Consider the following 119,984-nt stretch of genomic DNA (forward strand, 5'->3'; position numbering starts at 1 on the left):
CGTCTGTATTGTTTTGTTGACATCTCCTTGATAGTCAGAGGTGGCAAGATACAAAGTCTTGTAACTTAGCTAACTAACTAACTGCCTGGGTCTCAAGCACACCGAAGAAAAGCAGGAAGCTCCGCTGCATCTGTCCCTCATCTTCAGTGCAGCTCAGCTTCAGGTTATATTTTGAACAGACACATTTTCTGGTGCCCCTACACCTCCGTGGCCTCTTCTGCCTCATGGCTCTCTTTCTACCTCTCTCTGTCTTCCTCACACTGGCCTAGTGCCTCTCTGATTTTGTGCTTGAGTCTCCTGTGCCCTGTTCTGTCTTTTGTGCATTCTGACCTGATCCTCTTCTTCCTAATTTCGGGGATCCCAAACTTGGGCTGTTTAGTTTAACTCAGCCCCTCCTTGCCACAGTCCCTATCAACCAGTGTGGTTTTCTTTGATTTCGTTTACCACTGTCTAAAATTGTCTTACTCCTTTAATGACTCTAAGAGTTAGTTCCAAATCGTAAAACTGTTCATATTATATATTGTGAACTTCCCAGAAGCGATGGAAAGGTGGATGGATGAAAGATTGAAAGAATGAGCAAGTGGGAGAAGGGAAAGAAAGGGCAGTGACCGCTCAGGACCCCTAGAGGGCTCGGCCCCACCCGGTCGGCACACACACACACACACACACACACACACACACACACACACACACACACACACACACACACACACACACACACACACCCGGGTCGGAACCCGAGGGCAGCGGTCGCGGTTTCTCGCTGGACGGAGGAAGAGTTTCGCGAGAGCACACAGGAAAGGCCGGGCGCCAAGGGACAGGCAGCGGTGAGTTCGGGGAGCGCATGCGGACCGCTGGGTGTGTGTGACCCGGGTGTGGGGTGCATTCGCGGGTGGCTGAGTTGAGTGGGATATCCCGGGAACCCGCCTGGCGCCCGGGGATCGGCCGAGCAGTTGCTGGCTGCGGCGCGGCGGGAGAAGGGTGCTGGGCCGGGCCGGCGTGGCGCACACTCCTGTAGTCCCTGCGAGTCAGGTGTGCTGGTTCGAGTCCCAGAGCTGTCCCTAATCTGTGGCCCCCTCAGTCACCACTCCCATGGGCAGTGGGGTCCCCCTGAAAAAAAAAATCAGTAGTATTTGATGGGCGGGTCGGTTCATTCATTCCATTTTCTAGGTTCTGCTGATGGAGATGGCTAGAACCCCTCAAAGTAGCGCTGCTTTAGTGAGAAAATCTTCACCTTCCTGGTCAGGAGAGGGGCTGCAGTTAGAATTTGGGAGCTTATGCGGTTGGGGACAACTTGCTTTAAAGGGAAATATATGCTAATTTAAACATGAAATTGAGATTTTTTTTTTTTAACTGACGCTAATGAGAATGAAAATTCTGGCTACTGAGAAAGTAATATACACTGTTAATGTCGTACATATTTGTGAAAACAACTTAGATACGGAAACAGATTTTGTCACAACCCCATCACAGCTGATCTTCACAGCGAAATTAAGTAATCAGGGTAGATGGTGTTTCTTCGTTTTACTAGTGAAGAAGTTAATTGACTTACCCAAGGTCCAACTACCTGTGACAAAGCTGGGATTTAGTTCAGGCAGCGGGACCAGTCCTCTTTGCACACTAGGCTGCCTGCGTATTCCCAGTCCTTCAGTGATAGATGAATCATTTATGACAAAAAAGGGAGTTGCTGGGGAAGGGGTGACTTTTAAAGACCGTCCTCTCACAGTGCCCTCTACTGACACCTTCTTCCCATGCTACCCTCTCTTGTGCCCAGATTATGACCCCCAGAGAGAACACCAGAAACCAGAGAAGCCCAGACTGTAGTAAGCAAGGTTTTATTGTTAGTGTAATACAAACTAGTTTGGAACCAGTCTCCCACACTCCATCTCAGGGAGGTAGAGAGGAGTTAAAAGTTACTTTATAGGGTTAGTTTTTAAAGGCAAAAGAAACACAAGCAGCCCTTCAGGGTGATTAGGAAGGTTTAGCACAGTGTAACTTTTTGAAGGTCTTTGCTCCCTCTCCCATCCTGCTTTGTCAGCTTTTCTTTGTTTTTCAGAACAAGGCCCTACCCTGAATCAGGCCATCTTTATCAGTCTCTACCAGCCAGGTGGCCGGGTTTACTTGTGCTTTGGAATTTCCCAAATGGGAGGGAAAAGGCCACTATCTTTCTGGGAACATGAAGCTAGTTTAGGAAATTCCTTCTCGTCCCTTTGGAAATAAGGAGTGAGGGTCTCACACCCTCCACTTGGATGGTCTTGGCAACCCTCATACTTTGCTTTCACAGACGTGAGTTCCAGTTCTGTAGCTTGTGTCCAGTCTCTCCTGTTTCCAAACAGCCGAGTCCAGACATCTGTGTGGTTCCCTTGAGAGTGCCCGGCAGGTGTAACAGGCTGGAGTCTCCTTAGCTGCACTGTTTTTCCACAAACCTGCAATATCAGTCAAAGGCTTGAAATCTCATTCCTGTCCATTGCCTAAGCACAAACCTTGGCTTGTTTCCTCATCTCTCACCTCCTCCAATCGGTTGGTCACCAAGCACTGCCAGACAATGATCTCCCTTGAGACAAGAGGACTCTTGTTCCTCCCTTTAGCTGACCAGACATTATGGAAGCCTCTCCCTCTCCGCCCTGCCCACCCCCTTAAGCTTTACTTTTCAGGTTCTCACAGTCTGTTTTATATTCTGCAGCTCAAATATGATTATGTCCTTTATCTGCTAAAAATCTCAAGTTTTTCCCCCATTGTCTTCAGCATAATGTCCAAAGCCCGTAGTGTGGACTCAGTCTTTTCATATCTTCCCTCCACTCCCATCTTTTATCTTTAAACTACTGTTTTTCAAAGTCTGGTGTGTTTATCACCTACATTAAATTATGGTAGTAACTACTAACTAATTAAATATGAGATGATACTCAGTTCTGGAACAAAAGGGCTTTGGGGGAAGGGAGATATTAACTAAGAATACACATTTCCAGCATATTTTGTGCTTTCTAATAAGGTTTAATAAAGACCCTAAAGACTGAGAACCAGTGTTCTAGAAGCTATCCTGTACTTACACTCTATAGATGGTTTTTAGGCATGTTAATCTCCAACTTAGTACATTGGCAGTTGAAGAAGCAGCAGAAGCAGGAAGTTGTTGCTGTTCTAACCTGAAACGGACTTCCTGTATAAGGCCCTCATCTTATGCCTGCAGGAAATGATCACCTTTATTTCTTAAGATGAAGGGCCACAGGAGGACCTGAACAAACAGACCTGCTGTCATGGCACCTTGTTCTGTCATGTTTCTGTACAACTTGCTACTCTTTATCAAATTTAAACTACACAGGGTTTTATTTCTGAAGGTTCGTTGTCAGGTAAAACTCACATCACATAAACTTATATCCTTTTTGTTTGTTAATATGTTTTGTTACAGAAGTCTTAGTCATGGGTGAGAAGAGAAACTACTTCCTCAGTCTCTACCTTCCTGTTTTTAACACAAATATATTTATGGCCTTTGTATACCTTGCTCAGGTAGCTATAACTGAGGTGGCTTAAATAACAAAAGTTTATTTCTCACAATGTACAAAGTAGAAGTATGAATCCAAGATGGTTGCACTGGGTGTGGTACACTCTTCTTAGTTTGCATGTAGCTGTCTTGTGGCTGTGTCTTCAGAGGGTGGGTTGTGGGTGAATGGGATGTAACATCTGGCTGGTGTCTCTTCTTAGAGAGGTGCTAATCCTATTATGAAGGCAACACCCTTGTTGCCCCGTCATCTCTACATCCTAATGCCATTTCACTTGGAATTGGGAGATTCACTTAGAAGTTCGGAAACACAGATGCTCAGGCCGTAGCGTATTCCTAACTCCTTCCCTCTGACTCCTGATCGTAGGGTCTGTCTGGCCCTGCAGGTCCATCCCAGTTAGGCCCCTGTTTGTGGACTCCTGATCCGTAGGTCTCTGTCTGGCCCTGCAGGTCCATCCCAGTTAGGCCCCTGTTTGTGGACTCCTGATCCGTAGGTCTCTGTCTGGCCCTGCAGGTCCATCCCAGTTAGGCCAAAGTTTGCGGACTTCTGTCCTCATCTCCCAATCTTTATCTTACTGTGTTGCAACTTAGCTCATGTGGTTGTTCTGCACTTAGGAATTTAACAATTGTGAGCATTTGAGAGTGGGACTTAACCCTTCCATGTCCTTGCACTTAACACAGAGCAGGTGTTGTCTCTTAAAGACCTCGTGAATATATAAGTGTTTAGAGCCAGATGGGGAGAGGTCAATGATTACATGGGACTTGGGGACTTTGTGTGCACTAGCCTGGATCGCTTGGTTGATGTCTGCAGTGTGGATGTTTCTTCCTAGGGTAGAAATTTTAACCAAGGGAGAAAATATTTAAATATAAAAATATTTAAATATTCCATCCTTTTAGATAATAATTTATTTTAGAAAACTTAGCATTGCATGTATGTTGCAATTTTAAGATGTCATTTACCATCCTACATGAGGTCTGATAATTTGCACTGGTTCTTTCCTTGCACGTACTCTCAGAGCTAAGCACCAAGCTTTGTTAGCTAGTATCCGCACAGCTTAGCATTTGTAAAGTAAGGGAAGAGTTAGCAGGCCTTTCATCCATTTTCTAACCTGGGCCTCGGGGGAGCCTGTACAGCTCTGCAGGGCCTCTGAGCACACTGATGCCTGCTCACTGGGGGTGCCCCGGCCCCACCAGGTGAAGATCTGAAGAGCTCACTGTGCTTTCAGATTTCCTCTGATACTCCATGAAGTCTTCAGACTTTTTAAAAGACCCTTTGGTTCTCCAGCATGAGGAGGCCTCACTCTGAATGAGGTTTGAAACAGCTTGACTGAAGGCCTCACGTGCTCCTTCTCCACCCTTGAAATCCAAGGTTACAGGGGCAGATGCAGCTCTCAGGTCTCCCCCTTCTCTTTCTCACGCTTCTTATGCATACATTGATCTTTCATGAGCGAATGCACAGGTCAGTGTTGTTGAGTATACTCATGCTGTTGTGCAAAGATTTCTTGGACTCCTTTGTTTATGCAAAACCGAAACTGTACCCGTTGAGCAATCCCTGTTCTCTTTCCTTCATTCCCCGCAGCCACCAGCTCTTCCATTTGTTTTCTCATCAGTCTGATAGAGACATGCAGTGTAGGCAGGATCATACAGTGTTTGCCCTTTTGTGACTGGCTTATTGCACGTGCACACTGTACTTCATATTCGTCCACATCGTAGGATGTCAGGGCTTTTTTTAAAGGTTGAGTAATTACTGTTGCTCTGCACGTGTACGCTATACCTTACTCATTTCTCAGTGGAGATTGGGTTACTTCTGTCTGCGGCCATTGTGAATGACGTTGCAGTGAACTTGAGAGAGCAAATACCACTTAGATTCTTTTCCAGTTCCTTTAGAGACATAACTAGAAGAATGGCTGCTGGATCATACAGTAAGAAGTGCTATTGTTAGGTTTTTAAGGAGCCTTCAAATTGTTTTTGGTAACAGCTTTTATAGTACTACCATAGTGCAAAATAGTTGCAGTTTCTCTACATCTGCATTAACTTATATTTTGTTGTGATGGGTTTGTGGTGTTTGATTTTCATTTTTCTAAAAATATAGAGAATTTTTTCACATACCTTTTGGCCCCTTGTATTTCTTCTTTGGAGAAAAGTTTGTTGAAGCTCTTTGCCCAGTTCTTAATTGGGCTTTGTTTTTGAGTTGTATAAATTTTTTTATATATTCTAGATATTAACCCCTCGTGAAATACATAATTTGCAGTTTTTTTCTCATCCCAGAAGCTTTTAAAGTCGATGTCCCATTGTCTATCTTTGCTCTTGTTGCCTGTACTTTGGGTAGATTTGTGTATGGTGACTGCCTTTGCATATATATGATGGTCAGAAATCAATGTTGGGTGTTTTCCTTAATTGCCCTCCACACTATTCTTGGGGACCGTTACTCATCAGCCCCAGAGCTCATGGACTGGGCCACACTGTCTGGCCAGCAGGTTCTGGTTTGCCCTGTATCTGCTTGTCAGTGCTAGGATTGCAGATGTCACACTGGTGTTTCATGTGACTACACGGGTTCCATGTTTAGGTCCTCATGTGTTCAGGGCATGCACACTACCACCCTAGCCATCTCCTCAGCCCTTGCCTGAGCTTCTACTCTCACATCCAAGGAATTGCTGCCGAATCCAATGACATTACGCTTTCCCCCATGTTTGCTTCTAGGAGCTGCATAGTTTTAGGTCACGTTTAGGCTGTTATGCTTAATTGTGTATATGGTATAATACTAAGGTACAGCCTCACTGTTTGCATGTAGGTATCAGGCTGTCACTGTTTATGGAAAGGTATTCTTTCTCTGTCCTGTGGTCTTGGGACTTTTGTTAAAGATATTTTGACCATATACAATGGAGCTTTACCTCTAGGTTTTCTGTTCCATGTACATGAAGCTGTATATATAAGTCTGTATGCCCGAATTATAATTTTATTATAGCCTTGCAAGAAGTTGTGAAATTACTAAGTGAGAGTCTTCCAACTTTGTTCTCTTTCTAGATTATTTTGACCATTCAGGCTCTTTGAGATTTCATATCAGTTCTGAGGTGGCATTCTCCTTTTTCTGCAAAACATGCCATTGGGATTTGACAGGCATTGCATGAACTTGGTAGACTGCTGTGCACTGTGGCCATTTTAACAGCGTTGTCTTCCAATCCTTGAGCACATGGCGTCTTCCTGTCTGTTTTGTGGTTTTTATGGATTGCATCTCTCTCATTTGCCTAAATTTATTTATAAATATTTATTTTTTCTGGTTGTCTTACGTGATTGATTTCTTAGTTTCCTTTACGCATTGTTCATTCTGTTTATGGAAGTGCAGCTTGCTTTGTTAATTCTTTTTCTGTCTGACAGCTTTGCTGAAGTTGTTTTATGGTTCTAGCAATTCTGTGTTTAGGTGTAACCATTCTAGTGTTCTATATAAAAGATTATGTCATCTGTAAAAAGATAATTTTCTTTTTTCTTTCTTGTTTAGATGCTTTTTATTTCTCTTCCTTTTTTTCCCCTTCTTTTCTTTCTCCCCCAACCCTCAGTTCCATGGATTCTTTCTATGTAGCCTAGGCTGGCTATGGCCTTAGTCCTTCCTGCCTCAAGTGCTGGGATTGTAGGTATGTGCCACCCCCTAGCACTTGTAATGTATTCTTCTTCCATACTTGCTCTGGCTCATTCCTTTTACCTGTACTTCCTGGCCTTGCAGTCTCCCATGACCTTTCTTACCACAGCAAGACACATTTCCCCATTGTCTGTGCCTTCCCAACTCCTGCTTCTACTTCCTCTCTCTTTCTCTCCTTGTCACTCCCCTTCTTATTCTCTGAGACCTTTTCCTTAAGGAGGGGAGTTCTCTGCCCTAGGCTCTCTTCTCATGTCATGCCCTCTTCTGAATGATCTCACCTGCCCATACTGTCTTCTGTTCCATCTCTAGATGTCACGTTCCAGCTTTTTGTTTGTCTCTATAAAGACATCTTCTGAGTTTCACACCTAAATGTGTATTCAAGTGCTGTGTTGACTTGAATGAGAGTCCCCGTTATTTGTGGCATTTGAACACTCAATCCCCCGTTGGTGGTGCTGTTTGGGAGGTGGGCCCTGCTAGAGGAACTGTTTCAATAGGGGTGGCTTTCGAGGTCCCACTCTTCTAGTTTGCTCTCTGTGCTTCCTGTTCATGGGTCAGGAAGTCCTCAGTGTCCTCCTCCTGTCACCACATATTTGCTCTGCTGTCATGGGCTCTCATTCTCTGGAACCATAGCTCAAATGAACTCGTCTTCTCTAAATCGCATTGGCCTGGTGTTTTACCACAGCCGCAGAAAAGGAACCAATACAAGTGCTTATATTTGCCTGCTTTTTTTGAAGGGAGCGGGGCCCCTTGTTCTGTCCCAGCTGCCCCGCTAGCTTAGACCGAAATAACCACACAGAAACTGTATTCATTTAAACACTGCCTGGCCCATTATATCTAACCTTCTTGGCCAACTCTCACATCCTGATCTTCTGTAGTAGGGAGCTGCGGCCGCTTCCCGCTGCCCGGCTCTCGGCCACCTGGCTCGCTTATGCCCCAAAATAACAACACACAAACTGTATTCATTTAAACTCTGCCTGGCCCATTAGTTTCAGCCTCTTGCTGGCTAACTCTCTCTTGCTTTAACCCATATTGAATTATCTGTGTAGCACCACGAGGTGGTATCTTACCAGGAAGATTCTCGCGTACGTCCATCTTGGGCCGGAGCTTCATTGCATCTGACCCAGAGAGTAGAGGCATGGCAATTGTCTGAGCCATCTGCCTCACTTCCTTCTTCCTGTTCTGTCTACTCCACCCACCTAAATCCTGCCCTATCAAAAAGCCAAGGTTTCTTTATTAACTAATGAGAGTCCTTCATCACTGATCCAACCCATTTCCACCAATCTGTGTATCACCACAAGGTCGTGGTTTTCTGGGAAAGATTCTAACCAGAATCAGTCTCAGGCAGGAGCTTCATTGCATCTGCCACACTGCCCTTTTGTCCAGCATTCAGATCTGTCTACTCCACCCACATAAGTTCCACCCTATCAAAAGGCCAAGGCAGTTTCTTTATTCAACCAATAAAAGTAACTCACAAACAGAAGGACCTCCTATACCATATTCCCTTTCTGTTTAAATAAAGAAAGGCTTTCACTTTAACATAGTAAAATTACATATAACAGATATCAAGCAAGAATTACAGCTACAATATTTATGTCCATTTTATCTTTTACCATAACAAAGGAAAACTATAACTATCTATTCTTCAACTCCACCAAAGACTACAGAAGGATATAATATTACCTAAGTAAACAAGAAGTAATCAACTTCCAAAACTCTAGAAATGACAGAGACATCTCACTGTCTGTACAGTCACCCAAAGTTCTTCTGTACCATTGGAGCATCCATCTTCAGCCTACAGGCCCATAGTATCCAGCAGACATTTCCATGAAGCAGGAAATTTTAAAGACAGTTCAGTCACTTTCTTCTGTGCCCTGCAGAATGTCTCCCAGACTCTTTTATGAATCAGGAACCCAGAAGGATCATCTCACCTTTAGTCAAGTTCAGCAGTCCTCTCTCTGCAGGTCCTTTATGTCCAGTTTATGCAACAGTCCAGGCAAGAGCAGTTTCTTACCCAAATGCCTAATCAACTTCATAAGTAGCCTCTTCAATGCCCATCTTCCTCTTGAAGTAGATTGGTGCTGCCAGGAGCATACGTGTCTCATTGTCATGAAAAGTCCTAAGTTATTAAAACATTAAATGCCATATTCTGTAGTCTTTGAAAGATATGAAGAATGCCTATCTAACTGAAATATATTTCTCTATATATCTAGAAAATCTAACTAACATGACTACAAGCTTGACTATTATCGATGATTATCATTAACAGCCTATATTTCCTAATTATACATTACATTTTTAAATGAACTACACAATCACAATGCTTAATCAAGATTAGAAATATGCATATAACAAAATTGCACTTAAACATATATTAATAAATCAAGATTTATACCAATGCAAATTATTCATATCTATATTATATCCCCCTTTAAATATAAACAATATCTGGAAATATGGCGCAGTTATTTATCTCCAAACTGCTTTATGCTGTATGGGGGCACTGTTAATCAGGTCTTTCATGGTATATCCTGTGTGCTAGGTTTATCTCAGTCAGCAGTTGGGCGAAGAAATTTTTGAGGGTGTTTACAGCAGCCTTTCAGGAGGGCATGGTCTATCATATCATTTTGGTCTAGAAGCAATCCACAGGGTCTCATCCTCTGTGAAAACAAAAGAAGAACCTCTGTTCCAAAGCATCATATCCTTAGACCGAAATTCTGATGTCATAATACCTTTTTAACGTACATGCTGGTTTAGCTTAGCGCATACAATGAAATGTCTCCTTGTACTTAGCTCCTTTACAGTCAAAAAATTCAAAGAAAACACAATGAAATACATAATCTAGACTATCTGTGAATTTTCCATTTTTATGTGACTTATTTTTCTTTTTTAATCTATGACTATCTGTACTTTGTCGGTTTAAAGCCTTTACCCCCCCCCCTTTTTAAAGCATTAACTTTATTTTATGACTTTGTATATTATTTTCTCTCTCTCCCAAGCCTAGGTACTTTATCTAACACTATGACCCATTTAGAGGTCTTTTATGTCTGAATCTGTTCTATAGCATTATCTTTAATTTTCTCCTGTCTTGAAGAGCTTTTAAAATGCTAAGCTCTTAAGAATCTAAGCTGCGACGATCCCAGGTCAAATACAGGTACTGCCTGCTTGCCCTGCCCAGTCCAACATGGCGGAGCTGCTTGTGCCTCTGAGTCACTTGTGTTTCTGAGCCTCGGCATGCAATATCCCCCTTTTAGGCACACCGTAGCAATTTATTCACAAACCCCATCTAAATGCTCTGTCTCCTGCAAGAAACAGAGGTTGTGCTAGGAGCATAGCCCAGAAAAGCTGGTGTTTTAAAACTATGCGGCTTTTTTTCTACTACAGCTGAATCAGGAAAATCTCTCTTAAAGCAGCTGCGGCAAGCCGCCAGTGAACAGCAAGAAGCTGTGTTAAACTCTGTATTCTTTTTGAAGATTTTATGTGGAGTCAATTTATTACATTGGAGCGCCAAGCTGTTGAAGGGAGCGGGGGCCCCTTGTTCTGTCCCAGCTGGCTCGCTAGCTTACACCTGAAATAACCACACAGAAACTGTATTCATTTAAACACTGCCTGGCCCATTATATCTAACGTCTTCTTGGCCAACTCTCGCATCCTGATCTAACCCTTTTTCACCAATACGTGTATCACCACAAGGTCATGGTTTACCAGGAAAGATTCTAACCAGTATCAGTCTCAGGCAGGACCTTCATGGTGTGTGCCACACTGCCCTTCTTCCCAGCATTCAGTCCTGTCTGCTCGGCCCACATAAGTTCTGCCCTATCAAAAGGCCAAGGCAGTCTCTTTATTCAACCAATAAAAGCAACTCACAAACATAAGGACCTCCTACACTACCACTTCACAGGTATTTCTGGCCCAGCATCCTAAACACAAAAGCCTCTTGCCCAACCTGCTCCTCAGTTATTGGTATTACTCACTGTCATTTTATTTCCCTAGATATTGGAACATCCTCTGTCCCTCCTTATCCTTGTTTCTCATATCCTGTGCATAGATTCTAAATGATTATACAGTTTCCTAACGTGTTCTGTTTCTTTTGGCTGTCCTCGCTGTCTTCATCTTCATCTACACTGCCCTCCTTTATTGAGTAGATTCTAATTAACTTCCCAGCTTTCTGGCTGTTTCTGTTTTGCCAATGAAGACTGCTATTGTGTTTAGACTCAAATCCCAGATTCTTTCCAGCTGTGCAGAAACTTGACCTCACCTAAATACATCCGTGACTTTGTTGTGCTCTACATTTTAGCATTTGGCTTCTGATCTTTTCGAGTGATGTGATTATTATCTTTCAGAGATCCTAGAAGGCATTTTGCATATGTCATTCTTTTCTGGGCAACTGAAGTTTCTCCAAGTCTCAAGTACTAACTTCTCAAAGAGCTCTCCCAATCTAATCTTAGGTAGTCCTCCTGCATTTTCTTCATAATGCTATGAGCTCTTCCTGTATAAAACACTCATTGCTGTTGTGGGGCCAAGGGATGGCTCAGTGGCTGCACAAACTTGAGGATCTGATTTGGGATCCCCAGCACCCACATAAAAATTAGATATGGCAATGTGCATCTATAACCCCATCTTTGGAGTTGTGTAGACAGGACAGTCCCTTGGGCTTACTGGTTAGCTACTCTAGTCAAAACTGAGTTCCAGGTTCCCTAAGATACCCTGTCTCCAAACAGAAGGTGTAGAGGGAGACACTCAACATCAACCTCTGCACTCTACAGATATAGGTATAAAGTGAGCATGCCTATACACAGTGCACCACACACACACAAACAAATAAGTGAAACTACTCATCGCCATTGTGTTGATTTTCTTCTGCTTCTGTCTTCTCTTATCATAATACTGTATCGACTTTGTCTTGCATGGTATTATATTGAAGCCCCTGCGCATAGAAGGGACTCAGTGCACATTTTGTTTATTGGAGAGGATGAAAGGATGGGATTCAGAGTAAAGTTATCAGTTACATTCATCCCTTCTGAACCCACACACCCAGGCTGTTGAATTCCCCGAAAACAAGTAATGCTCCATCTGTAGTCAGGCTCCTCTTCCATTTTTCACAAATGCGTCTTGAAATATTCATGAATTTCTCTGTTTCATCTGCTGCCTTCTCTATACTCAGGCAACCTTAACTCCCATTTTAAAGAGGAAATTCCAGAGCACAGGCCAGTCTCCACATGCACACTTGTGCTCTCTCCTTCACTGGGCAGGCAGCCATCCTACTGCCCAGTGCCAGTCACTCAGCCTCTCCTTTGTACCTGCCCCTCATCATCTGCTCCTTCATTTGTATCCCTAATCTCAGATTTCTTCCTTGCTGATCAAAATCATTCCAAACTTAAACTTATCTCCATTTAAGTGACAATTCTGTTTGTTTACTGTCCTACCTATCTTTCCATTTATACCATTTTTTTCATGTTTATCTCTTTCCCTTTTCGGCCACTTTAAACCAGTTTAGTAAAATTTGATTTATATTCCATCGTTTGATTGAGCATGCTCTTGAAAAAGTCATGGACCCCCAACCACATGGCTGTTCTCAGGTAAGAGACATGGATTCTGAGGTCATTGTGTTTCTTTAGACATCCATCTTCTCCTGGGTTCCAGATAAATAGAAGGGGTGAGGAGGATTCACAGCAGGTGTGGGGAAAAGAAAGATTTTAATTTATTTTATCTGCCTATAAAATAAATTCGTTTTTATTACCTCCTCTTATTAATCTTTTGATATCACATATTTATTTTCAGGATTTATTCCATTGTTTATAGTATTTATAAATTTCTTCTCTTTTGAGAATTCCTTATATTTTCTCTCTTCTCCCAAGTTTCAAAGAAGAAAGTATTTTTTTTTCAAGATTTCTCCTGTATAATTTTCCTGCTGCAGGCTGCTATAGTAGGCAGCAGCAGCATGGATGAGTCTCTCAGCACAGCTCTGTGAGAGCAATTGAAGGGCAGGCAATGACCCCGTGTGCTGAGAGTAAAGGGAGTTTAAGTATTGCTCATTCCTCTCCAACTGCCCTTGCTGAGCCTTCTGGGATCCCTGGGGAAGATTGTGTTCCAGGCTGCTAGTTCATCATGTCAGCCATTTACCTGCAAACGTCTTCCATCCTTTCTAGCCCTCTTAGTGGCAAAGAGCCTGCTGATTAACAAGGAGCGGGAGAAAGGGAGCAGTGTAGTGTGGAGGTTGTCACTAGAGTCAGACAGCCCTGACATGTCCTAGCGGAGTGACGTTGGGCTCTTGAAGCTGGACATTCTTCAACTGTGGAATGGGCATAGTAGCGTCTTGTGAGTCACTGAAGGATGGAATGAGGTGACTGCAGAACTCTAGCTTAGGGATTGTAGACATGAGGTCAAGTAAATGCTCCGAGTAATTCGAGGTAATAAGTACTCAGGACTGGGAGAGTTGAAACAAAGTGTTGATGGTATCTGGACAGTGAACGTCGTGAGAGCTATCCAGTGGGGCAGGAAGACAAGGACCTGCCAGGTGATGGAACAAGACCTGAGCCTTTTCCATTTCTCCTTCCGCGTGTGATGAGACAGTCTGAAAAAGACTAGTTTGAAGTCTCATGTCGGGGCTGAAGAGATGGCTCTTGTAGTGGACCTGCGTGTGTTTGCCAGAACTGACATAGTGTCTCACAATCCCTTGTAACTCCATCTTCAGGAAGAAGAGGAACGTGAGTGAAGTTGCATGTTTTCATCAGACTGTGGAAAAGCCAGGTTGTGGGAGGCTTTGTGTATAGGACACCTGTGTTTGAGCAGCAAGTAAAGATGGTAAGGGGAGAAGAATGTTATGAGCAAGGTAACATTCTAGAAGTTTAACTCACTCTCCTGTGCAGGGCACATTTCAGAAGTTGACCTCAAAGCTACTGATGGCTGAAGCAGGGTTGTGAGGAGAGGAGAAGGCAGGAAGTGGGAGCTGTGGCTGTGGCCAGCACAGCTTTGACGGCGCAGGCATCTCCGGTTCAGATCTGCTACCTGTCAGCTGCATGGCCTTGTCAAGTACTTAAACCACTTACCTCTGAGCCTCAGCTCCTTGTCCCCACAGGAGGCATAATTCTATGTGTTTGCAGCTGAGTTTCAGGGACAGTGAGGGGGTGTGGGGCAGATGCCTTCCACTGTGCTTCGGTTTAGCTCCTGCCATGCTAGCTGTGTTTATTGCCTGGAGATTGACTGGGTGTTTGGCTGGCGGAGGAACATGGAGAAATCATCTTAGGCCTTCAAGACTGGTATAATTGGTGATGCAGAGAGAAGGAAGTCACCAGGAAGAATGGTCTGAGGAAGAGATTCTATATCCTATTTTAGGCACACTGAGTTTGAGACCCTGACAGGAGAGGCAAGGGGAATGTGTTAGTTCCCAGGGGTAAATTATGCATGCGCCACACTTGACTAGACTGGTAGTTTTCTTTTGGTGGATAGTATGGTTTCAGGAACGTCTTGTGCTTTGTTTCCCAGTATCTCTGGATGTCTGGATGCAGATGCTTCATCCTGATATCCTTCAGAGCAGCCTCTGACTCTGAGACAGGTGTCAGGGATCTGGCCGCCTCCCCTGCCGCAGCTGCCTTACCGATGGCTGATGGCAGGAGGTTCATTCCCCTTCCTAGCTTCTCTTTGTTTCACATTTGTTGATATTTTGATAAAGCAGTTTGCTTTGTCATTTCGAAGTTCATTCTGAATCAAGCTCCCCACCCCTGTGCACAGGCTGATGCTGAAAGTGGGGTTTTAATCAGTGCTATTTAAAGAAGCTCGTTTTTAGGTAATTAAATAGCATGTTTGTTATTCTATATTTGATAAGGAATAAGAAAACTTCTTTAAAAAACTTTTTAAATGCAATGAAGATTAATTAGATGCTCTTTCTTTCCAAGTTCTTTTGTTAGATTATGTGGAAAACAGATTTCTTCCTTTAAAAAAATCAATATTTCTATCTTCTTGTATCTGAGATACAAGACAGGAGGTATATTTAAGTTATATCTTGTGTTTTTGGCTTCACATAATTAGGGAGATTTTCATGTTGGTGGTTTTGCTTGTTCCAAGGCCTGTACAGAAAGTAATCTTAGCTGTGCTGAAAGCAGCTCTTCTCTAGGTAGTAACCACCATTTCAAATGGAGCATGTTTCAGAACAGCAGAGCCCTGATATTAGTAGCTACTAACTTAAGTGTTTTCAGGTCAGAAGTTGTCCAGATATGTTGTGGAACTGTGAGCCCACAGTGATTCCCGTCTCATGGGGACGTTTATAGAGGAACTGTTAGGTTTTGCTCTTGGTCTATACGTTCTTGAATACCTTCATAATCTCTATGTAATATTTTGTCTTCTCATTTTCTCTGGACCTGTGTACCTTGCACATAATGAGACTCAGCGTGTATTTACTTTCAGTGACACTTGTCAGTGTATAATGATGGTCATTGGATATATGTCATCACCAAGATGAGAATCACTGCTGTAGGACTCTGTTACTGGTGGAGTGGTGTCACACCATTTGATTGATGGGGGCTGGGCTCTGGAGGGAGATTGTAGTGCCATGGGCTGGATCTTTTCTAAGAACTCTTTCAGTCTTAAAGTTGCAGAATTCTAGGAAATGGGCTTGGGCGTGGACACCTTTTGACAAAAGCATTGATTTGTTGTGGTTGCAAATATTTGTTGTTTGCCTTTCTGTGCTTTGTCAGAGAAGCAAAGATGATGAAGCAGGGATTGCAGACCTAAGTAAACATTGCTGCCGGTATTCGGGATTGCAGACCTAAGTAAACATTGCTGCCGGTATTCGGGAACCCTTGCTTTGACAGTGAGCAAATTCAAAACTGTGAGCTGAATCACAGATCTCATTCAGTAAGTGGGTTCACACATTTGGCAAAGACTTGTTGGCAGTGTTTAGTTCATTGTTGAATATCCTGTTGGCTTCTTCCTCTTTCCTCTGTGTGTAGCTGTTGTGTTGAATTCATTGTGTTCTATGAACTTTTTTCCAAATCTCTTCTCTCTCTTCTGTTTTAACAAATAATTGTTTGCTTTTTGTTCTTGTTTTGTTTTGTTTTTCCAAGACAGGGTTTCTTTTCTGTGTAGCCCTAGGTGTCCTGCAACTTGCTGTGTAGACCATGTTGCCCCTGAACTCATAGATTCACCTGCCTCTGCCTCCCGAGTGCTGGAATTAAAGGCCTGTGTTACCACTGCCCAGCTGCAAATGATAATTCTTGGAAAACTGGTTTTGACTGTCTTTATATTATTTAAAAATGTCTCTTCCTTTATTGAATTAAGACACCAACTAAAAAGCTTACTCAGTTTTCACTAGTCTAGTAGGCTGTCGTACACACATTTTCTGAGTTTGTTAACTTTTTCTTTACCCATTTTTACTCAGGAATATGACTGTGATGGATTTGATGCCAACCATTGTCTGTGTAGCTCCTTGTTTTTTCATATACTTATATATATATACTTTTTAGTTTACTCATATGCATATATGTATAAGTAGTTTATATACTTTCATGGCATCGAAATGCAGACAGTTGACACTTAGTATTATTATCCATAGAATATTTTCCTCCTTTATGTTTTCAGGACTTTCGGGAATTTCTTTCTCATTTTGTACTTGAGAGATTTGAGACGATATAAATTTTCTTGGTGTCCGTCATAGAGAGGCCAGGGAACAAGAAAAGCTGATGTCCATGAAAACAGAAATACTAGAGTTGAAGGATCTTGTATCCTTTCAAGAATCTTTAACATTTGCCTTGTCACCTTGGTGTTCTAACCTGTCACATTGACCATTTTTTCTGATCCCTAAAGAATTGAACATACTTTAGGAAGGAAAGATTGGACATTCTTCCCAGCAGGCTGCACTTCCCTCTGCTGGGTCAAGGTCTGTCTCTTAGGCAGAACTGCTGTGGCCACTGTTTTCGCCCATGCAGCTGAGGCCCCTGCACAGTCTTTACCTGTCTGGAAGGGATCTGGGCATGCAGAAGGGGCTGAAATGTGTAGTTGGAAATGGCTTCCCCTCCGTAAGAGTCACTTGTAGCTTTGCTGCCATTTTCCCCCCATCTCTCCTTCTCCATTGACAACCAGTGAGCAGAGCCCCTGGCAATGTGATGACTAATTATTTTAGGAAGCCTGAGTAAGGCGCCATGGTCGCTGTAAACATCTAAACTTGAAATCTGTTTTGTGCAAAGCAAAGGCAGTGTTTGCATGCACCAAGGGAAAACTGGTGATAGAAATTGCTGAACAATTTGCCTCTAACTGTAGTGGGAAATACTCTTTTCGGAAAATAAGATGGATCAATGTAATTCTTCTCTCCATGTAAAGTTGTTATTGAAGTAACAACTTATCTTATTTTGCAGTCCTAAAGTAATAAATAAAGCATTTATGGCTTAGAATAAATTGAGAGCATCCTATTACCTGTAGTATCAGGCAAGTTCATATTTTTTAAAGCCTCAGGCAGTAACATCAACAGACTCTTTTTCTTCCTTATTTTCTAACCCAGAAGCATCTAATTTCTTTCTGTCAAAGAGCCTCCATTTTGCTTCTGAGTATGTCTTTAGGGACCCTTCCTGATATGACTACATTTTGGAGGACCTCTTGTAAATTGTATTTACTATTAGTCCCTAGGAGGCACCTTGCTGTATAGACAGAGCATGGGCTGCCAGTTGATGTACAGTCAGTTTTCTATAGGTCTCTGGCTCACATTTAGACTCTAGATTCATTAGGTATCTGGTATTCTCTGACACTAGAACAGTTCCTGGGCTCCATGGTATCAGAAGGTTGGAACTCCCTGCTTTGGTTTTGAAGAGTCCTGGGTGCATATGGTGCTGCATGTGCATGTGCACACAGTCTGAGGTCCTTCTGACCTGACAGCATAACCCTGAGTGTGGGTTTTCATCCTTGCCCTTGGCTACACTGCAGAGCTGTCTCGGTTAATCTGCTGGTTCAGGATTGCCAGGTACTCATACAAGAATAACCTTCAGTTTCCCTTGAAGCATAAAGTGTGCCTTTCGAGCCCAGTGAGCCAATTTTCCTGTCCAAACATTTGCCACTTATTTATTAACAAGTATTCATTGAGTTCCCACTGTCTACAAGAGTCTGTGCTGTGGGTTTAGCAGGAGTAAATACTAGCAAATTATCCATTATTTAAAGAAGTTTATAATCCAGGAAGGAAGACAATATGGAAAGTTTCATGTGTGGTAGGTGAAGGCAGGGCTGGTTTTATATTTGGTCTTTTGTTTTTCTCCATATTGTGTTAGTTGTTCTTCATCACTATGACCCAAATAATGAACAGAAACAACTTGTAACAATAGACAGAAATTTTATTTTGAATTGCTGTTTCATGTGGATTATAGTTCATTATGATGGGAAAGGCATGGCAGTGGGAATATATGGTAATGAATCAGAAGGCAAGAGGGCAGCTGGACCAAGGACAGGATCACTCTCAAAGCCTGACCCCATAGTGAACCCTCAGTCAGGTAGGCACCACCTCCTAAGGCATCATAGCTTTGAAAGCAGCACCCCATGCTGGGAACTGTGTGTCTGAAACATGGACCTCTTAGAGATATTTCATATTTAAATCATAACATCTGGGAGAGAGAAAATGACCAAATTCTTAGAGGTCTGAACATATGTACCTTTTAGGAGAAGCAAAACAAGAAACACAAAGCAATATCAAAGGGATCATGAGAAATAAGGAAAACTTAACCCTTTTCCTCAATTCAATCTTTCTTTCTCTCTTTCTTTCTTTCTTTCTTTCTTCCTCTTTCTTTCTTTCCTTTTTTATATATCTTTCTTTTATTGAAAATAGATTCTTTTCTCATACAATGCATCCCGATTGCAGTTTCTCCTCCTTCTATCCTCCCAGTTCTCCCTACTTCCCCTCTCTTTCCATTACTCCATTTCTGTCTCATTAGAAAAGAACAGACCTATAACAGATAACAACAAACATAACAAAATAAAATGTAATAAAACAAAGCAAAAGCCATCGTATCAAAATTGAACATGGCAACCTAACAGGAGGAAAAGAGTCCAAGAGTAGGCAAAATAGTCAGAAACCCACTTGTTCTCACGTTCAGGAGTTCCATAAAAATAGTAAGCTAATAGCTGTAGTATATACACAGAGGACCTGGTGCAAAGCCTGTTGTTGTTGCTTCAGTCTGTGAGTTCACGTGTGCTTGCTCAGTTGATTCAGACGGCCTTGTTCTCCTGGTGTCCTCGCTGACCTCCGTCTACTCTTCTGGCCTCCTCTTCTCCAGGATTCCCTGAGCACTGGGGGGAAGTGGTTGATGGAGACCTCCAGTTTAGACTCTCTTTCCACATAATTTCTGGCTGTGGGGTCCCTGCATCTGTTCCCATCTGCTGTAGGAGGTAAACCTCTCTGATGACTAGATAAGACACCAAGTGATCTAAGTATAGCAGAATATTATTAAGAATCGTTTTATTGATTTTCTTTTGTAGAACAGTCATATTTGATTTTACCCGTGTGTAAGTGCAGGTATTGAAGACTGGCCTTGGCAGCAATCAGAGCCATGTAATGTGCTCTCCCCACATATCGTGGAGAACTTTCTGTAATTAAGCACATGATTACATTCTGATAGAATATTTTCATTTTTGGAAGCCAAACTGTTGCCTCTTATTTCCATTCGTGATATAATAGAGTATCTGATAGAGATATAAAAAATGGGGGACTTGGGTAAAATAGTCGTAGAAGCAGCGAAACATCAAATTTAGCTTTGGCAAATGACCATTCCTTTTGATAAGAAAATACAAGACACGTCTATTAGTTTCCTATTGTTACCTAATAACTTACAGTTTAACAAACCATCGATGTTTATCTTACTATTTTATGGGCTAAAGTCCAAGGGTTGATAGGCCTGCCATTCCTCCTGAGGCTCTCAGGGGGAGAAGCTGCTTCCTAACTTTTCCAGCTTTACAACATTCCAGGGCTCTTTAAATCTTCCATCTTTAAAGCAGCAAGTGACCACCCTCCCAGAGTCATGTGTGTTCTGACCACGGTCAGAAAGGCTGCTGTGCCTAACAGACCCTAGGGATAAGCAAGATGTCCTCCCTGTCCTGAAGCCCTCAGTTTCCCTGCACTTTCCTGTTGCTATGCAGGGTCACAGATCTTCAGGTTCTGGAGATTGGGCTGTAGGTGTCTCAGGGGTCTAGGCCGTTGTTCTGTCCACCAGAATGTGGAAATAGCTAGCACAAGCTTTCCTCAGAATGTATTTCCCTAATGTGCTTCTGATTTGCATCAGGTCTTTTAAGAAATCTTCACTAAAGTTACCTTCCCCCGCCTAAGAACCTACCAATTCAGTTTGGGTCTCAATCTCTAGCAGTGCTAATGCTGGGTCTCTTTTGTTTGCTTTGATAGTGATAACCTGCTAAGAAGAGCAGCCTGTCAAGAAGCTCAGGTAATGCCATTTCCTGTGATATAATTAAGTCGCCCCTTATCTCTGTGGTGCAGGAGAGACAGCTCCTCCAAGGGACTCACACGGAGTCTCACATGAGTGCAGTTTGACTCTCCCTCCACCTCCAGACGGGTCAGGCTGTCAGCCAGTTCTGAGTAGGATGGGGAGTCAGCATCTGGAGAAGAGCGGTTCTGACTCCCACCCTTTTAGACTTGTTTACTTCGGGATCACCCCCAAGAACACATAACTGGACTGGCTGAAGAGCTGGGAATTGGTGTCTTTTGCAGTTACTCTTGAAGATGTGGCTAAAGCCTGAATCATTCCTGATTGAATCGCCCCCAGGGATAACGGTTCAGAGCAGATGTTACCTCTGAGAGCCAAGTCTTGTTAAAATTGTTTATCCTCCTTTTAAAGCCCGTCTCCCTAACATGACTGATCCATGGCGTCACATTGCTGTCCAGTTCCCTGGGATTCTGCTTTAGCATCCGTTTCTCTGACTGTGGTGATGATAGCTGAACTGCAAACCTTTCAGATTTAAGACCCTGGTTTGCTTTCTTCCCAATGTGTAGTTTATACCCTGCAGATGGAGTTCTGTGACTCAGTGCCTTTTTGTTCTATGCCATTTAAGCTTATGACGTCAGAAATGTCTAAAGAGATGTGTGAAAGTTAAAATGACAAAGAGAACACATTTAGTAGAAGTGGGTGTCAGACCTCATGTTTGTTTCTGAAGTGTTTTCATTTCGATAGATACTATTAATAAATCCTTCTTTGGTTCTCAATATGCTCTAAGAATTTGATTTTATACAGATAGACTATCTAGTATAGCTTAGAGTTGTTTAAAAATTAATTTAAATAAACTTTAAATTTTCTTTTAAAGATCAGCATGGTAGTTTAAACCTATAATTCTAAGATTCTGGGAAGCTGAGGCAGGAGGATTATCATGAGCTTACCTCCTGGGTTACATAATGAGTTTCAGGCCAGTCTGAACTTTACTATGAGACCGTCTCCCAAAAAATAAGCTTTTGGGTTATTTTTTAATTGACATAATATTTTTATAGCTGTTTGATCTCAGTATTATACTCCAATACATGTATGCAGTACTTAATAACCAAATCAAGTAACTGTTGAATATAACTTAATATTGAGTTCCAGGTAGTTTTGCTGATACATCCTCCTCTTACTAAGGTGCATCCTCTCCCTCTTCTGAATCCCATCCCTCTTACTTTCCTAGGAATAAGGTCTTGTTGGGTACTTTTCCCCACATACTGACCTCCTTACTATTCTAATCCTCCACTCCCTGGCACCTGTTTACCTCCTTCCCTGTGACTAATGGTGGGTTGATCCTCACAGCTTTTTTGACTTTTCCTGTGTTCTTTTATAGTCTAAATTACTGAATGGCTAAAATAAAAGTCATGTAATTCAACTCTAGTCTCACACTTAATCCATTATGGAACCTAGACTTGAGTTATAAGTATGGTTAGCAACTCTAGGGACTGAGAAATGAGGACAAAGAGAGGTAATTTAGTGCTGTGGATCTGGAATCTGGTTGGCCAGAGAGCTGGTGTCTTAGGATTTCTGTTGCTGTGCAGAGACTCCTTGACCACAGCAACTCTTATAAAGGAGAACATTTAACTGGGGCTGGCTTACAGTTCAAAGGTTTAGTTCATTGTCATCATGGCAGGAAGCAGGGCAGCACTCAGACAGACATGATGCTGGAGAGGTAGCTGAGTTTTACATCTGGGTGGACAGACAGTAGGAAGAGAGGATCAGACAATAGAAAGAGGTCACCATGCTGGGCCTGGATTGAGCATCTAAAACCTCAAAGTCCACTCCCCCAACAAGGTCACATCATCAATAATGCCATATCCTGTCAGTCTGTGGGGGCCATTTTTATTCAGACCACTGCATTCCATGCCCTAGCCCCCATAGGCTTGTAGCTGCATCATAATGCAAAATGCATTTAGTCCAACTTCAAAAGTCCTGTAGTCTACACACAAGTCTCAACCATGTCTGAAAGTCCACAGTCCAAAGTCTCTAATACTCATGGCAATCTCTTAACTATAAGCTCATGTAAAATCAAATTTTCTTAAAAAAATGTAGATTACATAGTTGTAACATACGATGGCGCAGGATATACATTACCATTCCAAAATGGAGGAAAGGGAGTATAGTGAGGAAATATGGGACTAAAGCAAGACTGAAAACCAGCTGGTAAACTCCAAACTTCATTTCCATGTTTGATGCCAAATGCTCTTCAGATCTTCAGCTCTCGATTGCTTTGTTGACTGAAACACTATTTTCTCTTGGGCTGGTTCAACTCCATGTTAGCAGCTTTCTTTGGCAGGTTTCCCATGACTCTGGCATCTCCAACATCTTGGGGTTTCCAAGGCAATCCAGGCTTCACCTTTACAGCTTCATACAATGACGTCTAGGCCTCCATGCAGGGATACCTTGGCATCCTGGCATCACCAGCTTTCCTTAGTTGAGTAGGGAGATCCATAACTCATTTCTTCTCTGTTTATCTTTAAAGCCAGAACTATGTGACCAAAGCTGCCAAGTTCTGCTGCTTGCTGGGGCTGTAAAATGGCCCCTTGTTCAAATACATTTTCACCAGCTTTCTGTTTTCAGTTGTTTACTTCACTGCCTAAGCTTGACTGTTCTGGAATTTCCTCTGTATGCCAGGCTGGCCTTGAACTCTGAAACCTACCAGCCTTTACTTCCCCAAGACCAAGGCAGCTCTTATAAAGGAAGCCATTTAATTTGGGCTGGCTTACATTTCAGAGATTTAGTCCACTGTCATGGTGGGAACTGTAGCAGCTCTCAGGGAGACGTGGTGCTGAGAGTTGTGCATCTGCATTGGCAGACTGCAGAAAGAGACTGCCGCATGGGGGCCTGGCTTGAGACCTGAAACCACAAAGCCCACCCCTAGTGACACACTTCCTCCAGCAAGCCACCCTCCAATAATGCCACTCTCTATCAGTCTAAAGGGACAATTTTCATTCAGACCACCACAGATAGTGAAATTCTAAAATGGAGTAGAACCAAACAAATTATGATATTTGGAGATTTTGCAGCAAAATGTCAAGATCTGAGTAAGCATAAAAAGAAAACAGAACTGATGACAGGCCAGGTAGCTGTTTTTATAAAGAAAATATCTTTTTGAAGCATTTGGAAAGTGTGTGTGTGTGTGTGTGTGTGTGTGTCTGTGTGTGTGTCTGTGTGTGTGTGTCTGTGTGTGTGTGTCTGTGTGTCTGTGTGTATGTATGGGCATGTGCGTGTCTGTGCACTTATGTCTCTGTGAGCCAGAGGTTATCATTTATATGTCATCCTCAATAGATTTCCCACCTATTTTTTGATTCAATGTTTCTTACTGAACTTGGAGCTTGCTGTTTCAGCCAGACCTGCTGTCCCTAGGATCTGTTTCACCTCCCAGCACCGGGACTGTAGACTACATTGACACTGTCCACTTTCTAGGATGCTGGGGATTGAGTTCAGTTCCTTAGGCTTGCACAAGCGCTTTATTCTCCCTTTACCCACTGAGCCCTCTCCTCAGCTCAGAAGGTAGATGCAAGATGTAGACAGATCTTCTGATGGACAACCAGGAAGGTGGTAGATTTAGAATGAGTTATTTAATACAGTATCTTTGTATAACTTTTTCCTCTAATCTTTACTTTTTAATTCTCTTCTAGAATTCTGCTGCCATAGCCCAGCTTTGTTTCTTTTTACCCTCCTGAGACAGGGTTTCTTTGTGTAACAGCCTGGCTGTCCTGGAACTCAGTTTCTAAACTATGCTGGTCTTGAACTCGCAGATATCCACCTGCCTCTGCCTCCCAAGTGCTGGGATTCAAGGCATGCGCCACCACCACCCAGCTCAAGTTTTTGCTCTTGCTATCGTTCTTCTCCCCAGCTCTCCGCTCCAGACAGCACAGTCGGAGCTCCAGTCCTGTTGCCAGTTTGAATGCTCACATTTACTTCTCTGCTTCTTGATTCCACTCAGCCTTAGAGCCAGTAGAGTAGAAAAGGCTTGAGTAATGGGTTTCTTTTGTGTATGCAGATGTGACAATTCACTGGTAACATAGATTTTGACAGGGGTGGGGGAGGATAAGTTTCAGTAATGAACTGGAAGAGAAAGGATTGTCCACTGAAAACTGAAGCCAAACGGGTTAAACTTCTCTTCTCACAGCCTCTGGCCTTGCACGTTGTATGCTTGTAATAAAGTCAGCAATATTTTCTAGAAGATACTGCCTCTAGTAAGTGAAGCAAGGTTTTATCCTAATGTAAAATGGCTTACTGTCACTGAATAGCAGTGTCCCTGTATTACGTTGCTTGCGGTGCTTCTGTTATGGAGATCATGAATAAACTTTTGTTCTTTGACCGGAAGTAAATTCTTTAGAGGATGAAAAATGTATTTGATGATCATATAATTAATATGTGATAATTATTCAGATAGTCACTTGAGTAAAGTGTGTTGTAATGAGGAGTGGCCTGCGTCCGGCTGCCCGGCTAGCTTACACTGAAATAATTATACAGAAATTGTATTCATTTAAACACTGCCTGGCCTATTAGTTCTAACCTCTTATTGGCTAACTATCACATCTTGATTAACCCATTTCTATTAATCTGTGTTCACCATGAGGTCGTGGTTTACCGGGAAAGATTCTAACCAGCGTCAGTCCCAGGCAGGAGCTTCATGGCATCTGCCACACTTCCCTTCTTTCCAGCATTCTGTTCTGTCTACTCCACCCACCTAAGGGCTGTCCTATAAAAAGGCCAAGGCAGCTTCTTTATTCAACCAGTGAAATCAACACAAATACAGAAGGACCTCCTACACTATTTCCCCTTTTCTCTAAACAAAAAAGAAAGGCTTTCATTTTAACATAGTAAAATTACATATAACAAAACAGCTATCAAGCAAGAATTACAGTTACATTATTTAGATATATTTTATCTTTTATCATAACAAAGAAAAACTATAACTATAACTAACCATTCTTTAACTCTATAAAAGACTCCAGAAGGAGATGTCCCCAGCTTGTTCCTTGAGCAGCTGAGGAGAAGGCGCCTGAACTGGCCCTATACTGTAGCCACTCTGATGATTATCTTGCATATCACCATAGAACCTTCATCTGGCCATGGATGGAGATAGAGACCCACATTGGAGCACTGGACTGAGCTTCCAAGGTCCAAATGAGGAGCAGAAGGAGAGAGAACATGAGCAAGGAAGTCAGGGCCACGAGGGGTGCACCCACCCACTGTGACGGTGGGGCCCATCTAATGGGAACTCACCAAGGCCAGTTGGACTGGGTCTGATGGAGCATGTGATCAAACCGGACCCTCTGAACGTGGCTTACATGGGCAGTTTCTTGCCCAGATAGCTCACCAACTCCATAAGGAGCTTCGATGCCCATCTTCCTCTTGAAGTAAATTAGGGCTGCCAGGATCTGATGTGCCTCATTGTCATGAAAAGTCCTAATTTATTAAAACATTTTAAAAGACCTATTCTGTAGTCTTTGAAAGATATGAAGAATGCCTATCTAACTGAAGTATATCTCTATATATCTAGAAAATCTAACTAACATGACTACAAGCTTGACTATTGATGATTACCCATTAACAACCTATATTTCCTAATTATACATTACATTTTTAAATGAACTACACAATCACAATACCTTAATCAAGATCAGAAATACATACACATATAACAAAATTAATCTCAAATTTATATCACTAAAGCAAAATCCATATCAATGTAAATTATTCATATCTATTTCAAAAGGGCATTTAATTGAAAACTCCTCTTTTTCTTTTCAGGTGTTTGGCACCCAGCTCATTCCTCCCAATGCACAAGTGAAGAAAGCCTCAGTCTTTCTCAATCCTGCGGCCTGCAAAGGGTATTTCAGCTTCTGAGTTATTCTCAAAGTGGAAGTAACAGGTTTCTGTGAAGTAACCATAGGTGAACTCATCTTCAGCAAACACCAAGGCTTTGTGTCAGCTTGGGAGTGCTCCTCTTGGGAGTGATTGTCGCTCTGCTTTACTAATTGTGTCAAACTGTCAACATAGACAAAGATGTACAGAGATGACCAAGAGCACTGTGGGCTCAAGAGGGCAGTGTGCTCTTTCCAGAGAAGGGAATCCTCAGCTGGTCCTGGAGGAGCATGTTCATTATAGGATGTGGCCTATAGGGCAGTGACCTAGGGAGAAGAATGGCCGTGTTTCTCAGTAACTGATGCACAAAGGGATGGTGGGGAGGGAATTAAGTGTGAGGAACAGCTGGGCTTTTGTTTCCAATGCTGTCTTTCTTGGTCAGTTGATTGTATGTACTCGTTGAAATGGAGGGGTACTTTGAAGACAAGGAGAGGGTGTAGAGGAATCAAAGTGATTATAAGTGAGGGAAAATCCAAAACAGAAAAAAGAAAGTGTACAGTGTTAGTTAAGCGGTTGGAAATATCAATACAAAGACACTGAGCATTTTGAAAAAAAAAGCAACTTAAAATTTACGTTTTAAAAAATAGAATGAAAGAATTGAAGAGGAAAAAAATGATGCCTATTACTTTTCCAGTGTCTAGATCAGCTATGCTTTCTGAGTCTTGAGTAATTTGTGAATATTTATTAGGTTGGGTGCTATAAAATTGAAGTCACATGACAATGATAATGAGTAGTTGGGGTCGGGTTTTAAATGTCCAGGCAAATGTCTTGTCTGGAGCAAAAAGAAGCAGGGGCCCCAAAGTCAGTTTGGGGGATATGTATGATGTTTTGGGGAAGCTTGAGCTTGACTCCACACTAAGTGGTGTGTTCACCCATTCTGTAAATTGTGCCTGATTAAGCAGATTTACCTTACTGCTAGGCTTGGTTCAGGCCTCTCCCTTTCTCTATAAACACCAGGTTTCACATTAGTAATAAATCATATTACTATGTCTTTAAACAGCACAGCGAAAATACCCATCAGTCACTGTGACCTGGTGAAAGCAGCAGAGAGCTCAGTGTGTGTGTGTGTGTGTGTATATTGTTCTGCTTCTAGAATATTCTGAGTGACTCAGCCTCCTAAATCCTCAGTTTACTCAGCTATAAAACTAAACAACAGAAGAGACACAAAACCAAAACACAGACTGTAAGAACTGCTATGCAGAACACAGATGTCTTTGTTATTGTGTTAAGTGGGATGGTGCTTCTGAGGGTTAATGTTTATAGCAAGTCCTGAGGACTGGCTGCTGCTGTCAGTGTCTGGCTGGGTTCAGAATGTTCTCCACCTCACACTCTCACTTCTCCCAAGATTTCCTCCACAGCCCCTTCCCCTCCTTTAAAGGTAGCTGTCTGTTGTGCTTGTCCTTTAGAAACCTTCAGTTTCTGGTGACAGTATTGGCAGTTTCCTTAAGATAGACTTGACTGTTGTAAGTTCCTTAGAAGTTTCTAAGGAAGCAAGAACTTGGCTGTGGGATTTTTGTTGTTGTTTTGTCTTTCTGCTCTTTCCCCCCCAGGCCACATTGTTTTTGTATTTACAAACTTCTTTTATATCGACGATTTAGGTCCCTGTTACATCTTACATATAATTGCGTGAACTAAAAGTTTCTTTTCCTTTTTTCACAAACTGTGTGTGTGTGTATGTGCACGCGTGCATGCCTGTATATGGGTGGGCACATGTGTGCACATGTTTATAGAGGCCTGATGTTGATGTGGGGGCCATCTTCAGTTGCTCTTTCACTTTATTCATAGAGGCAAAGTCTCTCAATCAGACTCAGAGCTAGCCAATATGTCTGCTGTGTGGATCCCAGCCCTGTCTTCAGAGACCTGGCTGCTATCACACCCACTGGGCACTTACATGAATTTGGGGATCAGTATTCCAGGTCTTCACACTTGAGCTTATTCAGCCAGTCTTAGCTATTGAGCCTCCGCTCCAGCCCAGATTTACGTTTTTAAAGTTAAAGCAGATTCTTGTTTGCGAGTATAATACTTTATCTAAAGGCAGGTCGAGATGCCTTTCCTGAGTGCATTTCTTCCTGTAACAAGGTGGATCCCCACATGCATGTAGGACATGGTTGCTCTGAAACTCCCCAGCTCCTTTTGTTTCAAAGCTTTTACTATTTAATGGCACGGTTTTTGTCATCATGTCCAGGTGCTAACACAATGTATAATTTATTGCACAGTTATCTTGTTATGTAGGACTGGTTTAAAACTTCAGGAGAGAGTATGCATTTGCAGAGGAGCTGGCACCATTGTTTTTGTGTGTTGTACTTCAAATGCTTCTTCAGGGAGCTGTGAGGCAGTCGTGGGTGAGCAGGGATGCCACAAAATGAATGCGGTGACCTGTGATGATGTGCATATTGACTTCACATGGGAAGAGTGTATGTTGCTGGATACTTCACAGAAGAATCTCTACAAAGATGTGATGCTGGAGACCTACAGGAACCTCACTACCATAGGATACAGTTGGGAAGACCATAATACTGACGAACGTTGTCAACGATCTAGAAGACATGAAAGCCATGAAAGAAGTCATACTGGAGAAACACCCTATGAATGCAATCAATGTAGTAAAGCCTTTTCACAACGCAAAAGTCTTGAAAGACATAAAAGAATTCATACTGGAGAGAAACCCTATAAATGCAATCAATGTGATAAAGCCTTTATAGAATGCAGAAATCTTCAGATTCATAAAAGAATTCATACTGGAGAGAAACCCTATGAATGTAATCTGTGGTAAAGCCTTTGCACACCAGAGTCATCTCTGAAGCTATGAAAGAACACATACTGGAGAGAAGCCATATGAATGTAATCAATGTGGTAAAGCCTTTACACAACATAATCATCTTCAAAGACATAAAAGAACACATACTGGAGATAAACCCTATGAATGTAATCAATGTGGTAAAGCCTTTGCACGCCACTGTTATCTTCAAATACATAAAAGAACACATACTGGAGAGAAACCCTATGAATGTAATCAGTGTGGTAAAGCCTTTACACATCACAGAAATCTTGCAATACATAGAAGAACACACACTGGAGAGAAACCCTATGAATGTAATCAATGTGGAAGACTATTCACAATAATTGATAGTCTTCGAAATCATGAGAAAAAGTCATACTGCAGGGAAAACAAACATAAAGCCATTGTGGTAAAATTATGTTCTTTATACAAGTGTTAAATTTTTGTGTACCGTAAACATTTGAAAGACTGACTATGACAGTAGTCTTTGAGTACCTCTAAAAAATATTGAGGTCTTATTATTTTAGAGTATTTGGTAAGATCTTTATACAACAAACTTGCATTCAGTTACACAAGAGTATTTTGTAGAAAAAAATTGACAGTGGCAAAAATCTGTTCAAACTTTATAGTGTCCATTGTTTACAGTGTTTGCCCCCACAAACTAATGGAAAAAATGAATTTATGAAGCCTTATGTGTTGATTAAAAGGGTCAGTGAAAGAAACACATGGTGATCCTGAAACCAGAATCAGTGAAAAACCTACACTTTGTCCCTGGAACCAAAGTTAAAGAAACAATCTCTACTTCTGGCCAACTGAGTGTTAACCCAACCATTCCCCAAGCAGAAAAACCAATGAATTCCTGAACACAAACTCCAGCAAATCTCCGAGCTTGTTCAAACTGAGGGATTGAGATATTACCAATTCCCACCCTAAAAATTTCACTGGAAAAACTCTAACCTACTCAGTTGTGCCTACTCAGTTGACAGCTGCCCTTTTCCACTCTGGCAGATGCAGGCAATCTGGATTTCTTCCACATAAATCTCTTGAACGAGTTTTGGGTGAAGATTTTCTTTTGCTGGAATAAAGCAGAATCTCTGCTTGGGAACTTAGTAGTGGAGCAGAGCATAGGAGAAACGGTCCACCTCTGCTAGGAAACTCCATTAGGGGAGCAGAGCAGAAGTAGCAACCTTTTGCTGGACCCAGAGCAGATGGCTACGTTTCTGAGGGTGTTTCCCCATTAGTTGAGTAAGGCAAAGAAGTAACAACTTGGTCCAAAACTAAGATGAAATGGGTATCTCTGCTGGAAACTTCCTAGTGGTGTGGAACAGAGCAACAATGGACATCTCTGCTGGCACTGACTCTTAGCAGGGTGGAGCAGAACCCAGTTGTAAGGTCTCTCTTGGAGGAGAGCAGGATAGACACATTTTATGGGCAGACCATTCCCCACCAGAACACAGCTTCAGGAATAACCTGACTTCCCAACAGTCAAGATGTCTTTCTCCTCACAGTTTTAGGTATTCAAGATACCTTCACTTCACAGCTGTTGGTATAGCCTGACTTACAACAATCAGATTGTCTTTTTCTTCAGTGCTGCAGGTAACCAGGGTACCTTCCCTCCACAGCTTCAACCTGAGTTCCAAACTTAAAGCTCCTAAGTCTCCACCTCATCAATCCCTGGTTGTAGTTTGAGGCCACTTGTTCATTTCCTGGCTGGCCAGACTCATGAGATAATCACACAGAAACTGTATTATTTAAATCACAGCTTGACCAATAAACTTAAGCGTATTGCTAGCTAGCTTTTTTATTTTATATTAACCCATTTCTATGATTTTATATTATACCAGGAGGCTCATGGCCTACCAGCAGGTTTCTGACTGGCAACTTCCATCCTCCTCCTCTGGCAGTTCAATGGCTTCTCATTGGCTCCACCTACTCTATCTTTTCCAACATGGCAATATTCTGTTAAGCCATTGGTTGAAAGCAGCTTCTTTATTAACCAATAAAAGTAACACATTTAAAAAGGACTTCCCACACCATCTGGTATCTGCCTTCCTGGAAGGAATAGGATATTTTAAGAGACATTTATTTCTTTCCCTTTGGTTAACAACTAGAGAAGCAGTAGACACTAGGAAATTCTAATTTCATTATGGGAAAAGATTTAACTGATGTATATAAATCAGGAAAGACAAGGTATAAATCAGAAAGTTTAAGTAAGATGGTTCAAACACCTTACAATTCTGTCCAAAAGTCAGAATTATATGTTATTATGATATTAGTGGACGTTACAGAATAGTTATTGATTTGCAATATGTAGAAAGACTTGTTTGGCTATTGAAACTGCTGAATGTATGCCAGATGATACAGATTTGGCATTATTTATTCAATTACAAGAAATAATCAGGAATAAGAGTCATCCCATTTGGGTCTGCCAGGCCCTGTAGCACAAGGTAATAATGAAATTGATCAGCTATGGATACGAAATGTGCTGGAGCCCCCAGAATGTCATAAAAATATCTCAATGGAAAAGGTTTTAAAGGAGCAGAGCCACTTAATAAAACCTTAAAGTAAAACGTGGTCAGTGTGTCATAATGAAATGGATGGGGTCTGGAGAGATGGCTTGGTAATTAAAAGCAGTCAGTGTGGGATCTTACAGTGACCTCAAGTTCTGTGTCTCAGCGTCCTGAATGCTGGGATGACAGGTGTTCAACAGCTAGATAGGAAAGTTTGTGGTTTTCTCATGTGGCAGCACCAGAGAACCCCTATGGTCATTTGGGAAGAGTTGGTGACTTGCAAAGATTGTGTCTAAATATGTCTGGTTTGTGGCCCATTCTATATTCAGGAAAAACACTTGAAGTATTAAAAGTTCATTTGCCTGCTCTTGGGAGCCTTTTCCTACTACTGGGTTACCTCACCCAGACCTGATATGAGGGTTTTTGACTTAGTCTTAGTGTATCTTGTTAAGCCGTATCTGGTTGATAGCCCTGGGAGGCCTGCTCTTTTCTGAACAGAAACAGAGGAGGGGTGGATCTGGGGGAGAGGGATGGGAAGAGGGGAAATTTTGGTCAGGATTGCTGTGTGAGAGTACAGTAAACAGAGAGGGGGGGGGGAGGGAGGGAGGGAGGGAGGGAGGGAGGGAGGAAAAAAAAGAAAAAAGAGAAAAAAAGAAAAAAAGGCTTTTCTATCATGTGGCAACAAGCCAAGTAAATAATAGGGAAATATCCTACTTATTCTTCATACTGTAAGGACATGGAAAACTTTAAAAGCTTTGCTTAGTTAGTAGCCGATTAAGACACGTGCCTTGAGCTCTTTGCAGCATCATAGGAGTTAGTTGGGAAAACCAACTATTGTCGTGAACTGACAGCTGGTCACCTAGCTTTGTGGTCTAGACAGGAGCAGAAATAACTTCTTGCGGGGAGGGCGGGGGCATGCACAGACGCAGAAGTGGTTCATACCTTGTACTGCAGAAGAAGACCATATCCTGTACTCAGCAAAATCAACCCTCTTGACCCTAAGTAAACCTGGCTTGCTGTTTTTGCCTATATATGTCAACCCCAAATGAGGAGTGGTAGCTCTCCCCACTGTGCAGCTTCGTGAGTGCTGGCTTTGAGCTCCCAACTAGCTGGACTATATGCGCGCAGAATAAACCTGGCTTTTGCATTCTGGACTTCACTGGATTCCGGTGGTTTTTCTGGAGGTCTCAACTTGGGCACAACAATACAATCAAACACCACTACTAATGGTCGTATAGAGTAAAAGCTAGTTTTAGATAAATGCTTTCTCTGGATTGCTGTACACGATTTCGAGTTTGAGCCTCTATTGGTTTTCTGCAGTGAATCATGACTAATAACTACCTTTGAAGTCTCCAAGATGACGATGGGACCCCACAAGGAAGATTCCAGTAGGACTATGATAATACCACTAAGCTAAAACACACTGCCTAAAGATCGCCTTTGGACTACAAACTGCTGAGAACAATTTTGAGGTGGCTAGCTGAAATAACCCAGCCTCACAGACTACTGTGGTCATGTCTTGAGACAAGCCCTGCACGTTCACATTATGCAGAGACTGGACAACAAGTGATAGAGCTGTCTCTCCCAGGACTTGACTGTCAACCCAACGTTTTCTTTTCAGGATTGCCGAAGATACCACCACCAAAACACAGCAGGAAGTAAATTTAAGAACTCAAGACCCACATTTCCAAGAGGTGGGCTGGATGGTTTCTGGCCCTTCACTGGGTTATGAATATTTGTGAATTTTTAGGGGGCTTGGATACAAGTTGCTATTGCTAATGGAAAAAGCTAAATGAAAGTAATTAAATTTAGGGTTCTTGTTTTCAAAACAATAAATGGGGATACAGACGTGATAGAATAAAAGAGTAGATTTTTGAAACTACTCTGAAAAGAAATAAGGGAGATATAGAAATAGGATAAAAAAGCTAGATTATTGAATCTACTTTTATACCTAAAAAGCTACTAGTTTTAAATATTTTACATTGGCTTGGAACTTTTGTATATTGATACAATTTTAGGTTATTTTTGTTAGGACATATTGTACATGGATTTTTTTTATCTTGTTCAAGATATTGTACATATACAGCTCATTTAACAATGTAATGCAAATTTATAGTCCTTGAAAATTAGAATTACAAACTATTTAGGGTAATGAAGTAATACATGTTAGTAGTTATTTACCTATTACAATCAAATTTGTAGTCATATTATGTATGTTTTCAAGGTCAAACATATTTTAGATTGAGAGGTCATCTTCAAACACTTCACAGATCTACAGAATGTGGCATTTAAGATATTTTAACAACATAGGTTCTTTTTTCTTATGACATTGAGACATGTGTGATCTTGGTAGCACCAATCTATGTCGGAGAAGATGATGGGTATTGGAGAAACTCCACATGGAGCTTAGTTTCTTTGTGACAGAAGTAAACCACTGGGCAAGAAAATGCTCTTGACTCAGCTGCTGACCATATGGTGTCCAAATTGGACAAGCAGGGGACACACACACACACACACACACACACACAGCCAAAATTTGCCAAGACAAGGCAGGAAAGTCCTTCAGAATATCCTGCTTCACAGATGTCTATCAGGTATTCTAGTCCTGTAGGCTGAAGATGGATGCTCCAATGTTGCAGAGAACCCTTGGATGACTGTCCAGGCAGCCAGCTGTTTCTGTCTTTTCTCACATTTTTTGGAAGTCACTTGCTTCCACTTCCTGCTTACTCACTTAACATTATTTCCTTCTTGGTTCTCTGAGGAAGTTGTAGACAAGATAGTCTCCACCACCTTTACCCCACCAAATTTGCCTCTAACCTTCCAACATGTGAGTACTATCATGTCAACATAGTAACTAAGAGTAGCACACATTCATTTTGAGAGAAAATGGGTTAATTATATTTCTACTCAATATATTTTTAATTTAAGTTTTACAGTTCCATTAATATATAAATATGAAAGCAATGCTTCTGCCTTGGTTACAACTATAACATAAGAAAAGTCCCACATTGCATTCACCAGAATCTTGCATGCAAAGAGGTCCTTCCTTCCCTATTAGACTTGAAATCTAATTCACCTAGTAGGTAAGTAGTATGGAAAGTCCTACTGTATATATAAAATGTATAATTAAGAAGTCACATTAATAACTCAAGTGAGTCCTCATAGTCACTTAATTCAGGGAGAAGCCAGAAAAAGCCCTGGGAGGTGATGAGCTAATAGGATGAACATTATCCCAAGGCAATAAAGGGGAAATACATAAAATGAAATACAGCATTATCCAAATAGTGGACCAGAGATGAGCAACTTTCTATGTAAGAAGGTGGCAAACTGAACTGCCTGAGCAATTTCATAAGTATGTGTTTATGTAAATAAATCTGCCAGGTATAATAGTCATAACAGTAAATCTTTCAAATAAATTAAGGTCACTTTACAGATACAGTTTTAGATATAACATAGAAAAACATCAGAAAGCAGTTGTTTGGGCATTTGAGAGGAAATGTCAAAATATAGCAAGAAAACAGTTAAACATAAAATTGTAGAAACACTTCTAATTAATAAGGAGAGTATAAGTAAATTTTACTTTTTTTCCTAAGGTATTAATAAGACCATGGTGACACACAGCAAGCATACTAGCTTGGGTCTGTTTCTTTTCTCATAAAGACACTGTTATTATTGATTCCATCTTATTCTAATTATCTCCAGAAGCAACAGCTCCAAATACTATTAACATCTGAGTGGGGAAAGTAAGCTTTCAACACCTGAACTTTCCTGACCTTGAATTCATAACATGTGCCTCCAAACCCTGACTTTAAGTGAAAGTTACTCAAAAAAAAAAAATTCATTTTAGCAAAAGCTAATACTACATGATGTTACAAAAATAAAAACCTAAACATTTCTTTGGTTTACATTAAATTCCCAGCTTACATTTAAGTTATAAATTCCCTAGGGAATGGGTCATGGATCAGAATAAATTGGTAAGTGTTGGCCTAGCACATGCGAGGCCCTTCCCTAGGTTCATTCGCCAATACCACATAAACCTGGCATGGTAGCACACACCTGTGGTTGAAGCACTTTGTAGGTGGAAGCAGAAAGATCAGAAGTTTAAAGTTAATTATCTCAGCTACACAATCAGTTCAAGGACAGCCTGGGGTTTACAGCACTCTTTGTCTAAATGAGTATAATAAAGTTGCAATGGAGAAGTGGATTCCTTTTCACTCAAAAAAAAAAAAAACTTCAGGAGAACGTTAAGAAATAAGATAACTGTGTGTTTAGTGTTAATAATACATTAAAGAGTAATTATCTCGTGTGGCACCTGAGCCTAGAAATTGCTGTAAGTACATAAGGTTTTTATTCAGGCCTGGTGCTAGTGCACCCTTAATTATATAATAAATAATGTATTTCTTACTGGCAACATGTGTTTTTCAATCGGAAGAAAAGTCTTCGCTTATTTTAGAGGTTTTCTGAACCTGTGACCTCATGTAAAGATGTAAATACACAGCAAATGCTCGAGTCCTTTTTCTGGAGCTCACAGAGACTACAGATTTGGTGTGATTGATCTGACAGATTGAGACCATCAGAGCTCTGCTTTTAGGAAACGGTCTGACCCACTCCCCACTGTTCTGTTCTTATCATTGCAGCAGGAAAGGCATCCCTCACGATGTCCCCAGCTTCTCCTTTCCTTATGGTGCAGAAGGGGTGAAGGGGAAAGAGGGACTCATTCCCATGTAGCTTTTGATGTTCCTTCAGATAATTATTCAAGAACCAGGAAAGGTGGCAAATATTGAACTTGCTTTTGTTCCCACTTAGAGCCTTGATGGTTCTTATGGAATCTTGTGCAATCTTTCAGTTTCCATCGAAGTTGCTGATAATCTTCATTTTGTGTGCCATTTGTGGGTCTAGCTTTCAGTAAAGATGGCGAATTTGTTCTGTGTTCAGCCCTTAAGTGTTCCTCCTTAGCTGCCTTTGTATTTCTCATATAAATATCCTTAAGAAAGGTAAAGTCTACATCTCTCGTTTTTAAGGAAACTGTTTTGCAAAAAGAACTAATATGTAGGTAGTAGTGAGATGTTTTAATATTGTGTGCGTGTGTGATAGTTGAAAATACCAGGGTAAAAGACAGGCCAACTAGTTGATATATTTTGACATTTATTTGATTTCAACTCTACCCTTCGTGCGAAGAGACGTTTTGCTACTTCTGCCTATGAGCCCTACACTGTTTCTGAATCTTGACCTGGATTGGACGAGATTGCACTAATGGAATGATGCTCATGAGAAATGCACAAAGCCATCCAAGGCTGCTTAATGATTCCTCTAATCTTAAGATATTACAGTCAGTACGATGTCACAATCTTGTTTGCCTTTCCTCAGAATTCACCTGTCTACCTGTGGAGATTTATTCACTGATTTATTCTTACACTAATCCATCAGACACTTAGTAAATCCCTTTGAATATCCCCTTCTAGTACTTGGAGGATTCAGGAATTACTAAGGACTGGTGTCTGTTTTTTGCAAGTTTCTTATCTTGTGCTAAAGACAGTTTGAAAGCTGTCCTCATGCATTGAAAGCACTTTTGATGGACAGATGTATCAAGTGCTAATGGAACAGAGATGGCTTCTGTGCTCAGGAGATGTAGACCAGCTCCTTGTTAGTCATCTTTGTTAGTCATCCATCCTAAGGGATACCTTTGCTTCCATTCCTAGCAAAAACTCAGCTGTCATGGAAAAAACTCTTTATCTTTCTCGATTTGGGATGACCCATAGTGTTTAAACTTTAAAAACGGTGTGTCTCTTCCCAGAAGAGCGAGCTGATTAGTAAAGGGTTAAGTGAATCTGTTTTGTTGCCCTGGGCCATATAAATAATCTTGCAGTAAATACCTCTATTGCCTTTATTAGAGTATAAGTCAACTGCAGGAGAGCGCATGTGCTCTGAGAGCCAGGTCTGCAGGCCAGCCCTGTGTCTGTCTGTTCTGTTCCTCTGCTGGGCCTGCCATGGGAGTTCTGAGGGGGTCAGGCTTTGTTGTTTGACTGTTGATTGTTTGTCTAGAGAATGTAGCATCCCAAATATAAGCAAGCTGATTGTATGAGATAAGGGACAAACTATTTTTCTTTTTATGGTAACTCACTGTCGAACTTCCTATTCTTGAACAAATCAAGTCTGTGTTCTCTAGGGCACATAGTTAAATTTTATTCTCAGCTTTAGAATGTGTATTAAAATAATTGTGGGTTCCCCCCCCCCACTTTGTCTACAGCAAAGCCAGAACTCTATTTGAGAAAAATGCTGGCCCAATTTTACACCTGTCCGGCATGGATATGACTGTTGTCAAGGTGAGAATGACTCTCAAGTCTTTATTTGCACAAGGCCACCACTTATCATGTATCCTTTGCTCTTCCCTTCTAAACAGAACTCAGTTTTTCATTTAAGAAAAGAAGAAAATCAATGTTATGTCTTGTTTTACTAATTACTCAAAGAAGTTTTGTTTTCTACTGACTTTGTCTGCTTTTCATTTCAGCATAGGCTCACATGAATGTGTGGAGGACAGGCTCACATGGGTGTGTGGAGCACGGGCTCACATGAGTGTGTGAGGACCCTATAGGTTTCCATCTGAGAGGCAGCAGGTGGAGTTATCTCTTAGTTGCCAGAGTGTGTTTCCCAAAATACAAAACCTTACAGTTTAACTGATTAAATTTCTTTGTTGTTCCACTAGCAGGTAAACATTTTCTTCCTTGTAAAGAATTGTTAGTGACTGACAATTTTAAAAAGTAAATCATTAAAGTTTTGAGATTTTAGGAAAGAAGAAAAAAAAGGACAAAATAAGTTAGGAAAATTGTAAATTTTAGACACTGTCTCAGGTTTCTATTAGAGTGAACTTTAAATGGTGTATGTGTTTGTGTGTCGGGGGGAGCACTTATTCAAAACCAGCCTTCTGCTATATTTATTTTTAAATAATTAAAGAGAATTGTGTGTATGTACGTATACTGCATACAGGCCTAGTAACTTCAGCAGCCACAAGAGGATGTTGTGTCCCCTGGAACTGGAGCTATGGACAGTTGTGAGCCACCATGTGGGCGCTAGGACTCAATCCAGATCTGCGGGAAGAGCAGCGAGTGCACTTTACTGCTGAGCCATCTCGGCAGCCCCGCCCCCAGTGTTTTAAACCTGGGTTTATTTCTTCTTAAATTATTTTTGAAATTATAACATAATTACATCATTTCCCACTTCCATTTCCTCCGTCTAGACCCTCTCATATATCCCTTCTTGATAAAGTACCGTTTTTAAATAATACTTTATTGATACTTTGAGAGTTTCATATAATGTATTTTGATAATTCTCATCCCCAACTCCTTCCCCACCTCATCTCAGATCTGTCCCCCAACTGTACCTCCTAGATCCCCAATTCCTTCTTCTTTATGTCTTTAAAAAAATAATTCAGTAGCCAGGCAGTGGTGGCGTACGCCTTTAATCCCAGCACTTGGAAGGCAGAGGCAGGCAGATCTCTGTGAGTTCAAGGCCAGCCTGGTCTACAAGAGCTAGTTCCAGGACAGGCTCTAGAAACTACAGGGAAACCCTGTCTCGAAAAACCAAAAATAAATAAATAAATAAATAAAAATAATAATTCAGTGGATTATCTGCTGCCCTCCATTGGCGTGTAGTGGAGCTACCAGGGACCACCCCTTAGTGACAACTTATCTCTTCCTTCCTGAGAAGCCACCAGTTAGCACTAGCTCCTTAATTAGTGGTGGCAACTCCTAAGCCCCTCTTTCACCATCCTAGAATGTTGACTGGACTGATAGTAATCTATTTCTAAATTACACTTTGAGTGTCCTTTGGGATTAGAAAGTCATGTCGTATAACTGGCCGTGCAATTTTGAATTCTCTTTTCTAACTTGTCAGGCCTGATCTTGCAGTTGTTTGCCTTTGGGGTTAGGAGAAAGGAGAAAACATTTTCATGAGCATCTATAATGCGCCGCAGTCTAGGGACAAGAGCCCTGCAGGTGATGGTGTAAGACCAATAGTAGTTGCTCATCATTTGATGAGACTCCTGGATACACTCTGGGCCTGGAGCTTTGCTGAGGGAGACACTGCATGGCTTTCTCAATAGTCCAGCAAGTGCGGAAGTTTCTCCTGGGCAGTGAACATTCTTCATGGAATTCGTCCTAGTCCTTGGTCTTCAAATTAGTTGTCGTCCAGTCGTCCGTAATGTGCTCCTGTTGTCTCTTAACTTTCTGTAGCTTTTGTGGCCCCCACTTCACCCTCCCCCTTAGCTGCGCCTGCTCTGCTGGGTTGTTGCCAGTCTCCCCTCAGTAGTCTCCAAGATGGTTTTCAGTTTAGCTAGTTCCTGCTGAAGACCCAGTTTGCCTGTTGATCTTCTCACTGACAAGGTTGCTTCATTTCTGTCTTTCTTTAAAAATTACTTCCTTCAGTTATGTATGTATGCATGTATGTATGTATGTGTGTATGTATGTATGTGTGTATGTGTGTGTGTATGTGTGTATGTGTGTATGTATGCATGTGTGTATGTATGTATGTGTGTATGTATGTATGCATGTGTGTGTATGTATGTGTATATGTATGTGTATGTATGTATGTGTGTATGTGTGTATGTAGGTATGTATGTACCTAGTTTTTCTGTTCTCTGTTGTGTTGCTCTCATTGGTTGATTTTATCACGCCCCCCCCCCCCGTATGTATTTAAAGCTCTAAACTCTGTGGCTTCATTCGTATATCCATGTCCTATGGCCTTTGACACAGTTCTTTCATTATAATTTCTAACTATATTCTCGTTTCCATCATGATTTTTATTTGGCCTATGAGCTATTCAATTTCTAGATCTAAGTTTTTCTGGGTATCATTTTGTCAGTGATTTCTGAATTAACTGCATCATTGTCAAAGACATATTCTATATAAGTCCAGGATCTTAAAGCTTATTGGGATTCGTGTTTGTGTCTGTTTTTATGAGTGTTCTGTGTATGCCTAAAAGTAATTCCTATCAACTGATAAATTGTGTTGTTTATGACCTATATCCAAATCTGTTCATTGTGTACTGCAAATCTTCTCTCCCCCCTTTTAATTTTTTTTAATTTTGTTTTTATTGATAATAACAACTTTAAGCTATCCTGTCAGGGAGTTGCAAATCTCCTAGCGTGATTGTGCATTTGCCCATTTCTATAGACAATTTTGTTTGTTTTTTATGTTTATATCTTGAGATGACTAACTCTCAAGGAATAAACACAAGATAGTTTAAAGACAATTTGGTCCATAAATGTTTGTTATAAATGTTGGTACATTTTGCATGTGAACCCTAGCCTTTAGTGACTGAGCCCGCTCTCCTGCCCAGCTGCATCTATGTGTAAACTCATTTCTGCTAGCTGTGCATTAGTACCCAGCGCCTTAGCTCAGATATTGATTTTCTGATCAGGATCTTGTTGGTCAACAGTCTGTGTTAGTCTCCTCAGGAATCCTTAGTGGCATGAGTGGAACATACTTTTGATGGCCTCACTCACGTTTGGTTGAGGTGACTGTCGTGTGGCAAATGTGGTCTCCACCAACCATCCTTACAGAGTCGCTGCGTTCTCTGATGTAAATAAAACACTGTCACATTTTTCCCTAAACATTTGACTATATATGTTTTAATAAGGAAGGACAGTTTCCTTCATACCTATAGTGACATCTTCAGACCAAACAAATTTAAAAATTTCTCAATATGAAAAGCCTATGATTTTTCTAATTTAAGATACTCAGCAATTACATATAAAAACTATTATATGATTGATCTTACATATTCAGAAAATAGGTACTAGAAATTTTAATCTTAGTAGAAATATTAATATTTTCTTCTTATAGTTTAGTTGAAATTATTAGTTTTTGAAAGGCTGATTTCTTTTATATTAAATTTAATTTGGAAAAAAATTTCGGATATGCAAAACAAGTTACAAAAACAATACATATATTTATCTACGTCCCCCAGAGTACTAATGTTTTACTGTGTTTGTGCATAATCTCTTTATATAAATATACGTGTAGGAGTTCCTCTGTGGAGCTCATGGATGGTGTCTGGGGTTTACTATTGCTGTGAGGAGACACAGTGACCAAGGCAACTTGTATAAAGAAAACATTTAGTTGACGGTGGCTCACTTACAGTTTCAGAGGTTCGGTCCGTTATGATCATGGCGGCACACAGGCAGACATGGAGCTGAGAGTCCTACATGTTGACTCAGCAACAGGAAGTAGACTGACTGTCACACTGAGTGAGGCTTGAGGAAAGGACCTCAGAGCACACCCCGACAGTGACACATTTCCTCCAACAAGGCCACACTTCCTAATAGTGCCACCCCTTTTGAAGGCCATTTTCTTACAAACACCACAGATGAAATCATTGATCCCTGATGAATGAGCTCATCCTTGGGCTCCTCTCCCTTCCCTGGAAGTCAGGGTGAGGAGCTCACAGTTCTAACCCTTAAATCATCTGCTGGTCTCTGGTGACCAGCTCCCATCCCAGAGAAACCCAGGGATCCTCCCAAAGCTACCTCTGTAGCACATAGTCTGGTGTGCTTGAGGGGCGCTTCCTGTGAGTAACGGAGATCTTCTGTGATCTTCAGAGCTCTCTGCCAGAACAGGGCACAAAGACCAGATAGTTCAAATTATACTACAGGTGTTTTATCCTGTCTGGTATTTAGTATTTAGGTTTGGCCTGCTGGTGTGTCTAGTGTGTAGGTAATATTTCTATTTTACTTGCTTTATGCCCTTTAATCTTTTAGCATTTGTCTTCAGGGCTGTACATATCAGCACACACCCTGGTGGTGGCTGAAATGTACATTTACATGTATGCGTATATCTGAGATGAGCATTCTTATAAAAATGGGAATGTGAAGTGCTCTTCTGTGAGAACTTCAAAACGCACCTGCATTTTTATGTGCCATCATAGCAAACAAAACAAAACAAAACAAAAACAAAACCAACCTCCATCTCCTTAGCAGAGTTCCAGCTGCAAACACTTTTCTAGCTGCCCTAGATTGTACTGTGCAGCAAAAGTGCAGGCAGCCATAGTTACCCCTCCCTTGATGCATGGAAATTCATTGATAAGGAAATTAAGATGCAGTGAGTTTAAGACCACTCAGCTGAAAAGTAGCAGAGCCCAGGTTTACTGTGGGTCTCTGGGGCTCTGCAGTCTGTGCTCTTTCCATCACATCCATGTCCCCATTTGCATGTGCACTTGACTTCCTGTCACCAGTGTAACAGAAGCCACACTGGACTGGAAATGAGCCCGCCGGCTGGCTAGCTGTGTCACTGAAACAAGCTATTGGACTTGAATTTAATTTTAAAATGAGGAGCTGAGTAGATAGTTTCTGAAGTATAATCCTGACTCAGAAAGTATAAAAGTATAAAAATCCATACCTAGTTGTTTTCCATAGAATTTTCTTGAGAAAATAGTCAATTTAAACTTTAGACAGCGTATCTCACCTTTTCATCCTTTGAACTTGTGTTCTTACAGTGACAGACTTACCAAAGCGTTCCTTTACATTTCAGACAGATTATGAGGGACAGGCCAAGAAGCTCTTGGAGCTGATGGGAAGCACAGATGTGATCATCGCTGCTGGAGGAGCTGGCACACTGCAGGAGGTAGGACCCCCCTCCCGTCCAGGAACGTTGTTAAGGGGAGAAAAAGTGGAGATTAGCTTCTAGAACAGTGGCAACAATAATTAAGGAAACTGTTGGAGTTCATTATTTTAGGGCTGTTGCTCACAACTAATACAGCCCTAAGCTTTGCTCCTGTACTTTTCCTTCCTTGTTTTTCGTAAACCTTCCTCCCAGCAAAAAGAAGGGTTTATATGCAATAAATTTTATTTGACAAAATTAAAGAAAACAAAGAAGGCTCTATAATGTAAGCGCTTAGGATGAAGTGGGAGGTCTTGAGTTGCAGTTAATCTTGGGCTCCACAGCAATTAGATCTCAGACGCTGACTACGACAGGAGGCGGAAGGGGTACGGATGGCTGAAGCTGTCACGTTGTGCATCCTGGTGCACAGCAGTGCTTTGGTGGCCTCATGGGGTCACTGAGGACAAGGTCTCCTCAGATGACAGCGTCTCTCAAGAACACACCTCTCTGCCACTCACATCATCCCTGCTGTGTAGAAAGCTAACTCTTAGTACTGCATGTGTAGGACAGGCGCTGCTTGTTCACTTGTATGAATCTCTATTTTTCTGTTGCTTTTAAGGTTGGTGGTTTGGCAGCCAGTGCTAGAGAACACACCTCTTGTATGCTGGACAAGCTCACAGTCCTGAGCTTTATCCCTAGCCCTGTCTTTGTTCTAATATTAATATTGCTTACCCTTAGTCAGATGTTACACCCATTAGAATGGCCAGCATCCAGAACACAGGCAATACTGAATGCTGATGAGGGTGGTGGAGTAGGGACTGTCATTCATTGATGGTGGGAATGCCGAATGGTTTAGTCATGTTACATATTAGAATAACCAAAATCCAGGATAACCAAAATAAAAAATGAGATGTTTCCCAGAAAACTGAACTTACTCATACCATGTAGTCCAGCAATTTTGCTCACTGGAAGTTATCCAGCGGAGTAAACAGCTATTGTACATAGAAAAATATCTGCACATGAATGTTTATAGTGTCTTTATATATAAACAAAACTTGGAAGAAATGAAGGTGCCCTTTAATAGGTCAGTGGGTAAGTAGAGTATACCCAAGTAATCGATTATTTAGCATGAAAAACAAAAAAAAGAATTATCCAGTTATGCCAAGACTTGGAGGAAACATAGTGTTTATTACTAAGGGAAAAAAAGCATGCAAAGACTACACTCCTCCATTGCTGGTGGGAATGCAAACTTGTACAGCCAGTTTGGAAATCAGTGTGGTGGTTTCTCTGAAAATTAGCAATCAATCTACCTCAAGACCCAGCAATATCACTCTTGGGCATACACCCACAGGATGAACACTCATACCACAAAGACATTTGCCTTGTTCATAGCAGTATTTTTTTATAATAGCCAGAATCTGGAAGTAAACTAAGTGTCCCTCAACAGAAGAATGGATAAAGAAAATGTGGTACATTTACATAATGGAATACTAACTCAGTGGTAAAAAGTGATTACACATTGAAATTTGCATGCACATGGATAGAACTAGAAAAAAACATCCTGAGTGAGGTAACCCAGACCCAGATAAACAAACATGTTATGTACTCACTTATAAGTGGGTATTAGATGTAAAACAAAGGTCAACCAGCATATAGTCCATGACCCCAGAGAAGATAGGTTACAAGGAGAACCATAAGAAAGACGTACATGGATCCCCTTAGAAGGGAAACAGGATCTCTTGAGAAAATTGGGGAGTGTGTGGGGGTGGGCAGAAGAGACAGAAGAAGGAGAGGAGGGGACAGGGGGAGCTAGGAAGAGAACATAAGGGAATGGGATGCTCAAGAAGGGGGAATGACAGATGTAGAGAAAGAAAAGCTATGTCTTGATAGAGGATGCCATTAAGGTGCTAGCGGGAAACATGGCACTAGGGAAATTACCAGGAATCCACAAGAATGACCCAAGCTAAGACTCTAAGAAACAGTGGAGAGGATGCCTAAACTGGCCTTCCCCTGTAATCATATTGATAACTACCTAAATTGTCATCATAGAACCTTCATCCAGCATTTGATGGAAGTAGGTACAGAGATCCACAGCGCTGAACTTCCAGAGATTAGTCCAAGAGAGGAAGGAACAATACTATGAGCAAAAGGGTCAAGACCATGAAGGTGATACCCGCAGAAACATCTGACCAGAGCTAGTGAGAGCTCACGGTCTCTGGACTGACAGCAGGGGAACCTGCATAGGACCAACATAGGCCCACTAAATGTGGGCGACAGTTGTGAGGGTTGAGCAGCTTGTGGGCGGGGCCACTGACAGTGGGACCAGGATTTATCCCTAGTGCTTGAACTGGCATCTTGGAGCACATCATCTTTAGAGGGATACCTTGGTCAGCCTAGATACAGGGGGAAGTGCCTTGGTCCTGCCTCCAGGATATGTGTTAGACTTTGTTGACTCCCCATGGGAAGCCTTACCCTTTCTGAGGAGTAGGTGAAAAGGTGGGACAGGAGGAGGGGAGGGATTGAGAACAAGAGAAAGAACTGGGCAGGGATACGGCTCACACCTGCTCACACCTGCTTCCCAGAACAAGGAGGCTGAGGCCGGAGGAATGCTGTGAGTCTACGCTGCCTAATGAGACCCTGCCTCAAAAGTGGATTAAATAAAATAAAGAAGTGATTAATGCTGCTTGTTTAGCCCCTTGTCTTAATAGCCCTTAGGAAGAAACACTCGAGTATAGATGTCTGAATATAATGAGGCATCATTTTGTCTATGTATCTCAAAGGGGTAACATAGACTTTTCTGTATAATTGAAAAGAGCTCAGATTTCAGATTTCTATTGAACCTACAACATATAAACATTAGTAAAGCTATGTTTTGTAGACCTTAAAATATAGTTTTCCTAATGTAATATGGAATCTTTATAATTTATTTTAGTTTTTATTATTACTTCTAGGTTAAGAATGAAATCCAATTTAGCCTTGATCTTATTTGAGAAATTGATGTGTTTTTAAGATCTAGGACATCATTTAACATTGTTCCTGGAAGAAAACAAATAAGTTTGTGGTCCATGAAGTTTGAATCTAATTTTGTTATGATAAAGGAAATGCATGTTGTTTATGATAACTTTTTTACACTCATAGGTTGTTACTGGAGTCCTTCGAAAGACAGATGAGGTGAGCTTGTAACAGTAAATTTACATTTTTACTTGCTGTCATGCTTTTGTCTTTTGCTCCTCATGATTCATGCAAACATATTTATACATTATACTTACATAATTTATAGTAATGTATGCATTCATATGCATGTATATGTCAACATACACATACAAATATGTACTGTACTGCAGATTTAATCCAGGGCTTTGTGGATGTTGAGTAAGCACTGGACCACTGAGCTACACCTTCAGCCCTTTATTAATTTAGTTTTTATTTTGAGACATGGTCCTGATAAGTTGCCCAGGTTGGCCTTGAACTTGTGATTCTCCTACCTAAGTCTCTGGAGTTTCTGGGATCCAGGCACAGACCACTGTGCTCAACTTTTATGTTATAGTTTCAATGCAGTGCAGTTGTGATGGGATTGGATTTTTGAGCAGATGAAGCAATATTGGCTCCTCTGTCATAGGTCACTCTCATGAACCCATGGTGGACTTGCTGTGTTGTTAATCTAGAGTACCCAGTACCTTTTAACAATAGTCCGCACTATATAAAAATTTCCTGTAGAATCTTTTCTTTAACAAATGCTTTCATAAATTAATAGTGATGTGTTCATATAAGAGGAACTAGTTAGCACTGAAATTAGTGGACTAGGCAGGAACCTGAGTTTGTTCCCCAGGATTCATATAAAATCAGTTGGTTGTAGTCGGCGGTGCTGCTGCTACCCGGGTGCTGGCTGGCCAGGAGAGCTGACTTTGCACGTTTCAAGCCATGGGTGAGACTCGTCTAAGAAAAATGTGGATAGTGCCCAGGGAGCAGGACGGGAAGTTCCCTCTGGCCCCTTTGTGCATCCTCAGCACCACCCCACACACCTGTGCACAGAAAAACATGTATGCATACACAGGAATGATCTAGATATGTAAGTAGCTACATATTTAGATCTTAGAAATGTTAACTACAAAGTAAGATTCTGGTATATATTTCTACATGGTCTTAGAATGCAGGAAACAGTACTGTCACTGTGTGTTATTTGGGATGTAAGTGTGTAGTAAGAAAAAAATAATGTAGTTGGGAAAAATTTCCTCAAAGAGCAGGCAAGAGAACAGAATCTCAAAGGACTGTATCTGTATCTCTGCCTATTTATTTGTTTTCAAAGTTCTGTTTTCTTGAAAGCTTTAGGGAACAAAGCCTAAATCCTTCATAAAGGTATTAATCTTGAATTTGGGCCTGACTTTCACAGCAATGAATAACATAGTCTTAAGTAAATAGTTATCAAAAGACGTAAGTGAACAGACAATGTTGGAGAAATCATCACACCGTATGCAATGTAAGTTTGTGACAGAAGACACCAGAAAGCAAATATTTGCTGAATAAATTAGTTAAAAATTTCTCAGAATTTTTTTTCTTTTATAACCTAAGTCAATAATAATAATACTCAAGTGACTTTTTTATTTGGGTTAATTTTTTTCTGCTTTAAAGTGTTTTGTTGGGCTAGTTATTATAGATTGACTTACCCTACTGTAATTTTGAGGGCCAACAATTATATCTTTTAGGAATTCTGTGTTGTTCATAAAATCCTGGGTGCATATAGGAAAGCCCAGACATGCATGTAGATATTTATCGTACCCTCATTCTACTATTTCTCAGGTGTCACACCTTTATAGGATCCTCCAGCCATTCTCCAACCATCCTGAGGCCTGGCAAACATGGGAAACCTATTAATGGGCCATACTGTTTTTGGATACAGGTTGAAATTTTTGAGAGACGATAGATAATAGATGAATGAATATGGATGCTTAAGAGTGATCCCACATTATCTCAGAATGGAGTATAATAAAGGGTTATTTATTTAGTGGCAGATTCACAGATCATAGTCCTCTACAGGATCGGGAACAGAACCAGCCAGCAGCTGGAAGAGAGTTAGCATGCCCTTTACATCAGCGTTTGTAGTATAAGAGGCCACGACCATGTGGGTTGGTATCTTAAAGGCTACTGGAGTTCCCACAGCAGATGATGACTCAAGCATTTTTGCTGGTCTGATGTAAATGCTGTGCTGTTCAAGACTTGACTCTTGGTGAGCTTGTCTCTCCTTGTATCGGTAGAGATGATTGAACTGCTTCAGCCAGCATTTCCAGTAGCACACCAGTGACCTGAGACAGGTTTCCTTGCAGAAACCCTTCCTGTCCAGAAGCCAATTTGCACTCACATGTGAACACTCCCAGGATCTGAGAGCCTTCTGCTTTTTAGGAGCAAGTTTTTCCCATGTTCTTAAACTACTGTTATTGCTGCTTCTGTTTATATTTTAAAGATTAGTAACATCTAATCTATAACCATGTCTCGGGGCTCTTAGGTAATCAGTAACTCTGCTCTGGGCTCAGAATTTCGCAGACTTTTTAGCATGGCTGCTGACCGTGGGTATTGAAAAAGAACAAAACTTTGCCTTCTGCCCTGCTGTCAGAATTTCCTGTTGCATAATTATTAAAGAAGAAAAATGTCTTTCTTCTTGGAATGTGGACTGTTGCAGGTAAATGATCCTAAATGCCAGGCCCAGTGCTTCTCTATGAGGACTTTAGTTATTGCTAGGGAGTGATAGATTTGAGGTTGCGTTTCAGTTGTCTTCTGCCAAGCAATCGAGGGAAGCAATGTAATGCAAAAAGTCCTTTTGAATTGCAGTTTGGGTTGTTTTAGGTCAGTCTCTGAAAGGCAGGTGCCAGGTGCTGCTCAGATTAAGTACAATGCGCGCATCATCTGCGGTGCTTCCTTCACAACCCAGATACTCTCAGAAAAAACCTGCTACACTTGTGAGCATGCTTCTTGCTTCCTCCAAGTAGAACCTCACTTTTAAAAAGTTTGCTGCCCACTCCCCAAGCAACATCTCTACTGAAAGGGAAATAATGGATCATAGAGAAATATGGGTGTTTTGTCTCCATATAGAATTTCTGATGCCCAAGAAAGCCAGGAGTGAGCATTAAATCCCCTGGAATTGGAGATACAGATAGCTGTGCACCCCATGTTGGTGCTGGAAATTGAACCAGTGTTATTTTATAAGAGTAGCAAGGACTCTTAACCACTGACATCTCTCCAACTCACAATGGTTTACATTAAATAAAAGGAAAAAGGCCTTCCAGAAGACACAAGCACTGCTGTGTATATTCAGGAACTGAAATTCATGTATCGATGGCAGGAATGCCCAGTAGTGCAGCCTTGATGGGAACTAATATGGCTGTTTCTTACCAAATTCAGTATAAATTTGTCATACTCTTTAGGCATTTACCTAAGGGAAATGCAGACACACAGATCCAGACAACAACCTAAACCTCATTTGTAAAATCTGTTGCTAGTTGCCAAAAATCAGGACTAGTGCCAGTGTCAGCCAATTCCTGAATCAGCAGCTGAACAGATTGTGGTATATCCATAGAACAGAGTTGCTGTGGGATGGTCTTTCTCTACACTGTGAGTATGTGTTGCTCTCATTGGTTGATGAATAAAGCTGCTTTGGCCTATTGTTATCATTGAGGTACACTTTGGCCCCGCCCCTTGGGAACCTGGCTCAAGTGAGTCATGCTCTGTGCCCTGCTTTATGCTTGTGTTGTGTGGTAGACAGTACCCTGTCCCTTAAGAAACAAGCCCCAGCTATTCCCGCTCTTCTTCCCACTGTTCTTATGAAGAGGCAAGCTGGCCTTTCTCTCTCTCTCTCTCCCTCTCCCTCTCCTCCCCCCTCTCTGTCTTCCCTCCTTTCTACCCTTCTCTCAGTAAATTCCACACTCAAGCTCTGTCCCTATGGCATATTTTTCTCCTGCCTGAGGTCCTCACACACCATGGGACCTGCCACCGTCCCAACTCATGCTGAGTCACAACACCTATGGCAGGGAAGAATATAACTAGATGGGAATGCCAAACTGAATACAGGGCAGAGAAAGAAGGCAAAGTGGAGAGAGACACCAGCTACTGCTAGAGGAGTAAGATGCAGAGCAGTGCTGGTCGCGGCACGTGGCGATACACAGAAATGGGTTAATTTTTTTTGTCGAGCTGGCCAGTAAGAAGCCTGTGCCATTGGCTACACTGTTTGTAATTAATATTTAGCCTCAGAGTGGTTATTTGGGAATTGACAGGTGGGAGAGAAACCTCCAGTTACACAGAGTGCTACTTATCCATGGAAAGACACTGTCTACCATGCTGATACAGTCAGTACATGAGTAATCTCAAACTCATGCTTTTTCATTCTATTCTATGACAGTTCCTTCTAAAGATTAAACTGGACATGGTCATTGCCAGGAAGCAATGATGGTGGTATATGGTAATATATTATTTGTGTTTTAATAAATAAAGTTTGCATGAAGATTGGGACAAAGCAGTCACACTAGTCAGCCATACAAGCCATACAGACAGTAGTTGCGCATACACATACCTTTAATCCCAGCAACCATACATAGAGGTCAAGTGATAGCCATACATGACTTTAATCCCAGAACTAGAGAGGAATATAAAGTAGGAGGAGACAGTTTTCATGCTTAGTCTTAATCTGAGGATTCGTGGAGGCAGGGTCATCCATTTTCAGTCTGAGGTAGAGGTAAGAGCCAGTGGCTGGCTGCTTGGCTTTTCTGATCTTCAGATTGAACCCCAATATCTGTCTCTGAGTTTTTATATTTATGCTATATTGGCATCCAACATTTGGGGTTGGATTCACAACATTCACAAAAAGCCATTTGCCTATATCTTTACAGCCATGGGCATCACCTGGAGCTATGCACAGCCAGAGTCACAGCCCTACTGGCTAGGCTTTTCTTTTTTCTCACCTGGTGGGCTCTCCCTGAACCACCTTCTTGGGCTGCTGCTAAACTAGGTAGCTGCCTTGAAATTCAGGCAGGTTTTTACTGTTTTATGCAGCAGCAGTAAGCCTCACATCTTCATGAACACCATCAGCAGATTTGGTGAGACAGTTGGGAATACTTAAAGGAGGAATTAGTTGAAAGGGAGACTCATTTTTCTCATGTTAAAAAATGGGAAACACCATTATATTGGAGGGATTTATATCTCTGTATGATAATATGCTGGACATTTTGAAAATGGAACAACTAAATGAGGGGATAATTAATTTAGATGGGATTTATGTAATGCAATTGTAAACATTATCATCATTATCATTTATTTTGTATCACTAAAAAACTTGGTTAATCTGAGGGCTAAGTTACAGGCCTTAGAAGAACTTAATAAAACAGATCACAGAGATATTCAAATGCAGACAAAGAAATTTAATGAAGAACCAATTTCAGTGTTGCATTATAAGAATAGAGAACAGCCTAAGGTTTTCAAACAACCATCCTTAATATATCCAGTAACCATACAGGATTTGCCAAATTAGATAGAGTAGGAGCTGAATGGGCTCCTGTGCCAATGTTAGGTTTAAGGAGATTCAAGGAAGCAATGGTCTCATATGGCATGCATTCACCTTTTGTGAAGCAAATGTTAAACTGGTAGTCAGTTTGTAATCCATGATGACTGGAGAGAGTTGACTAAAACTGTTTTAGCTCCTCTTCCACAATTACAATGGAGTAGCTGGTTCAGAGAAGAACCTAAGACTGTTGAACAATGGAGTAAAGCTAGAGGATGGAAATCTCTAATTGGATTAATGGAGATCTGATTCTTGGAAAAGAAAATTATGCTATTGTAGAAAGGTAATCTCTATACGATGGTCACATCCTGGCTTTATGCCATGCAGCAGCTTTGAATGCTTAGAACAGAACTGAAGAAGTAGGAAAGAAGATTGAATCATTTACTAAAGTCATATAAGGCCCAAAGGAAATGATGAATTTCTTACAAAGATTAACATCAGCAGTAAACAGAATGATACCAAATTCAGAAGCTAGACAAATAGTACTTGTATCTTCGGCTTTTGAGAATGCCAATTCTCTATGCAAAGGATAATTAGACTGTTAAAGACAAGGTCAGTACCTGTGGAGGAATGGATTCAAGATACAACTAATATAGAATCTTATGACCATAATAATACATGGATAGGGGAGGTCATTTTCAGAAGTTTGAAGAAAAATCAAAATGTCAAATATTATAATTGTGGCAAACAAGGTCACCTTAAAAGAGATTGTAAACAGAATGTTCCTAGTAACAATGTTTTTTGTAAGCATAATTGATGCAGAATGTCCCTTCTGGATTTTACAGAAGGTATGGCAAAGGAAGGCATTGGACTATTCAATGTAGGTCAACAAGGTAATCCATAGACATTGGAAAACTCCTTGAGAGGCCTCTCACAGGCCTCTGTGCCAAATCCAGCTTTGTCCTTTCCTGCCATTGTAAAGGAAACTCCTTTACAGAGCAATTAAAAAAAGCTAATGCCTATTTTAAGAAACCATACTACTCTGGCTAATAGAGCAGCAATAGAAGAGAGAACAATAAATTCAGGAGAAACAATAAAGCGAGTATTTTGGCAAACTTCTATAAATGAACAAAAACCAAAATTAAAAATATGAATAAATTTCCTTGTCATTGAAGGTCTAGTAGACACAGGTATGGATGTAAAAATAATTTCACAAGAATCTTGGCATCCAAATTGACCTTTTCAGGACATAAATATTCAGTTTTGGGGGATTTGAACTCTATCTCAGGTAAAACAGAGTGAGAGATGGTCAAATGTATAGGGACAGAAGGACAGAGAAGAATATTAAGACTATATGTGGCTAATATAGCAAGGAATTGTGGGGATGTGATTTGTTACAGCAATGGAATACTCAGATTAACATTCCCCCAATCTTAGAAACAAACCATAAATTAACATACATTTCTGGAGAAACTATTACAAGATCTTATAAAGAACAGTCATGACCATTCAGGTTGTACAAGAACAGGGCACAACAGCTGCTGATCTTCCAAGGGCACCAATAGCCCTACCTTTAAAATGTTTGGCAGGCAAACCTGTATTGGTTGTGCAATGAATGGCCTTTAACAGTAGAGAAACTGCAGTCTTTAGAGGATCTAGTATAGAAGCAACTAAAGGCTCAGCATATTAAAGAATCTACCAGCCATTGGGATTCTCCTGTATTTGTTATAAAAAGAAATCTGGAAAATGGAGAATGGTAACAGATTTAAGAGCTGTTAATAAGGTGATTCAGTCAATGGGCTTTCTACTGTCTGGAATTCCTTTACATTCTCTATTTCCTAAAGGATGGCCTCTCATAGTTATTGATTTAAAAAGATTGTTTCTTTACTATACTTTTATAAGAAAAAGAAAAATTTACCTTCACAGTATCTACTTATAATAATTCTCAGCCTGCTAAGAGATATAAATGGAAGGTTCTCCCATAGGGAATGTTAAATAGCTCTACTCTGTGCCAATATTTTGTACAGCAGCAATTGGAAATGATACATAAACTGTTTCCTCAATCTATAGTTCACCAGTACAGGGACAATATCATATTAGGTGATTCAAATATAGATAACTTTAGAAAGAATGTTTAAAGAAGTAAAGAAAAAATTGCCTTATTGGGGATTACAAATTGCTCCTGAAAAAGTACAAAGAGGATATTCTATTAATTATTTACACTATAAATTAGGTTTACAAAAAATTAGACCCCAAAAGGTTCAAATTAGAAGAGATTGATTGCAGACACTTAATGACTTTCAGAGATTGCTAGGAGACATTTCCAATCTACAGCCCACTATTAGGATAAAACCTGATGAACTGATTAATTTAAACAAAACCGTTATGTGGTGACATGGACTAAAATAGTCCCAGGAAATTATCAGCTGAAGATGAAAGAGAATTGGCTTTGATAAAAGAGAAATTACATAAGGCACATGTAGATTATGTAGATCAGAAACTTAACTTTATTCTGGTCATATTACCCTCAAAATATTCCCTTACAGTAATTTTGGTTTTTGTTTTGTTTTATTTTTGTTGTTCTTTTTTTTTGAAACAGAGTTGCTCTGTAGCTTTGAAACCTGTATTGGAGTTAGCTCTTTTAGACCAGGCTGGTCTCAAACTTGCAGAGATCTGCCTGCCTCTGCCTCCTGAGTGCTGACATTAAAGGCATGTGCCACCACCACCTCGCTCCCTTACAGTAATTTTATTGCAGAGGGAAAATATCTTAGAATGGATCTTTTTACCACATAAACCAAATAAATAAATAAACAAATAAATAACTTATATGGAAAATATCTCTAACTTAATTATAAAAGGAAAATTGAGACTTCATCAATTATCAAGAATAGACTCAGAAGAAGATATAGTATCATTTAATAATGATGAAATTGACAAATTATGGGCAAACAGTGAACCCTGGCAAAGAGCTTGTAGTAATTTGGGGGGGAGAGATTAACAACCACTATCCCAGAAGCAAGAGAATTCAACTCATAAAGAAAACCAATTTAATCCTTCCTCTCATTGTACAGGACACACCAATAACATTCTATACTGATGAAAACTAATCAGGAATGGCAGGTTACAAATTAGAAATTTTAAGTAAAATGGATCAAAGCCCTTATAATTCTGTCCAAAAGTCAGAATTATATGCTATCCTCATAGTACTTTGGGCTTTTAAAGAACATAAACATGTTGGACATGCTAGGCCTGTAGATCGAAGATGGATGCCCCCAGCATTGCAGAGGAACTTTGGGTGACTGTCCAGGTTTCTGTCATTACTTACATTTTTTTGGAAGTCGCTTCCTTGCACTTCCTGCTTACTCTGTTAATATTATTTTCTTCTTGGGTCTCTGAGGGAGTTGAGGACTAGATAGTTGTAATTATAGTTTTCCTTGTTTTACCAGACACAGAAAGCAAGTTAGCATAGAAAGTAAATTAGGTACAAGACTGGGTAGATGTGGAATGTTTACCTAAATTTGTCAAATACAAGTGAACTAGACATCGTTGATGTATTTACTGCCTGTATATATTGTTTGTAGTTATTGTACTTAGTGTATATAGTTTTGCTTTATTATAGCCTTTCTATTTTAGACAAAAAGGGAAATATAGAGATAAATTATTTGCGTTTTACTAAATAAAGCTTGCCTGAAGATTGGTGCAAAGCGGCTACACTAATCAGCCATACAGGCCAGTCAGTGATTGCACATGCTTTTAATCCCAACAGTCAATAGCCATAGAGGCTGGGTAGTGGTGGTGCACACCTTTAATCCCAGCATTAGAGAGGAATATAAGATGGGAGGATCTGAGGATTCGTGGAGGCAGGATCACCCATTTTCAGTCTGAGGTAAAGTTAAGGAGTCAGTAGCTGGCCACTTTGCTTTTCTGATCTTCAGGTTGAACCCTAATATCTATGTCTGGGCTTTTATTATTCATGCTACATGAATGGGAATGGGCTGGCTACAAACACTGATGAAGGACTTGGAGGGATGTTAGAAATATGTATTTTGGTGATGGTATTGGTTACATGAATACATTTAACAAAATTTATGAAAAGGCATACCTACAACGGCAGATTGTACTGCATGTGGTTTCCAATTTAGTGAGTCTGATTTTAAAAAGAAGTTGGCCCTTCAGTTTCGAGGGTTGCATTTGAGGAGCTCTGCAGGAAAAACAAATGGAAAGCTGATGGGAGTCTTTGCCCAGGATGCACAAGACCCTTGGCCCAATCCTCAGCACCACAGTGCAAAAACAATACGATACAAACCACAAACTCTCTTGGACATGAATAGGAGGGAGGACACAAGACAGACAGCTATCCCATGGTTGAAGAGACACTTGGGAACACAGAGTCATAACTTAAATGAATGGAAGAAGCTGTGGAAACCAGTACTGATGTAGCAAAACCTGAGGTTCTGATTTGTCAGTTCTCGAAGTTTTAACCTCCTTGGCACCCAGCCTTACGAGTTTCTGTAATAGTGTGAGATATAACTTCAGGAGTTTGATAAAAATCCTACACTAAATACTAGAAGGGGGAAATGAAGGGTTTTGGAATACTCTGAAGCAGTCATCTTGCAAGGTCTGCATCAGGAGAAACCATTTATTCAGAGCCCAAGCTTCTCGAATAGTACTGGAACACAACAGGGATTGCTGGACTCTGGCTTCCAGATGGGAGAAGGAAAATAACCCACCTCCAGCCTACTCTTCAGCCCTTCCCTAACTTATTGAGGTAGAAAAGAGTTGAATATTAGAGTGGAAAGATAACTGGACAGTCTTCAAATCTCTGTAGATTTTACAATATGCGTCTACATAACACATATGTTAAGGAAGAAGTCTTGAGAATTTTAAAGTATTTTGAACTAAATGAAAACAACTTCCAAAAATATGTGGGAGGCAGTGATAGTTGTGGTTAGAGGAAATTTAAAGCATGTAGTATATGCATTATAACAGAGGCAGAGCAAGATGAAGTATGACGTCACACTGTAGAGGCATTCACGTGGGAAGGTGACTCAGGAGGACTGAGTTTGCAATCAGCCTGGCTACAAAGTCAGACATTGCCTCTGAAGTCAGGAAGAGGAGCAAAGCAAGTTAAATCTAGAATTAACACAAGGAAAGACAAATTATATCCAGAGTAAACACGTGAAAATAATAGGAATTCAATAAATTGAAAACAGAAGTCAATGCAAAAGCTGGTTCTTGGAAATAATAAATAGGTCAACAAATCTATAGCCTGGAAAAATAAAAACTAGAAAGGACACAAATGCTTAATTTTAGTGATGAAAGAGACGACTTTGCTGCTGAGCCTACGAACATGGAAAGGATTGTGAAGGAAAGGATGGTAGCTCTAGGCCCAGAAGTTTGATGACTTCGGAACAAATCAATTCCGTCAAAGACGATTTGGCACCGCTCATGCAAGAAGAAATAATTGGCAAGTGGATTAATAAACTGGTACATGCAAGCAATGGAATCTCATTCAGTGCTAGAAAGACATTCGCCATGAGCCACAGAGAAACAGAAACTTGGGTGCATACGACCAAGTAAAGGAAGACAGTGTGGAAAGAGCTACGCTGTGTGACTCCGTAATTTCCGACAGTGAGAAGGAGGGGCTGTTAGGGCTTGGAGTGGTGCGAAGAGACTCGTGTGATGACCGAATTCCTTTGCGTGTACTGTGGTCGTGGGTACATGCCACTAACCTTGTCTCAACCCAGTTAGGCTGCAGCTATGATCAGAACTGGGTTATGAATGACAGTAATAAGTTACAAGAAATTCTTGAGTTGTGACAAAAGAGCAGACCAGTTTTGGGGGAGGAAGGGTATGGTAATAGAACAGCTCTTTGTGAGGGAAGGTTATCTAGGGAAACTTCTGTACTTGGCTTTAAATGTTCCTACGAACCTGGCCTAAGATGGCTCTAAAAAAGAAGTTTTATGTAAATTTACTGGATTTGATCCCTAGCAACACACACACACACACACACACACACACACACGAGTTTCAAATAAAAAGCATAGTCCTTCCAAATTTCAATTACTTTATTTGATTAAGCAAGCATTAGAGATGCATTCTAGTTTCTTCTAAGTTTTGCTGACATCAGCATATACCTCTGTGGCTACTATCTCTCACTATTAATTCTAATTAGATGGTGATCTTATATCTCATCATTAACTTCATGTCAGTAAAGTGAGTATCTGTAGTGTATTGAAACCTACAAGGTTGGTTTCATAGTGATAATCAGAAAACATGTAAAATTGAAATAGTGGACACATTTGGATGCTATGGGATACCAGGTTATTATTTAGAAAACTGGTTTTTAGAGTTGCTTTTAATCAGGCAGGGTTGGGAGAGGACTGGTGTGCACTGCCTTTATTACAGCAGTCAAAAGGCAGAGGCAGGTGGACCACTGTGAGTTCAACGTCGGCCTGATCTATATAGCCAGTCTAAGGTCAGCTGAGGGACAAAGTCAGACCCTATCAAAATAAGTGGGGAAAAAAGGAGAAGTTTAGTTGACAAAATGCTAGTAAGCATTGAAGCTCTGGGTTCCACCCTCAATATGGAATAAACCAGTCATGATGGGCACATCTGTAATTGCACCACTGGGGAGATAGAGGCAGGGAGATCAGAAGATGAAAGCCATCTGTGGGTAGAAAGTGCCAGCCTAGGATATATGAGACCCTGTGCCATGGTTTTAAAACAGTTAAACGTTTGTCTTGGCTTTGTTTGTTTGTGTGTTTGTTTGTTTGTTTCATTTTATTTTGCTTTTCAAGGCAGGGTTACTTTGTGTAACAACAGACAGGCCTTGAACTCACAGAGACCTGTTTCTGTCTCCTAAGTGTTGGGATTAAATGTGTGCACCACCACACCTGACTATTCTTGAATTTCTTCTGTGGCCTGTATTATAGTGTAACCAGATTGTTCACGAGGGGAAGGTTCTTTGGTAGATAGAAGATGAATAAGAATGAATGGTAGAATTCAGACTGGAGAGAAAATTCAGTTTGTTTGTTTTTTTATTAGTTTCCAACTCAGTAAATCTAGGTAATTATTTTCAATGGTTGCCATCGTTACCAAAAGACAGTCAGGTGTTCTTTATCTTCTGGTGGAAGTATATACAGCCACATTCGGATTATTGTTGCCGGCATCTCAATGCCAAATTGATACAAATTTTCCATTCTAGCTCAGAAAATACATTAAATTAGATGTATGTATATATATGTATGTATGTATATATATATATATGTATATATTAGGGCCTTACACATATAATCGCTAAGGTTCAAGTCCACACAAACTTAGCAGACAAATGGCCTATTTTTTAAATAAGTAGGGAAACAAAATAGAACAGTTAATAGAGTGAAAAAGATTTAAAACACAAGCCAGTTACCATCTATGTGTCTTGTTTGAATCTTGACTTGAACAAAAGAGGTAACATATACATTTATATATTAATTGTCAAAATTTGAGAACTGACTGAATATGTTGTTACACATAGGCCAATATTTTAAGTATAATGATATTTCATAAAAGTCTTTTGCAGATACGTAGTAAACTCTTAAGGTATCAGATTTTTTTCCATTGGTTAAGCCTTACAGGGTTGTGAAGTAAGATTGGTCATGAGGTGATGATTGCTGAATACAAATGAGGAATATGCAGGAGTTATCTGCAGTTTATGTGCTGGAAATTCTAGAGAATAAAGTATTGTACTCAGCAAATACTGACTGCCTGTTGTCTGACCTGCACTGTGCTGATGGAGAGTTTTCATGGTCAGTACAGGAATTGTCACTAGCTTTGTGGAGCTTTCATTCTCCAGGAGGCTGATGATAATGTTAATAAGTACACAGTTCAGACTGTGGTTATGAAAGGACAGCAACAGCTCAGTGGTGGTCACAGTAAAAGACTTTCTGCTAGGCTGGAAGGAGTGGGCCCCTCTGGGTGGTATCATCGCCAGACTTGAGGGATGAGAGGAAGGACTTGTAATGGCTGCACCTAGGGAACGGAAGGGTTGATGACCATTCTGAGCAGGTATCTGATGTGGTCTATGCATCCTCTCACATGAGAGCAGATGTCTTTCTGTCTAGCCACTTAATGTTTCTCTTGTTGGCCCTCTGTTGTGTATTTATATATGTCTGACTTTGAATTTCCAGTACAAATTCTAGGCTTGTTTGCAGATCTGGCATAATTTTATGTTGCCTGCTTGTGTAATACTTTTTTTAGTATTTACTTTTGATGAAGAGTGTGTGTGTGTGTGTGTATGTGTGTGTGTTTTCAAGAGATTGTTAGAATGTACGTAAGGAGAGTCTTGTATCTTGAATGAAAGAATCAACAGGAAATACATGCAGAACATCCTTATATTTCCAGAAAATAAGGAACTATATCTTGGGTCCTGGACTGTAGTTTGTTAAGATAACTCTAAGTTCTGTCCTTTAGTTACCATCTGGCTGTTTGAGAAGAAAATTTTTCTTAGGGGGAAATGACTGAATTTTTTACACTGATTAAATGGTGCTGTGTTATCATTGTGTATTTAAGTACCACATTTCTCAGTAACAGGCACAGTGGAGTGATTCAGTCAATGTTACATAAAGAAGTGGTCAGTATCTTATAAAAGCTCCAAATCTTTCTCTATGAATCTCTACAAACATTGTACTGTTCTGAATTGCTAATTCTTTCCGCATGCTTTCCTTCTGCTTTCTTAAAATATTAAGAAGTAATATTTCAGAAGTCTAGCTTTTCCTGACATTCATCCTAGGCTTCTGAGTGTGTGAGGGTGGGTGTGTATGCACACATGTGTGCGTGCTATGCTCTTGAGCAGGTGGTGTTTACCTTTCACAACCAGACCCTCTCCATGTTTCCCTGTTTAGACACATTACAGACGCCACACTCGCCATTGTGAATGGAGAGACGGTTCCACTTGATGTGTTGCAGATCAAGGTAAAATCTTTCCTTCAGATTTTAAATAAGGAATCAAAATAATAAGGACATGTTGGGAGGCAGAGACAGGCGCATCTTGGTGAATTCGAAGCTAGCCTGGTCTACAAGAGCTAGTTTTAGGACAGACTCCAAAGCTACAGTGAAACCCTGTCTAAAAAATCCCCCCCAAAAAAGGGAAGGAAAAAACCCTCAACCTCAAAGACAGACATCGGTTCAGAGTAAAGGGTTGGGCAAAGAATTTCCAATCAAATAGACTTAAGAACAAAGCTGATGTAGCTATCTTAAATATCCAACAAAATAGACAAAGGAGACAAGGAAGGATATATCATATTTGTATCAGGAAAAATCAATCAAGAGGAAATTTTAGTTCTAAATATCTATGCCCCAAATACACGGGCCTCTCATATGGAAAAGCCTAAATCAAACATTAAACCCCAGACACTAATAGTGGGAAACCTCAACACCTCACTCTCACCACTGGACAGGTCTACCAGACAGAAACTTAAAGAAATAAGGAAACTAACAGATGTTATGACTCAAGTTGACCTAACAGACATCTATAGAACATTCCATCCAAACATAAAAGAATATACCTTCTTCTTAGCACCCCATGGAACCTTCTCAAAAATTGAACACATCCTCAGTAACAAAGCAAACTTCAACAAATATAAAAAAGTTAGAATAACCCTATGTATCTTATGGGATTACCATGTCTTAAAGTTAAAATTCAACACCAACGGTAATTTCAGAAAGCTCACAAACACATAGAAAGTGAACAATGCTCACCTTGAATGGGTCAAGGAAGAAATAAAGACATTAAAGACTTCCTAAATTTCAACAAAAATGGCTGTATGACATCTTCAAACTTATGGCACACAACACAAGCAGTCATAAGAGTAAAGCTCATAGCACTAAAAGCCTACAGAAAGAAGCTGATAAAATCCCATACTAACGAGTTAATAGAACATCTGAATGCTCTAGAACAAAAAGAAACAATCTTACCCCGGAAGACTAGATGACAGGAAATGATCAAATTGAGAAATGAAATCAATAAAATAGAAAACAAAACAATACAAAGAATCAATGAGACAAAGAAAATCAACAAAATAGACAAACCTTTATCCAAAGTCACCAAAAAGCAGAGAATATCCAAATTAACAAAATCAGAAACAAAAAAGACATAACAACAAACATGGAGGAAATCCAGAGAATCATCAGATCATACATCAAAAGCCTGTACTCCACAAAATTAGAAACATAAAGGAAATGGACAATTTTCTGGATAAATATCACTTCCCAAAATTAAATCAAAACCAGATAAGCAAATTAAATTGACCTATAATTGCTAAGGAAATAGAAACAGTCATCAAAAGTCTCCCAACCAAAAAAAGCTCAGGACCAGATGATTTCAGTATAGAATCCTACAGGATTTTCAAAGAAGAGCTAATTGCAATATTCCTCAAATTGTTCCATACAATAGAAACAGAAGGAACATTTCCAAACTCATTTTACCAGGCCACAGTGCCTTGGTACCCAAACCATACAAACACACTACTAAGAAAGAAAATTACAGATCAATCTTACTCATGCAAAAATACTCAACAAAGTACTGGCAAATGAAATCCAAGAACACATCATAAAAATATCCACAGTGACCAAGTAGACTTCATCCCAGAGATGTACGGATGGTTCAGCATACAAAAATCTATCAATATAATCCACCGCATAAACAAACAAAGAAAACCACATGATCATTTCATTACATGCTAAAAAAGCCTTAAACAAAATTCAAAACCCCTTCATGATAAAAGTCTTGGAGAGAGCAGGGTTACAAGGAACATAACTAAAGATAATAAAGACAATAATATACAGCAAGCCAACAGCCAACATCAAATTTAATGGAGAGAAACTGAAAGCAATTCCACTGAAATCAGGAATAAGACAAGTTTTCCATATGTATTCAATATAGTACTTGAAATTCTAGCTAGAGCATTAAGAGAAGGAAAGGAGATCAAGGGGATACAAATCAGAAAAGAAGTCATACTCTCAGTATTTACTGATGATATTATAGTATACATATGTGACCCCAAATATTATACATCTCATAAGCACCTTCAGTAATGTAGCAGGATGCAAAATTAACTACAAAAATGAGGAGCCCTCCTTTTTACAGATGATAAACGGGTTCAGAAAAAAATCAGAGGAACATCAACCTTCATAATAGCTACAAATAACATAAAATATCTTGGGGCAACTCTAACCAAACAAGTGAAAGACCTGTATGACAAGAACTTTAAAACGTTGAAGAAAAAAATTGAAGAAGACACCAGAAAACAGAAAGCTCTCCCTTGCTCTTAAGTAGAGAAACATAGTAAAAATGGAAATTTTACTAAAAACAATCTACATATTCAATGCAGTGTCCACCAAAATTCCAGCCAAATTCTTCACACACATCAAAAGAACATTCATCAATTTTATATGGGAAAAAAAACAGGATAGCCAAAACAGTCCTGTACAACAAAGGAACTTCTGGAGGCATCACAATCCCTGACTTCAAACTCTATTATAGAGCTACATTACTGAAAACAACCTGGTATTGGCATAAAAACAGACAGGAGGACCAATAGAATTGAATCGAAGACCAAGATATTAATACACACCTATTAACACCTGATTTTTGACAAGCTAAAAATATAAAATGGAAGAAAGAAAGCATATTCAACAAATGGTGCTGTCATAACTAGATATCAACATGTAGGAGAATGCACATAGATCCATATCTATCGCCATGCACAAAACTCAAGTCCAAATGGATCAAAGACCTCAACATAAAACTAAACACACTGAACCTCATAGAGGGGAAAGTGTGATATTGGAGGGTCTTCTGTTTGAGTTGATTTCATTGGTTAATAAAGAAGCTGCCTTGGCCCATTTGATAGGCCAACCCTTAGGTGGGTGGAGTAGACAGAACAGAATGCTGGGAAGAAGGGAAGTTAGTCAATCGTCATGCCTTTCCTCTCTGGGCAGTCGCCAAGAAGTCAGCCACCAGGTCAGACATGCTGAATCCTTCCCAGTAAGACACCACCTCATGGTGCTACACAGATTATTCGAATGGGTTAATCAAGATGTCAGAATTAGACAATAAGAGGCTGGAACTAATGGGCCAGGCAGTGTTTAAATGAATACAGTTCGTGTGTTGTTATTTCGGGTTTTAAGCTAGCCGTGTGGGATCCAGGCAGGATGAAAAGCAGGCCTGCTCACCTCCTCACTACAAAAGTGGAAAGTACACTTCAAGGCATTGGCAAAAGAGATTACTTCCTAAATATAAACCCAGTAGCATAGACACTGAGAGCAACAATTAATAAATGAGACCTCCTGAAACCGAGAAGCGTCTGTAAAGCAAAGGACACAGTCAACAAGACAAAACAGCAGCCAACATAATAGTGAAAGATCTTTACCAATCCCACATTGGACAGAGGATTGATCTCCAAAATATACAAAGAACTCAAGAAACTTGACGTCAAAAGAACAAGCAATACAACATCAACAACAACAAAAAATGGGTATAGACCTGAACAGAGAACTCTCCACTGACAAATCTCAAATGACTGAAAGACACTTAAGGAAATGCTCAACACCCTTAGCCATCAGAGAAATGCAAATCAAAACAATTCTGAGATTCTGTTTTGAACCTGCCAGAATGGCCAAGATCAAAAACACTTATGCTGGAGAGGATGTGGGGTAAGGGGTACACTCCTCCAGTGCTGGTGAGTGCAAGCTTGTACAGCTGCTTTGGAAATCAGTATGGTGATTTTTCAGAAAATTAGGAAACAATCTACCTAAAGACCAGCAATACCACTTTGGGGTATATATCCAAAGAATAATTTGATTTAGAAATATATTTGCTGACTGTGCCAATTAAATGACATAGAAGCCTGACAGCATGCTGGGCATCAAACTCTGGCCTTTAATTACTGCTATCTTAAGAACAAAAACCAACAACAACAAAAACGAAACTCTACCAGGACTCAGTAAAAGGATGGTTATCAAAGGGTAGGTAAGTGTCAGGTAAAAAAAATCATTCAAAAAAAATGATGGATCAACCTATTGGTGCATGACTATAAAAACTATTAATCATTATGGATTATAATGCCCTACATAAAAATGAGCAGTTCCTGCGGTCCAGGTGATAGTGCCGAAGAACCGCCATGTTGTAGGTACAGAAGGAATGGTAGTAAGAACCACTATGTTGTAGGTGTAGAAGGAATGGTAGTAAGAACCGCCATGTTGTAGGTACAGAAGGAATGGTAGTGAGAACCGCCATGTTGTAGGTGTAGAAGGAATGGTAGTGAGAACCGCCATGTCTTAGATGTAGAAGGAATGGTAGTGAGAACCGCCATGTTGTAGGTACAGAAGGAATGATAGTGAGAACCGCCATGTTGTAGGTACAGAAGGAATGGTAGTGAGAACCGCCATGTCGTAGGTGTAGAAGGAATGGTAGTGAGAACCGCCATGTCGTAGGTGTAGAAGGAATGGTAGTATATTATATTAACCTTGTTATTTTCAGTCATCGTTTTGATGATTGATTTTAGGTCAAGATCATTGGTAGAAACTGATCACAATGGGTAGAAATCTGTTGGGAAACAAATCTGCAAGCATCCCCAAAGTTCGTTACTTAGTCAGTAAAGGGGCAGATATATATTTGAAATAGAGAAATGTAGTATATGCTCCTTTGTCTGATCATAAGGAAAACTGACCGTGTCTGCCTTCTGAGAATGTTACTGTATAGTTTTCTGTCCCAAATGTCAGCTAATCTAAATCTAACCAATAGAAAGTAATCAGAAAAATCCAAACTGTGGGCAATTTAGACTGTCCTCCTCAAAAATGGCATTGTCAGAAATTCCAGAAGAAAGTCAGTGGTCTGTTCCAGAGGAAAACCTACAAATCTAGTAAAGAATCCTGGATGTGAAGAATGAAAACCAGTTGTAATCATGGACTTTGTTAGACTAAGATACTTGTACATGGACTGCATTTCAACCTTAGATTCTTCAAGAGTGATTCAGGTATTGCATTTCCTCCTGGGTAAACCCCTACTTCGGGTAGGTAATTGCTGATTCTGAGGTAATATCTATAAATGCAAACCTAGCAACAGTACGAAACATACACAGGGGCAGGAGAACGAGTACTAGCTGTTCTTTTAGAAGATCCAGATTTTATTCTCCACACCCACCTGGGGCAGCTCACAACAAGCTACATGATGCCCTCTTCTAGCCATTGTGGGCACTGCGGGTATGTGGTGTGCAAAACAAAGAGGCAAATATACACATAAATAAAAAAACAAAATGAAAACAGCTAAGTATAAAGAGAAGACTTTGGCAATGGTGACTCTAGGTGAGAGGTATAGATGGTGTTCATTTACTGCTTACAGTTTTGCCGTTACATTGTTTTCCAAAAAAAAAAAAATGGGGGTGAGAAAGAAATGGTTCATTAGTAATTTCTGTTTTTAGTCGGTAGCTTTTAAAAGTCCTAGAAAAATATGCATATTGGGGTAGGAGTTAAACAAGTATTCTTTCTTCATCCCACTTGAAAACAATACAAGCAAATCCAGGCGGTGGTGTGCCTGCTTTTAATCCCAGCACTCAGAAGGCAGAGGCAGGCAGATCTCTGTGAGTTTGTGGCCACCCTGGTCTACAGAGTGAGTTCCAGGACAGACTCCAAAGCTACAGAGAAACCCTGTCTCAAAAAAACAATAAACAAGCAAAAAGAACAAGCAAAACAGAACAAAATGGCTCAGAAGGTAGAGCTGCAGTTAAGTCATCCTGCAACTGTGAACCTTGTGTGTTTGCTCACAACTGACCTTTAGATGTGCCAGCTCCATTCTGGAGGAGCATTTGAAATTCACTCATTCATTGATTTTTTAAGAACTTTTAAGTATCTATATACTGTGCCATGATCCCAACTTTCACCCTTAAAGTTGATGTTATGCTGGTTGAATATCCCTAATCTGACAATCAAAATGCCAAATGGTCCAAAATTAGAAAACCACATTTTTGATTTGACGTAAGGAATTTTCAATCAATAGTTTTTGCAAATATTCAAAATTTGAGAAATTCCAAAATGGGGAACATTTCTGACTTTATGCTTTTAGGCTAGGGATTCCTAACCCATATGCAGCTTCCTAGTACATCTTTATAATTGGTGAACTATGGTGAAATATTAGTTTAAGATGTGTTACATTCATTTATGCTGTGGAATATTTGCTTAATGATGCAAATATGTGTTACATTCTTTTATTTTTTTTATTTGTTTGACTCTGTAAGTCTGTGTTACTTTGCCTCCTTAAAACACCTGATTGGTCTAACAAAGAGCTGACAGCCAATAGCAAGGTAGCATTGGGATAGGTGGGGCTGGCAGTCAGAGAGAATAAATAGAAGATTAGGCTTGAGAGAAGAGAGGAGCAAGAAAAAGAGGAGAGGAGGATGCCAGGGGACAGCCACCTAGCCACACCTCTAGGAAGAAGGAAAGAAAGATCTATAGAATAAAGAAAGGTAAAAAGCCCAGAGGCAAACATAGTTAAAGGGAAATGGGATAATTTAAGTTAGAAACGCTGGCTAGGAATAAACCAAGATAAGGTTAGCATTCATATGAATAAGTCTCCATGTATGTGTTTGGGAGCTGGGTGAATGGCCCCCAAAAGAGAAAAACAAAAACAAAACCAAAAACTTCAACAACAGTGAACTTACAAGTATACAGCCAAATCTACTTTAATTTTTCTACATGCAGCCATGTCTAGACTTCCCGGCATGATCTCATTAATCATACACTAAATTGCAATTGATCTTTAGCATATAATATAGCTAAGTTGTTTTCACAAAGCAAAAGGGATATGATTAAAGAATAACTAGGAGAGATTGTTGGCTAAAAAGGCATTGTGTAAAATATGATCATTACCAAAGAAGGTGAATCAAGAGATATTATTTTAATAACTCAGTGATTTAGTATTTGTTTTATATGTATTAGAAGTGATATATTAACAAGTAAATTGAATTTAAATGGAAATTATTGCTGTGTTTGTACTTAAATGTCTCATCTCAATCCCTTTTTCTATGTACTGATTTTGTAAATTGATGTCAGATTTTTCATAATCTTGTGTATATTAATGACACAGCTCAGGAAGTAGAAAAATTTTAATCAGTTCTTAGAAAATGTGGAACAGTGGCTTCTACCCTAGTTTCTGAGGAACCAGTTTAGTTTAATTGATTTTTTTCCTTATTCTCCTTTCTGAAAATTGCATTCAGAATGTGAAGAAAAAGCTCTGTAGACAAAGCTTAATGCCATAAGCGTTCTAGGCAATGCTAGATGCTAGTCCTTCCTTCCACAAACACCATACCCTGTTAATATGAACTAAAGATTCTCCAAATACCAAGAAATCACGAACTATAATGGTATTGTATTTAGCTTGTTTGCTGTTCGGGGTGTGCTCACATCTAATTGAACATTTCAATTTGGTAAGGAAGTCAAGATGTGTTTCCTCCTATGATGTATTATATAAGACCACAGGTAGGAGAGAGGCAAGAAACCATGTTGGCTCCATCTTCAAAACCTATCTAGAGGCCAGCATCTTTTCTTCAGTCTCTTGTCCCCTTTATCTTTTTGCAGAGCTCTCTGAATATGACCTTCCCTCCCGTGTTCTGTTGTAACAACCAGTGTGTGATCACAAGTTAGGGCACATCCCTTCTCTGCTCTAAGGCCTCGGTAGTGTCTCCTCCCTGAATAACAGCCTTTAAGGTCTTCAGTCTGGTTCCCCTTGACCTCATCTGGATGGTACTGATTCGGGCCTCTGTTCAAATGATACTTATCAACTGCATCTTCTCTCGCCCCTATATTAACTAGTCCTTTATCCTCCTAGCGGTATCTCTGAAATACTTATTTTGGCTCCACTGTCCTCTCACCATATTGTTTTTAGTTTCTCTCTTGTGGGAACCTAGGAGCAGGATTAGCAGAAATAATTTTGCTTACCTGGTAGTGTTATCTCCCTTTTCCCTGCTGGTGCCTCACTGCTGGGTCTCTAATGGGCTCGTATGTGATTTTTTTGTATAGCTCCACATGACATTGTATTCTGAGTTTGGAAATCTGTTTTAGCCTCATTTATTTGAACTCCTTTAATTCTCAGGTTGAGTGTTCTTTATAGCCTCCTCATGCCCGAGTGTCTTAGCCCCTGGCCCAGCTCTCAGATGAAGTACTCTCCACTTGGCACCCAGAGACAAACATGTCCTAACTGTGCCAGTCAGCTGGTGCCTCAGCAGAACCTCTCTGCTTGCTCTGCTCTCTCTCTCTCTCTCTCTCTCCGTTATTCTTCCCATGCTTGTCTTAGTACAGAGAGCAGCAATGCCAATCTACTGCATGACAGGTGCACAGCAGAGGGGTGAGTGGTCAGTGTCTCCTGTACAGTTCTTTTGCTGTGTGTTTCTCTAGCAAATTCCCTTGCTTGGCTTTGATACAGTGAAATGTTATGGTGATGGGATTGAAGGAGCCCTGGATCCCATGAGCATAAGATGCAATGTGCTTTCTCCAGGACAGCAACTTCCCGTGCCAAAGATCCTCCCCTTCTTCCCCCCCTGCCCAGGTCTTAATCCCAGCTTATATTGGTCATGGCAGAGAACTGATGGCATGAGAAAATCTAAGTTGGTCCTATCTTCCAGCAAACTATGGAGTTGTGTGTAGTATTGTACCTCTTCTTAGAGTGTGGGGCCTGGTATCTATCAGTCTTCAGCCATTGGAATTTAACTACTCCGAATTACAGCTAATACGTTCCCTTGCCAGTAGATTCACAAGAACTAATACAGGTGTGGATCATTCAAGCACTCTTACCATGGCATAGGGTTAATTGCTTTAATATTTGAACTTACTTATAAAATGTTTGGCGTGGTGTGAAGCAGGCCTAGAACATTCTCTAGATACTATGAATTTACTGTATTCACAAAGCTAAATCAATTGCATTTAACTTCCAGGGCGAAAAGGAACAACCTGTGTTTGCAATGTCTGGCCTCTGATGGGGATCCTTCAGAGACAGTGGCGACAAAGTTAGCAAGTAAAGGATTGCTATATTAATATGTGATGGTTTAAACGCTTTAACCTTTTTTTTTTTTTGAGCTTTTAAAACAACAGTCTGCAAATAAATCCTTTGGGTGAGATACCTGAATTTGGTTTTGATAATGAAATAGGAGCGAGCACCCAGGTAGGAGTTTGTAGCCTATAGGCTGAAGGGACAAGAAATAGCCATAAATAGAAGGGCACGTCTATTTTCACACATGTAGCTTAGGTTCAAGGCTTTGCTTACTGCAAGAACAGGCTGAGGAGGAGCGATTGGCAGGCCGCTGCTGCCTCTCATAGGGATAGACTGAGTTTTGGAGACTCATGTGGAATAAAGTTTCCGCCTAGGAAAGAAGTGTGGGCCAGCTTCCTGAGGCAGGACTGAAGGAGACAACATCCAAGGTTCATTTCATTTCTAGTGGAGGTGCCGTCCTTCCTTAGCCTAGAGCCCAGGGCTTATAGTTGTAGGAGAGGCACTGAGATAAGATTGAGTCAGTGTACAACTCTCTCATCAAGTAACCTCTCGCCGTTATGGCCAGACTGCTAAACATTCTTCACAGAGATTTCTCACACGTTTCACTCTGTTGTCCCTGGTAATGAAGTCCTGAGAGCGGAGCGTCAGGAGGAGAGTCCTGATGTATCTCACTGCACTGCAGTCTCAAATGCTTCACGTCTCTCTGTCTGCGAGTGTGCCGTGGTCATGCTGATGCCACGGGTTACCTTGGGTTTGATCTGTCATCTCAGATTCCCACAGCTCACTGGGAGAATTGCTTAGCTTTTTCTGAGAAAGTCTGCTCTGAACAAACTACTTTCCGGTGTTCTGGTCCACAGTTCAGCACTAGTGCAGGTCAGCTGTCTTAGGAACAGCTCATCGCCGCGCCCCATGGCTTCTGAACCATTAGCTTTAAGGGCTGCAGGTGGTCACATGACACCTTGGCTAGCACTGACTGCTGAGTCACTTCTGGTGTAAAATAAGAACCATTCCCCTGCTGGCCACTGGAAGACTACAACCACAGTCAAGTTCACTACTGGAAAAGGTGCAAGGGACTGCTGATACTTTAGAAATAGACCGCCTGAATCAGGGCGTTTTTCTAGTTGGGAAAAGGGAGTATAGAGAGAGGGCTTCAAAAATACCGTAAGATACCAAATATCCAAGGCCCTCATTGATACCCTCACAGTATTAGCCTGAATGATAATTTAGAACTGCTCCAGTTTGGCTTTATCTGACTTCCTTGTTCTGGAATTTGGGCCCAACTTACTGTGCCATCATCCCTAATGTCCAATTTTCTGTTTTATTTTTAAGCCTTGCCCTTTCTCTGGCTGCGATCCCTCTTCCTACCTGAAGTTATTCCCCCCTCCCATCTTTCGCCATCTAGATTCGGGTCACTTGCAGTCACTTTAGCTCCGTCCCTGTGCTTTATCCTGTGTCTTTTATTTCACAGCCTGACCACTCTGTTTTCTTTCTTCTTGACTTTTCTTACCAGCAAATAGTGATCAGTTCATACTACAACATATGTCATCACTCATTAGTTAGTATTATTTGGGAGCTGTTAACTTCTCAAATCATGGGTCCAAAGGTAGGAATTTTAGTGTTCTTCTGCATGTTTATACTCTACATGCCTTTCTCCATATATGTAATAGGAGCTAAATAAAGGCCTTCTGACATGAATCAGTCATGAGCAGTCAAGTAGCATGTAGGTATCAGCTACATCTAAAGAGTAGCATTTATATCACTTATGATTGCAATCTGACATCTTCCTCTCTTGAGTAGCTTTTATGCACTTAGCAATATGCAATGAATTTTTACTCTGAGACTTTACACTTGGAATATTAAAGCTGTATAATGTGAGTAATGTGAGCTATACTAGTTTATATGAATGTGCACATTTTGTGTGGGAGGGGCCATGGAATACAGGACTCTGCCCTGTATCCTGTAACATATTAGGTCAAGCGGCATCCATAATACACTATCTGTATGTGGCTTAATTGCTCTCTTCTTGTGGCTCTTTTGCCTGTGTACTGAATCTATTATATCAGTGAAAGTCTGTATTATAATGATTTGTAAATTTAGGGGTCAAAGAGACTTAAGCTATAGCTCTCTTATTAACTATAAGAATATTTATACTCTCTAATTACATACTGTTCTGTGTGCTATTAAAATTTATATTAAATTATGGCTGTATTATACTACAGTCCTCAAGCCAATCCTCAAGAGCAGCCAGTCGTAGCAGAGGTACAATCCTGATGCATTGATTGTCCTAGGTGATTTCTAACACATTGGTGACTCTTCTCCTCTTTTCATCTTGGTTCCTAAGGTACTGGTATCTTGGTCCACTGAAAACCAAAGCAGCCCACTTTTTCAGCACGCTACAGGTAAAAGCCATTTGCAATTTAGAAACTGACCTATGTTAATTCAATGTTTCTTTGTGATGTGTGTATTTGAGATATTAATTCCTTGATACAGAACCATATCACATGTTCCAACACTAATGTGGGGGCATTTGATTTATATAGTTACAGAAAACATTCTTGTTTTGATAGACAAGCACCCCTCATGTCTGTCTGCCTATCCATCTGTCTGTCCGTCCATCCATCCATCCATCCATCTATTCATCCACTGCTCATTTTATTCATGAAAAACAAAACGTTTTTATTAGTCTTGGATACTTGCCTTTGCCACTCATTCACACACCCTTGCCAGACAAGCCTTGAACAAAGTGACCCAAATGTCTGGATCATTAATATGTGTATCTATATTAGTATCTGGGAATGGCCTGAAGATTTGTAGTGGATTACCGATAATTTAATTACATTAATTATATGGGAATATATTTATATATATATATATGTATATATGTATATACATACATACATATATACATACATACATATATACATACATATCACCAGATTTGAAACCGTGTTGGTTAAATAAGTGTACTAGTGTGGTACCTGCTATACTGGACAGTACTGATAGAGAACATTTCCCTAATCATAAAGTTCTACGGGGCTGTGCTCTATATAGAATATATTAAAAAGTAATAGGTTCTGAGGTTGTAGTATAGCACAGTGGCAGAGCTCTTGCCTAGCATGTATAACGCCCTAGGTTTGATTGCCAGTGAGAGAGTAGGGGGCATAGAAAAAAAGTCTCGACTAGTTCATATTACTGAAAAAGCAAATAGGAAAATCACTCAATAGATGAAGTATATACTGTGTTCATCTTTCATGTAGACCACAATTTGGAGTCATTTCCCAAAGAATCTTACATATATTATTTATGCTACCCTCAGACTATATACCACATGTCTATGTGAGAACATTTAACCACATTTTATAATAAGGTTTAAAAAAAGTGTTCAATTCCAAAGAAACACCACCTGAAATAGTAACTTCTGGATCTCCATGTGTTACACAGCACAGTAGCTCTCAGGGTGATGTGCATGGGGACAGAGCTCTCTCCTAGCCTTCAGGAGACTGTAAGTGTCTATAAAGGGTCTAGAACCCATGCATACCCCTTGTCCTGGCAGGTATAGTTGTTTAGCTTGTGTGCGTGAACTGTTAAATTCTTAGTGTACTTACACAGAATTCTGAAACCATCGTGAATCGATGAGGTTGGAAAGTCCTTTGTTCAGAGGGATTTTTGAAAAGAAGATAAAATCTCTATTACACATTTTCTTTATTCTTAGTCTTTGGTAACAATGTATTCCCAGGATATTGCTTGTGCTCCTTTGCCATTGTTCTCTGATGAGTGAAACTCTGTGCTGCATTGAACTTAGTGAGCATGTGATTGCAGCTCTAGGTGAGCCACATTCAGGATGCTCAATGCTTTTATCTTTGTGCTAATTACAAACGTATATGACACTGTGCTGCTCATCACTAGTGGAGCACATTCTTTTCTTTTTTCCTCAACACTTTGCAAGTCAAGTACAGTAAATATTCAGATACTGTAGCTGTCGTGTAATAGCTTGAAAGGTTTATCATTAAAATATTATCTCCAAGTATGAAAACAGTTTTAGGAGTGTAGAATGTCAGAAATTTAATGTCTTTTAATAAAGCATGTTTATTCTTTAACAGTAACACATTAAGCAGATTGATTAAATGAATATTATGCTTTTATTTAAAGTAATATGTGACCTTTGTATTTACTAATGTGGCAAAATGCTAACCATACATGGCTGAGTGAAAATCAACTTAAAATGATTTTCATGAGGTGGTTGGTTTCATTTTTATTCAAAAGAGAAAAGCTGCCACCTGAAACTGAGCTTTGTGGAGGTAACTGACGAAGGCAAGGCTCCAACTTTATTTACTCATTTCAGTGGCCAGTTGGGGACAGGATGAAGTGCCGCCCATCATTTCCCCTAGAGCTGCGCAGGTGGCTGTGAGCCACCAGTGTGGGTGCCGGGAACTGAACTCAGCTCCTGTGGAAGAGCAGCAAGCACTCCTATCTCCTGAGCCATCGCTTCAGAGCCGCGATTTCTGTAAATATTAGAGTGTTTACTAGGTTCCTCATAAAAGTTTCATAAGGTTGTATTGTACTTATAGATCAATTTGAGGAGAAATGGCATTTCTATAGTATTGACCCTTCTGGGATATCAGTGTGATATATCTCTTCACTTACTGATGTGTTCAATTTCTCTCAATAGAGTTTTATGGTTTTCTCTATAATATTTGCCTGTTACTGAATACACTCCTGGTTATCTTACTTTTAATGCAGTTATCAATATAGCTCTTAAAATTTCATTCTCTGGCTAAGGAAACAGACATGTAATTGATTTTGTGTGTGTGTGTGTGTGCACGCACGTGCGCGTATGTGTGTATTGATGCTGAATCAGCATCCTAATTAAATTCTTATTATGTAGCCTATGGGTTCTTTTAGATTTGCTATGGATTTTGATATATCTATAGCAAACAGTGCCAGTTTTGTTTCTCCCTCTTAAAGACTTCATCTTTACCACCCTGGTCTTTCCTTACTTTCTGTGGGGACTTCCGTGCTGCACAGGAGTAATGCTTATGGGAGCCAATGCCCTATGGGAGCCATTACTTTGTTCTTGAATTCGGTATAATTTTTTGGATATATTTTATTAGATAAGGAAGTTTCTAATAAAGAAAACTTGCTAGGTTTGCCAAGAGTTTTATTAACTTTAAATATCTTAGACATTAAATTCTATCAAATATCCTTTCCTCTTCCCTTAAGACCATAAGATTCTCATTGAACCTGCCAGTATGAGTTGATTTTTGAATGGATGTGAGAGATGGAGATGGCCAAGATATAGAACAAGCGATAGCTTTACCTTTGCCCCTTGAACACTGAAGAAAAAATCTATGAAATGACTGTTGGCAGAACTGGCCAGAAACAAACAGCGTAGGGCAGGGATCCCGGAAAGGAGGCCCTTAGATGAGCTGCGCCTCATGTCTCTGCCAGCCCCCTGCTTGACAGAGGCTGCTGAATGGAGAACAGGGCTCACCAGGGACCCAAGGTCTCCTCAGGGAAGGCATCTTGGAGAATTTAGGGCCATCGGGGCAATGAGAATTGCAGAGCAAAGTAAAAGAAAGCGTCCTTGAGGGGCGAGCCGGGGACCCACAGGTGTCTGCAGCCTTCGTCTGCTTTCTCACTGATGTGTGTGTATGAGAACCACCTGAGGTCAAGAACTCCAGGACCCCGGCCCAGTCCTAGGAGATTCAGTCACATAGCAAGACCAGGTAAATGTGAACATGGCTGTCAGTTCTGGGGTGTTGATGCTTTCAAAGGCTTTTCCTCAGTAACGGGACGAAAGTAGTCTGAGTCCAGGCTGACGTTTCCTCTAGTACAATCTGGAGACTAACAGCAGGTGCCACTTCCATGCCCCATCACTGCCTCGAGCAAAGCTGCAGAGCAGCTGTCAGCGGAGGCTAACCACAGGCCCACCCTGCCAGCCGCCTTCACCAGTGGAGTCACACAGATTCAAACCTAGTGCAGTCATAGAGACTTCTGATAACCCTCTCTGGCTCTTACCAGAAAACACATGCTGCAAGCTTAAATATGCTGTTTCCTTTCCCCTTATCCCCTGTGAATTAGACCTGGCAACTGGATCACTTCCCTCCTACTCCCGGCTAGCTCCCCAGGCCATGTTCCCTCGTCCCCCCATGTCATTGCCCTGGCATCTACTGAACCTTTGCTGCCCCCGCTCATTTCTCTGTCATGTTCCTCACTGGCTCTCCCCTGCCTCTGCAGGTAGAGCACAGTGGGCAGAGTGGCCCTGTTACAAAAGCCATAACATTACCCTCCTGGGAGCCCTGCACCGGCTCTCCATTTCACTCAACCTAAAAGACACATTCCTTACAGTGGTCTGCAGAGCCCTACCCAACAAGATGCTTTCTTCCCCGTCTTCATCTGCTTCTCTTGTCCCTGCCACTCAGTCTGTTCCAGACATGTGGATTTCTTTGCCATTCTATGTACATTTCAGGGATTCTGCCACCTGAAGGCCTCTGCTGGGCACTCCCTTTGTGTGGATGGCTTGTTCCTAGAATAGTGGTTTCCAACATATGGTCTTTAGATCAGCAGCATCAGATTCCTGGATATGGTTTGAAATAAAAATTCTTGAGCTTCACAGACGGCCCCTGAGCGAGGAACTGTAGTGGAAGGTTCACTTGTTCATCTGGCTGCCCAGAACTGATATAACCACACAGAAACTGTATTATTGGAATCACTACTTGGCTCATTAGCTCTAGCTTCTTATTGGCTAACTCTTACATCTTAATTTAACCCTCTATTAATCTGTGTATCACCACGAAGTCGTGGCCTACCAGCAAAGATCCAGCATATCTATCTCCCATGGTGGCACCATTGCGTCTCCCCAACTCTGCCTTCCTTCTCCCAGCATTCAGTCCAGTTTTCTCTGCCTACCTAAGTTCTGCCCTATCAACAGTCAAAGGCAATTCCTTTATTCATTAGCCAATAAAAGCAACACATAGACAGAAGGACCTCCCACACCAAGGAACTCTGAGAACGATAGCAGAGTCTGAGTCTCTGTTTAATAATTAACTTCTAGCCAGCAAATACAAACAGGATCCTGATGTTGGCCAGCCCCCCTGGGCACCTGCTGTTTAAAAACTGTTGTTCTAAATGAAGATATTTTTTCTTGCTCACCTCCTGGGCTCCTGCTCTCTTTTAAGTATCGGTTACTGGGACTGGAGAGATGGCTCCGCAGTAGAAGAATACTTTCTACTCCTCCAGAAGACCCAGATCTTAAGAGGACATAGGTTCAATTCCCAGCACCCACACAGTGGCTCACAACCAGCTACTTCTAGTTCCAGGGGATCCGATACCTTCTTCTGACCTCCATGGACACCTTGAACACATGTAGTGTATGGGCATACATGCAAGCGAAACATATATAAAGTAAATAAATATTTTAAAAGTTACTGCCACCAGTGTCATCTGAGGCTCGTCTATTTATGACATTTTGTAATATATTCTGATGTACTTCTAGTATACCTATTTATGGTATATTCAGAAATATTCAGAAATATACTTATTGTTCTATCTACTCCCTGCACTCCCTACTGTGAAATGTAAGTTCTTTTGGGAGAAACTCCTGTGTGTTTCGTTCAGTGATGTAACCCAAACATTCTGGGGATTGCTGAAATTTGGCTGGCACTCGGCAGGTAGCAGAATGAAATGTGAACTCTGAGCAGTCATTAGGTCAGAGCATTGCGTGTGTGATTCCTAGTAGATCCAGCTGTGCTTTGGTGGTACAATTGAAACTCTGGCAAGGGCACAGAGGCTTGTGTATGTTCTCCTGGGCCTACATGTTTTGAACTACAAGATGGCCACACAGAAGTGCTGTGGCTGTTTCACTAAGCTGGGCTTATGTTCTTAGCTAATAACTAGGAGCAAAATGAGGAGGGGCACAGGAATCGTGACTCTTGCCACAGTGCTTCCTTACAGATTAATCTTTCAGAATTTTGTATGGATAGAACCACAGAGTTTTACAATGCTTGTTGGTGAATAAAAAGGGTTGCTTATTATCTTTACATTTAGAACATTTTAAAGAACACAGACACCTGTGGGTGACAGCTGCATTAGCCCAATTTCCATGTCTTAACCTTCATGTTCTTGAACTTTCTAGAGCAAAGAAGACTTCATGAACATTTGCATCGAGCCTGATACTGCCAGCAAAGGAGATTTCATAACCATAGAGTAAGTGCCTGGCCTGTGGGAAATGGAGGGTCATGAAATAACTTGTGTTGTCAACCCTTTCTGTTCAGAGTTGGCTGCCTACTTCAGATGGAGACCTGGCAAAGGCCTTGTCTGTCTATCTGTCTGTCTGTCTGTCTGGGAACTCTTCTTTTTTCTAATGGAGCTGGAATTTCGGGTGCCTGTGCACTTTTGCCTCCTCTGCTCATAGAATGGAACACTCTGCCTTTCAATTGATATGAAAGAATTCCGTGTTTCTGACATAGTCAAGGACTCGAGGTTCAGTGCAGGAGCTTGAGTGGCTCCTCCCTGGCCTTGGAACTCTAAGGTCATCTACTTGTCTGAGTCCTTCGCCATCTGTAAAACAGAAGGAAATCATGTCTACTGTCTCAGGACTGCTTGTCAGTCTCAGGAGGCTTTTGACAGTGAACATCACTCCCCAGTGTCTCTTACTGTGCATGCATTCCCCTTGTCTCCCTGCTCCCAGAACATCAAGGACAAACTTGAAAGGATACTGTGTACCTGGACATTTCCCAGGCTTTCCTTTGTATAATCCCATAGACACTTCAGAGTCCTGCCTGATTTGTTAAGTCCTGCCTCAGCTGGAACTTCATTGGCTGAGAATTCTGTAAACCCTCTAGACATCTCCCAAGTATCTGTGGAGCTGTGTGTTCCCATGCCAACCAGTAATCTGCCCAGCTGCCTTTGCACTGTCCTGGTGCTCCCTCTCGTGCCCATTTAGGGATTGGACATCGCTGCTGTGCAGCTGTGTCTCCATGGCTGCGTCATTATCGATTCCAGCGTGGGCAGCAGAATGGCTTTCATTAATCTGTGTTGTTCATGCTTTTGATACAAACTCTTCAGATACTGAATGGCTCCTTGCAGCCTTTGCTTATTCTCGGTGTATAGTAAAGGAAGAAGGAAAAGGCTGTCCCTCTACAATGTGCACAGATCACCCTGTATCTGAAGTGATTCTGCCTAATGGTGGCAGCCATATTCAAATCTCCTTTATAAAACTGACAGCCAAACAAAAACTCCCCTGTATCCCTCAGTTAGATAGCGCTGTAGTCAGCATTCTTATCAGCAAGTTTCCTCTTGGTTCCTAAAGGAAGTAAAGTGTGTAGTTGATGTGTTCACTGCATATTGAAAAGGCTAGAGGGGAGGTGGGCAGCAGACCAGAGCCCCGACAGAGACCAGACTTTAGTTTCCGTTCACTAGAATGAAGAAAGCAAGCCATTCTCAGGAAAACCACAACTTATGGGTGACCATCAAGTACCCCGACTAGTCCTTCTGCAGGCTCATCAGAGTTCCAAAGCCCTTCTGGTACCTCAGCAGGTGCCCCCAGTTTTCCGCAAGCTAAGGATCACTTTCCCTACCCTGCCACCAGAAAGAACCTAACCACTTGGCCTCCACCAGTCAGTTCTCACCAGTCAGCTCCAAGACTAATTTTTCCTCCACCAATCATCCCCAGATATATCCCTCCTTCCTCGAATTCCATTAACTCCACTTAAATGGAGCCTGTAGTCTTCTTTGGGAGGGTTGCCATTTTGCTACCCCAGTGTTGGAACCAATAAAGTGCTCTTGTTATTGTATACGTGGCTGTTAATCTTTCTTTGGGGGCTTCTCTTGGACCCTAACAAATATCTTAATGGAACATGGGGAAGCAGCTTTTGAAACACTGATGACAAATCTATACAGGAAAGAATTATTTCCAAATAAAGATAGATAATAGACTTTTACTTCTCTCTCTCTCTCTCTCTCTCTCTCTCTCTCTCTCTCTCTCTCTCTCTCTCTCTCTCTCTCTCTCTCTTTCTCTTTCTCTTTGAGGCAGGGCTCTTAGACCCAAGCTTGCCTTAACTCCCCAGGTATGATGTAGGTGGATCTTCTTTCTATGTGTTGCTTTCATTGGTTAATTAATAAAGAAACTGCTTGGCCTGATAGGTCAGAACATAGGTGGGTGGAGTAGTCAGAACAGAATGCTGGGAAGAACGCAGTGAGACAGTCACCATGAAGCCAGCCACCAGGTCAGACATGCTGAATCTTTCCCGGTAAGCCACCACCTTGTGGGGCTACACAGATTATTAGAAATGGGTTAAGCAAGATGTGATAGTTATCCAAAAAGAGGCTAGAGCTAATGGGCCAAGCAGTGTTTAAAAGAATACAATTTGTGTGTTGTTATTTCGAGTGTAAAGCTAGCCGTGCGGGAGCGGGGCGGGACGAAAAGCAGGCCTGCTCCTCTCATCACTACACAGGTAGCTCAGGCTGGCTGTAAACTCCTCCCTCTTTCCTTTCCCCTCTTTTTGTATTTATCATGACTAGCGAAATGGGGTACATATGCACTGAGGTCAAGCATATTTGTGCCCAATTGCTTTACTCCAAGGCCAATTAATAAAGGTAAATGTGCTCATCAGGCTATTACGTATGGAGATTTATCAGAAACCATCTGAGACTTTCTAGAGAATAAAGAGGTATCTACCGCAAGCTAGAATCAAGCTACTGTGTCTTTAATAAAGGGTCAAGGAAGTGTGGTGCTTTTCTCAAAGGATCTAATTATATCCTAATTTTAAACATGAGGTTAACGGTTTAAGAACTAGATAGATGTAGAACAATTGAGAGAAACTTGGCCTCAGCTTTATGCTGCTCTGGGCAGCAAGAATGTCAGTAGTCAGTCTACTGGCCCTGGAACCCATGACAACACTGGGCCAGAGTCCTAGGGAATTAGTCGCTGAGCCCTGGTTTCCAGTGGCTTCCTTGCCCTCAAAAGGGAGAACCGGGCTTTCTGCAGCCCAATGCAGTTGCCATGGAGGATTCTAACCTCGCTTTTTCTTACACTAACAGAAGTAAGAAGGTGAGAGACCCTGACCTGCGCACAGCTGGTACTGAGTGTCTCCAGGCCAGCCACTGCACTCTCCTCCTTCCTGAGGTAAGGGGGCCCCAACCATTCTTTTGGGTTGGTCTGTCTGTCCCTCCATTTCTTCCTCCTTCTTCCATATTACCTGACCTCCATTTAGGCACCTTCCGTTTGGCAAACTCATTATCAGTTAGGAGGTAAAGGAGAATGGCTACTAAGTTACTGATTTGGATCAGGCCACTGAGGACTTCTAGTCTCTAAGCCAGGCTCCTCCCTCAAAGTGATCCTTACGTCCCCTGCCCTCTGCTTCTTCATGCCAGTAACGCAAAAGACATTTATAATCATATTATTGTCTAGGAATTTTCTAGCTGGTGAGCAGTGGGTTTTACTTTTTCCTGTAAAGTATGCTGTTATGTGCTATGCTTAGAGTAGTAACCTGTTGAGGTAGGAATAAACGTGGAGATACAGGAATTGAAGGTGATGTGGTTGCTGCTGCCCCACAGGGGCTTGACTCCAGGTCTCTGAAGAGCTGTAGTCATGGTGCTGCTGCACTGCATCGAAACTCTAGACCAATGGGAGGTGTCCCATGTGCTGCCACTGCCACTTCATGGAGCAAATGCTGGATTAACTGAGTTATGGCTGGGCCGGCCCCAAAGTCTCTAGTGATACTAGTGTTGACAGATCCACGTCCAGGGCCCAGCAAGTCTGGGGGACAATGACAATGAGTCAGGGGACACAACATCCCTCGCATGACAATTACCTGACTTTTTTGCTTTCAGCTTAGAATTATGGTCCCTGGCCCTCGGTTACATGTTCATCAATTTTTTTTCCTAGTGGATATCCTTGGTTATCATGTTAGTTCTTTGATAATTTCATACATGTATAATATCGAAGGGCTCTTGTCTTTTGGCAAATATTTTAAAATTTTAACCTTATTCAAGCTACAAAATTGTTTTTGGAGATAGAAGTTTTAAAAAAGAAAAATCCCTTTTCATGGACAGAGAGAGAATTGAGGTATTTCCAGGACCAGCACTGGAAGGTTTTGTTAGACTGACCTCAGCAGAGATGCTTCCTCATCCATGAGGTCACAGAGGTGCACTCAGAACCCCTCCTCTCTGCAGGGAACTGAGGGCTCCTTCAGCATCGACAGCGAGGAGTATGAAGCCATGCCTGTGGAGGTGACGCTGCTGCCCAGGAAACTGCAGTTCTTCTGCAACCCACGGAAGAGGGAGCAGATGCTGCAGAGCGCATCCCAGTGATCCGGCTGCAGCACAGCGCTGGTGGGCTGCCCTTCACGCCACCAGTGGGACCACAAGGGGATGGGTGTGCTTGGCCAATAGCTTAAGTATATTTTTAGCTAGCTCTTATATCCTGAACTAACCCATCTCCATTAATCTGTGTATCGCCACATGGCTGTGGCTTACCAGATAAAGTTCTGTCTGGCGTCTGGTGTTTGTTTCCAGCGGGATTACATGGATTCTCTCTGACTCTGCCTTCTTTCACCCAGCATTCAGTTTAGTTTACCCTGCCTACCTCTACTCTTCCCTGTCACAGGACAAGGCAGCTTCTTTATTCATTAACCAATAAAAGCAACACATATACCAAAGGACTTCCCACATCAGAAAAGAACATTTGTTAAGTTCAGATAATGATCTCTCCTAGTCTCTGATGAGACTGTCCTGGCCAACAGCTCCTCAAGAGCTCTATTGGTCCTCTCCACAATGGCTAGTCCCTGTGGATTTTAGGGTTTGCCAGTGGTATGGGAAATCTTCCAAGGGCCCAGAAAGTCATTGAATTGTTGAGAGGAATAGGCATGATCATAGACACACATACACCTACAAATAATTAAAAATGAGATTAAAATAATAATAATACTCTACTGAATATAAATGTCACATCTATTATCATCTGTCATCTGTCTACCTCCCTTGCTCCATCTATCTATCTATCTATCTATCTATCTATCATCTATCTATCTATCTATTTATCTATCTATCTTACCAATCTATCATCTATTTTTTTTTTACCTATCAGTCTGCCAATATACACTTAAGTTTCTTATCCAAAGAAAAGTGCTAAAGAGTCAAAAATAAGTAAGGGGAGAAATAAAATTTTAGGAAGATAATAGAGTTTTGAAAACAATAGTCCCTAGATTTTTGGTTTTCTTCTGTCCCACACCAAGTGGCTCTACTGAAATGAGACAGAAACACTGAATTTTTCTTCTAGAAACTTGCTTGGGTTTAGAGAAGGAGAGAGCCACACAACTAAAAAACCAGCTTTGATTTTTAATTGAGTCAGGACTACAACTTTTCTAAGAGATAAAGAGATATAGATGTTTAGGTAGTTTGATCTAATATGTGACAGGTACCAGGTCTCAGTCCTCTGAGTTTCTATTGGAATCTGAAAAGGCCATGGTGGCCATGAGGGATGGGAGTGGAGGAGGGGACTGCATGGGGCTGCATCTTTATTAGAAGTGTAGGGAGCCCTGCTAAGATCCTGATTTTTGGCAAGTGATTGTTAATTAATTTGATATTGTCTCCAAAATGAGAGTATCTGATAAACCATTCAATCCAGGGATGTCCAAGAGATTAGTCAGTCCTGTTCAGTTAATCCCTAAAAGTGGTTCTCTAAGGAAGAGGATGGACAGTTCTCCAGATAAAGGCGTGTCACCAATCAAGGGCTCCAGGATCATCCACATTGTCCCATGAATCTGAATACTTTTCACACCAGTCTACAAAAACATGGTTTGATCTCCAGATCAATCTCACAGTTTCCTGCAAAACTAATCTGAAGGTCCAGAATAGTTGGTCTTTTGTCTACATTTTCAGTGTACGCCTTAATACCACTGACTCTAAGGGGCTGCTGACCCTCGCTCACTTTTATGAAGCTGAGGTGCTGAGGTGGACATTTGCTCCCCACACAGCTGGGTCTGTGGTTTCTTGAAAGAGCTTCTCTATGAATTGACAAATGAAGGGCCACATGTGCTTTACCATCTTATTCAGCCATTCTACTCTTTTGGTGTCTGGAAAATGAACCCAGGCAGGTGGCAGGCATGCACCCCAAGGTGCACAGCTGGCCCCTTGTACCCCAACAGCTCCAACACAGGGCATAGGCGGCTGGCCCTGAGTCCACAGCTCCAGCAGCACCCACCTGAAGGTCAGCCCCTAGGTAGTCTAGGGCGTACACTGTCAGCAGGAGCATGAAGTTGTACCACTGTTGCATGCACCCATCAGCTGCTGAGTCAAAGGGACCAGGAACATTAAAGACACATTGGAGCAGCCAGCTGAAGCCTCACTCTGCAGGCCAGACCCAGGTTTCCACAGCTCGGACCACCCACGAGAATCCCAACAGACCCGTAGAAGCAGCAGGCATTCTGGAAGGCTCCAGTGGGCTTGCACCCCTGGAGTGGCCTGGGCCTCAGGACCTAGGACATCAGTATTACTGGCGACAGGCTGCCATTCCTGGACAGGCTGTTGATGCCCAAGGTGGACCCCAAGTCACCCTTCATGCACTACCATGAGGTCTGCAGGGCCAGCTACACAGCTGCACCTATAGAGACACCTGGAAGGACAGAAGCACTGGAAGATGCAGGCGGCTCAGATGACAGGCACACAGGGAGGTCTGAGAGGGGTCCAGAGCCTTCACTGGATCTTGTGTGCTCTGTCCTGCACTAGGGCAGATGCCTGTGCTGCTCACGTGAGGGGAGCCAGGCACCAGAAATTGTGCACTAGGCTAGGGAAGCCTATTACCTCCGAGTCCATGCCTCAGAGTGTCACCTACATCCGAGGATCAGACAGCTTCCTGAGACCTCAGTCAAGCAGGAAGCTCACACCAGTCACAGCTCACACCTCAAGTCTATCCAGCCAGCCTCCAGGCCCTCATCTCCCTTGCCGCTGTGCAGCTCACTTCTCCCTGCTAAGGAGAATGTGGCACTCCCACAGATGACAGGTTACTCCACCTCACCTGTCAGCACCCCTCTGAGAGGGACAGCTGGCAGTCAACAGTCAACAGGGGTGGGAAATCTATCAGACACTAGTTATCACTTTATGTCTAGTGATTAGTGGGGACTTTCTGTGATTCTTTAGGCCACAGCCGTATGCTCACAAGATGTCTCTGGATGAGGGTCGGCATTCGGGTGCCCAGCCTTTGTTCCACCTCCTGGTGTGTCAACCTTTATATGGAGATGCCAGGTGAACCAAAACAGAAAAACATGTGCCTTCCCAACCGAATGGGATGACAGACAACACAAAAGAAGGAAAGGATGGGGGTCACAGTGCTCACCTGCCGAAGGGACCAAGGGACATTTTCACCAAAAATACACCATACTGGGGGCACCGTGCAGCACAGGGAGTGAGGAGAGGAAGGTGACTAGAACTCGTTCTGGGCAAAACACAAAAATTAAAGCTACAGTGCAAAAAGGAATCTGATCAGGGGAGATCAAACCCTGTGTTAGAAGTCCCTGTTCTGGATTCCAGATGTTGCAGGGCCCTAACATCTTCCTCGGGCGAGGGGGCACAAAGGTGCAGTGTCAAGGTCTCAGACACTGGGAGTCAGGTAGGAGGCTTACAGCAGACTCGTTTATTTAACAACAGGGAAAAGCTTATAAACCCTCCCAGCACCCAAGTGTTCTGATCCATTGACAGTTGGCATCTCATGCTTGTCTCTCATTGGCTAGGCATGATCAGGACCTCTGACATCACTTGTCTGCTCCTATTGGTCAAGACCAGCACTGGGAGGTTTTGTTAGACTGACCTCAGCAGAGATGCTTCCTCATCCATGAGGTCACAGAGGTGCACTCAGAACCCCTCTCTGCAGGGAACTGAGGGCTCCTTCAGCATCGACAGCAAGGAGTATGAAGCCATGCCTGTGGAGGTGACGCTGCTGCCCAGGAAACTGCAGTTCTTCTGTGACCCACGGAAGAGGGAGCAGATGCTGCAGAGCAGACTAGCACATGAACAGGGAGAACTAAAGATGCAGATGAAAGAAGGCTGAATTAGACAACCCTTGGAACGAAACAATTTCTTTGTTAGATTATCTATGTGGGCCAAGTATAATCACAGTGTTGCTTTTAAGTGCAAGAGAGAGACAGAGAGGAACCAACCATTCTTTCCCTTGCAAAGTGAAGGGGTTATTCACCAAAGAAGGCAGGCATTTTATAGAGCTGACAGACATGAGCATAGATTTCCTGCTTAGCTTCAGGAAATTCAGCCAACACCTTTATTTCAGTGGCAGGAAGTGAAGACAGATGGGCCTCATCTTACTTGCGTAATTGTCCATAGGTTCAGTTATCTCAGTCTGTTGAACTGAGGGCTTAGTTCCTTGTTGACTGTTGACCTGGTGATTCTTTTTATTCCCTGTCACATATTCCAGGACAGTTCATAGCATTATGACTATCTTCAATCTTAAAAATACATTTTAATAAGTGGAGTCCATGTAGAAAGCTGTACTACGGCTAGAGGCTGGAGGACCTAAAGCCTCTATGGAGCCTTCTTTTTTTGCTTGATTCAATTAAGCAAATTCTGGATATAACTGTTTTTAGTTTTTCTCCTCTTTTTTGGTGGTTTGAAAAAATGCCCACCAAAAGAAGTGACACTATTAGGAGGTGTGGCTTTGTTAGAGTAGGTATGACCTCGTTGGAGGAAGTGTGTCACTGTGAAGGCAGGCGTTGAGGTCTCATATATGCTCAAGATACCACCCAGTATCTCAGAACACTTCCTGTTGCCTACAAGATACAGGGGCCTCAGCTACTTATCAGCAACATGTCTGCCTGCATACTGCCATGTCCCCACAATGATGACAATGGACTGAACCTCTGAGCTACAGGCAAGCCATCCCAATTAAATGCTTTCCTTTTGTTGACCTGATCATAGTGTCTCTTCACAGCAATTGAAACCCTAAGACGCCCTTTCTCCCAGGGGAAAAAAAAAAAAAGGTGCACAGGTCCTTTGGTCCTTTAAGCATAGCTTGGAGAATTTCAGAGACAGAAGTTATGTGAAAAATAATTGATTTTGCATTTTCAATAGACTGGATTTCTAGTTTCTTATGTTTTGACACATTTAGTCAAGTCTGGGCTTACTTATGGGGTTACAGGAACTGGCCTTTTTTGGTCACTCTCTTGTAATACTGCAGGGCTAACTCAAACCTTGTTTGTACTCTCTCTCTCTCTCATTCTTGATGTCAGAGCTGTTGTTTGAGTAATAGCCCTTTGTTTAAAAAACTGAAACTTGTTAGCTGTTAAAAAACTGAAACCTAGATCCATCTGTAAAATGGGGCAAATTTAGACCTCTCGCTGCCAGGAGGTCCCAGGAGGTATCCTGAATCGAGGCAGTGTGCAAGATAGTCCCTGTCATTCTAGAGCAGCACTTCCTGGGTTCTAAGAACAATGATCCTGGCAGGGCTCTGGTACCAAGCAGAAAAGTCTGTTACAGAACACTCCAGTTAAAGTTCCAATCATCCCTGCAGCAAAGCCATCTGCCCAAGGCCATCCTGGGAACTCCTAAATCTATCCTATCCAGAGAACACCTTTTATCAGAAATGGGTAAACACTGCAGAGAAGAGTGTTGAGGGGTGGAGATCTTATCTCTATAAGCAATGCTCCTAAATAAAAATGTATTTTCAGCCAGGACTGGGGGCACACACCCTTAGAGCACATCACTTGGAAGGCAGATCTCTGTGAGTTCAAGGTCGGCCTGCTCAGAACATACCAGAAAGCTCAGAAGGGAGAAAGGGGCACACAGTTCCTCAGACACACTATCTGTTTGGAATCTTCAGCTAGGGTGGGAGATTCCAGACTCTGCCCCTGAGAAAACCCACCATCAGAGACTCTTCCCCAGAGATGCCTGAGACCATGCCTGTTGGCAATTTAACACCCAGCCCATAGATCTACCATGTATGCTCTCATGTTCCAACCTGAGAGTTGAAGAGGTGTGTGTGTGTGTGTGTGTGTGTGTGTGTGTACATGCACACGTGCATGATCATAACCCTGTGTATGTGCATGTTCGTTATTTGGGGAAAGTGTGTGTTCATGTTGCCTGTATGTATATGGGTGGGGGAATGTCTTTGTGTGTGTGTGTGTGTGTGTGTGTGTGTGTGTGTGTGTACTAATTCATGTACATATGTTCACTTGTTCATGGTACATCTTTAACAATGATGGAGACCATCTTTAATGAGAAACTTCTCTGCCCTCTCTGGTTAGTACCACTTTGCATCCATCAAACATCTCATGTCCACCCTGCTCCCTAGCATAAAAGGACACAAGAACTACTGTAAACTCAGAAGTTTGCAGATGTTTTAAGAGGCACAAATATTTATCTGCAAAGAAATTCTGTGGGGGAAACCAGAGGAATGGAGTACATGAAGGTGAATTGGCGGCTGCTGAGGCAAATCAAGATGCATGAGAGTCAAGAAAGGATGGCTGAGGCATTGTGTCCCTTCTTGGCTCTGGTTGAATGGTGACTGCCCACTGGATAGTCAGGTGACTCGCTATGTCTTCCCTGCACTCTGTTTTGTTTCTATCCTCATTGCCTGTGACCATCTTCTTTTCTACCTTTGCTGAATATTGGTTTAGTTAATGTTGGCCTTGGATCTTAACCTGAATTTATTCTCTTAGAGATTCTGAAGGATGGTGTGCTTGTGGTTTCATCTCAGGCCAGCAGAAGTCCCACAGCTGTGCTGAGGTTTGAGAATAAGGCTGTCTCAGTGCAGCCCACTTAGGCTCATTAGTCTAAAGCGCTCACCCTGTGCTGTGTCTTCGGTATTCAGTAGCTGCTTTTATTCCAAAGGTTTTCACACTGAGTTAAAATTGGCCTCATGGAGTGTTGGGAGAAATATAGACCCTCAGACAAATAGTGGAGCCTCTGAGAAACTATGTACAATTTTTCAGAAAGTTGAACAGCAGTCCCCAGGTGACCCAGAGATTCTAGAATGATAAGTAGGTGTCCACAGAGAAATTTGGGGACATCAGCCTGGGATCATTCCTCAGAGCAGTCCTGAAGAAGAAACTATCCAGATGTCCATCATCGATGAGTGAAAAAATAGAATGTGATTCAGCCCTTCAGTGAAATAGTGTTCAGCAGGAAATAATAAATGCAGTCATTTGGCCATGAATTAGTCATCCTTCTATAGCTCAAACAAATCACTTACACAATCCCCTTACAGAGATGAAAGGTTTATTTTGCCTCCTCGCTGTGGAGATTTTCTAGTTTCCCGGGCTCAAGGCTTTGTGTCAGAAGGGAAGCAGCCTGTGGTTAAGGGATCTCCTTCTTGGAGAAAGCTACTTGTTTTCAGGCAACACAAAAGCAGTGAGTGAGAGCAAGAAGCTGGTCCACCACCATCCAGTGGTCCTATGCTGGGGAACCAAGCCTTTCCTGCACTAACTTGGGAATATGATAGGCAGGTTGGGGTACCTGGTCAAGGAACCCTGGGGCCCAACTGTCTGTGCACTAGGTTTGGGGGACAAGCACTTTGTTGACTGAGCTGTCTATCTCCCCTGCCCATTGTGTTCTCCCATTCAACAAAATTTAAATTTCTTCTCCATGGTATTCCAGGTGATCTCTTTTTACATCAGCGTTAACTGGTCAACTAAACATGGCTGTAGGTGTGTGATTTTGTGTGCGTGCCTGCGCCGTCTGCCCATTTTTCTGTATCCTCTCACCTTGACTTTCAGCCCTCACACTCATCTGCTCCCCCATCCCGCGACTCACATCACACCATCCAATTTTTCCTTGCCTTGTCTCTGCAGCATTATTTCCGGCAAGTGAGCCACTTGTGAGGCACTGAATTTTTGGCAGTAAACCCTCCTGCTCTGCTTGAAGCTATCGTTCAAAGAGGGAGACAGGTCAATAACATACCACATACCTGGCTTATGATAGGTGGGGTGGTATGCACAGAGGTGAGAGTGGGTGAGGTCTCTGACCTCTGGCTCATTTGTTTACCAGGGGTCATGTGAGATCCAGGTGGAAGCAGCTTACAAGGAGGAAAGCCCAGTGCAATTGTCAATTGAGTGGTTCTCACTGTCTTCTTTTTGTGGCCTTTTCCCCTTGTGTTCCCTGCATCCCTATGTAATGTCCTCCCTTCCTCAGCTCTTGGTTCATCCTGACAGAAGCCTGAGTGGTAGCTGTCAGCCCTGTTTTCTATGAGTGCTTCTAAGCACACCTCCTCTCCTGGAGCTTACATTCTGGAGCTGGATGACCACGGGTGGGAGAAGGGCATTTGAGAGGCCAGGGGAAGAGGTTGAGAGATTTGATCCTTCAAGAGAAAAATTTTACCAACCACCTCATCATGGTCTGGCCCAGCAGGGTACATTCCCCCCACAGCATTTTCAGTCCCTACAGGATGGATAGCAGAGTTGTGAGACTCTTCTGAAAGAGCTAATATGTTTAATAAACCCACCTCCTTATCAATCAGGTTGCTTTTTGCTGACTCTGTGTGTGTGTGTGTGTGTGTGTGTGTGTGTGTGTAGGTATATGGGTTATGGGTTGTGCAGAGCTTCCTACATGTGTGCACCGTCTAGAGGAGAACACTGGGTTTCTTTCTTTGTCAGTCTCTGCCTTGAAACAATATTTCTTACTTCCCCATAAGCTTCTTGTTTTGGTTAGCTTGGCTGACCAGCAAGCTACTGGGACCCTTTTTTGTGATCGTGCTTGTATGACAGTGTGTGGATGCCTGGGCTCAAGCCTCCACTAACAACACAATCTTCTAACAAACAGGAATAGAACAGAAAAGGGCAGAGGAAAAGCTTCCATCGCTGTTGAAGCAGAGGGAGCTGTTCGCCAAGCAAAAGGACTTGGCAGAAAAACTGCAGCATCACCAAGATGTCTCCCTGATGAGCCCAGGCTTGGAGGAGGTTTTAGAGCTAAATGGATCCTGTACCTGAGAAATCTGTCTTTTGTGGGCTTCTGCTCATTGGCAAGGCTCCCAACCACAGCCAGAGAAAGAAAATATTAAGAGTGTTGTGCTGGTCCAGTCAACAAGAACTTTTGGGCAAACAGTGTGTTTGTTGCTGGTAAGTATTGGATCTCCAGTTGCTGGATTCCTCTGCCATTAATGCAATAACCCAAATCAAACTGAATTAATAAATGCAGATTTAATAAAGAGGGCAATGCAAACCAGAGCACTCCCGGGTAACTCTCAGGAAGGCAGGAGACAGAAAAGGAGAGCACACATGGCAGATCTGTGGGCTGGGTTTTAAGTAGCCAGTAGATGTGGTCCCAGGCATCTCTGGGTGAGGAGCCACCGATGGAAGTCTTCCTCAGGGGTGGAGTCTGGAATGCCCCCTCCCAAAGTGGAGATTCCAAACATCCCAACCTTTTTGGCTATTTATGGTTGCAGGTTCAAGTCTGGCTGCTTCCTGTTGACAAGGGACATTGTGGGGAGGGGCAGTCAGGAATCAATGGGCCATGCTTTGTGGGGGTATGGGTGGAAAAACATTCTGTTCACTGCCATCCTGGAGACCTCAGGCATCTGTTCCTTGAGGGAGCTGAGAAGGCATGTTGCCAGGAGAAAAAAAAACAGGTTATTAACACCAGCCCTATGAACAGGGCTGGGCGTGGGAAGACTGATGACTCAGAAAGGATGAGATGGAGAAGTGCCTTGGCTGCACACAAGAGGCAAGGGTGAGTGAGGGAGACACAGGAGCCCTTCATGGGGACATCTGAAAATCAGGTTCCAGTTGCTGGAGAGGTGCCCAGGTGAGCCTGGGGAGGTGGGACCAGCAGATGAAGTCCCAGGAGCTTGGGGTGATGGTATACCAAATCAAGGGATGGTGTGTTCTTCAGGGGTACAAGAGCCATCACATCTGCTGTTTTTCTGGAGGTGAGGAATGCCTCTATCCATCTGTGAAAGTGTCAACAAGTTAGGAGGTACCAGAGTTTTACAAATGGGCATGTGAGTGAAGTTGACCTGTAAGTATTACCCAATTGATCTCCTCATAGCTGGTGCAGGGGCTGGCATATCTGGAGGGCCCTCTGTGAGTTAGCCTTGGCCCAGGCAGGAAGAGTGAACTTACAATAAAAAAAAAAAAAAACCTAAAAAATGGGTGGGGTCACAGGGGCTCTGGAGACTGTTAGTTTCCAGTAAACCAGATTTCTTGATACAGTAACAGAACTGTTCCCAGTAACCTGCAGGTATCTGTAAGACAGCTGAAACAGATTTACATCTTGGTGTCATAACAAAAGGGTATGGCTTTGGGTTAAAAGGCATAAACATTTTTCAGTCTAAACTCACTGAACAAAAAGTTTGGGCAAGTGAAGGAGGAGGGAGTTCAATGTTCCTGTGGGATTCTAAACCCTGTTTAATGCTAACCTGTTTCAGAGGGGACAGAGTCGGCATTTCAGCGGAGGTTTGTCATATGTGACTGGACACTGTGCAGTAATGCTGAAAACACCTCTATGCAGTCCTCAAAACTGGGACCAGTAAAACTCACAAAAATTTAAGAACTCCTGAAAACCGTAGTCAATGCTATCATTTTTATCAAAACGAAATCCGTCACTGCTAAACTCTGAGCCTCTGAAGTTACATCTGAAACTTGTTAATCCTGAACTATGAAGCCTGAGAATGAGACACACCTGTCTGTACTTTTAACAGGAAACTTAACCAATGAACTACCATGATGCTTGTATCCTTGGGGGTCAGGGGAGCTGTTACAGGGCAGGTGGGTATGACTAGAAAAGAGTGTGAGAAGAATTACTCTACAAGAATGCAGGGAAGTGACAGGGTCTTAGGCAGGAAGAGGGAGTCCCATTACAGTTACAGCCCCACCCCTGTTACAGAAACTGGCGAGGGAACTGTAGGACCTAAGTGAGAGGCTAAAACAGAATCATTAGCTCCCATGTCCAAATAGAAAGACAATGGACTTATCAGCAACCTGGATCATTACCCTAGGCCCAGAGAGGGTGATGGGGGTCACCAAGTCTAGGCCATGTCAGTCCTTCACCAAGCAAAGGAACTCAAAGGCTGAAGGAGTCTCAGAAGCCAGTGTTAGGAGTCTAGACCTCTGTGGTGTGGCATAGAGGATGAGCCGCCCTTGGGGCCATTCCTATTTCCAGTGCCCAGGCTGTCGGCAGAGGGAGCATGGCCTCATTGGCAGGCGGGGTTCAGGGGACTACTATAATCAATGGCCTTCCTGACCGCATTTGTAGCAGGCTCCTGGCGGAGTTGACTTTGCTTGAGCTCTGTAAGGATAGAGCCTCATGGGCTTCCCATGCTCCCATTGTGGGGTTGCTGGTGGTTTCAGGCATGGGTTTGGAGTATAGCCTTCTGTTGCAGCCCAGCTTGCTGCCTCCTCTCGTGCGTTAAAAACATTAAAGGCTCAAAACAAACAAACAAAAAACACCTTAAAGGCCATCTTCTCCAGTTCCTGGGGGAGGGGGAGCCTCCTCAGCCTTTGTACATTTCTTTCTGTTATCTGGCACTGACTGAGAAATGAAATGGTGGCCAGGACTATGGATCCCACTTGACAAGCGGGGTCAAGATGAGTATATTGAACTATTGTCTCTTGTACCAAATCAAGGGGTTTACTCTTAGGTTACAAAATCTGGCTGCCAGCAAGATCCCTGTACATGAATGCAGAGGTGCAACTTTGATGTCTGAATAAACCAGCATTGTTTAAACCTTATCTTTTGTAAACCTTGTTTTTTAGGAAAGAACAAGAATTATCATACAGAAATATATCCTAACCCAAAGTATATTAGAGACCTGATGTCTCCTTGGTGGGGCCAATCCATGTGGTCACCCTTACTAAAGATGGTGTGAAGTCTCTGTTTAACCTCTATTAAAATAGTGGCTGTCCACGTAGTTGGCTATAAATTTCATTGGAGACTTTAATCATACCCAACTTCTTAGTTGTTTTTGTTTGGTAAAGTAGAACAGTATAAAATAATTTTTTCTGCCCTCATATCAGATTCAGCAAAGCTCAGAGGCAAAAATACATGGAACACACAAAGTCAGACATCCAAATAAACATGTGGCCACATATCATTCATACACACAGTATAGATGGGACTTTTAACAGAAGGATAACTTTTTGAGGAGACTGTGCCAGATGACCAACTTAAAAATCCTGAAATAGCCAGGCAGTGGTGGTGCTCGCCTTTAATCCCAGCACTCGGGAGGCAGAGGCAGACGGATCTCTGTGAGTTTGAGGCCAGCCTGGTCTACAGGAGCTAGTTCCAGGACAGGCCCTAAAGCTACAGAGAAACTCTGTTTCAAAAAACAAAACAAAACAAAAACTTCATGAAATGATAGTTAGCAGCATAAAGCAGCATATTAGGAACCATAAGACTGAAAGATGTTTCTGGACAGCGGTTGTGGAGGCAGTGATGCCAGACAAGGCGGCCCGCTGCCCGGAGTGTGGAGAAGGTGCTGTGCAGGGAAACTAGAGAACAGAGTAGCAACACAGCTGGAACAGTGCAGGGTTTTGGAAAAAGATTTTTAGGAGAGAGGAAAATGTAGCAGAATGTATTGGGTGAGAAGGGATTTGTAGCTGGAGGGTAGAATTTCAGCACAGTTTGGGGGGTATGGGAAAGAGGGACCTCCTGTGCTGTGGTGTGGTAGCAGCAACAGTGGCAGGAGAGAAGGAAAGAGGGAACAGAGACAGAACAACAGAGCAGCAAGACATTTACGTAGTGGTTCAGACAAGAGAGCAGACAAGAACGGAGAATGTGTCTATTGCAGGTAGAATCCCAGTGCGGCCCACCTGAATGCCAGGGAAGCAAAGGAAAAGTCAGAGTGGCCATCCTTTAGCAGGCCCTGCCATTGCGAGAAGGCAGCAGTTCAGGGGAACTGGGAGAACCATGGCGAGAGCACGAGATGTCTAGAGGGGTAGGAGATACAGAGAAACTGGGAACAGGGAAGGGAGAGGAGAGGAAGTGAGCAACCCTGGCTAAGGAAGTTGGATAAATTCTGTAGAAGACAACCCAAGAAGTTCTGGAGACTGAATTTGGACTTAGCAAGTACCTGTTCACAAGCCATTAGGTGGGAGGTGGGAGAGTATGGTGATACATCCCCCAAGATAGCCTGGGCCAAAACAGAGGGAGTTGGGGTATCTCCACGCAAGACATCTCTAGTATAGAGGAATCCCAAGGAGTAGGAACTGTCTCTGCTCCAGAAGGCCAGATTTGCTTTGGCACTACAGTGACTTGGCAAGCAATCTGCAGGTTGGAAGAGATTTGGGATCTCATAAGGCATTTTGGTTTAAGAATGGGAGGCTTACCAAACAGTTCTGTTGTGGCAGAGGTGGGGGCGGGGGAGTGAATGGCTTTCCATGGCCATGCCACAGAGTCACAGGACTTGACTCATTCTGGCCCAACACACCAGATGATAAGTATTGGATCCTGAATTGTTGGATTCCTCCATCCACCAATGCAATAAGTCAAATCAAACTGAATTAATAAATCCATATATATATATATATATTCCACGTATATATTCCATATATATATATATATGTTCCATATATATTCCATATATGTTTCGTGTGTGTGTGTGTGTGTGTGTGTGTGTGTGTGTGTTTCGAGACAGGGTTTCTCTGTGAAACAGTCCTGAAACTCACTCTGTAGACCAGGGAGAAAGGCCACATGCCTCCCCAAAAGATGACAATGAGAGCCACTCGATTGGTATTTACAGGGTACTCTCCTCTGCAAGCTGCTTCCCACCTGTGATTTTACATAAACTCTAAAAAGTAAGTGAGCCACAATACGCTGGCCTCAATCACTCAAAGCTCTGTGTTACTCGCTGAGTGGCTCCCACACAGCATCCATCCTACCATAAGGACATGTACATGTGTGATATGGGATTGAGGTGACTTTATCAATGGACTGCAGCTTCTAGCAGAGCAAGAGGGTTGACTTGCCAATTATCCAGTTTCTCCCAAGAGGCTAACATCGCAGAAAGACTTGTGAATGATCACTCAAGTGAACAATTGGATGGCATGTAGGTGAGTGGTTGAATAAGGGTGGATGTGTATGTTAGAAAAGTTGCAGCCGGCCCAAGATGTCTTAGCCTGCCTCTTGCTTTTTGGCCCAGAGGTCATAGATTTTCTCATTGGCCTTTTCACAGGACCTCTTGACCTCTTCACAGGACTCTTGCAACAAAATCTACTACCCTGGCAGCTTCCTGTTCTCCTGTCTCAATGTCTTCACTTTTTTCTTCAGCTGAGGCCACTCACTCAGAAGTTGGCTGTGGAGGATGCTGAACCACCAACAAGTGTTGAATAACCACCAAAAAGTGGTGAGCCCCAGGCAACTTACATCTGCCACCTTCATCTCCAAGTACCATCATCCTTGCAAGGTGCCAGATAGTAGGATAGCCCCAGACTGGAGCCTACAATAGCCATGCCAGCATGGCTTCAAGGCAGGCCAAATCCAGAAAACAGCAAAATTCTGGAAAGACTCAATTTACTTCTGAAAACCCTGACAACAACTGTATCTCCAGTAACAGGAAATGTCCCCCACTTGTGGTTTTCTCACCTTGGTACCTGGAAAATACCAGCAGGAAGAGGCAAATGTGCTCCAGGGAAGAACAGAAAAACAAATAGGTGGAATATAATCCACCTATGGGTCCCAAGGAAATCAGCTCTGTAAACCCTTGCAAGCAGGAGCCCTGAAGGAAGGATCATCCCATCTTTTGGAAAGTTTAGCAGTCACTTTTCTGTGGGTCCTGCATGTCCAGTTTATACATCATACCATCAAGCAGCCCAGGCAAGAGCAGATTCATGCCCAAATGACAAACTTGTCGTTTTGGAGGCAAATTCCATAATGAGTTTCTTTGATGACCATCAACCTCTCTGAAGTAATTGATGCTGCCAGAAGCAGACAAGTCTCACTGTTGAGAAAAGTCTTAAGTGCTTAAAACATTTTAAATGCCATATTCTTTAGGTCTTTGAAAGGTTTGAAGAATACCTATCCATCTGAAATATATCTCTGTACATCTAGAAAACCTAACTAACATGACTACAGTTTAATTATTATAGAACTATCTATTAATCCATAATTTTTAATTATACCTTATATTTTTAAATGTTTATACATAAACATAATACCTTAAACAAGAGTAGAAGTATACATATAACAAAATTGACCTTAAATTTGTATCAGTAGCTCAAAGTCCACATTATCATGTTCATTTCTATATTATATCCCCCCTTTTGTCTTTAGAAACACCTTGCTATGACCATTAATCATTTATAATTAACCCTTTAAAATGAAAATAAACATTTATAAACAATCTCTTAGTCTGGTTGCCCCACCTGGCTTTACTCTGCTAAGCTACTGTCCAAAAGAGCTTTATTCATCAACCAATAAAAGTAACGGGTATACAGAAGGACATCCTACATCACTTACAGAGGATATCCAAACAGAAAGACATGAAATGAAATAAAACATGGAAAGCTTACCAGCTGACTGGGGCTGAAAGCTCTACAGGCAGTAAGTAGTCTTTGTTGGCTTGGTGGATCCCAGATGAGCCCCCAGATATTATGCCCAGATCATGGAGTCCTCCAAAATCCAACAAGGAAACCAAGTCTCATATGAGAAAGCAAAGAGCCTTTATTCTTATTCAAGTTCGAACTCAGACTCTCCATGTATCCAATGCATTGATGTGATCAGAGAGCTCTGAACTCAGTTGGGGCAGGGTTTTTATAATAGCAGAGTTTGGGGTGAGAGATTTCTAAGGTTCAGGACCCATGATTGACTGACATTTGTCTAGGGGTGTCCTGATGAAAGGGGATGGGCTTGTGCTGGCTAAGAGATAACAGGCAATCCTATCTACAGTGGTTGGAACCTTAGGTATTTCCTTTGGATGCTGATTGGCCCATTCCTGGATGGTGCCTGGGTGTTCCCACTTTGTGGTCTTTCCAGAGTCAAGTATTGCCTTAGGGTAAACTGAGACTCAGGCCTACTTTCTGGTTGGTCTCTATAGAGTCTATCTTGGCAGGTGTGGGAGCCCATGTGTGACTCAGTTTCCATCTGGAGTCAATTCTGATTCATAAGTAATTTGAATTCAAGCTTGCCCACTCTGCCTGCATCCTTGAGGGCTGTGAGAATGTTCTGATTAAGCCCACAGGAAAGAGAATTTTGCACATGCAGAAAGAACACTCTATCTAGTAGAAAGAATACTGCTGATGCCAAACCTGAGGCACATCCAGTTAGATATAGAAGCTGCTTGCCCCTAGCTGAATTCTTGTGAGAGATAATGCATCTGCTTGCACTTTCTCCTAAGGACATTCAGGGTGGAGGTTAGCTGGCAATACTGCTCTTTGTCCTGCCTTCTGCCTTTAAATCTGTATGTAATCAGGCTCTGAAATAACTCAGGTCTGGTTGGTATTCACCTTCAGTACTCCTGGTCTATCATGTGTTTTCTGTCTCAATTTCTCTCAATCTGCCATTTCTTAAACCTCAGGCTCCCTCCCAGTTATCCCCTGCTGATTCCTGTTGGAACCTGACAGGCAGGTGTATACCAAGCTGCCCTGGGCCCTACATGAACCTTGAAAAAAAAGTTGTAAAAGGAAATTAAATGACTCTATTGTGTGTAACCAAAAATAAATGGCAAACTGACCACTCTTTTAAAGTTTCTCTAGAGTAGAATTAATAATAGAAATCTGCTACACTAAAACCACAAGCAGCTGCCTGCCAGTACAAAAGGAACAGGCTGAAATATATTTAGCCTGCTTACAAATTTCTTAATCAATTATAAAAGAATCATTGCTGACAGAAGGAGCTGGAGTTGCCGAGTAGTGGCTAAAATAGTGAGGGATTGAAAGAGCAGAGATCTGAGGGTCCAAGGAGCAAGGAGAAGCCGGAGGGGGAGTGCTCGGGCAGGCGCAAGCAAGAAGATGTGCAAGGGTTCAAGCTCAGAACAGCTGAGGAGCCCACCCATGGCTCCCCTTCCCCTCCCGGGGACCAGGCCCAGCAAGCCATCCTTCCCCTCCTACAAGGGCAGAAATTGAATAAATTGAACTAGGGCACTAAACCAAATAGTTGACAGTGTCATTTTATGTTGGATGATTAATTATTGTTTTTCTTCCTGTTATCTGTTGATGCCTGACTTGATGGCTTCATTTTGGGAAAAGTTGTGATTGGCTAGTAGGGCATTTTCTGAAATGTGTATCTATGTAACATCACTTAAGTGTGCTTAATAAATCTTTAAGGGTGTTAGATAAATAAGACTACAATTCAGAATCTTTTGCTCCATCTGTGTAATTAATGAGGATTACACATTGAAGTTTTTGTCATGACCCCTTTGCCAAATCAATAGGATATGTTTGTTTTGGCAGGCTATTGAGCAAAGGCTAGTAGTGTGTGTGTGTGTGTGTGTGTGTGTGTGTGTGTGTGTGTGTGTGTGTGTGAAAATGATCGTAAACCTCAAGAAAAATCTCAGCAGCCAATAATAGTGAATCCTTTTTTCATTTGGGTCTTACTGCTTTGTAAACAGGTCAGGAGAACACTGTCCTGCTCTAAGTTTCTCCCCACACCAGACATGCTTTGAGTTGTATTCTCCATGCTGTTGGGCTGTGTAGTCTTGTGACTCCCCAGTAGAACATGACCTTCCAATTAAGTGTCATGGTACAGATAAGTCACTGTGTTTATGATGTTTTTAGGGGTGTGCAATGTGCATTTCAGAATGACAAATGCTGACAAAGTTGCGAGCCCATTTTAAAGGAGTAGGAAAAAAAACTGCAGTTTCCAACATGAACCTGAACTGCTTCACTTAAAGTTATATAAAGTGACAGGGTTTAATGAAGTGTGCATAGAAATCATCTGGGGTTTTCTTCTTTGTTTATATGTAAATGTTTATAAGTATATGGACCTATTTATAAGTGGATATGTCTATATATCACACACATACAACCCCCATATTGTTGGGTCTTGAAATTTTGAAGATGTGCTAAATCAAACAAGCATAGTAAATCTAGCTGTGGACCAACCACAGCCGTGCTTTTGATGCTTCTGGCTCTGAGGGGCTTTTCCAACCTAAAAGAAAGCCACGTCCTTCATTCTCCACTCTCATGTGGCCATTCAACATCTTATACATCCCCGATACACTGTGTATTTTGATCCAAAGTTACTGCAGTAGGGTTAGGAGAATTTTGCCCATGACTTTTGGAACAGTATTCCATTATCAGTTAAGATAAAGAATTCCATTGCCTAGATAACCAACCTTTTCTTTCTAAGAAGTCAGTTTCAAAAGTTAACAGAAACAATGAAATTACAGTGACAGTGTAACAACAATAATTTTTATTCATTTGTGTACTATATGATTTTTTTTAAAATGTCCCCTTTAAATATATAAAGGAAGTTTGATTCCTGAAGGGACAAAGGATGAGAGTTAATGTCCTGTAGATACACACAGAGATTAGACCACTAGGAGCAGCCTAATGTCTGGCGTGTGTCCTTTTGTTCATCCACTTGTGTGCTCTTAGTACTCCTCAGACAGGTCTAGAAAGGAAAGGTGTTTTGAGAAGTAAATGGCTATTTGGAGGACAAACACTCAGTCTTCCGCAAACATTGTAGGTTAGTTTTAAGGACAACGTTGCCTCACACCCCTGCTTTCACTGAAAAGTCTTTTTTCCTTAGCTGTCTTGACTGGATTCTTCTCCAAAAGCAACGGAAAATAACTTTGTTCTCATTTGCTGCTATTTCTTGTCCTACTTCAAGAATATAATTACATAGAAATGGTGCATCTTAAAAAAACGAATCATTGCTTTGGGGTAAAGATGTTATGGTGAGAAAATTAATAGAAAAAATGTTTAACTGCTTGTGGGCTTCTAAAGGAAGCAGGTAACTTGTGATCTCAATGAGATTTCTTCTTAGGAAAACATTTCAATTTGGTTTTGGAAAGTATGTTAAGTTGTGGTTGTGAGATAATCTTTTATTGTAAAAAATTTTGTATTAGTGGTATAAAGGGATAAAAATAAGATAAGAAGGAAATGTTAAAGGGAAACCTTATGGAAGAAATAAAAGGATAACATCAGGAAAGGTATGGAAGGACAACGATGGGGTTGAAAACAACAGAAAACACCAAGGTAGAAAAACAGAACAGAAAAAGAACAGAGTAAGACCAACCAGCAGAGAGAAAAATAAAATGAAGAATTAAGCTTTGGACCTCAGATAAAGTTCCTGTGTGTGTCTGTGTGTCTGTCCAGTAGGTTGTCTACTCGACATCTCCTCTCCAGTATCTCTGCCTTGCTGGGGGCTCGGCCCCTTGGCAATAGTCCACTAGTTTTGGTGGCACATTCTTTTCATCACAGTGCTCAGGAGGCAGAGGCAGGGGGATCTCTGTGAGTTCAAGCCCAGCTCGGTGTACAGTGTGAGTTCCAGGACATTCAAAGCTACATAGTGAAACCCTGTGTAAATTTTGTTTTGTTTTACTCAAACAAGAGTTATCAGAACCAACATGATTTTGATATTTCAGAGCACCCATCCCTGAAGTCTGGGCAAATAATATGACAATCCCAAATGGGTGCTTGACACTGGAGATCGTACCAAACCTTCATATACTGTTTTCTCACATATACACATATTGATCTTATAATTTAATCTACATGCAGAGTTTAATAAAACAAAAATGGAACAATGTGTAATAACAGCTATTTAAGTCAGAATCCTTTATTTTATGAAGTTATAAAGTTCAATTTACTATTTTCAGACTTAGGCATGGCAAAGGGGAACTACTCTATTTTCTCACAGAGAAAGATGATCATTGCAAAGACTGCTTTTAATTTCATTTAATTTTTAAATTTAATTTTTAATTTAGTTTTTAAATTTAATTTTTAAATTAATTTAATCACCCGTGTGAGTGCGGGTTCCAGTGGAGGCCAAAAGCATTGCATTCCCTGGAGCTGTAGTTACAAACTGTTATGCGATTCCTGACTTGAATTCTGGGAACTGACTTGGGTCCTCTAGAAGAGAGATACATGTCCATTTGCTGAACCATATATACTTCCTAATATTCATTTTTATGAGCAGCACCAAAGGAACTGCAGTTCATATTCTAAGTCCTTTTATGTGTTGCTGTCAATAACACATAAATTCTAAAATAAATTCTAAAATTGTGATAAAATTGCATCCCTTTACAGTTTTTGTGTGGATGTCTGAGTGTTTATATCCCCTGGTGTTCAGCAAAGTTCTCCGCTGCATCGCTATAGAGAAGTAGTTTCCCCAGTCACTTCATTTCTCTCACCAGATAACGACCGTTTCCTGAGATGCTGCACTCTAGACTCTGCGAGCACACAGTTACATGACACATCCAGGAATGGGGATGATTGCTTAATATGCAGAATAGAGAATACGGTGAACCCTTGAAGAAATAATACAAAGTTATGTACATTTGTAAGATTCTTAAAAGAACCAGTAATTACTCTAATTCTTCAATCTTTTCACAACATCTGTGATGTTTAAGAAACAAAAGACAAACAAACAAAAGCACATAAGACCACCTCTTTTCCAACCTATGAAATCCTTTATTTAAATGTAATTTTTAAAAATTGAGTTGAACCGTTTTAAACCATCTTCTCATGTCTTTGTTTCTGGTTGATATTTTTATGTATCTAAAGTGTTAAAATGCCTTATTTCTTTAGTGTAGGCTAGTACAAAAGGCCCTGGCATCAGGGAGGCCTGGACTCAACCAGGACCACCGATATCTGTACAAACCAGGACAAGTTATGCAAGTCCTGCAGCCCTAAGAACTGCTGGTAAAACTGGAATTCTACCCACTTGACACCAATATTTTTAAATTTAAATAGATCATACAAACATAACAATTAGCATGGAATCATAAATGAAAGCTATCCTTACCTCTCTCTGTTTGGTTTTTGAGACAGGGTTTCACTGTTTAGTCCTGGCTATCCTGAAACTCACTCTGTAGACCAGGCTGGAGTCAAACTGACTCACAGAGATCTGCCTGTCTCTGCCACCTGAGTACTGAGGTTAAAGGGCATGTACCACCACTGCCTGGCTTATCACTACTTCTCTATGCCAACTTTCATATTCTACTTAAACCTACCCATAATGGTGAATAATTTCAAATGACAACATTATTTATATCAAAACCAAGAAGAAAGTCCCACCCAAACCTCACGTACTGGTCCCGCATTACACTGCACTCCTCTTGACCTGCTTAATTGAGAATATTCAAGAGAAATGTTTCTCTATCAGTTTTTTTCTTGTTTTCTGTAGGAATTTTGTGAAGGTAGAAACAGTCTGGGTTATTACAGTGGATTTGGAATAACAGTCTGGATTATAACAGTGGTCACACACAACTCAGCAAGAGATGACCCTATCCAGACAGGCAAAGAACTGCAGGTAATCTCCAAAGCAGACAAGTGGTCGATAAGAACTTGAAGAGATCATTAGAGAAATAAAAATAAAAACCATGAGACAACATTTATCACTATTAGGGTGGCAAGCACCTTGAGAAGCAGAAGCAGGGAGATTTCTATGAGTTCAAGGATAGCATGTTCCACACAGCAAATTCAAGGGCAGCCAAGTCAACATAATGAGACCCTGTCTGTGCTGGATAGTTTCATGTTAACTTGACAGAAACTAGGCGTCCACAGGAAGGAACCTCAATTAAGAAAATGTGTCCATAAGACTTGCTTGTAGGCAAGCCTGTAAAGTATTTTCTTAATTAATTATTGAAGGAGCGGTACCAATCTATTGTGGATGGCGCCTTTCCTGGTCTGGTGGTCCTGGGTTATATAAGAAAGCAGGCTGAGGAAGCCAGGAAGAGCTAGTTAGCAAGCTGCGCCTCTCCATAGCATCTACATCAGCTTCTGCCCTGTTTGAGCTTCTGTCCTGACTCCTTTTGGTGATGAACAGATATGGGAGTGTAAGCCAAATCAATCCTCTGCTCTGCAACTAACTTTTTGGTCATGGTGTTTCATCACAGCAATAGAAACCCTAACTAAGAAAATTGGTACGGGGGTGGGAGGTGTGCTGCTACATGTCTGACCATGTTTCTCTGAGGATTGTGGAAGGTCTTAGCAACTTTGTGCAAGAAAAGCCACTGAATGTTCAATGCTGGGTGAGCTGACCTGTAGAAGCTTGGAAGATAATGTAGAGGGCAATTCAGATGATGAAGACCTGGCTTGTGAAGTTTCAGAGGGAAGTATAAATACTCTACCATGGATAATTTTATTTTGGATTAAGAATCTGTGATTCTGTGTCATTGGGAGTAAAGAATTAGATGTGCTTAATAATATATCACAACTACTAAAGGGAAACCTTTGCTTTGCTGGGATACTTGATGCTGGCCAGTTGAATCTGAGAAATTAGTAGTGATTAAGAAGAGACCAGCATCACTGAAGTGAAAACTTCTGGAAAGTGTTTCCTGAGATCATACAGAAGCTGTGTTCCAGAGGCATCCGAGGTTGTACACACATGTGCACACACACACCAAATAATTAATTAATTTTAAAATGGTATATAGCTACTAAAAATCTTGCATCAAAGTAGTACCCATCCCAAGAGGAGAGTTTAGCAAAATTCTCAACACACTTTCCCACAGACCAGGCTTTATCTTCCCTACCGTTTTGTATGGCCAAACACTAGCTTTTACTCGATTAAATGATTCTGAAACCAACAATTCAGAGTCTCAAAAGATGATGTGGCAAAGATCCGTTAACCCTTACAGAAAAATCTGCCAGTCCCTGTGAGGAAGGAAGTAAAACAAAATCATAAATTTGAAGTATTCTGACAACAAATTATGTATTCCCTTAATTCAACATAATCTCATTATCAAAGTATACATTACCAAAGTCTATCCAATCTAAAAATATATTCTGCAAGAAAATTAGTTAATGATGGGTTGAGAAAACGCACCAGTATTTCATATTTTAAATTAGTGCTATTCCCTGCCTATGAAGGAGGCACATAAAGTAGTAATTTAATAATAGCCTCGGGAAATTAAGACAAGATAAAGCTACTTAAACTTACTCAGCATGATAAAAAAAGCAAATAAAGAAAATTTCTTCCATGTATTCTCCTATTCCCCAACCAAAGTAGCATTTTTTATCTGTGAAGTAGTATAAAACTTCAAAATAAAATGCACTCTGCTGTTAAGAAGGAACTGCAGATGGAATTAAATCATTTGTAGTGATAAATGGAAATACATTCCATTGGTAAAACAATTCTGTATTTATTTAAAGCAATACAACGTTCATAGTGTTTGACATAATGCAATATATGATGATTTTAAGGAAATAACAGTTTAGTTAAACAAGGGCATTATACACTAAACAAATCCTAAACAGTCTTACAAAGAAATTTTTACACACTACATCATTTATTTTTGATATAGACCATAAATCCAAGCATCTAGCACCACCACTACCCCATTTGTCACCCACTAATATACACACAGATACAGATTTGGACACTCTAGTCCTTGGCAGCTGTCTTGTCTGAGGCAGTCATTGGTTCCTATCAAGTATCCTTCCTGTATTTTAGGATTTGTTTTCTTCAAGGAAGCAGAGGGCAGTTCTTAAATACAGAGCATGTCATCTGCTTAGTCTCCCAATTCTATTCCCTTCCATCTTAAAAACAAAATCTGAAGGCCTTTTCTCCTTCTTTATGATTTCCAATGTGGAAACCAACATAGAAGTTAAAGTTCCCATGGGAACATAAATGTGACCATCAGAGTGATGTTTAAGCTATATATAGCACATACAGCTTTAACCTCGAACTGCTGATATTCTGGGCTAGTTCATTCTTTGCTAAATCTCGGTGAGCGTTGCTTGGGGATTTCTTATGAGATTGAAAAAAAAACATGTATAATGATTAAAAAAAAAAGAAAGGCAAAGTGGGTACATCTTGGCAGGCCCTACCGAGGTTGGCCACAAATCAAACACGCTATGAGCAACAGAGTTAGTGCAAGAGTTTTATGGGGGGAGGGAGAGAAAGAGTGAAAAGGCCATGTCAGAGTGGGGAGATGAGAGAGATAGGCAGGCAGACAGACAGAAAGACAGGAAGAAACAAGTTGAAGAAGAGAAGCAAAAGAGGAGCAAGAGGAACGAGAACCGAAGCGGCAAGAGAGTGAATTACGCCTGGTGGGCACTTTAAAGGGGGCACGTGTTGCATATCTGACAGTGGAAAGGAGCCTTATGACAGCTGATGATGTAACTGCTACCAAGGCCGAAACTAACACCATGTACCACTAACAGGATACTTAAAATTATCTGGAGTGGTTCACTACTTGCATGGCGATGCTCAGGAAGAAGTGCTGGGTCATGCAGTGAGACAATGTGTCTGGAACTCAGAGTGCAAGGGAAGTGGGGTATTGATAATCCTATAAAATTAAAGTGGGAAAGCTGGGTGTAGTGGCGTTTAATCTCACATCTTCACTTGGGAGGCAGAGGAAGCAAATCTTGGTCAGTTTAGGTTAGCCTGGTCTAAAGAGTGAATTTGGGGCCACTAAAGGCTACATAAAGAGAAAAATCCTGGCTCAATAAAGTAAAATAAATAAAATCATGTTAAAATGTGAAGTAAACCAAATAAGGGTTTTCATCAGAAACCTGAAAATGGTTGACTTTCAAATCAGCAAGGGAGATTTCATTAACTCCAGCAAGAAGGGAAGTTTAATTGGAAGGCAAGAGATATGCATAGTCAGGTCCAGCTCTGGCCTCAACCTTTAGTGTTTCTTCCGTACAGTCTCTGGCATAAGGTCAAGGGATTAGGAAGGGATGATGACCTTTTATTTTTATAGGGATGGGCATTTTTCTTGGCTGTACACCATGATCCTGCTAGGAGCCCTTAGGGGACAGATGTGGTCATTGGAGCCCAGGGCACAACTTAATAACTCATGCATCACTGCACGATGAATGGGTCAAAACAGAAATCCAAAGAGAGAGAGAGTGAGACCCTTGAGTAAATGAAAATGAAAACACAATACTACATAAACCCTGGCACACAGTAGAATCAGTTCTGTGAAGATATTCACAGCTCTAATTGCCTACCTTTAAAACACGTAAGAGCACAAACAATGGACTTTAGTTCACAGTTCCAAAATTAGGACAAATACAAATACATCAAACACAAGCCCACTAGAAATAAATTGCTTCAGCACACAGTTCAAAAATTAGGAGAAAAACAAACAAATCAAACACAAACTCACTAAATCCACTAGAAGATAAGTAGCAATAAGCAAAACTGAAATATAGAAAATTTCTTTGATAAAATCAACCACGCCTTCATGATCAAATTTCTACAGACAATAGGACTAGAAAGACTATTTCTTTATAAATAAAATCTAGACTCTTCAGGTTTGATTTTTGGGTTTTTAAGGGGGGGTTGTTTTGTTTATATAATTTCTCTTTGTATAGCCCTGGCCATCCTGGAACTTGCTCTGTGGACCAGGCTGACCTCAAACTCACAGAGACCCACCTTCTCCCTCTGAAGTGCTGGTATTAAAGGTGTGTGTGTAGACCTATACAGAGCCATATCTCAATTAACCAACTTAAGAACTCAGGAACTTATGAACTCACTAACTCACAAACAAATGAATGAACTAACAAAGAACGAACTCACGAACAAATGAACAAGGGAATGAACAGTAGGTCCCAATTGAACCGATGAAATCTAAAGACAGTGTTTTGGCCACTTCTGACAAATCTGTCCTTAAGAGTTTTTCAAGAGGAAATGAGATGGTTCCCAGCAGACCGGGCATGCTAGCTGCCTTCTTTTTTTGTCAAATGTCATTGGTCAATTTTTTAAAAAAAAGACAGCCTTGAAATGATTCAGAGGTGTCTGTTAACCAGTGGCATAGTGCTCCTGCTTCCACTTGACTCCCTCCTGTCATTTTGGGTGAAAAGGCCATGGTAAAACCAAAGAAAACTGGATAGGCGCTCAGCCATAGTTATGTCTGGAGGAAGCCGTGGGAACAGGAAGGGTCCTCTTTACTATACATGGTGTAACCCTGGAAGATGATTTGTTATGACAGGGAAAGCCAACGAGGATAGAGAAAGACAGAAGTGTAGAGGAAGAGCTATAAGTATTACGGAGTAGAGTGAGGTCAAGGCTGGAAAGACATCTCAACACTTCAAAGCACTTGATGTTCTCCCAGACGATCTGCGTTTGGTGTCCAGGACCCAGACAGAGGCTAACAGCCACCTGCACTCCAGTTCCAGAGTAGGCAATGCCATCTTCTAGACTCTGAACACACCTGCGCACACCTGCAGACCAGCAGGCAGAACAATCATAGACATAAAATAAGAAAATAAAATTGAGAGGGAGAAACAGCGAGCACACACAGATGCGGTACAGGTCCAAGTTTCAACTAAGTTACAAAAAGAATTCCTTAGGCAGAAAACCCAGGGTTTCTCTTTACTCAACTAGAGCCACAAAATCTCAGAGTCATGCAGCCAATCTGAGTTACCTGCAACCAGATACCACAGAAATGCTCTCATTTACATAGAGAGAATTTTTTTGATGGGAAATGCTAAGCAAAGTTGCTCACCATAACCTTAAGGGGACTCATTTCAAATGGTAACCCAGAGAACATAGACCAGTAAACTTGAAAACAAGTTTATTTTCTCAAAGTGTATCTCTTCCAGCCTTAAATAGCAGTGATCTATAGTATGATTTAGCTTGCAGTTCTGTTCTACAAATAGCATTGGTTTTAGAGACATGGAAGTGATAGAATATTCTAAATAAGAAAGATGTGGAGTCCCGAGTATTGATGTAATATAACAGCAGAGTTTATGGATACAGTTGCACTTCTATACAAAATATATGTAGATTTCTAATCTGCTTTTTAAAAACAATAGTATAAGGTCAGCTACTTTGGCTTTCAAAAGAACATATGTAAAATGTAATCTTACTTTCTTATTTGTTTTGTTTACCAAACAAATGTTAGTGTGTGTGTGTGTGTGTGTGTGTGTGTGTGTGTGTGTGTGTGTGTAGCCTTAGCTGTCCTAGAACTCACTCTATAGACAAGGTTGGCCTTAAAATTAGAGATCCACCTTCCTCTCTTCCTGTGTGCTGGGATTAAAGGCATGTACCACCAATATATGGCTACATTTTTATATTAATGTTTTAATCATTTCTGTTATCTGCCTGGTTGCCTGGGTTTTTTCATTTGTCATGTATGTTTTCTTGGCATGACAATGTTTGCTTTTATATTCTGCACCCATAAGGAACTCAGCATTATAATATCTTCAATGACATGTTTATCTAGGTTGCCAAAGACTGAAATTGTATTTTGGGACAGGTTTTTCTAATTTATATTTAACCTGTAGCTATTTATGTAATCCAGGATGTTCTACTCCCTGATATCTGCCTGCCTCTACCGTCCTCCTTGAGCTCTCAGACATATTGGGCACCGCCATGGCAAGCAGTTCAGTTCCTTCGTGGTGTCTGACAACCATAAACAATTAATTTCCTATTAGCTTATGATAAAATATAGCATCCATTTATGGGATTCAGAATCTGACTGAATTTCTATCATGGCATCTGACATGGATTGTAGAGTAATAACTTTTAGCTGGATATTTGGAGAACAGTGTCCCATGGGTCTAGACAGAAGACAATGGCCAGAGTTGTCCAATGAAATGCAGTGTCCCAGAGGTCTGAAAGACCTTTGGACTTTTGCCAGGTAGTGGAGTGAGCATGAAACTCTCTGGAGAACAAGAGTCTTTTCTCTATGACTAAGTTTGGGTTTCCTTTTGAGAGAGGAGCCATGCTTGGTGTTATGGTGACACAGGTCTACCCCTAATCTCAGATTCAGAGCAGACAAAGGCAACTGTGGGAGGAGACACTTCTCAGGTGCACTAAACTCTTACTTCCACAAGGTGGCACACCACACCTGGTATGCACATCCTCATTTCCTCAGGACCAGCACAGGAGCCATCTGGCTGGAAGAGATCACAGCTGTACCACCCTTCTCTTCCCTACTTGTTTAGTGGAACCATAGAGCACACTTATACACACGGAGCTGCGGTCGGCATGGAGGGAAGTGGAGTTTTATTTCTTCTCACTGGTGTGAATTAGAAGTTGGCATGGCTCCAGCTTCCGTCTCGGATCTTGCAGCTGCAGCTATGTTAGTGCCTAAAGGACCAGATTACCATCTGGGAACTTTTTAAGGAAGGAGTGATGGTAGCCAAGAAAGATGTCCATATGCCCACACATCCAGAGCTGGCAGATAAGAATGTACCCAGCCTTAACGTAATGAAGGCTGTGCAGTCTTGAGGCTAAGTGAAGGAGCAGTTTGTCTGGAGACATTTCTACTGGTACCTTATGAACGAGGGCAACCAGGATCTCGGAGATGACCTCCACTTACCTCTGGAGAGCGTGCCTGCCACCTTGTGCCATAGCTATCCTGAAACCAGCAGGCCTTTGTCCAAAGGTCTAGAAGTCACAAGACGGGAGGCAGACAGAGACACCCACAGAAGGGGTGCTGTGCTGGGGCTGACTCAGCAACTGAATTCCAGTTTAGAGGCAGTTCTGGTCATGGAACATGGTCAACTACCTCAGTGAAGTTGGAGATTGTGTCATATTGAATAAACTTTAAAGAAAATTAAGTTGGCATGGGGCCCTGTTCTACTGTGTAATGTTATATGGAAGGCTTTTGTTGAGACTTAATAATGTAAAGGCATAAAAATGAAAAAGACAGAGGTAAATCTTTTTTATCTGGAGTTAGTATGATAGCATTTATGAAAACCCTAAGGACACCAATGAAAAAGTCACTACCAAGAATAATTTCAAGCAGATTGACCACTAATTATTTTGCATGAACTGTAGAAAGAAATCAAAGCAAAAGCATATGCTAATGAGTACTGAACAAAAAGACTGCATGAATTTTTAAAAATGCATTTTTGTAATTACTCAATGTGTGCGTTCCTACATTTTGTAAAGATATGTAAAGGCATGTATGTCTCTATGACATGAACAATGTAAAATTGTCTATAAGAATAAAAAGTAATGTCAGGAGATGTGAGAAAAGGGAGGATAATAGCCCCTGAATGTCTCTGTTTTTACACTGTGATCGTGTTCAGAATTGAATTTATTAAGTGAGCATGCTTAGGAATAGGCAGAACTCTACAAGAACATGTCCAGACTCCCTAAGTAAAATCCCCATGCTTCTCGTTTAGGAAAAGCTTTGCTTTGGAAATAACACCCATGCTCTCCCTGCCTCCTGCAGGTAAGAAATCTTTCTCAGGTCTTCAGTCTTGGCTATTGTGATGGCTATTCTTGGTAGTCAAACTGACTACCTCAGGAATTATCTAAAACCCAAAGAATTGAGTTAACCTATGAGGGATTTTTCTTAATTGAATGTTTTAAAATGGATAGACCCTTCATTAATCTGGATCTTTTGGTGTAATAAGAGTTACCTTTCATCTGGGCTAGACCTTCTGGTGGTACCCTACATACATAAAGGATATTGAAGAAGAATGCTGTCTCTCCTTTGCCCGATTGCCTTGGCTATGGATAGAAGTTCATTCATTTACTCTCCTTAGAGCCAGTTCTTAAGAATTGTGGTGTATACTGAAGATCAGCTGAGACATGAAGCCTCATGGATTGAGTAAATATTGAATTCTTCAGCTCTTCATTGGTAGATACCATTGTTGGACTACCTGTGAGACAGTCTAATAAATCTACTTTCTATATACATAGATGTCCTATTAGTTCTGTTCAAGTAGGGATACTCGGCTAATACTGCTGTGGGTTTTGTTGTTACTATTGTTGTTGTTGTTTTTCTGTCTGCTCACTGAGGAAGATGTGCTGACTAACAATAGTGCTCATAAAGTCATTCTTCCTTGCTCTATTTCTCTCTCAGAATTCAACTTACCATGAAGATTATACTTTTTATTATTATTCATTTGTCAAGTGATTGGCCTGGATTTCCAGAAAAAAATTCCAACTGCAATAGAGCCATTATCCAGCCATCATTCAGAAGGGAGAAAGACATATTTATTATCTTGCTTGTGATCTGGTTCCTGCTTTTTTCTCCTGATTTTCTGAAGTCGCCGTGACAACCAGATTAAAAAAAAAATACCTGCATTTCACCTGTCCCCAGCATAAAGTCACAGAACAAACAATTCCTTTTGTATCCTAAAATCTCTCTTTAATTGTTAATATCTTAGGCACACTTCCAACTATGGGACACAGGAGTCACTCCATTCCATGTTGTGTAATGGGTGTGCAAGCTAGCCACACTGTGTCCAGGAAGAAGAAGGGGAAGTGCCTATGGAGTTCCGGAAGATAACAGCTACTGGAACCAGGGGCAAGTGCTATGGAAATGCATCTCTCTGCAGAACTGGAAAAGGTCGGGGTCTGGAGAGGAAGGCAGGACCAGGAACCACTGTGCTGTGCCTTTAAGCACACTGTAACCCTGAGGAGGTACTCTTGTCTCTCAGGCATCACTAGACAGTCAGAATCGCTAGTCTGACCTGCAAGTCAAAAGTGGTGCAGGACTCTTCTGGGAGTCATGGAGACGTTCTCTCTGATACACAAACATACACATAAAAAAACAAGGATAAATTTGTTTCAGAAGTGCTTGTGACTTATAAAGCAAATAGAGCAAAACAAGTTGCTTTAGGAGTAAAACATAAATTATACTCTGTGTCCTTCAAAATCTGTTACCTTGCATTTGGATTTTAAAAGTTTTAATTTTCTCACTCTGATGCAAATTTACAAGCAATCATCAATCATAGGAAACAAATGGTTTCTAAGTGATCCTAAGAGACATCCTTTTCCTTATCTTAAGAGAATGAGTTCCTTTTAGTACTCAAATCTGTTTTCTACAAAGTTAAAACATTAGACTGTTTCAAGTAAATCTCTCCAATTTTACTGGAACAGTGAGTGGTGTGGGAAGTCCTTCTGTATATGTGTTGCATTTATTGGTTAATGAATAAAGAGCTGCTTGGGCCTATGACAGGACAGAACAGAGCAAGGTGAGAATTCCAAGCAGAGATAGAGGAGAAAAGAAGGCAGAATCAGAGAGATGCCATGTAGCTGCCGAAGGAGCCAGATGCCAGAACCTTGCCCAGTAAGCCACAGCCTCATGGTGATACACGGAATAATATAAATAGGTTAATTTAAGATGTTAGAGTTAGCTAGAAATATGCATAAGACATTGGCCAACCACTATTGAAATTGAAATAGTTTCTGTTGGATTATTTTGGGTCAGGGCAGGCGGGAACGAATGAGAAGTCTCTGCCTACAGAACAGCCCTCCTCACCCAACACATTTTCTGTTATCAGCAATGGAGTGCGCAGTATGAGTGCTGGTCAGTGATTTCTTCAAGGTTGATTTTGATTAGAATTTTGTAGTTGTTTGAGGGACCATGATATATATTTGTAGGTATGTCTTTGTGACTCATTTCAGTGGTCCCGTCTATGTTGTTGATTTTACTAATTATCATCTAATTTTATTGTTATTTCTCTAGAAAATGATAGACCTTCACCAATTTTTGCATTCAGAAAATTTACTATGTTTTGTTGAGTTCCTTGAGATTTTGTTGGTTTGGGAACTTTCTGTGGAAAGATATTTTTAGTTCTTTCTTTTTTTTTTAACATGTAGGCTACCAAAGGCAGGAAAAGGCAACAAGCAACCCTTGTTCCCCAGACCTCAGGCATGCCAGATTTTCTTCCAAGTTGCTACGTTCCTGAAAGGTTTAGTTCTCTTTTGATCTTACAGGCTTACCTCTCATATTTGACATATCTGTGTTTTCTGGTTGTTGCTAGTTTTCTGTTTGTGTTTTTACCCTCTAAGTGTTAATAATATGGTTAATACATCAGGTTCGGAATTTTAAAACTTTGTCATATATTATAGTCTCTTTGGGTTAATCAGATTCAGCCATCAACATGATGGAGCCTAGAATTATCTGAGGGAACATCAATTGATAGTGTACCCAGATCAGAATCACTAGTTACTATGTCTGTGAGAAATTTTGGTGATTGATGATTGATGTGGGAAGGCTCTTCCACTGACTTTGCAATACCCTCAACATGTGAACACAAGACAAGTGACCAAGCAAGAGAGAAAGCCAGTACACAAAGTTTCCCCATGGTTTTTGCTTTCAGTTGCTAGCTTGAATTTCTATCCCAAGCTCCCATGATTATGGGGTTGTTATCTGGAAGTATCAGACAAATAAACCTGCTCATTACCTGAGATGTTTTTGGTTAGAGAATTTAATCACACCAAGACACAAACAAGTTAGAACAAAATGTGGTACACCAAAAATTCACCAAAAGTGATTTTGTTGCTGCAGTGGATTGAGTTTGATAACTCTTAGAGGAATCTTGAAGGTATTAGGACTTTAGATGGCAAAAACCATAGAAAGCTGCACACTGAGATTAATTGGCTATTTTTGTAGGACTTGGAAGATGGAAACATTGAGAATAATACATACAGTAGAGCTTGAGGTCATAGGATTTCAGTGGGAAATAGACTCCATGAAAAATTTAGCTAGAAGTCTTTTGTATAATATTTTGACCCCAAATCATTCTTTCTTTCTCCATTCCCTAAGAATCTGAGTAAGACAGACATAAAAAGTAATGAGCTGATTTCTTAGACAAAATATTGATTCTGTTAAATGATCATTACTAATGGCTCATTAAGGCCTAGTGTGAAAAAGAAACAAGTGGGGCAGAGAGAAAAAAAGGAAAAGCCTATGTTTTGTAGAGAAAAACAACACTACATAGTTTCAAATGGCAGTCCAGTGGTGAAACAGGCAGGAATTTCCAGGCTATGTCTAGCATTAAAGAAAAGGCTCTATATGCTCTGGGGGTAAGACTTCATCCAGCTAAACCTTTGATTTATAGAAGGAGTAAGCAAAGTGATTATTACTCCCAGGATTGTTATTCCTTCTCCCAGGAAGTAAATTCATACAGAACCTGCCGCAATGCTGGTCCAAGCATGATTCAGTTCATCACAACTCAGAAGCCAAATTTTTGGGAATCACCCATATTGTTCTAGTCCAGAAAACAAGAAAGGTGCACAACTTAAAGGTCATGGATTCTTCTGTGGATTCATTTCAGTGCTGTTGCAACCATCTATGTTTGGCAGAGTCAGAAACCCAGTGAAGAGACTGGTAGTGTTCATTGCATGAAGCTGTGATGATGAAGTCTGCATTGCATTTTGAGAACATAGGACGTTGAGATATCTAAGCTATGAGATATCTGCTATGGAGAGCTGCATACAGGGAGTGGAAGTTGCAAAGGAGAGACATACATGAAAAACTGCAGGGATAAATGGATCTAAGTCCTTGGAGAATGAAGCCCCATGTGTCTTTGACAGAGCTACAGGATTTGGTATCTGCACTGCTAAGATTTAGTTTTGCCTTTGTCCAGTCTTAGTTCACTGTGCTCATACCCCTCTCTTCTTTTTTAAAATTTATTTTTCTCTCACAAAATACATATCCCAACTACATTTCTCCCTCCATTTCTCCCCTGTTCCCCTCTCCTTTAGATCCCTTCACCCTCCATTTCCTTCCAATAAAGAGCAGATATCCTAGGGATATCAACAAAACATAGCCTAACAAGTTAAAATAAAACTAGGCACAAACCCTCATTTCAAGCCTGTATGAGGCAACCCTGCAGGAGGAAAAGTTCCCGAGAGCAGGGACAAGAGTCAGAGACAGCCCACATTATTAGGAGTCCTACAAAAACACTAAGCTACAGAACCATAACATGTATACAAAGGGCCTATGCAGGCCCATGCAAGGTGCATGCTTGCTGCTTCAGTCTCTGTGAGCACATGTGAACCCTGATCAATTGGTTCTATGGGCTGTGTTCTCCTGGTGTCCTCTTTTAGGTGAAGAAAATTTTTGATTATGAGTTTTTTGAAACTATTTTCTGGGCCTAAGAGCTGGGATTCTTTTCCTTTTATTATCATTATTCCTAGGTTTGATCTTTCATAGTGTTTCAAATTTTTTGAATGTTACATTTCAGGAAATTTTAAGATTTAACATTTTTTTGATCAATATATCCATTTCTTCTAACATATCATTAATGCCATAGATTTTTTCTTATCTCTTCTATTCTTTTGGTGAATCTTGCCTCTTTAGTTCCTGTTGGCTTAACTAGATTTTTCATTTCCAGAATTTCTTCAGTTTGTGAGTTTTTTTGTTTCTATTTATATTTTTAGGTCTTGAATAGTTTTACTCATTTTCTTCAACTGTTTGTTTTTTTCTTGGCTTTCTTTAGGGAATTTATTAATTTTCTCCAATATTTTGTTTCCTTTTCTTTGCTTTCTTTAAGGAATTTATTTACTTCATCTTCATGTGGTTATTCTTTACTTAACAGCTAATATCTTCTTATAAGTGAGTACATATCATGTTTGTCTATGTGGTTCTGGGTTGCCTCACTCAGGATAATAAAGAATTCAAGAAACTAGGCATCAACCAATTAAAATGGGGTAAAGAACTAAAGAGAGAATTCTCAATAGATGAATCTAAAATGACTGAGAAATAGTTAAATGTTCAACATCCTTAGCCATCAAGGTAATGTAAATCAAAATTACTTTGATATTTCATTATACACCTGTAAAAATGGCCAATAACAATAACACAAGTGATCTCTCATTCTGGCCAGTATGTGGAATAACAAGACCTCTCCTCCATTGCTTATCAGAGTGCAAATTTGTACAGGCACTCTGGAAATCAATATGGATGTTTCTCAGATAATTGGGAATCTATCTACCTCAAGACCCAACTATACCACTCTTGGGCATATACCCAAAAGATTCTCTTCCATCCTGCCACAAGGACACTTTCTTAACCATGTTCAAAGCTGCTTTATTCATAATAGCCAAGAACTGCTGTATTTGTAAGAGATTGTGTTGACTGATGATTGGTGTGAGAATGTGCTTCCACTGAGGATAGCAATATCCCTAAATATCCCTTATTTATGGACTGGATAGGAGAGTTATTTGAGCGCGAGACAGTGACCAAATAAGAGAGAAAGGCAGGAAACAATGTTTGCCCATGATTTTTGCCTTCATTTTCTAGCTAGATTTTCACAATTTAATCTTTTCTGTTTCTTTGTTTAAATTTTAAATCTTTTATTCATTTCACATACCAACCACAGTTCCCCCTCCCACCCCTCCTTCCACTACTCCCCCCCCCCAACTCACCTCAACCCACTCTTCAGAAAGGGCAAGGTCTTCAATGGGGGGTCAAAAAAACCTGGCACATTAAGTTGAGAAAGAACCAATCCTCTCTACCCTGCATCAAAGTCGAGCAAGGCATCTACCATAGGGAATGGGCTCCAAAATGCCAGCCCCTGCACCAGGGATAGATCCTGCTAGAGGCCCCTCAAACAGACCTCCTAGCTGTACAACTGTGGCCCACATGCAGAGGGCCATCTAGCTGTCAGTTTAGGGTCTGTGAGCTCCCAGAAGCTCAGGTCAGCTGTCTCTGTGATTTCTCTATCATGATCTTGACTCCCTTTGCTCATATAATTCCTCCTGCTTCTCTTCTACCAGACTCTGGGAGCTCAGCTCAGTGCTTGGCTGTAGATCTTTGTGTCTGCTTCCATTAGTTACTGAATGAAGGTTCTGTTGGGGTCCGAAGCCCCAACATAAAAACTTTTCCCTAACTTGACTAGTACAGAGGCGTGGGAAATAATGAGACACAGTTCACACAGCAATATGGGAAGGGCATCACAGGCTTCAATCATCCCTGAAGATCTACCCACATTTATTATCCAAACACCTTTTATCCCCCAGGTAAACCAAAGTGGAAACTCATTAATATTCTCTTTCCGGGGATGCGGGAATAGCAAAATACCTGCAACTCTGTCAAATACAGGAGGGTTCCAAGGGCTGATTGATTCCTCAATATGCTGATCATCTAGTTGTTCCTATACCAGTGTCCTAAAGCCTACAGTTTCTCTGTTGTTAAAGGGCGTTGTGCAACTCATCCATTTTAAAGGCAGGGCTGTTGGTGCCTTGGAAGATTAGCAACTATTGTGCCGTTCTTGAAAAACCTGAATGGTCAGTGATTATTCTTTATAATGCCTTCTAATATTTTCCCCAGAAACATACATTAACTTATGGTTTGTTTCTAAAATGGGGTGAATGTTAATCTGAGTATTCCATTGCAGGAACAAATCATGCCCTCACAAATTCATTGCCATGCTAGACACATGCAGCTTTAATTTTCCTCTGTTTTTCTGAACCTATACATCCAACCCATTTTGTGCTGTTTTACCTGAGACAAAATTCCAATCCCTAAGCATGAACATTTGCCTCCTGAAGAAGCCAATTTGGATGATAAGATTCTGGTGAAATTATTGTTACATCCACACCTGTGTCTACCAGGTATTCAATGAGGTCACTTATTCATTTTTCTAATTTGGTCTTTGCTCATTAATAGAAGTTTGTCAAAATACTAGCTTCATGGTTTTTCCTGAAATTTTTGTTCTCCTACAGCTGTACTATTATCCAGAGTAGTATGGTTTCTTAAAATAGGCATTAGTTTCTTTAAATGATCTGGGGAAGAATTTCCTCTACAATGGCAGGAAATGAATGAACCTGATTTGGCATAGGGGCCTGCGAGAGGCGCAAGGAATTTCCCAACAGAAAAGAGTTACCTTGAACATCTCCTGTTGATATACAATCATTAGCCCAATGTCTGCATTTGCCACATCTTCTGCATAATCCACAAGGGAGGGGCTTGAATTTTGTTCAGAAAAAAAATTGTTTCTAGAAATACCCTGTTTACTATCCCTTTTAAGATGACCTTGTTCGCCACACTTAACATTTCAATTTCTCCTCAAAACTCTGGAAAACACCATTCCTATCAAAGCATCATCTTTGTCATGAGATTCAATATTGATTTTATCTGGGTACCATTCCTTTAAGGGTGCTGACCTTGCCTTTAAAGGCCTAATTATTATTTTGCATTGAGAATTAGCATTTTCAAAAGCCAGAGATTGAATTATTATTTGTCTAGTTTCTAAATTTGGCATCATTCTATTCACTGCTGAAGTCAATCTTTGTAAGAAATCCATGAAGGCTTCCTTTGGGTCCTGTGTAACTTTAGTAAATAACTCAATTTTCTTTCCTATTTTCCAATTCTGTCCCAAGCATTCAAAACTGCTGTGTGGCATGAAGTCAGGGTGTGGTCATCATATAAAGGCTGTTTTTCTATATTAGTATAATCTACAAGAAGTTGATCTTGGGAGATTTCTATACCTCTAGCTTTACTCCGCTGCTCAATAGTCTCAGCCTCTTTTCTGAACTAAGTACTCCCTTGCAATTGTGGATCAGGCTCTAAAACAGCTTTTAACCAAGTCCATCCAGTCTTTAGGGATAATTCTATTACAAACTGACCACAAGTTGAACATTTGCTTCACAAAAGGTGAATGTATGCCATTTGAAACTACTGCTTCCTTGAATTTCCTTAAATTTAACACTGGCATAGGAGTCCAATTAGCTCTTGCAGAGCCTCTATCACTTGGCAATCCCTATAAGGTTACTGGATAGATTAAGGTTAGTTGTTTGAAAACCTTAAACTGTTCTTTTCTAACTTAAAATTCCTCTGTCTGGACCTAAATATCTCTATGACCTCTTTTATTAAAAGTTTTTCTAAGGCCTGTATCTTGTCCACATTTAACCAGCTCCCAAATATGTCATTATAACGCAGAAGATGAAGATGCCCCATTGCTCCTGTCATCTTTCCCTTTATGGTAACGAAAGTTCCTGCTACATGGAAGGATGCAATGGATTTCTAGTGCTGTTAGTGGAGTCTCCATATTGCTTCTTATTGTCATGGTTAACAAACGTCTCTTGAAGTGAATAAAGACAGCAAAATGTTTTGTTTAATAGAGAACTAGTGAAGGAATTCAAATGGGATCATGTACAGCTTATTAACAGACAAATCAGGAATCAATCTACTACACTCAGAGGACAGAACAAAGCTGTTGCCACTATGAGTTCAGCCAATACTGTTGCCCATCATTCCAAAGGGGGATAAGTAAAGGGGGTAAGACCCAAACCATCAGCCATGTGTGCTCCTGTGGTTCACTGCCAGTGCATCTACTGTCCAAGAGAGCATGTGTTGCCCCATCCTGGCCTTGTACTCAGGTATTAAGGTTATGTACCCTCTAATGAAAACTCTGCCCTTTGGACCAAGTTGATCCTTAATTGGCTAGTGGA

At 41.2% G+C, this 119,984-nt stretch overlaps 2 protein-coding genes and 1 non-coding gene across 3 annotated transcripts; 2 read left to right on the plus strand and 1 right to left on the minus strand.

Annotated features, from left to right (window-relative positions):
• The first annotated feature begins 18,489 nt into the window (after positions 1-18,489).
• LOC119807409 (acylglycerol kinase, mitochondrial-like) lies at positions 18,490-96,747 on the plus strand. The gene is made up of 16 exons (XM_042054573.1): positions 18,490-18,592; positions 19,612-19,684; positions 20,491-20,530; positions 26,342-26,421; positions 37,992-38,067; positions 43,267-43,359; positions 46,474-46,506; positions 60,706-60,718; positions 60,754-60,775; positions 69,787-69,858; positions 72,184-72,241; positions 77,977-78,047; positions 80,883-80,967; positions 82,017-82,175; positions 90,603-90,898; positions 95,950-96,747. Exons 1-14 carry the CDS (start codon positions 18,490-18,492, stop codon positions 82,152-82,154), a joined length of 957 nt encoding a protein of 318 aa, XP_041910507.1. The 3' UTR covers positions 82,155-82,175; positions 90,603-90,898; positions 95,950-96,747.
• On the plus strand, positions 28,679-29,201 carry LOC119806449 (zinc finger protein 431-like; the record flags this gene model as incomplete). The annotated part of the gene is made up of 1 exon (XM_038318175.1): positions 28,679-29,201. A coding segment is annotated over exon 1 (384 nt), but the record flags the coding sequence as incomplete, so codon positions are not given.
• A 16,647-nt stretch (positions 96,748-113,394) lies between the features above and the next one.
• Positions 113,395-113,512, minus strand: LOC119808563. The gene has a single exon (XR_005284487.1). It is a non-coding gene; the product is annotated as a small nucleolar RNA SNORA67 (small nucleolar RNA).
• Between the last annotated feature and the right edge of the window lie 6,472 nt (positions 113,513-119,984).

The sequence above is a fragment of the Arvicola amphibius genome, chromosome 2 (assembly GCF_903992535.2).
Source record: "Arvicola amphibius chromosome 2, mArvAmp1.2, whole genome shotgun sequence".
Taxonomy (NCBI): Eukaryota; Metazoa; Chordata; class Mammalia; order Rodentia; family Cricetidae; genus Arvicola; species Arvicola amphibius.

Excerpts from the sequence above, each read along its gene's own strand:
- LOC119807409 (XM_042054573.1), top strand. The coding sequence starts at position 18,490 with ATGGCAGTGGGAATATATGGTAATGAATCAGAAGGCAAGAGGGCAGCT. Across the intron at positions 18,593-19,611 it reads CATAGTGAACCCTCAGTCAG|GTATTGAAGACTGGCCTTGG; the intron begins GTAGGCACCACC and ends GTGTAAGTGCAG. Across the intron at positions 69,859-72,183 it reads TCAGAGACAGTGGCGACAAA|GTACTGGTATCTTGGTCCAC; the intron begins GTTAGCAAGTAA and ends TTGGTTCCTAAG.